The sequence below is a fragment of the Dicentrarchus labrax genome, unplaced genomic scaffold, assembly GCF_905237075.1.
Source record: "Dicentrarchus labrax unplaced genomic scaffold, dlabrax2021, whole genome shotgun sequence".
In the NCBI taxonomy this organism is placed as follows: domain Eukaryota; kingdom Metazoa; phylum Chordata; class Actinopteri; family Moronidae; genus Dicentrarchus; species Dicentrarchus labrax.
The window spans coordinates 4,378,706-4,521,722 of NW_026136714.1; the positions used below are offsets into that span (position 1 = coordinate 4,378,706).

General features: G+C 42.0%; 6 protein-coding genes and 1 long non-coding RNA gene across 17 annotated transcripts; 4 read left to right on the plus strand and 3 right to left on the minus strand.

The window, feature by feature from the left end:
* The first annotated feature begins 1,193 nt into the window (after window positions 1-1,193).
* On the plus strand, window positions 1,194-2,807 carry LOC127375506 (uncharacterized). Its single transcript, XR_007887377.1, has 2 exons — window positions 1,194-1,358; window positions 1,619-2,807. It is a non-coding gene; the product is annotated as an uncharacterized LOC127375506 (long non-coding RNA).
* Window positions 2,808-3,265: 458 nt separating this feature from the next.
* ankrd13a (ankyrin repeat domain 13A) lies at window positions 3,266-11,089 on the minus strand. The gene is made up of 15 exons (XM_051421426.1): window positions 10,563-11,089; window positions 9,237-9,372; window positions 8,778-8,902; window positions 8,638-8,683; window positions 8,189-8,332; window positions 7,903-8,092; window positions 7,251-7,317; window positions 7,063-7,144; window positions 6,882-6,943; window positions 6,668-6,798; window positions 6,426-6,583; window positions 6,176-6,307; window positions 5,486-5,646; window positions 5,298-5,362; window positions 3,266-5,151 (listed from the first exon to the last, which is right to left on the minus strand). The coding sequence occupies exons 1-15, from the start codon at window positions 10,662-10,664 to the stop codon at window positions 4,953-4,955; spliced, it is 1,800 nt and encodes a 599-aa protein (XP_051277386.1). The 5' UTR covers window positions 10,665-11,089; the 3' UTR covers window positions 3,266-4,952.
* Window positions 11,090-11,981: 892 nt separating this feature from the next.
* git2a (G protein-coupled receptor kinase interacting ArfGAP 2a) lies at window positions 11,982-27,385 on the plus strand. 11 transcript variants are annotated; one of them, XM_051421417.1, is made up of 21 exons: window positions 11,984-12,451; window positions 15,723-15,856; window positions 16,130-16,242; window positions 16,384-16,489; window positions 16,590-16,676; window positions 16,782-16,912; window positions 17,007-17,101; window positions 17,415-17,460; window positions 17,937-17,985; window positions 18,076-18,148; window positions 18,269-18,366; window positions 18,468-18,579; window positions 18,675-18,811; window positions 18,898-19,047; window positions 21,266-21,514; window positions 22,445-22,534; window positions 24,137-24,219; window positions 24,410-24,601; window positions 24,862-24,993; window positions 25,545-25,608; window positions 25,911-27,385. In XM_051421417.1, exons 1-21 carry the CDS (start codon window positions 12,400-12,402, stop codon window positions 26,121-26,123), a joined length of 2,406 nt encoding a protein of 801 aa, XP_051277377.1. In that variant the 5' UTR covers window positions 11,984-12,399; the 3' UTR covers window positions 26,124-27,385. The 11 variants fall into 11 exon arrangements, 9 of the variants coding, with proteins under 9 accessions (XP_051277383.1, XP_051277377.1, XP_051277384.1 ...); XM_051421416.1 differs by having other exon boundaries at window positions 11,986-12,451; window positions 17,934-17,985; XM_051421420.1 differs by having other exon boundaries at window positions 11,988-12,451; window positions 17,934-17,985; window positions 24,862-25,022; window positions 25,911-26,059.
* Window positions 27,386-27,456: 71 nt separating this feature from the next.
* On the minus strand, window positions 27,457-33,441 carry tchp (trichoplein, keratin filament binding). The gene is made up of 13 exons (XM_051421427.1): window positions 33,308-33,441; window positions 32,759-32,953; window positions 31,196-31,406; window positions 31,048-31,104; window positions 30,633-30,701; window positions 29,791-29,964; window positions 29,599-29,711; window positions 29,438-29,504; window positions 29,157-29,329; window positions 28,985-29,066; window positions 28,709-28,894; window positions 28,389-28,532; window positions 27,457-28,284 (listed from the first exon to the last, which is right to left on the minus strand). The coding sequence occupies exons 2-13, from the start codon at window positions 32,947-32,949 to the stop codon at window positions 28,252-28,254; spliced, it is 1,500 nt and encodes a 499-aa protein (XP_051277387.1). The 5' UTR covers window positions 32,950-32,953; window positions 33,308-33,441; the 3' UTR covers window positions 27,457-28,251.
* An 880-nt stretch (window positions 33,442-34,321) lies between these two features.
* Window positions 34,322-39,286, plus strand: gltpa (glycolipid transfer protein a). Its single transcript, XM_051423411.1, has 6 exons — window positions 34,322-34,485; window positions 34,639-34,768; window positions 36,961-37,019; window positions 37,107-37,240; window positions 37,335-37,485; window positions 37,568-39,286. Exons 2-6 carry the CDS (start codon window positions 34,666-34,668, stop codon window positions 37,748-37,750), a joined length of 630 nt encoding a protein of 209 aa, XP_051279371.1. The 5' UTR covers window positions 34,322-34,485; window positions 34,639-34,665; the 3' UTR covers window positions 37,751-39,286.
* Window positions 39,287-41,218: 1,932 nt separating this feature from the next.
* trpv4 (transient receptor potential cation channel, subfamily V, member 4) lies at window positions 41,219-55,612 on the plus strand. Its single transcript, XM_051423290.1, has 17 exons — window positions 41,219-41,456; window positions 42,684-42,765; window positions 44,209-44,630; window positions 45,199-45,380; window positions 46,446-46,598; window positions 47,417-47,557; window positions 49,020-49,318; window positions 49,447-49,626; window positions 49,871-50,029; window positions 50,789-50,881; window positions 51,001-51,074; window positions 51,459-51,624; window positions 51,716-51,782; window positions 52,718-53,022; window positions 53,728-53,855; window positions 53,945-54,066; window positions 54,176-55,612. Exons 2-17 carry the CDS (start codon window positions 42,757-42,759, stop codon window positions 54,274-54,276), a joined length of 2,601 nt encoding a protein of 866 aa, XP_051279250.1. The 5' UTR covers window positions 41,219-41,456; window positions 42,684-42,756; the 3' UTR covers window positions 54,277-55,612.
* A 6,981-nt stretch (window positions 55,613-62,593) lies between these two features.
* fam222aa (family with sequence similarity 222 member Aa) lies at window positions 62,594-108,704 on the minus strand. The gene is made up of 3 exons (XM_051422473.1): window positions 107,784-108,704; window positions 82,480-82,622; window positions 62,594-66,090 (listed from the first exon to the last, which is right to left on the minus strand). Exons 2-3 carry the CDS (start codon window positions 82,574-82,576, stop codon window positions 64,625-64,627), a joined length of 1,563 nt encoding a protein of 520 aa, XP_051278433.1. The 5' UTR covers window positions 82,577-82,622; window positions 107,784-108,704; the 3' UTR covers window positions 62,594-64,624.
* Between the last annotated feature and the right edge of the window lie 34,313 nt (window positions 108,705-143,017).

Sequence of the window (143,017 nt, forward strand, 5' to 3'; positions counted from 1 at the left end):
TTACATTTCAGTAACTGTGAATTTCTTTGGCACTTTTGCTAAAAACAACTGGCAGTGTTTGATTTCACAGGTCCCTAATTTCAGAGTAATTTCCAAGACAGTTTCCTCAAAATAACTGTATAATTTGGTGGCCTACTAATTACAGGCTAAATCAGTTGTGTAGTGATTCCTGGAGAAAATGCTCTTAATTTACTCCCCAGATTTTTAGCCCATCCAGGATAAAAGCCCGGTGTCACAACCAGTGACATGTAAGACTTCTCTTGCATATTTAGTTATCATCATTATGAGATTAACATTAGCCATGAGAAAGGTTGCTATATCTAGTAATCAATACAAAGTACTGAAGTCAAAGGGAATAAATAAAGAGACAGCTTCCAGTGGGACCAAGGCTGCAGGACTTAGTGACATGTAGCGGTGAAGTTGTGGATTGCAACTAACTGAACACCTCTAGTGTCTATAACCTGCAAATGAGAACGTGCACTGATGTGTGGAGGAGAAACTATGGTGGCTACAAAGCTCTCAAAAAATACCAAAAGGCCCTATCTACAGCCAATGTTTGGTTTGTCCATTCTGGGCTACTGTAGAAACATGGCGGCTCTGGACCTTTAATAACTGCTACTTTAACCCAGATGGCATAAGATGGCAAAAAATAGAATAACAATATTCATTTGTATTTACTTTAACAGCACCAAATTACACACATCTGTCCAGGAAATCATTGACCCATAAAACAAAGTGTTTCCAAAAATGTATCTCTTAATAAAAATAGCTGCCAATTTCTGAAGATTGACAAATTGATTAAGCAACCAATTGTTTTAGCTCCAAGAGTATAGTTCTTACATATATATATATAATTTCTTACGTCTAGCCTATATGTTTCTGCTATATTATTGTTGCATCCGTCTGTAACCTGTGCAATATTCTATTTTAACTTAAATCACCAAAGTAAAATCAAAAAGTAATAAAACAATTAATAAAAATGTTCTTGACATTTTGTATTTTTCTATTTCATTTTGTTATTTAATGTGTATTTCTTGTTTTCTTATCCTCTATGTTCTATCTGTAGCTGCTGTAACAAGTGAATATAACAATAAAGTCTATCTTATCCTATCTTGTCATTCCAATAACTCAACGGCCTTAGGACCCAGATCCTCCAGCGGAAGAAGAAACTCCTCACCACCACCACCATCCTCCTCCTCATCCTCCTCCTCCTCATCCTCCTCCAGCCTCCACCGCTATGATGCTGCTCCTCATCCCACAAGCTGTAATAATGTGTTTTAGTGTGTTAGTTAACGGACAACCGGAGGACTCCAGACTGACCGAGAGAGCTTATGTGAATTTACAGAAACAGAATTTAGGTGAGACCCGATGGGAAGTAACAGCAGGCCTGTATCAGTGCAGGCAGGGATGCTCCTTTTAAAGCGGTTTATAGTTCAAGAATCATCTTGTTGTCTTTATTCTAGAGGGGACAACTGACCGCTAAAGACAGAGTTGAGTTAAAGCCAATAACAGCGGGTTAATCCACCATCTGAGAGCGCATGTTTTGTCTGTTGTTATTGGCTGTGATCGGCTGCTACAGATTGTGTCCTCCTCTTCTTCTTCCTCCTCTTCCTCACAGTCATGCTGTGCAGTGTCTTCGCAGTCCTGCTGCTGCTGATGATCATAATGGCTGTGTGTGTCTACAAACCGCTGTCCCGTCGGTGAACCTGTTCCCGAGGACCGAGAGATAAAGACCTTTAGTCCAGCCCGGTGCAAAGCGACACCTGCACTGAGCCCACCGAGGAGCTCAGAGCCCCCCCTACCGGTACCAAGACCACCTCCTGCCAGACTGAACTGAGGGGAAACCGAGCCCAGGCTGCTCAGTTATTTATTAACTGGGGTTTCATTTGTCATGAAAGCAGGTTGTTTAAGATTACACCTATTTATTTATTTATTTATTTATATAATTTAAAATGGCTTCTGTAAAGGGGTTGTTATAAATGATCTGCCTACCTTTACTGCCAATAATCTTTGCTATTTTACTTGTTATTTATTTGGAGTAAATGCTGTAATTACTTGTATTTTTTTCCACTTTTAAGGCCATGTGTTTGTCTTATTAGCCTGTCCTGAAGGGAAATTTGGTCAATAAGTCTGCAGGCCTTCAAACATTAAATACATTTGAGTGGCATTACAAAGGGAGAGAGCTGTCGATGCTTAAATCTGTATCGGTTAAACCTGCTCATCAATCTTCTAAAATTAACTATAGGGCTATTTATTTTTATATATTTGATTGTGTGACACATCAACAACTACTAAAGGTTAAGGAAATGTTGTAAGGAGGTGTATTTTATTGTCTTATTGGCCTTTAAAAAAAGGAAATTTGTTGTTTAGTCCACAAGTAGTATTTCAAAGTTGCTCTAATCCATTTCTCAAAGGGGGGTATGCTGGCGTACTGCAGGGGATATGTGAGGTTTCATTTAAAGATTATCAGTCATAAATAAATAGTAAACTATTTATACTGTAAGTTCAATAAAAAATACTGTAAATGTAAGTTCAATATTGCTATTTTCAAAGAATGCAACAAATTAAATCACGTTCACAATGATATATTGCTGCATGCATATTGTACCCTCTCAAGTATTTTTTTCATACCAAAAATGTATTGCACTCATCAGCGGTACTAAGCTGACAAAAAAAAGAACCACTGCTCCAATCATCATTGGAAATAATGTTGATTAAGGTTTCTGTGCAAGTTAAGATCAAGTAATGACTCAAATTTTCCCCCTACATGTGAAAATCTCCTACTAAAATAAATCTGTGGGTTTCTATCATTTTGTTCTGTGTTTGATTAGTCAGATGGAGGTGGAAAAAGGAGATCTACAAATGAACTGTCAACAGAGAACTACAGGTCGAACACACAACTAAAATAATAGATGGAAGAAGTCAGCTTGTTAATAGAAATCTTTCAATTAAAACTGGCTCCCATTCTATTTTTATCATTTAGACCACAATGACATCTATTTTTATGACTGATTCTTCCAGTAGCCTTGTGTCCTGCACTGTATTCCTTGATTATGTGCTATATGTAGAGTGCAGCTGTTAGGGCTGATATTACCATAGCTAGCAGCTATTCACTGCAGATATAGTCTTCAAGAGGTCAACACTTGCACTGACCACGTAAAGAGACCCACTGGTTTTATATATGGACATATCAAACTCATTACATGAAGTACAGCAGGTTGTCTCCCTTGTTACCAGCTTTTGTAAATAAATCTCATGCACAAAGTCACGTTTAATCCTCATGGAAATAAAGTGCTTTATTTTAGAAACAACATTTAGAAACAGACACATTTTTCTTAAAATTTTTAACATATTAAAAAAAACCTCTGCAGCTGGAACGGTGCATTACAAAGATCTGCATTAAATTAACCAAAGCCAGCCTGTTTTTTTTTTTTTTTTGTTTTTTTTTTTAAAGTCGACTGTTCAGTCAGTTTGGAAAGTTGATAGTTATAGTTAGTCCTTTTTTTCAGCTGAAGCCCCTGAAAGTCAGACACGGCAACGCAGAGAGACCTTGGATAAGTGGTTGGTTGTCAGTGAAATCAACTATAGTGGTTAATGCATGTAACTCAGCATCACCTTAGTACGACTGAAACCTCTTTATCGTGTTTTTAAGTTACAAAATTTTACAAAATCAGTTCAAAGGTTTAGTCTGAGTGGCACATCATATTTCTGTCAGTCCCTCCTGCCCAGACAAAAGCATTGTCAGAGCAAAGCAATCCCTTGGCACATGCTGAAGAAACTAATTCTACATATGGCGGGCATGCTTGATCTTTGAGTCTGTGCTGTATTTTCTTCTTCTCGGAGGTGTAGAGTTGTTTGTGGCTACAAAAGGCAAACAGATTGCCTTCAGGAAACTGAATAATCTCTGCAGCAATGGTTTGTGTGACTGCTTCTTAACTACATGACGGCTGTAATTCCACAGACAGACTGGTCTTTGCTATTAAAAATGTAATCGAGCCGGGAAAGTTGAAACTCCATCCTCGTTGCAGCAAACTTCCTCTCACAGCAACATGCTTTTGTTTGAGTCTGTACATTCACAAAGTACGAGGAAACGCATTATGATTCATTCATTACTTATTAACTTTTGACTCAATGGAGCAAACTTTCCGAATTAATATCAATATGGCATAGAGTGATATGCATGAGTGAAACCATTTCGCACCAAAGAAACCAAGTTACAATTTCCGGTAGTTTAACAACTGATTTAACAAACTAATTCCAAAGTGAAGCGAAAGTGTGTAAAATTGGAACCCTGAGATTTCCGTTATTCAGTGAAACCCACGGTACTCAACAAATAACTCTTGTAGGAAGACTTCATAGTGAAAACACTCAAATCTGCACCTTTAGGTCTGCAGTGCTAGTAGCTTTGTATTGTGCTAGGTTGTTTTCATTCTAGCTCCTTAAAAACCAGAGACTGAGGCGATAATAAACAGAACAACAGCGCTCTGGACTTTAAGTGTCACATTTTGAGTGCGAGCACTACATGAAGTCACCTTGAGTAGCCAAACATTGTTATTCATAGAACCTTAATTACACTGATTTGACCCCACTCCGGACAACAACATTGATCAACACACGTGGGTTGCTGCTGTGATTCGGATTCGGAAAAACCGAGGAAAGAACAGACTCAAAATGATCTCAAAGAGTCCACGAATTAAGCTTGAGGATGGAGACACACTATGCTGAGATAGAAATATATAAAAAGGAGTATGCTCTTACCAAAAATACCTTTTGGAAAATATTGGATACCGAGAGTCTGATATTGCCTGTGCAAGAATGATTTGTTACAGAAAGAAATCTGCGGTTGCATAGATGACTACAGTGGTTAGGAAGGAAAAATTTGAGGTGTGGTGGTTGCTTCTGGATCTGAAAAAAGTTGTATTATTATTCCCTCTTATTCCTTTTTTTTTTTTTTACTTCTCAGTGAGCGATAGCTGCAATATTCTCTCCAGCTCCTCTTCCTCCTGCTTCCTCATCCTCTCCTCTTCCGCTTGAGCTCGTGCAGAGAGCTCCATGGCCAGGCGGAGCTCTGTGTCGGGGCTAGAGGTGGAGTGGGAGCTGGCAGGGCTAGGGCTGTCTCCGTATTCCACCAGCACCCCCTCTGGGATACTCCTAGAATAACAGTGACACGGGGAAAGTGAGAACCAGCTCTGGTCTGTGGCCTTTTACTGACACATACAAGAGGTGAACAGGACTGTTCCTTTTACCACATTAAATTGTGTAACTGCTATGCTAGCAACATTAACCTGTGGTCCTACCTGTCGCTCTGGCTACTGGGCATAACGTCAGTGAGATCCCCGTCAGTGTCATCCCAACCTCCCTCCTACAATGACACAAACATCAGGAGCATTTAAAGGATGCGGCAGATCGCAATATAAAGGAGCGCATGTGGGGGAAATGAACAGATCTGTGTGTGGTGAGCTCATTAAGTGATGATTGTTCTGACCTGGCCCGGGCCTCTGCGAGACTCCAGCAGACTCTGGTGGATGGCGTACTGCAAAAGCTCCTCGTCGTTGTTGGACACGGGAGTGTGTCGGCTGCCTCCTCGGCGGTGGTAACTGACAGGCACCTCAAACACTGAAGGACACACTTGAAACGGAGGCAGTGCTGGACAGAGGAAACACAGACGTGTAAATACTTTAATTAGTTCTTCCATTAAGTTGCAATTGCAACAAGTCATTGTAAATTCTGTGTGACGTTGCAATTTTGTCCATTTACAGCAACTTTTCCACAAATTTGACCAATTATTATACTTTCCCACGAGTTACACTGATCACAGCAGTCCCCCGAGCAAAGGTTTGAGCCATACATCACCAGCTACTACCGATTTTATTGTCACTGGAACAATTTTCACTTTCTTCCACAAGTTCATTGAAAAAAAATGCCTAATACATTGCAACATGCATTGCAATTTATTTTTAAAAATCTGCCATGAAATCAGACATTTTAGGCTGCAACAATTCCCAAAAGAAGCCCACGAAATCCTAGAGGGACGGTTTGATATACAGTCAGATTTATTGGTTAAGTTGGCTGCATTTCTAAAGCCTAGCAATAATTTGTTGTTTTTATGGTTAGCTTATTTTGGAGCATTGAGCACTAAGTGTGAAAATCAATAATAAACTGGCTGAATTCCTACCTGCAGCTTCTTCGTCTTCTCCTGAAGATGTTGGTGTGGCTGCTGGCGTTGTGTTCGCCTCCTCTTCAGTACTGCATTTATTGACGTTACCGAATGTAATCCTGGCATTCAGCACATGAAACAGTGGAATCTCTGCAAGACAGGAAGCAACAACAGATTAGATGTAAAAAGAGATATCAGAGAGGGGGGATGGTACTTTAGCTTTATGTACTTCTTAAAAGCGTAGTTTAACTTGGTAAGAATGTCACACCTATTTTAACAGGAAATCCAGGAGGAAAGTTCAGGGTCACAAAGTCTCGTAGCCGTGCAAAATGGGAACTGGTCCGAGCCATGAGGTCAATAATGGGGGTCACTTGCTCCACCAGGGACAGAGGATGTTCCTCGCTCATCCACAATGTACCTTTGAACCTGTATGACACAAGAAAATGTATTTCCTGATATAGAAAACACACAGCTATGAGGTTTCTATAGCCATACAGCTGCATTTCTCACTTCTGTGTTCGAATGCTCAGTTCAATGGGTCTGCCGATGTCCCTGTCCCCCAGGTCAAAGTCAGGATCAAAATATTCCTCCGGAGTGATGGCAGTGGGATTGGTCGCAGTTGCATACTCAAGGGTCAGGTCCTAGAAAGAAGCAGAGTTCAGTAATTCAGCTGCCAGGTGGGGAAAATTTTTTTTTTTATGTGATAACTGTATGCACGTCTTACCCCCTGTGCACTTATGTGCTGCTCCACAGTCCCCAGCAGAGACTCCAAGATGTTCCTTTCACCTTTGATAAATAAAAAAAGTCTAACTTCAGTACTCTCATTCAGTTTCAGTCAATATATACACTGAAAATATATATACAGAGGACATCAGAGTAATACATGAAGAATATTTTCCACCTACTCTTTATCCTGGCTTTCTCCTCATCTGTCAGATGCTCCGTTCTTGTCCTGATAACCACGTTTACGTTGTTCACGCTGAAAACCTGAGAATCCAACCAGAATCTAATGTCACGTACTATCATAAATAAGATCCATAGTTTTCAGTAGCACTACACTTAATTAAAAGAAAAATGTGTAACGCCTGCAAACCTTTGATTCAAATCCATTGACCACTTCAGTTTTGTCACTTCTCCAGCCCCAAATCCCCGACTTGTTCCTGGGAAAACAAAAGCATCATTATAGGCCAGTGTTTGGTTTGTCTGTTCTGGGTGACTGTAAAAACTGTTTTAACATGGTGGTGTCTGTAGAAGAGGATCCGCTCCCTCTGTAGATAAACTCATTCAAAGGTAACGAAAACACAATTATTTATTGTCACCTGTGTTTGAGTAAATTATCCAGATGAAGATATATTATCAGGCTATTAAGTTACACGCCTAGTTAAATTTGCTCACATTATTAATATCTATTATAACCCGACACTGTTTGTTTACTGGGTTACACACACACACCTAACATGCAAGAGTGAGGGTTGATGGTAGAACGACCTTTGTATTTTAGACAATTAGATGCTAGGATGATACTGGAAATATCATCCAGAGGGCACTGCCAAATGATGACACCTAATTTAATCACTGTTTACACAGCCACCTCGCTCAGAGAGTAATGACATTAAGTGTGAAAATACCATGAGATGTCAACTGTCATCAAATATTGTCAAAGAGTTTGTTCTGGGCTGATCAAAGGAAATTGGATCTATGTGTGTTGTGGGGAAAAGGATGAAAGAAAAAGATGTGACTCTTGCCTCTCAAAAGCAATATCCCTCGTGTCCAAGTAGGTGTTGACAATAGGAGTGGTCAATCTTTTGGCAACTTCCTGTTCAGCAGGCTGCATCGACTCAAGTGTGACATCCTCCATTTCTTGGGATATGTTGAAGCGTTCAGTGTCCACCACTTCATCGTCATGGTTCACCTCCATCAACTCTGCATATGAATCTGTCAAAATACAGTCAGCAATAGACTTAAATAATTATACAGAACTAGTACAAGTCATAGAGGGAACTGTGTGTGTAAGAGAGTTCAAAGACAAACCGTCTCCTCTGAAGATGTAGCTTCTACGCCCTCTGATCCAGGTCATGTTTTCAAAGCCTAGAAGAGTGGCATCCACTCGCAGGCTGGCGCCACTTTTCCAGATGCGACAAACATCACTTGGACAAACCCGGGACAGAAGAGGGACTGTGAAACAACAGCACATGAATGTCCCACAATGGAAAGAAATGCATCCGCACATGAAAAACAATGTGGTTCATTACCGAACAAAAAACGAATGCCTCAAATACTGAGAGGAAGGTATGTAGTTTATCCTGTATGACTTGATGCTACCAAAGATTATGTGTTCTATGTGGAACCTAAACCTAATGAACACTGATTTGCTGACAACCAGCCTGTACTACATGAACAGGTTACCATGGACGCAGTCTATTTTTTTTTACTTTTATGATATATATCCACACACAAACACACACAAAAGAAGAACTTACTCCAACTGGTAAACTCCCACTTCATTTCCATATAGAAGTCTGGAGACTGTGGATGAAAAGATACACAGAGCAATTATTCCCTCTGCCAGTAAGTATTCCCATAGATGACGAGACAATGGAGAAATATATAAAAGTAAAACCTCTCGGATCTTTGACAGCAGCTCAGGCACTCCTCCCAGAGCAGTGGAGGCTTTGAGGTAGTCTCTGCGTTGAAGCACTAACTGAACCATCTCTGGATCTCCGGTGCTGACTGCCTCCTGCAGCACTACAGAGACAGACAAGTATAAACAAACCACTAAACCTTTTAAGGGAACAGCATCTGCCCCCCAGGAGTGGCAACTGTCCATTAAAAAAAACCTCAACAATGACGGTAATAACGAAAGGAAAGTGAAACTGTTTTACTGCAGTCAGAGGAATGGATGTGCATTTTTCCAAGAAACCCCATTAAGAGCAGACGAGGAGGTTAATCTGAGAAGAGCTTTAAGTGATCAAACAACCCACAAATCCTCAAAAACCATATCCGTAAGACAAGCGAAGGAAACGTTCATGGGATCGTAGCATTCTTTGTCTGGTGATGGAGCCAGTCTTTAATAACTGACCTGTCCAACTCTTGGCGTTTTCTTTAGTCACTTCACCGCCGTGTCTGAGAAGGACTCTCACTGACTCCAGGTGCCCGAGCGACACAGCCAGGTGCAGAGGTGTCCGACCTCTGGGATCCACGGTCTCAATGTCATTCTGGGGAAAATCAGGGAGAAACCCACACATGTGTTTCCTCTGCAGCTTTATTTGTGTAAGAAACTTTAGGCCATCGGTTTAGACTAAATACTGCAGTGTTGACATTACAACCTGTTTTAAGAACAAAAGAGCAGAACCTTGTAATACGACGGCTTTCACGTCATTACTCAGAGTCATAGTTTTACACCTTTAGGTCATCACTGATAATGATATGGTCAGTGCACTGACAACAAGACCGGGCATCATGTCTGGTCCTCATATGAGTCATGCTACTGAGGTTAATCTGTTATTGATCAGCATTGCTGGGTAGTATCAATCATAGCGACTGCATCATAGTAATTATGTTGCAACAACACCGAGTATTAACTGTAGTGAGTTGCTCTGAGGAAAAACATTAGAGATGCTTTTGAATAGTGTTATCTGTTGTTTGTTACATTAGTCAGCTGCATGTTACGCTGGACTGCCGCTGTAAAGATGACAGGACATGATAAAACACTATAAACTCTCTAATTATGGCACAGTTTATTTTACAGTCTGTAAGGGCAAAAAATATAAAATTATAATAAAAACATCATATGACATATCTTAAATCTCAGTCTCAATAATCTTAATTTTGAACAACTATTAAAATCATGATGAAGAAAACGAACATGTTTACTTCTGGAAAACAAGATTTGTATAACAGGACATCTCTGCAGCACTACAGTATCATTATAATACCATTTATCACACATTTTACCTTCATCAAAAACAAGTGCAGCTTCTTGCAACTTCAATAACATTAATATGAATCGTGCAGCCCTGCAGTCTGTACATTGTCAGCTAACACAAACATTAACATTGTATTAGGTAAAGCAGTTTTTGGTGTTATCATTCCTGGTCAGATGATAAGATAATCCATTGCATTGGGTTTAGCAGCCTGGATTAACAACTGGAAAACAGACAATTAATCTATATTAGAATACATTTTGTTTTTAAATCAACTTCGAAACCTGTTGATAAGTGAATTAGCTGTGTTTTTCCCCCCCTCACTGATATTATAAAGTGTTTTCTGAGTGTGACACTACGGAGCATCTGTCAACACGACTGGCCTACTTTATCTTGGATGGCTACGGAGATTTAACATCTCTCTCCCGGCTTCGTGTAAACTAGCAAGCATTAACTGTGAAAGGCATAGGTGTGTTACCAACCTGTGCTATTTCTTCTTCCAGTTTCCTGTAGTCATTCTCCCACACTGCGGCGTGCAGAGGAAACTTCACTCGGAGGTTGTCGCTAACGTTAGCCGTGGACATCTTCCTCTTCACGGGGCCGCTCAGTGCAACGTTAGCCCGCTTCTAATAACTACAGCCATGGGGAAGAAATAACAACTGCGATACACACACACGCTACTTGTGCCAAATTGTACGATTGATATGAGCCATGTCTTCAATATTGGACACAACAACGTCGAAATATCCAAACCGGTGTCCCAACTTTTCCCTCAAGCCTTCCTCTAAATAAAACTTTTGAACAAGGAAGTGCCAGGCGTAGTATTCAGTAATGACAGGGGTGTCCTATATAGAAATTTAATCACAATCTAATTAATTTCATCTAATTAAGGTAGTTTTCCGATTTCCTTTAAAATTTAACTTATATTTTGTCTAATAATAATTATTTATTTGGTTGATAGACGACAGAAAGATGATTCGTAAATAAAACCATCGACGTTAGAGGAAAAAAAAAGAATAGTCGGTTCCAGTTGGACTGAACCATTCCACATATCCGCAAAACATTCAAAGTACAACTCCTATATATAAACATGATTCCCTGTCATACTTTTATGTATTCAGTGTGTTATATAAATAACTGAGTTTAACAATAATTTTGTCCTGCGAAAATGAACAAAACAAACGTATAAATGTTATATCCAGACTGTTGTCCCCTACAACGTGGAAATGAGATCGGCGTCTTTACGTTTCGGGAAGGGGAGGGACAGGGAGGTTTAATACCTTAACCTTTACCGCCAGCATGTGACAGTGTAATTATATATACACAAGATATTTGGTAGTTTTAAACCATATTAATCACATAATGTTATAATATAATTTGTGGCGGTTTGCTCTATGTATATATGCTCGTTTGGTTCCTCTTGCTGTTCTGCGGATACATAGATTTTAACCTAAGGGTCCATTGAGCCACTCTGACCCGTGTTGAGTTGTTTATATGTTAATTTATGTAAAAGTAAATTCGTAATATTGATATACAAAACGTGTTTTAATAGATTACCACCAATGGGTGGGACTCCAGTACGCTTCGTCCCATTATTAGTTGCATTTTAAAACGTACTTTTATGTACCGTGTCACAAAGGTGAATAGATCAAGCTCACCTCTTGTACTTTGTGTTATCTTATACCCTCAGTTAAGTCTATCAGGTTGTAAACCGCCCAAACTTACAGCAAAACTCAACCAATATTTACATTTTATTCTTAACCGTAGCTGTACACAAAAAAAACAAAAACACTGGTTTAGCTTTAGCTCACGCAAGCGACAATGGGGGACTAGTTTACATCCTGAGAAGGCGTCACCCCGGGGCACGCTGTACCCACGCAGAGTAGGTCACAGTCGCAGCTGCCACTGGGAATGCTGCAGCTCTGCGCAGCTCTGTGCAGCTCTGTGCAGTCTACCAGAGACTGAACAGCAAACTACCAAACGACCACAGGCTACTTGGCTAATCAGGTGCTAATAAGTCCGCTAACTTGCAGGCAAAGGCAGCATTGTACCTTAAAGTCTATTGGGGGCGACGTTATAATGGCTGTAGCCCCAAAACGGAAAAGGGTAGCAACAGTTGAATGAAGTAGCAGGTCGTTTGTTTGTGTTGTTGTTTTTTTTTATTATTTAATTAGCTAGGTCTAAGCTAACGCGGAAGGCACCCCCACCTCCTCCTCCTCCTCCTCCTCCTCCTCAACCACTCACACACACACATAGTAATCAATGGTTAGCATAACGTAACGGAGATAGTCTTTATTTTATTTCTTCCTCCAGTAAAGGATGTCGAAACGCCTGCGAAACACTGAGCTCTGCGCCGACTGCAATGTTCCCGGTAAGCAAATTCAGACTCTCCCTGCAAAAGTCTTTTAGCTGTTAGCTGTTTGTTTTATTCCCTGACGTTTGAAGCCTTGCACTTCACTCCCCGGGCTTAAATCAGATTATCAGTGCTTGTTTCTTCTTCACAGTAAGTAGTCAGATATTGCTGTTGACAGGTCTCTAACGTTATAGCTCAGTTGCTGAGGATCCAATTAGACTTGAAAGCAGCTGTCTTTTTACTGGCGACCCCCTTGACTGAAATTACAGTATATTCAATGCAACAATAATAAACTGTACAATGAACCTGAGTAGTGAACACAATAACTGTGGGAAGTTCTAGTAGATTATTTCGTGGTAATATTGTGCCAGAGATGCAGGTTTCCGGATATTTTTAGGGTCTTTTAATACAATTCTCTCTGTATTATGTATTTTTTTCAAACTATTATTACAGTAGGCTTATTTTCATTTACAAGTGCAGTGTTTTCTTCGCCCTGACACTTCATCTTTTGTTGTTTTAACTACTTCTCTAATGCAGGACGAGGCTGTTTAGCAGAAGTAATAGTCTAAACTTAAAAAAAAAAAATGCAATTTATTTAAGTTTTGTAAACAGAAATGAACAAAATGCTGACATACAGGCCTATTTGAGTTTCTTACGTTCCTTAAAATCAAGAAGGCCTCTTGGGGAAGCTTTGGCTTTGCTCTAAATAATCAGGCAGGCGTTTTTTTTGGTGTAATCTCACAGGTTCGTCATCGTCCCAGGTATCAAACACTTTGTACATTAGAAATAATGTCAGTGACATGCAGACGTTTCCAGCAGATTAGAAATGTAATCACCCCTATATGAAATATCATCTCAGCTCAGTAGGAAACTGCTGTGTAAGCTCTCTGGCATGTCTGAAGTTCAACTAGGATGACTGCATCATTCAGAAAAAGTCAGTGGGTACAGTGGTCTCCAGTCATGGTGCTTCTTTGTACACCACACTGGGATGTTGGTAGTAAAAGAAAACCCCAACCCCATGTCGACAATGTAAGACTGAACTTTTGTTGACGAGGAGTGATTGAATGACAAAACTCTTAATAGTCTGGATTTTTCCTCCACTGATCCTGTGAATTACGGAAAAATAAGTATGTTTTTATTTTAATATTGTGAAGAAAGTGAAGTGAAAAGCAGAAATAACCTTTTACATCCTAAAGCCAAATCTAAAAAACTGTCAGATTGAACTCTTCAGTGTAATGCCTGCGTCGATTGGTAGCAGATTTATTAGTCCAGATCAAATACTGAAGACAAGTTAATCCTGTGTGTGTTACATAACCTCGGAGAAATACCAGCATCTTCGAACAGATTGTCTGTTTTAAATCGTATTAAGGACGATCAAGAAATTTAAATTAAGCGTACAGTCATTAAACGTCTCTGGGAAAGCCGAAGAAGTAATAGTTGCATCAGGTGTCACACACTTCAAGTCCCATTTATATAGAAATGACGTGATGTTTTTAAGCAGGCACAGGAAGCAAAACAGGATGCTCAGTGAATTGACCACATGGTTTCAGTGCAGAAGAGATTCCTTTTTTTCTACCGTGGCACCAACACACGTGTTATAACTGTAAGAGAGAGAGAGAGAAAATAAAAAAATCTTGTCTATTGCACAAAGATAATCAAGAAAAACAATGACGAGTATGTTAAATATTCAGCACCTTGTCTCTCATCATGTTATTCCAACCAGTTAAAGCCCTCAGGTCTCCACAGCAGCTGGCCTGGGTTGCCCCTCCGTACAACTGTTACCAGTTGTTGGGTGTGAATATTTTTAGAGTTTCAAGATGTGGTATTAAATTTAGCAGCACTTGTCGAGGAAAGGGTAAAAGAGGCATGTCAGCACCATCTCTCAGGTCTTGGTGGGGAGTAAATTAGGAGGAGACGCTGGAAAAACGAGGGACCAGAACTTGACCAGCAACCCCCAGCAGCTGTTCCCCATACACCTCAGCTGCTGCTAAGACACTCACAGTCTTCACTGTCCGTCCTGTCACAGTGCCAGACACTCAATCTGCTTAACAGTTTAATAGCTATCAAGAGTGTCATATGAATTTACAGTATTTTTGGTCTTGAGATGTCTGCTGCCAGAAGAGTCTCGCCCATAAACGGCAGACGGCACAACTCTGACATTTGTGTTAGGTAAAGTATGCTAAATAGGTCAAGGTTAAGTAAACATATTTATTTTGGTCGCAGTGTATTCTGTATCCTGTAAGTGCACTCTGTCTCAGTTTCTAACGCCGTGCATTTCCTGAATATGCTGCACTCACATTCTTGATAGCATTTCTCTTTCATTTTTTTTATTTTTTTTTTTTGCTGTGTTTTGAAAGAGGAAGCCGCTCTGTTGCTCAACAATAAGGTTGAGGTGCTTCAACCTACAACTGCTTGTCTTCACTTCCTTTTTAGACAATGCATAGCTTCACCTAAATCTGGGCTCCAAAAAGGCCATAAATGCTTATTATGGCTACCGTTGCTACTGCCCACTGGGGGTTTGGCTTCTATTAAAATTGTGTTTGTCTGCATGTCGTCTGAGAGCTTGCTCGAGGCCTGTTGTGCCCCACATTGTGTTAACTGTTTGTGTTACATTAGCCTAAATAATGTGTCCAGGTGGTCTGGGCTGGACACTTAGACTCAGAGGCTTTAAAGGACAAGAGTGGCATCATGCTGTATTTTCTTTATGGTCAAAAAAATCTCATGAAAAGACCAAAACCAATAATTTCTTAGTATTTCTTTCAGGACGTTTTCCTTCTCTGTCTGTGGCACTCACCCCCAATCAGCCCCCAGTCTTTTTAATGAAGACGTACATTTTTTAGAAATAGGTCAGAAATATGATAATGTTTGTTATGGACTATTTTCAGTCATGGATTATCATCCTGGATTTGGTGCTGCGAGCCTTATCCTTTAAACACCTGTCTGTAGTAGTTTCAACACCATAAGCAAGAGTTTCCCAGGCTCCTGTCAGCGAGGAACAGAGAAAAAGGAGAAGTGGGGTGTTACGACTCACATTAGCATCATGTCAGTGACTTGAAAAATGGTTATGAATGTAAAGAGAGGATATGACTTGTGATAGCTTTCTAACTGACTGCCGAGAATATCTACAGCTAAAGAGAGAGTAAATCAGACCTGTGAGAGCTGCAGGATACAATATTGTACTTTTAGCTACTCCTTAAATGACATTTCGTTATGTCATCAGTTGTGAGTCATCAATTAGATCTCTGCAAGTGTCTTGATTTTCACTTTGTGGTTTTCTCTTCCTTCCCAGAGCCTCGCTGGGCCTCGGTGAACAGGGGGGTGTTGATTTGCGATGAGTGCTGCAGCGTTCATCGGAGTCTGGGCAGACACAGCTCACAAGTCCGCCACCTGACGCACACACCGTGGCCTCCCACGCAGCTGCAGGTAAAAACACAGGACAGGACAGGAAGAGGCTGAGTTGTTGCTCCTGAAACGCCTCGAGATCACGTTATCTTTGCACACAATCTGCAGTATAATATTCAGCAGGCCTCTATCTTTGCTCAATGTGTTGACAGTTGTACATCAGATCCCACTGAGGTGCATTGATTTTGTCCGAATATAGAAAGTGCTTGTTCAGGAAGGGAACTGCCAGTCAGCATTCTGCAGTCTAAATCAATGGGACACGTTTTACAGGTTTCTTTTTTCATTTCCCCCTAGATGGTTCAGACATTATACAGCAATGGTGCAAATTCAATATGGGAGCACTCTCTTCTGGACCCTGCATCTGTGCTGAGTGGAAAACGCAAGGCCAACCCTCAGGACAAACTGCAGTGAGTTCTTGTTCTCTATAGTCTATTTAATAAGCAAAAAAATTTGATTGTTGAGCGTCCAAGTTTAGCATGTGCCACTCACTCACCGGCTGCCTCTTTCTTTCTGTTTGAACCTCCACATTTCACACTGTCCCAAAAAAGCCCGAACAAATCAGAGTTTATCAGAGCCAAATATCAAATGCTGGCATTTGTCCATCGCATGCCTTGCCGGGAGGATGACAGCTCAACAGCCAAGGATTTAAGTAAGGTGAGGAGAAACAGCTGTTCACAGTGATTAGGAGAATGCTGCAACATGCTCTTGTGCAAAGCTTTATTAATTCATAATGATACTTGCCTTTTCTTTTCAGCAACTTCACTCAAGTGTACGGACCGGGAATCTCGAGACTTGTCTGAGGTTGCTATCCCTGGGAGCACAAGCAAATTTTTTTCACCCCGTAAGATTCACCTGCTGTACTTAAAACATTTTCATCCTCGCTTTTTTACTTTTCTGTTGATTTTAGATCATATTGGTTTGTCATGGTACTCAACCTCTCCTCTAGGAAAAAGGAAACACTCCGTTGCATGTAGCTGCAAAGGCAGGGCAAGTATCTCAGGCTGAACTATTAACGGTTTATGGGGCAGATCCCGGAGCCCCCGACAGCAATGGCAAAACTCCCATTGACTATGCAAGGTCAGCTATTTTCATTTATCTTCTATAATTCAAACACAAGATCTTATGGGCCTTTGAAGTATTACATAGTGCTTTTGAACTTGTGTCTTTGTAGGGAAGCTGGCCACCATGACCTGGCCGACAGATTGGTGGAGGTTCAGTACGAACTAACTGATCGCCTGGCGTTCTACCTGTGTGGGAGAAAGCCAGGTAAGCAGTGAGACAGATATGTAATTCAACTATTTAAAAATATGGGTCAGTGAATGTGTGCATGTGTGGTTGGAGTGAAAAACCACACATGCACGCACATTCACAGAGTGAAAAAGTCTCTGCACATAGATTTCACCTATGTGACAATCCAAGCAGGAAAAAAACCAACTGCTCCTAGTATTTAATTCGCTTTGTGAATACTGATTATGTTCTATATCTAAATCATGCCTAATAGAAAGTGTTTACATTCCCCATAAGTATCGATGATGTTGTTGGCAGTCATCCAGAACGTTGTTGTTGTTGTTCCTTTCAGATCATAAAAACGGTCAGCACTTCATTGTTCCACAGATGGCTGACAGGTAAGAAAGCATAAGCTGTAACATGATGTACGTCGACATTAAGTGATTTGTCTGTGAATTAACACGTGTCTAAGTGAATGAGTTTAACTTCACTCTGAGCAGCAAAGTGAGTGCAGCGAGGCACTTGTTTACCGCTGTGTTTTTTCTCTGAGGCCTGTTTGGACACGCTGTTGAGATTGCTGCAGCATCTGTTATCTGTGTCAGAGAAAACAGACCCAGTGAAGTAGTTAACATACCCAAAAAACTGCAAAAAAATTAGAATTCCAAACAAATGTTTCAGCTCAGATTGCAATCACAGCCGCTGTAGAATAGTCATTGTGCTTTTTCACTTTAAAATGATACATTTGATCTTTTTCCTGCTCTCTTTTGATGGATAAGGAACATGTAAGTATCACTCATAATGATGTGTGTATTACAAATTGTAATTGTATTATATGTTGCATGTGTTTATGAAAGTTATTGTCTGTCTGTAGCAGTTTAGATTTGTCAGAACTGGCCAAGGCAGCAAAGAAGAAACTGCAGTCTGTAAGTATTTTTTCAGAGTCACTGTACTGAGCTCTCTTTTCTCCCTTTTACTTAAGTCTGACTAAGTGTAATTTCCTAATTTTCATGCAGCTCAGTAACCATTTATTCGAGGAGCTCGCCATGGATGTGTATGATGAGGTGGACCGGCGAGAGACTGATGCAGGTGCGGTAGAATTATCCAGTAAAAGCTCTCACTGATACTTTAAAACCTCCACTGGTGTTGCACCTATAATGTCCTCTAAACCTGACACCGCTGGTCTCATTCCTATCCTATTATTTGTAGTGTGGTTGGCTACACAGAATCACAGCACGCTGGTGACAGAGACGACTGTGGTGCCTTTCCTTCCTGTGAATCCAGAGTATTCATCAACACGAAACCAGGCGAGTCCGCTTTCCAGAGCTCCCATTCAAACACTTTCCTGCTGCGCGTATTTACTTTGAAGTTAGATTGCTGCAGATTTGACTTTGTTTTTCTTTTTTAGGGGCGCCAGAAGCTCGCAAGATTCAATGCACATGAATTTGCAACTCTTGTGATCGACATATTAAGTGATGCAAAGCGCAGACAACAAGGGAATTCAATAGTCAGCCCCAAAGGTGAGTAACTTGTTACTTTATTCCAAGATCCCTTTGACTATGAAGTGTCGCACAGATACGCAGTAACTCTTCCACTGTGTGTCCCTTCATTCCAGACAATGTTGAATTTATCCTGAAGAGTGTTAGGCATTGTAGTGATAGCCAGGACAATGACCAGCCTGACTACGATAGCGTGGCGTCTGATGAGGATACAGATCAAGAGCTCCCCTCGAGCAAAGGAGATAGGACCAAGGTATCTCGTGGCATCACTTTGACGAACGAAAACACCTCTCTCTAGGTGCCTTCGCCGTGTCGTATTTTAACCCCTCTCTCCAACAGAGCCTGGACTCGGACCTCTCAGACGGCCCCATCACTATGCACGAATACATGGAGGTGAAAAACGCACTCTCTGCCTCTGAAGCCAAGGTCCAGCACCTCATGAAAGCCAACAACAACCTGAGTGATGAGCTGAGGCTGATGCAGAAAAAGGTATCCCCCGCGCTGCACCAATAAGATCACTAACACCGGGGGCCGGACTGAGGGGGGGCCACAGTGGTCAGCAGTGCCCAGTGTGATCGATCTCTGGTGTGGAAGCCCTGCGGGTTGTAATGAGGGCCGGGCTATCTGAATAGGAATGCTCTGTTGCAAGATAAGGCTGCTGCGACACCCTGCTGGTCCACCCTCTGTTTTGGCCAGCATGTTCCATTTCATAACTTGAATTGTAAACTGGAGATTTATTTTGTTTGTTTGTTTGTTTTCTGGATTTGAGAAAAAGAAATGCACCCTTACTCCAGTTAATAACAAAAGTTGAATCCCCCTTTTTGTAATAAATAAATTAGAGTTAAATCTATTCTGTCTAATGTTACTAACAAGCATGTTTTAAGAAAAAAAAGCATGAAGTAATTGACAGTGGTTTTTAATCCCTTCATAGCATATAGTTACTAACTGAAATTGTATGTGTGTGCCTTGCTTCATCACATATACTGTGTTTACTGCATAGAATGTTTTTGGATGATTTCCTTTAGTACGTTTTATTGTTTGACTTTATTTTCTAAGTGGTTTACATTTCATAGGTATTTTATAGAGAGCACCTGATACAAACCTGGAATACTGTTACTCTGTTACATCTAACTGCTGATTTATAGACGTGACACTGTTAAGATTCTGCACCAATGTATGACCCAAAATATTTTGAAAATGATAATTTTTGGCCACAGATATTCTAAGCATGTTAAAGCTTTAATTTTCTTGTGTTTTTTTTTTTCTTCTTATGTTAAAATTGCTTTAATTTGGCTGTTTGGAAGGAGCATGCAGATCATTTGTCTCTCTTATTTTCTGTTTGTATGACTCTTGGTTACACACAAGAGGTACTTGTGACGCTCCCCTGCAGTAGACATACAGCACTGTAGCGTACTGTACTGTTTTTGGTGATGTGATTTGGTGTTGTGTTAGTTTACGGTTGAACAGATTCTTAAAAAAAGCTCACATTCAGATGAAGATGAGGAGAAAACAGGACATGTGGCTTGTGATGACACATTGTAGTAGCCCTTTAAAAAGTATAATTCAGAAAATGTGCACACCATATTTTTAATGTAGTTTTCTCTCCACTTTAATTGGAATAATTATGTCATTATGTCAGAGGGTTAGTAACTAAACCATACTACTCTGACCAGTACACAAGATCTACCATTTACTTTGCACTAAATGCAGGTAGTTTAATTAATTAAGGCTGTTTTTTCTTCACCCAACCTGATATATCTTTGACAAAATCGTCTTGATTTTGTTCATTCTTGAATGCCCTCTTATCCTCTCACAATTCTTGAGTCAATCCGTCTGTACTGTGGCTACATCTTTAACTGCACCTGTGTTGCTGACCTATGCAACGATCTTTTGCTTGCTTATCACTTGCTTTGCATTTTTTTTCAGACCAAGAGAAAATTTCCCCCCCAAAACAAAATTCATGTTATTCCTATGATATTAGGAGGTTCAGTAACAAATCCCACTTATGGTCAGTTTGATGGATATTAAAGGAGAGCTTAAGATGATATTTATGGGAAGACGTTCTCAGGCATGTCTCTAATACTTGAGCTCAAGTAAGTATTCTGTCAGCTCATAACCACGAGACATGAGTTTCCCTGTAAGTCATTGTAAATAGAGAACTTTGCATATTGGCCAATACAAACTACAGATCCGATACACACGTGTTAAGCCTGTATGATTGCTATCATTGTTGTATGGCCTGGCTCAGGTTAAACCCTTTGTCAGGGTCAGTGTAGGGCGGGTTATGACTTCACTACCCTCTGGAAAAAAACGGGACTGCTGGGAAGTAGCCGGGTCCCGTTTCAGGGCTAATAAATTACGTGGTATCGGATCAGTGCACAGACACTCGTACTCGCCAATACAACATTCCAAATATTAACTGAACTTTCTATATCATGGGAATAACAAAAAATCAAAAGTTATGTTCTCCAATTTTATAATATGATGCCCACAGATGTTTTATTCCTGCCGAATGAAATCCTTGGCAGAATTAAAAGACTTTAAGCATGCTGTCAGTAGCAGGCTGTCAGGTATAATATGAATATTTTGAGCAACAATGGGATAAAGGCTGATATGTTATGCTGTAAAGATAAAGTGGATCAGAACAGGGAACAAAGCTTGCTTTGCTGAGAGCACCTCTTAGTGTGTTGCTGACCGTCTCTTCCAGCTACAATCTCTGCAAAGCGAGAACATCTCTCTCAGGCGGCAGGTCACAACCAATATCTATCAGATCCCCAGCGGTTCAGACTACCCCGACCCCTCCAGCCCCTCAGCCCTGAAACGCCGGCAGTCTGCGCGGGCCAGTCGGCCCATGTCTATGTATGAGACCGGCTCAGGCCTGAAGCCCTATCTCCCTAAAGGGGAATCTCCCTACCCAGAGGAGGGTATCCCCACCCTGCAACCCTTCCCACCTCATGTAAGTAAGACCTGTTCCCTGCTCTCCTTTGCCATTTCCTCTCCACTGCCCTGTTTCTACCACTTTCCCTCATGTCTTCACCCTGTCTGCAAACCTTTCTCCCTGCCATTTTTTAAATGTTCTTCCTTCCTCATTTGCCACTCGGTAGGTTTTTTTTTTTTGCAGCATCAGAGGCACAGTCATCAGAAAGCACAATGTCGTGTTTAGACACAGCCAGTCACATTTCATCTTGTCCAGATACATTTTCAAAACCATTATCTGCATTTATCTGTTGTTTACTGGAGTGCTGTTTGTTTGTCAGACAAAACGTAGTTATACGCTCAAGGAGATGCTGTTATTCTGATATACTTTGAAGGTTTGTACTGTGTTTTATGTTGATGAAGCATTAAAACTACCATACAAATACTGTGTTTTTGTAATGCATGATAATTTCACAGACTCACTTTATCTTCTCATCTGTCTGGATTCTCTTTGATTCAAATAAGATATGTGTGCCAGTAAATTTGAGCCTATGAATCATATTTTTCTGGTGCTTTTCTCCCGATGGATTAACTCCTGGGCTCTCCAGTCATATTTTCTTTTCCAGGACGCTGAGCTCTGAAAGGAAATGGTTGTGAGCCCAAGGAATAAATGTAGGAGGATGGTCTGTAAAAGCAACTGAGCTCTTTTGACTTGTCTACATGGCATTGATTTATCGTAAGCTCAACCCTCTCAAAGAATAGAATTAATGGCATGGTCATGGTCATTGCACAGATATAGTTTTCCACCGGCTCCATTCTCAACTTACAATATCCGATGAACCCACAACTGGCTTGAAGAGACTTTTGGGACAATTCCTCTCATTCATTTAGTGTTTTAGTTTGTATAAACATTTCTCTTTTAATTTAAGGAATTTGTGTCCTTAAAATGTGATTTGAACCCTGTCTTTAGACGGAAAGGGGCGCTTTTGTGACCACCTCTTCATCCCTCCCCTCATTTCCATCCACCCTGTCTTGGTCGAAGGACGAAAGTGCTCAAAAGGTTAAGTACATCCTCACTCGGCCCACATCTTGTGGGATGCAGCAAATCCACTCGGAGCCCTTTATCATTTCTACATCTCCCCCCTCCCTGACTTTCCCCTGTCCTCTTTATGCTGCTCCTTATCTGCCCTGCTGCATGAGCCGCCCCTCCACCAGCTGCCCTCACCATCAGATACCTGCCTCCATCAGCATCATCCTCATAGCGCGGATAAACAGCTGGAATTGTGTGGTTTTGCGAAGGTGAAACCTCTGCCTGACTGCTAAACGTTGAGCAGAAATTTGCACTTGCGATGCAGCACTTACGCTAAGTTTAACGCTTTTTCTTTTTTTTCTCTCCAGAAACCTGTGTTACACATGATGTGGAAAAACTTTGATTGTACAAAGTTTGTTTCATTTTTATAAAACAGCCATCTGTCTGTAATAAGAAGAGAAACAAACTTGAGTATTTTGTGAATTATATTGTTAAATGTATTTTTTTTTTTTTTACCTACAGAGAGAACTCATCATGTTTTTCATTTCTCAGTATAAAGAGAAGTCCTTTTTTTTTTTTTTTTTTACTATCTCTCTAACTAATGCTTGGCCATTTTGCACAGTGAGCTTCAAACAGCATGCTCTCACTTCCTCCAGTAACACAGAAACACTGTTATTTAAAGTCTAAAAAAAATTTATCAAAACATGTATGTGCTAATCACATTTTCTGAGGCAAGCTTATGTGTGTTGCATTTTGTCCTGCACACAAGAGGAGGAGTTCGTTTAGACTTTAGATGGGAAGGGTATGAACATACAAATGGGTCCTGTGTGGCTTGAGTGTACTTGTTTGTCTCTGCTTCCTGTTTCTAAATGTAGCTTTGAGTCTGAAAGTGAATCTGCATAAAGTTAAGTTAGCATCTCACATCAGAGCGAGCCCCATCTGGTGTGAAGATAAGGCATTCCTGTTTTGTGTGATACACTTTATAGTCGTGTTGTATTTTATCAGTTTTATTTATGAACTCCTCTGAACCATGACTTCCCCTCCCTTAAACAATGACCCTCTAGGGTCTACTTCCCTTTAGGTTGTTGGAGGATGAATAAGGCTTGTGTGTCATGGTTCTTATGTAATGTTTCTAGCCATGTGTTGCTCATTATTAGTATTGGCTTTTTGTTTGTCATCCGTGAATCCATCCTTACTTCAGGAGTTAAAAGTTTTTCATGCACAAATTAAAATATTGTCACATTTGATGATGATCTCCTGAATGATCCTAGAGGATCAGGTCATTTTCAAGCAAGCGAGTCAACATTGGTGATTATGTCAAACTGATGTGTATTATCTGCATTGTTTTACTAATCCTATATTGAACGCTTTCAATTGATTATGTGCTCTTGCTTCCCAGCTTTATTGGCTTGTCTCATTCAGAGTCCTCTGCATTGCTCTCTCTGTTTATATAGGCATACAACAAATAGAAAGGGGTACATTTACAATATATGTGTCTCTTCTTTCTCAATAAATTTGACATGTAGCATTTAAAATTAAGATTTCCTAACAGCTGGTTGTGGTTGTGGTGCTGGAGGTCTTGCACGAGACCCATTATCAGTTCGGTTTTTTTGCTTTCTCTTTTCTGTCTAGGCCACGAAATTAGAGAAGCAAAGCAGCATGCCGGAAAGTGACTATGACAACACATTCAATGACTCTGAGATGGATGATTCAGGGTAAGCTCATAAGAGATGAATGAGGGTTTGTCGTAAGTGATAAAAAAGAAAGACAATAAATTTTCTGACTTCTATATACAGTTTAAAAAAGGGGTTTTCAAGATAAATACTGTGATGTTTTGTCTTTAGATTGAAAACAATGAACAGAGATTTTGGCAGTAGACATGATTTCTTCTGAATTTCCCTGCAGTTTGTGCAGGAGAGGGAGGCTGAGGAGCAGCGGCTGGCTGGGGGAGGGCAGCTCTATCCCTGAGCTGGATGATCTGGAAATGGAGCCAGACCCCACACTTCCCAGCACAGAGGACGTCATCCGCAAAACCGAGCAGATCACCAAGAATATCCAAGAGCTGCTGCGAGCTGCTCAAGAGAACAAACATGACAGGTCAGAATCTGGAGACAGACATATCTTTCAGTTTGGGATCTGGGTTTTTTTAGCTTTAATTTCTCTGCTTCCATTTTAAAAACCCTATGTTCCTCTTGCACTGATCATTATTCTGTTATGTTTAGTTGCGTTTATCTTCTATCATTTCCCCTTTATGTCTGTTATCGTCACTCTTCTCCCTCGTTCTACTTCCACTTTACTCTGCTGTTCTGCTGTTGTTTTGGTGTCATGGTGTCCCCGTCCCTCACCCCTGTGAGCAGACCATGTGAACGCGAAGGTGTGCGTCGGCTCAGGCACAGCCTGGGATGCTTCAGCACACTGGTGCCCTGGGCCGAGAAGGCCCCCCCTTCCCTTCAGCCGCTCAGCCTGCGGTCCCCTGACCCCACCTCCTGGTACTCTGGCCTCTGTCCCTGCCTCCCAGGCACAGTTTTATTTTCCTCTCCCTCACACGCCTCGTCCTTTCTCTTCTGTCTCACCTGCTAACAAGCAACCTCTTCTTCTTTAAAGTGCTACTGAGTGTGTGCAGTTTTTAACATGCCTTCATTTAATTGTTTCTCTTCAAGCACTGACTTTCAATTTGCTTCAGCTAGTTGATGAAGTCACATCAATGCAGTGACTTGCTTTTGATATATAGGTGACTGTATTTGATGTAACATATTTTTCAGGTTGGTGTTATTTCTGCTGTGTGTCCATAATTTTCTTAATACAGAAAAAGTTTCTTGTACTTAAATAGCATGTTCTGTTCATTGATGTTAACCAGAAGTTGAAGATAATATTGCACGGTGTGTGGTGAAGACTATATAGCATCTTACTCTGTAAGTTGACTTGCATGTATGGTATCTGGTTAATTGATATTTAATCCGTATTTGTTCTATAATTTTGAGATTTGTATAAATATGACATCAACATGTTGAGCTCATCGACAAATCTCTTCTCCTCACAGCTTCATACCCTGCTCAGAAAGAATACATGTGGCTGTAACAGAAATGGCTGCCCTCTTTCCAAAGGTATGGATGTATTTTGCATGGTTTCACGGTCCAAATTCCCAAGTATTTTCAGCAATTCCCGATGTATTATTTTACTTCTTTAATGAAAAAGCAATAAATAAACAATATATATTCTTGTGTGTTAAATGTTAATATTAGTGTTAAAAGAAGTAGAGAGAGTAGACAAAGTAGGTTCTAGCCAGATTGAGTTCTAGGCCTGCAGAGGTCCATGTGGCACTAAACCCCCTCTCTTTGCACAAATCTGTTTACTTTTAAACAAATACGTTGCGTTAGTATCAAGATATTTTAACATTCCTCTGCAGAAGCCGCGCTCAGAGACTGTGAGAGGCTCGCTGCGCCTGTTGACCTCCAGCGCATACCGGCTTCAGAGCGAGTGCAGGAAGGCGGTGCCTTCAGAGGGCTGCCCGGGACCGGACATGCAGCTGGTCACCCAGCAGGTCATCCAATGTGCTTATGACATTGCCAAGGCAGCCAAGCAGCTTGTCACCATCACCACAAAGGAGAATACCAACTAACAGCACTTACAAGGCTGCAAAGCCGTCAGCATCTCAGTTTTGTTCTTATATATATTTTTAATGATTCTGTTGGGGTTTTTTTTGTAATTGTGGTATATGCATGCATTTGTTTTTTTAATTTATGTATGAATATTGATGATATTTAAAGCCAGCTCTGCAAAATCTGAGCATTAAGGGAAAAAGTCAACAACTCAACTTAGGGAAATGCAGCTGTTGTAATAGCACAATTGCTCTTGAGGTAAAAAAACAAAAAACAAACAACAAATCATGTGGCAGCAACTAGCAGGCCTGGGAACTGTAATGTTTCTACAATTACTCTTCAACAATTAGAGTAAAACTTGCTCTTAGTTACAATTTATTTTCAATCAGTCCGTAATGTAAATACCTTTTTAGCGAGAGAAAGAATGAAGCACACTACAGTAAACCTACATGATGATATTGGTTATTGTTATCAGTCCAAAGACAGACACGCGGATGCTGAAAAGCCATAAATGAGTCATGAATCCACTGTCATTGAATGCTATCGCTAACACTCTTGTAGCTAAAGGAGCATCCTCTCATTAATTGCACTGTGCAAGCATCATCATACTGTAAACTTTTAATCTCCAAAAAACAAATTGACCATTTAGTGAACTTCCATTAAATGTTGGGAACTTCATTTATGCACAATTTGTAGCTCTGCGATGCTAATGTTTGTTGCATCAAAAAAGCTATTTATATGGTTTTGTCCCGCGTCCAAGTGTAATCCAATCTGCAGTGAACTTATTGCAGCTATTTATGTATGCCCATTTGTCAAGTTAGTGAATGCAAATAACACTTGTTCAGGGGCCAAGTTATATTTTTCACCAGCACCAAGATGTTGTTGTATTAAGTTAAAATCATTCGGTGTGTTTCTAACAGGCTCCACACTGCATTGTATTCTGCGGTCTCGTGTGCCATTGCAGTGTTGGTGATGTTATTCAGAGCTAATAGCCATATTGTACAGTGTGTATGTCCAAGTGTTTTTGTGCTCTGTTCCGTTGCTGCTAGTTTTGTATTTAATGTGCAACATATGGGATAGAAGTCTAGACGTCTCCTGTATAATTGTGCAACTCAATGTTCATCCACACCAAGTGTTTCAGAGTTCACTGTCATGTTGAAATCTGATCAAGGTAATGTCCCTCTCTGTACTTGGATGGAGTGCAGGGATGTATGTGATGCAGCTGTTAAGTTGCACTTTGGAAAAATAATTATTTTCTAAATAAACTTAATTTATAACTATAGCCTGTTGTGGTTTGCCAGATTGTGCATTTATCATGTACATTTCCTTGCTGCATTAATGCAAAATACTAAATTTATTTGTTTTATTAGTTTTATTAAAAAACAGGATGGAAAATATACAGCTCTAAAAGTGCAAAAAAATCAGTTCTTTTCTACATATGCAAACAACCGGCATTAAATTATCGACATCAAAATGGCACTTCACTATATGTCCTCATAACCTACATGAACGCTTCAGTTTTTAAAAGGCACAGGTTCACAAATTTCCACGTGTTTTGAAACATTACTCACACGTCCTTGTACATTTAAAGAGTTAATGGAGGATGAAATTGTTCTTGTTCTTCATACTGGCTGGGAAAGTACCTCTTCACATCGCGGTTCCAATGTAAGAGATGGGGACACGACTCACAGTCTTTGAACTGTGCAAAAATGCATTTTAAAGTTGTGAAATCATGTGGGCCTCTTCCAAAGTTATAATCTTTTGAGTGCAGAATTCTCTTCTTGTGTTGCTGTCCCTCCACTGCAGTTCAGTTCAGAAAGAAAACGCAGTACAGGAAGAGATCAAAAAGAGGGAACTTTGCACTAAAAGAATAAAAAATCCTCAGTTGATTTGATAAACTTTGAAATGCATGTTTACACTGAATGAGGAGTGTGGATTTTGTCCTTCAGTTACTTGGAATCACTTTAAGAAACCTCTTCATGGCCAGTATGGACAGGAGGAACCGCTACAGTGACCACGCACTGTGGATGATGAACATATGGGCGTATGAGTGTTGTTTTAAGACGCACAGAAATGTGACACTATTCTTTAAAGCTCATTACGTGTAGAAAAATATTAAATTGATTGGATTTCCGTCTTGCAGATGTCTCATGTCCAGGCTGATCGAGGTCTGCTGTGAATCTGAAAGAAACCATTTCAAGCATATTTTAACACTGAAGGAATATTTTACAATATGAACATTCAGGATCCGTAGTTTCATCATCGGCTTGACTTTTATCTTTTACCTTCCCCTGGTATCCTTTCTTGGCCATCCTCTGCATTTCCATCCTCAGCTCCTCCTCCTGCATTTTAAGAGCCTCCCTCTCCTCCTCCTCCTCCTCCTCTCTCCTGCGTTGCTCCTCCCACTGCTCTTGGCGCTGCTGCTCCACCTACAGTTTACACAAAGAAAAAACTTTAGGTCTCAAATGTACATAAATAAGCTGCTATTGTGGCATCATTGTCAGAGACTCGGACTAGATTTCTTTAGAGGTCTAAATAATTAACTTTGGTGTGTGGAGGAAGAAAAGGGGCTATGAAAACACAAAGCACTGCATTGTGTGCTAACCTGAGCATCTATCTCTTGCATCCGTGCTGTCCTACGGCCCTCTTCTCGCTCCATCTCCTGCCGTCTGATCTCCCTCTCCAGCTCCAGCTCTTGGATCAGCTCTTCTCGTCTCCTCAGGGACTCCTCCTGAGCCTCGCGGTTGTTCTGCATCTTCAGCTCCAGCTGTTGCTGTCTCCCCGCAAGCACCTGGCCACAACAAAGAAAGGAGAGCTGTTGTTTAGTTCTCATATCTTTTGAATCAAATTAAGTTTCATTTTGATTTTAAAACTAATTCACCTCTTGCATGAGCCGTTCTCTGGCTCTCCTCTCCTTCTCCCACTGAGCTTCTCGTTTCTCCCAAACACGTTGAGCTTCTTCCCTATAATGGATGAGATGCATTGGTTTGTATTTGAGGACAAGCAGAAGTCCCTTCCTGCGGAGTCAGAGCTTACTGAATCTCGTTGCTCACCTGTGTAGGATGTTGAACTCAGCCTCCCTCTCCTGCTCCAACTGAAGCTGCTCTTCAATCACACGTTTCATCCAGGCAGCGTCAGCGATGGCCCTTTCTCTTCGTACAGTCTCCATCTTCCTGTCCTCCTGCTCTCCTTCCAGCATGGCTGCCAGGATCTTACAGTCGGCCTCCTGGAGGGACCAGAGGAATTTAAGGTAGATGTAGGAAAGTCAGGCACATTGGACTACATGTAGAAAAATATACTGTATTAAAAGATACAAGAGGTGAAGTAGACTAACCAGTTCCTCCTGCACTTGCTGGGCTCTCCTCTTCAGCTGAGCACGATATTGCCGGATCAAGAAATGCCTAGTGGAAAACAAATCCAATGAACCCAATACGTCACCAGAGTGAAGTATCCTCTCACTTGTAATCAGCTATCTGCAGAAAGAGCTTCCCTTACCCCATCTCAGACTTCTTTCGCCTTTCCTCCACCTCCCTCCTTTTCTCCTCTATCTTCTCCAGCTCCCACTGCTTGACCAGCAGAGTCTCCTGCTCCTTCTTTAGACGCGTTGCCTGAGAGAGAAAAAAATGCTTAAACACATCTGCAATATAATTTTTCACAGTAAAAGTATTTTTTCCAAGTTCTACATACCTCCTCTTCCCTCAGCTTCAGTTCTTCCATCTGTTTGCGAAGTTCTTCGGCCCTCTTCCGCTCCTCCATGTTCTTTTTCTCCTCTGCTTGCCTCATCCTCTCCAGAGCCTCTTTTCGGGTCCTCTCATACTCATTTTCAAAGCGTCTCGTCTCCTCCTGCTCTGACACTTCTTGCTGCATGTTTGGAGAGATGGCTCTCTTACAGTAGGTGTCTAAACTTTCTCAATTATGTAGCATGTTGAAGGGATTAAGTTGAGTAGATTTCAGACTTGATACTGTGTTCACAGCTGACATGAGCACCATTTAATTAAAAATTGATTTGTTATAAATAATTAGTCGAGGAAAAGGATAATGACAAAGTTAAGTGACTTGTGGGTCCTTTGTGTCACCACTGGCTTGACGGAGGTAATACTTAAGAGCAGCAGCTCGTTCTCTCTCTTTCAGGGGTCTTTAAGAGCGTCCCAGCGGGTCCCCAGAAAAATGGGCAACATTTTAATTTCCCTGTTATTTCACTGAATAGAAATTAGTCCAATGGGAGAATATGTAAGAATGACTATTCTGTTCACAGGCCTAACGCTGTTAATACCACAGTAAATCTTCATCAGATGGGGATCCCTGAGACTAGAACTTATCAAACAGGGGTCTGCAGCCTGATGTGAATCTATTTGATGGTCCTTGACAACAAAAAGGTTGAGAACCACTGCTTTAGAGTATGAGTTTGAATAAAACTGAGTATTGTACACCAACTCCTCAAGTGGGACAAAAGACCTTAAGGTCAGAAACACATCTTATCTGAACAGAAGCTGAACTGTTTTGTCTGCCAGCTGTGATAAATGTCTTACCTGTTTCTTCTCCGATATCTGCTCCTGCCATTGGTTGACAACATGATCTTTATGTAATGATGACTCGACCTGTGGACAGATTAAAAGAAAGACTAGTGACATAGACGAGACAGAGATACTGATGAACTTGACCCTAAGCGGAAGGGATACCCAAACTTTTTATTCTCTTAAGTCAACGCTGGACTCGGGTTAACACAAAAGTCATGGAATATCCACATCACAAGCCCTATTAGTTTCCAGATCAAGTGGATGTCTTGACAAAAAGTGTCTGTTTTCCCTCTTTGTAGAGCTCTTCAGACGCACAGGATGGTCACAAGATTCCCGAGACCCATTTATCACTCCATCAACAGTCGGACTTTGAGATAAGAGGTCTGGCAACTTGTCACTTTTGCATTAATAGTTTAAACTTAGCTACCTCTCGCAAATCTGGGTTGTTTTTCTTCCAGTGTTCCCTCAGGAGCTCCTGTGCAAGCTAAGGAATAAAAAAAAAAGAGAGACACAATAAATGTTCTACACTGACAGTAGGAGCACCATGATGCAGCACTGAAAGGGAAATTTCCAACCTTTTTTCTTCTTTCCTCTCTCGCTGTACGGAGATCTTCAGTTTTTTGCACCAGCTGACTTGCCAACGTGCTCCTGTCAGGAACAACTTCCCTGAGCTCCGCCTCCAGCCGGTCTTGCTCCTCTTGAAGCATGGCCCTGAGCCGATTCCTGCGCTGCTCCAGGCTGGCCTTCTTTTCCTCCTCCAGTTTCTGTTTATAGTATGCTGACATACTGACAAAACAATGAAAAATAAAAAACCTGTTGGGTTGTCTCTCTCTGGCATCTTTGTCTGCACAGTGTCTATTTATTATTCACACACGCACACGTTATATAACTACACATTTATGAACAACACACTGATGTTCTGTACACCTACAGTATACTCAACAAACAACTAAATGCTGTAAAAGAGGCAGTGACTTGAATACTGTTACTTTCAGTATAATGTCATGTACTGTACATTTTGTTGATACTTATAGATAGATAGATAGATAGATAGATAGATAGATAGATAGATAGATAGATAGATAGATTCTTTATTGTCCTTTCCAGGAAATGTGTTGCCACAGTCTGAACATAATCTCATACGTATACACACAACATTAACACAAGATAGACATGTAAACACAGCACATTTGTACATACATTCAGGTATTTACACATAACGGCTACCGGGCAGTTTTGTTGAGTAATGCTATGGCAGAAGGGATGTTCTGAGTCTCTGACTGTATTGGGCAGCCCTATTTATATACCTAAAAGGCTGAGAAACCATACCTTAAACAACATGAACTGTACATCTAAAATATATATTATCTTTTGCTGATTACAAGTATTTAGTGTATCTCACCAAATGTACTGTATACGTATTTGTGTATGGTAAACAACCTGAAGATCACCCCTCTGGTGATTGGTTTGTTACAAGGAAAAAATTAGGCTAACTACTGTTTTGCTCTTAAATGCCCTCCTGAGAACAGAGCCCGACCAATATGGGATTTAGAGGCCAAAACCAATTTTAGAGGCAAAAAATCCACAGATCTGGCAGCTGATATAGTGAATTTTTCTTTTCTATATGGACATGACTATGCAAAGGTCCTCAGAAGGCTGCTTTCTTAAACAAATAACAAAAAAATCTTTAATATAATTGAACATTGCCAGCCATTGCTAGTGAACATTGCTGAGAGCTGCCTCTTCTCTCTTACTCTGTGCTGCTGGCGACAGTATTGTAAATCACAGCACACTCTGTTGGATAAACTTTGCAGTGACACCATTATATATGATATGATATGATATACCTGCAAAATATCTGCCAATATATCAGTCGGGCTGTTATTAAGAACCTAAGGTGTTGCCTGATTATGTTATAATTTACTGGGAGCATTACTTTGTGTATCACTGCCTCTTACATATCTTTAAAAATGCAATACAAAGACCTTGTGTAGCCTATATAAGGGATGATCACTTCTTAAGAAGAAACAGAAAACATCAACAAAAACAATACGAAGTAGTAACTGTTACTGGGGTATTTTGGTTGCTTTATCCTCCTTGTGATGTTGTCTGAAGTTGTCGGTGGTGGATGAAGTTACCTCTGCTGGTAGGAGTGACGGGAGCTCCACACCTCCTGTCTGTGGCTGCGGACACTCTGCTCCCTGAAGTACTGAGCATGCAGCTCCCACTGCTGCCGCCACCGGGCCTCCTGCTCCCGCTGCCGGGCCAGCTGCCCGGCCAGCACCCGGGACCGACTGGGCACATGGGCCGAGAAGGTCGGCAGAGCCATGGACCTGAAACATAAATAACACAGAGCATAAACAGGGTGCACATACTCCTAACTAATGCTGCTTGTTTTATAATCGATTACCCGACTAACTACGCACTATTTATGTGTATTAATGCGTTAAAAAGAGCCACTAATTCACACATACAGTCACCCTTTAAGTCTCTACTAATATGTATAAGTGTTAGTAATGTAAAGTCTATTATTTAAGCTCAAAGAAAGACAAGGAAAATCAAAACAATGTGAACAAAGCGTTTAAGTTACAGTAAACATCTCACCGCCCAGCGACACGTAACGTTACGTTAGGTTAGTTAACAACCTTTCTATATTATTTATAGCTCTATAGATAATACGTACGTACCCTGTCGGTGCTGAGGTAGGTCGTCTCCTCCTGATTTCTGTTGATATTAGTCGATGTTTTGCATTTCTACTCTGAACATCGCCGTTATTCGACCCCCGAGTCCTCCCTAGTTACCGACACACTTCCTAGTTACTCCCACGCTACGGGATGAAGTAAAGGACAAAGTTGCTCACTGGATTAAAACGCGAACTGTTTTTGTTGAAACAACGCAGCGGTGCACGAAAAAAAGTTTTTTTTTCTTATGTTGGGAGTCCTATTTTAAAGTATGATTATTAATAATAATAATAACAATAATTTGTATTTATTAAAAAATAAAAAGTATTCGCTTATTAAAACAAAGCAGCAGTGAGTAGGATATATATAATTCAGTACTGTTCCACTAATGAGTATTGATAATTAATTGATTTGTGATACATAGATATCTCTCTCAGCTCTTTTAATGCAGAACAAAACGGTATCAATAGTATTACATTATAAGCCATTGATCTCTGTGTAATTATAAAACAACACACAAAAAAATAAATAATAGATAGTATTATTTATTGTTAATGTTGTTGTTGTTGTTTAAGAATTACACAATATGAAATCACTAAAAAATAACTAACAACATAAAATAATAGTATTTATTGTTATACCTAATTTTCATCTTTGTATTGTATTTTTAAACTTATCTAATCTAGTTTATCGGACTAATTTAGTGTTTATTTCTCTGTATCATGGTCCACACTGTCTCATCGTCAGTCATCTGTAAAACAAACTGTATGAAAGCTGCCATACAAATAAAGTTTGATTGATTAATTGATAATATATAATCTGCTCTCAGACCTTTGAATCGCCGCCTACATTGGGCTCAGGGATAAAAATGAATTAAATAATTAATATCTGATAAATACACTTAAACAAACAGATAATCTGATTAACAGACCTACTCTATTATACATTTTGAGTTATGTACCACAAAACTCCATTAGTTGGCAGTAAAGCAGCATAATGTGATTGAAGCAGGACAGTGTCAGCTGATCGGAGCACATCAGCTGCTGTTCTTGTGTTTGTCCTGGACTCTTTAAGCGCCGTTTATCGGCCCTTTTACCCGACAGGTGGCGATGACCCGGATCTATCAGTAACAGGTCGATCACACGAGCAGTCGGCTGGATATTCTACCACTACCTGGCTTCAATGTAGGTGACTTGTGTGTGTATGTGTGTTTTCTCGGGGTGGGGTATGACACACACACACACAGAGACACACACACACACACACACATAGCTTTTTTTTCTGGTGTCATTGTAAATCTGCAGCAGAGGGTTGACAGCCTGTTGCTCTCATTTCAGAGGTAAGAGTGTGTCCGGACTAAAGAGATGGCTCTGTTAATGGAGCACCAGTTCAGACAGCTGCCAGCTGACAGACAGATAGAAACAAGACCGTTTCTGGAGGCTGTGTCATACCTTCCACCTTTCTTTGGTAAGTGAAGTTTCCACAGTGTGACACAGTAGAGACCAATGCAGGCACCTCTGACAGCATTGCTGTGTGGAGATACATGTGAATGCACAGATATCAGTGGCTGCAGAGAAAGGGGGGGACAAATGTATTTCTGTTCAACTTCTAATGTTTGACTTGTCAGAAGCTACACTAAAGGCCAGATTGAAGGCACAGACAAACAGATATTAATTAGTTTGAAGTATGTAGATTCATAGTGCTGAATATAATACAGGCCTGACTGTTAGATTGGATGAACGTGCACACGGATGTTGGATTTTAGCTGACAGAAGTTCCCCTTTTTCCAGCGTCATACACAGTGTGCGGTGGAAAAAAGGATTGTGTTGGGGGGCACTAGTTGATAAGAAGCATTCATAGTTGCAATCATGTAGCCGTACTGGCTTTATGTTAGTAAATCTGACATATAATAATCAGTTAATGACGTACATGCATCAATATTAGCTGTTTGCACTCGATCCATGATGATAAAGATACAGAAAAATGTGCATTGCAGAACTATATTATATTATCAATATTTAAGAGATCCCAAAATTTCACAAATCATGTTTTCAGGGGAGCTCATGTGTTATTAAGAGGAGCCAAGCTCCCCCTGGCTCCCCTGCAGTTTGCACCCTGTTCATACATTTTTCATGTTCAACTTTGATTAATAAACACAAAACTTGTTGTTGTTGTTGTGGGGAAATCTGTCACAACTCTTCTATCAAACCTAATGAAACGTTCGTACCCTTTCCAAATGATAATCTTTTTTGGATCGTATTTCTCTCCATCAAGCTGTCCACAATCCTTTAGCATGCATAATTTAATCCACTGGCCTGGATTTTAAGTTGTGAAAATTGATTAGTACGGTGTTGAGTTCCCTTTGCCCATTCACCGGCGGCATGGTGCACCAGGGCATCTTTGTGCGACTTCATTCTGTATTAATATGCCAAAGGTCCTCTATTGAATTTGCCATGTGAAACCCTTGAGAGGAACCAAGTCTGATGTCGATATTAAGCTCTTTCCTCCTTGTCACCATTGTTTTTCCTGACCTAGAAATTTCTTGGCCAACTTTCCTACAAGCTATTAAAGTCCTGCACACTCTCATAGTACATTCACACAGGTGTTTTAAATTATTTTGTCTTATTAGACCCTCTTATCCAGGCCTGCATGGACAGCACTGACTCTCCTGTTAGTTTTTAACCTGTTTTAGTAGGACAATTCATATTTTTAATGAGTTGAATTTTAAGTACAGTGACCTCAGTAAACTCCCAGCACGGCTCTGTCCAACTTCAACCTGAGAAGAGGTCTAATTAGCCAGAATAATTAACACCTGTGTGTGTTTAATGAGCCGAGAACTGAGCAAATGATGCTGTTTGGGGCTTATTCCTGTTTGTCGTTTATATATTTTAGGTTTATTAAATTGTTTTTTGTTAAATATACTTTACTGTTACTCTCCAGAGAGCTGTTTAATTGCCCATTGTTTCCAGAGACAGTGTGCATTTGTAACAGAAATCTTGCGAAGAGAGTGGAAAATACAGAGACAGCCACACAAGATGAGGATGTCTCCGAAACAAGATATGTTGCCATCAGTGTTGAGGCGATGCATCACATCGGCACAATAGAGCAGACTTTTTCATCATGAGTAGTTTCCTCTAACAGCTCAGGAGCTGAAAGCTGTCTGTTGTGTCAGTGGGTCAACTAGGAGCCGTGTGTGGTCGGGACTCGAGATGTCTCATTGTTCACTATCTCATCGCCACATTCTCTGGTCCTCTAGTAGCCTAATTAAAGGACACCTAATGATAATACTGTGATGATGTGTCTGTGATATTGAAGGCCTAATCCCAGATTTACTTTACCTTCCAGCAATGTGGTGTTATTGTGGGCCGGCGTTTCACTTAAATGTACAAAATATGTAATTTATGCTGCTAGGGGGTCTCTCACATCAAAACAATAAGAGAAGACCAAGTTTGGTGACGTTGTGAAGTAGACACAAAAACCCATGTGACCTGTTATGAGGTCAGGTTTTCACATTTACCTTTTTACCTTCTGTGTTAACTGAAGAGGTTGTTGGTCACCACGAGAAACTCTAAAGGTGCTCATATTCTCATGAAGTTTCTGTTTACATGTCCTGTGTGTGGGTTTTCTCAGTCATTCTCTGTGTAAATATTCCTCCTCAGATTGCCTTGGCTCCACTATTTTCGCACCAATAAAAGCTGACATATCCGGTAACATCACAGTAAGTATAAAGTTAAATCTGACACTCAACTCTTACGTTTCTCAGTTACGCTATGTTACAATACGATGCACTGTTTTTGCCACATAGAAAATCAAGGCAGTTTATGATACCAACCCAGGACGCTTCAAGACACTCCAGCAGATTGTGGAGGCAGAGAAGGAAATGCATGGAGCACAGTGGCCCAAAGTTGGAGCAACATTGGCTCTTATGTGGCTAAAAAGGTTTCAGAAATTTTAGCATTTCAGGTTTTATGGATTGTTGGTTTGTGTGTGTTCTTTAACTTTAATCTCTGTGCACGTCTTCTCTATCGACCAGGGGTCTAAGATTTATTCAAGTCTTCCTTCAGAGCCTTGTGGACGGTGAAAAGGATGATAGCAACCCAAACCTCATTCGAGTCAATGTCACCAAAGCCTATGAAATAGCCCTGAAAAGGTATCATGGCTGGTTTGTGCAACAGCTCTTCAGGGTGAGTTCTTCTTAAAACACATATGCATATATAAAATACATAGAGTTGTGTATAAATTTGGCATTTGTATTTGCTCTTCTAGGCAGCTCTTTACGCTGCTCCGTATAAGTCAGATTTCCTGAAGGCTCTCTCCAAGGGTCGGGATGTCAAGGAAGAGGAGTGCTTGGAAAAAATCAGAAAATTCCTCATCAACTTCACCGCCACTGTTGATGCTATTTATGACATATACAATAAGCTGAATGCTGATCTTGATTACAAAGTGTGACTGTAGGATGTTCCTCTTTCCTCCAGTGATCCACTCAGTTTACAAAGTCATTTACATTCTGCAGTCTAGAGCTCTGCAGTCTAAAGCTTGACATGGCACCCTTCAGGTCATCTGACAGCTCACTGCGGGAGTGTATCATAATACTCTGTCACACACATCAAATGTTTTGCACTTGTAATCATCTGTGTGCCTGTTCTGGCTTTCTCAATATGCCTTTTACTTATTGCTGTTTGACTCTGGGGCAAAGTAGCTGCAGATTTAAACTCATTTTAAATGAATTTCTCTCCCTTTGTGGAGTCATTTTTCTTTACAAGAAAATCTTTTATGTTTAAAAGCAATAGTATGGCCAGATATTTTATATGCATGATCCTAAGTACTCTCACAAACGTGTGATAATTATAGCAAGAATCAAAGTGCTACTTATTAAAAGTAATTTAATGAGCCACAAAACTGTCAATAATGCAAAAATGTAATGTTTGATACTGTATAATCATTTCTCCCATTCATTTACGCATATGATGTTGAAAGAAACATTTTAAGGTTTTTAATTTCTCTTCAGTCTTAAAGTCCACAACGCTACCTGTCACTATTGTTCTATATCCCGAGCAAGATAAGGGCTGCGTTTATTTGTAATGACAAAACAAGAATTTAAAATGTGCTATGGCTATGGCTTTTATTTTGAAGTCAACAATCAAAACCCACAACTCATAATGTAGTTTATTTACAAATCCTTTGGAAAAGAAGCCTCATATTTTCTTCTGTTATAGTTTTCCATGTTTTGGGGGTATTGAACTGTAGTTTTTAATGAATTTTACTTCAAACATTGTCCCAAGTCATTTAGTAAAAGTTATACAAAACAATAAGCAGCTTATCATTTACCAAGACTTCTCTGACTTGTCTCATGAACATACACTGCTGGCTTTTAATACTGAACACCTGTTTGTGCCTTAAGCTGGAGGTACGGAGCATTTAATTAACCATGTCAGCTTTTCTGCCTTTAGTCCTTTATATTTTTATACACGTCACTTTGTGTAAACCAGGCAGGCTGATGGAGAACATAATAGTAATCACTACTGAAGCTATGGTCTGCCTCTTTTATACTACGATGCTATGCAGGACTTGATTATGTATCTTTACTCTTCTTTCAAAGCATGTGCTTTTCTGTCCACTCTCAGGTGCTTTCATTAAACTGAATGTGTACTTCCTTTAAACCTCATTGTCGAGGGGATATAAAGTGTTGTATTCTCACTTCTTGCCTTCTACACGGTTGTTAGATAGAATTTCAGATGATTGTCGGAGTAAGGTGTCAGATGTGATATTTTGACAACATACTGACTTTGAGTTGAGGTTATGTTGGTGGCCTTCGGATAATCAATACAGTTTTGAGTTTATGTTTGTCTGATGTCTCTCTCTGTGTGTGTGTGTGTGTGTGTGTGTGTGTGTGTGTGTGTGTGTGTGTGTACACTGCAAAACAAAGAAATCTTGTATTTTCAACTAATGTAAACCAAAATTTGCAATAAAAAATATGTGCAACAATTCATGTGTTCAGCATTAATTTCCTTTCTTTCCTTCTTAAATTAGATTTGTCATTTAATTCTGGTGCATTTCTACTATCTTTCTACCATTTTATATTTCTACTCCACTACATTCATTGGGAAATTCAATACTTGCTACTTACTTTGAAGATCAGTAGCCTACATTATGTATAAATTATTATGCATTGTTATAAATGTACTTAATAGTATATTAAATAGTTGTAATTCTTTTTACAAGTCGATGCATCATTTATAATAATCCAGTAACATCATGTAACACACACAGGCATTTCTGCTGTCTAATGAACACTTTAATGTTAACTACATTTTGCTGCTAATGCTTCTGTACTTCAGTTTGAATAAAATTATGAATGCTGGACATTTTTGTAATCGATTTTATGAGGTATTTCTCTTACTACTCAGCTACAGCACTGGTAAAAATGTGTTAATATTAGGAAATAAACCTCAGGAAATAGTTGTCCCTGGATTTGGTCACTGTTAGAACAAAGGTACTTATTTTTCTTTTGTGTGTGGCTCCCTTTGGCGGCCTCACCACACCCTCCTTCCAGACATTTATTAAACCGTATACTCTACTTCATTGTGTGATCTTGAATAGTTGAGAAATGGGTCGGTATTTGTGAAATATTGCTCCCTGCAGGCATGTTTATTCAGCAGTGAAGCCACCCATAAAGGGCACGCTGGGATAAAAAAGAAGGTCAGGAATTAACTTTCACTCTCAGCAAGGACAAGAAGTCTGTAAAGTGCTCAGAAATTTTTTTTATATTTGAACATATACAGTTGCCGTGACAACTGGGTAAATGACCTCTTCTGAGGAAGATCCTGTGATATGATTTTGTCCACTTTGATTATTCCTGTGTATGGTTTCCATTTTCATTATGCGAAAAAGTAAAAGGGCAATAGGTTGTGAGCAAGCAGTGGTGGAATGTAACTAAGAACATTTACTCAAGTACTGTACTTAAGTACCCCCTTTGACACTTTCTACTTCTACTCCACTACATTTCAGAGGCAAATATTGTATTTTTACTTCACTACATAATTTATTGACAGCTTTAGTTACTAATTACTTTACACACATTTTTGCACACAAAACTCTTGTAACTCTTATAAAATATGTTTTTGTTGTAAAAGTGTATACATATACAGCTGAAATTATCAGTCATTTAATCAATCAGACAGAGCTAGATGCAATTATTTTCAATTTCATTCATTTTTTAACAACATAAAAACATTTCAAGGTTCCAGCTTTACAAATGTGTGGATTTGTTCTTCTTCTTTTTTTATTAATTCACTAAGTCTATTTTTTCAGTTTTTAATCATTTAGTAATAATTCAAATGATTCTGCACTTCTCGTTGGACAAAACAAGCATTTTTATTGTGCTAAACTCTTCACTAATCGCCATGGTTGTGCATCCAAACATGGATGTGCAACTAATGAGATTAGTGGTATTCCATCAATCACATCTGTGTATATAATGTACATATAACCCTTATTTTTCTATTCTAATTATATTTTAATGAGTATTTTCTTATTTATTGTGTTGTTCTACTTTCATACGTGCAGTATTTTTACAGTGTGGTTTTAGTATTTTTTAGGATCTGAATACTTCCTCCACTGTGTGTCCATGACAGATCAACCAAAGCCATCAACTCTCCTCTACCATCAATGGAGCCTATCAACAGTTAATAACAAACACACTGTGAGGAAGTTTACACCATTATGTCCTGTGTTGACACGTAGACTGTACAAAACTTGTTTTGGTATTTCCAGGAATGAGAGTGAGTCTTCATTGAAGAGGATGCCTGTTGAATAGGTGTCTATGGCAGCCTGAGGTGTTTTAGAGCCCGCACCTAGCGGCCATCGCCGGTACTGCAGCTCAAACTTCCGCGTCCCCTCCGGTTGAGTGCAGCCACTTTGTCCCACCCCAAAATCTGTGTGTGAAAGCATTCGTTGTTCTGGTGGACCTCACCGGCGGTCGGACACATGAATCAGAGGGATACTGTCATTTAGTTGAAGCATTTTGTGTCATCTGGCAGGAGTCAGAGCCGCTCAGAGAGAAAAAATAAGTTGGGAGCTTTCAACAAAAAAGAAAAAGCTGCGGAATAGTTTATTTTTGAAGAAACTAAAAATAAGATCAACAGATTAGATCAAGGTGAGTAAAAGTTTTTCTTCATTAGCTGCTTTTCAGTGCAAATTGCTTAGATCTGACCAATTTGTGTGAGGTAAAAACTGACCTTAGTATTAGTTTAATGAGTTAACTTTTAATGATCACGCTCCACATCTAAAATAGTTTAATGTCATTATTTATTAGTTTTGTACTCCTTTCTTGAAATGTATGTGTATTTTTTATTCATGCCTCCATCCATCAGGGGTCATATATTTGTGGGATGTTTTTTTCCTTAAGATCTTATATAGCCCTTAAAACCTCTGTCATCATTTAAAGCATTAAACCTTTTTCCCCCAGCAGCCATTCAGCCTCAGGCTCTGCTCTGGATAATGTCACATCACCAGTGACAGAGCAGGAAGTCGCTCATCTCTGAGGGTACATTAGAGTCACTCACATTTTGAAACTTTCCCAAGTGGATTTCCACTTCCAGACCCAATAAGTGGCTAATATGTGAGCATTGGGTCTACTTGATATTTTATGATCCCGCTGTATCTGTACTCTGACAGCTTTAGTATACAGTGGGTCCTCTCTACCCTCACACACCTCCATCAAACAACTAAATCCTTTGCTCTTAGTCTGTTATAATAGTTTATCAAGGACAGCCTCTCTGTGTTCCTCCGTCTTTTGACTATCCATACAAAGCCCGCTGAAGTGTAAAGGCATGATAATCCAGGGTGTCAGACAGGGTTGTGGGTCATGCCTCTCCCTTAGTGGGACCCCCAGCTCTCCTGTTTGTGTTGCTCCTCTGCAGCACAGTCTGGCTTAGATAGGTTGTCAACGTCATGAACAAGCTTGTACGATTCGTGAGGAAGCTGTGAGGATGTCATGTTGTAGAAATTCTCTTGTGATAGCATACCGCAGCAGTAAAGTGTGTGTTTTGTGTGTGTTGTGTGTGTGTGTGTGTGTGTGTGTGTGTGTGTGTGTGTGTGCAGAGGAGCTGGGAAATAAGATCATACACCAGGTTTTTGAGTAAATCTGTAGGGCATTGATTTAGTTTGAGACAGGTGGTGTGACTCGAAACATATCCATCTGACCAATGAGAGGCCACACTCGCACGGTCATGTTATTGGTGTTGGCATCAGTCCCTTCCTAGTTTTCCATACATCCCAGCCTCAAATGACAGAGCTCTTTTTATGTCACCTACAGATTCTGTTTGTCTGTACTTCTTGTGTCAGTTATTCACATGATGGTTATTCTTTTTCTTTTCTACAGGACGCCCACATGCTTCAGCATCATTTCCAGTTTCCCTTGAAGAGGAATTTGGCACATCATTGTGATAAAAGGGATGAATGAGGTACAGAGGGGTTAAATGTCAAATGTGTACTTAAATCTACTTCAAACTTCAAGCGGGAATTCCCAGGCTACTTGTTTGTAATTGTAGTCTTAACAGAAATTCTCATTAGTTCAATTGTTTTATTCTTTTGTCACATTTGCTCTTCACCGTTGCTATTTCAGGGTTTCCTGCAGTAGTGGAGGTGGGCCTCGCCTGTGGCAAATACCACCCCTTAATTTTAACAGCCTAAAAATGTGAATGTATTGGATGTATTTTTATGTGGCCAATTACAATATTCAAATCGCAGAAGCTGCAATCTTTTGATGAAGGTAAAATGTGTGACAAAACAGCATTATAATTAAGTACTACAGAGCTGGAAAGATTTCCCAACCCACAAATCTAGTTCTACAGATTTAAGAAAACATAAAAAAGGTCACATTATCGTGATTTTTATAGTTTTTTAAGTGACAATTAAATTTGTGATTCAAAAATGATTATTCCCACACTAATCGTGAATCTGTCAAATCTGTCAAAATAATCGCAATATGATGTTCTTACCCTTATTTTAATGAAATAAAACATTATCTTCCAGGTTAAAGAGCAGCAAAAGCCATATTTAATGAGCATGGCTTTTAAGGCTGGCATCAGTTGATCATGTGAGGAGATGCATCAGGATATATGTGATTTGACAGCTAAACAATTTTCTCTGGCTTGTGCTTCATTTAAGAAAATTGTTCCTGTTTGGTTTTAGTGTTTCATACTTTACCTTTCAATACACAATTTGGCCTGTTACTGGCCAGCTGCATCTTATCCATACTTCCTCCTTGCTCCTTCCTCTGTTCTGTACATCCTCCTTCCTCATGTGACCTGGAAACTGATCAGGTCCACCATCGCTAAGGACATCACAATTCTCTTATAGTGTGTTTAACATTGAGGAGGATCTATTGGCAGAAATGGAATATAATATTCATAGATATGTCTTTATTAGTGTATAATCCCCTAAAAATAAGAATTGTTGTGTTTTTGTTACCCTAGAATGAACTGATTTTATCTACAGGGGAGTGTTTCTACAGTAGCCCAGAATGGACAAACCAAACACTGGCTCTATCGGGCCTTTCACAAGTTTCACAGCCACCGTAGTTTCTCCTGCACACTTGAAAGGTTGAGCTGTATTCAGTTTGTTTTCAATCTGCAACTTCACCATTAGATTCCTCTAAATCCAACACACTCGTCCTTTAATTCTGCTTGAATAAGCAAGAAGAACATTCAACAGAGGAAATAAAAGATACAGTTTGAATAAGATTAGAGTTAATACACTGACTGTGAATATGTTTTGGTGAGGAACATAACTTTTGTTTAAAGAAAACTCTTTAAGACTTCTTTATCCATTTTGTACAAGCAGTTCCTGACTACCCAAAGGCCATGCGGCTCACTCAGAACATTTTGTCCTGCTGTTTATTTCAGGGCCGCTCTGCTCTCCTCAGAAGGTGCCATCTTGCCTTGTCCAAGACCGACACCCTCAGCTCTGCAGATGGCGATGGCGGGGCTGCTCAGCCTGAGAGCGACGCAGCGTTACCCCTGTGTGAACTCTCAGGCCTGTTTGAGAGCGAGGACGGCACCCCGTCAACTCAGGACACGAGTCAGGGTTCAGCCCCGGAGCTGGTTCAGCCTGGCCAGCCCGCGGACAGCAGACAGAACCTGCGGATGAAGTTCCAGGGTGCTTTCAAGAAGGGCATTTCCAACCCTATGGACCTATTGGAATCAACTATATATGAGTCAAATGTGGTTCAAGGCCCCAAGAAAGCACCCATGGACTCGCTCTTTGACTATGGCACCTACAGGAACACTAGCAACCAGAAGCGACGCAGGAAGAAGCTCCCAAGAGGGTGAGAAGGGGCCTCACTCTCGTGTGTGTTTCCAGGATTTAATAATTGTGTGTTCCTTTAGATTTCTTAGTTTAGGGGTTTACTTTTACTGTCTCACCAGTAGTGAACCCAGACTGGATTTCTTTCCAGGGACAAAGGGGCTGGTTTGGAAAAATGTCATAAAAACAAAAAACCTCCTACAACTGCTGCTCTGTAGAAAGAGGTGTGCCACATGAGGAAGTATGTACACACACACCAAACACACACACACTGGACTAAGCAGTCCCTCATTCAGCCCATTCACTGATCTAACAGAGAGCATGTTGTTGGTCCCGCTGCAGCAGTTGAGGTAATATTTAGGCTGCTGCCTGTTCTTGGCTGCTCTACCTGTCCCTTACACACAGAGGTCTATTTACTGGAGCACTCGAGGGTGTGGGCGATTTCTTAAAAGATGTTTTGTGCACCAAACATCATTCAATTCTTAATTTTCTGTCAATGAAATGTGAAAAGAATCAAAGGGAATTCCAGATCAGTTTGCATGTTACAGTGTGACATAGCAACATCATGTCATGTTTTTGTGTCCCCTCAGTAAAACTGAGACGTCCTGTGATGATCAGGTGGATCAAGGCTCAGACCCCCCAAAAGTAATGAAAACATTCAACCGCTCTCTCCTCTTCGACTGCGTGTCACGTGCAGACAGCGAGGCCCTCGACGGCCTGTTGGAGTACCTGCAAAGTCATGATAAGAGGTTAACCGATGAGGACTTCAGAGGTGAGACTCTCTTTTTTTTGCCTGTTTAAACCAACCACTGAAAAGTCAGACTACGAGGGAACAAAGGGACTCTCGACTCTGAGTGGAAACTCGACTTTTTCTGGTGGCCGTTTCACCTTGACCTTTTGTATTCCCCTGCCCCTCTGTCTCAGCTGTTTTAGGCTCAGAGGATGTGAGAGGGGAAAGGCAGAGTGATGTCAGGTTCTTTGTCCTGCTAGAGGCGAGCCCAAGGAAAGCTTCCTGTGTGTGTCTGAGATGTTTTTTCAGACTGATAACAGGGAGCAGAGAGAAATCACAGCAAACTGTCAACTCCTTCAGAGAGTTTAAGAGAGCTTCTTTTTTTTTAAACTGAGTGACTAAAAATAGTGAAGTGTTTGCTCAACAACTGTCTTTTACAGTTTGATCTCATGAACCCTGAATACTTAATTATTATTATTTGCATGTGACAAAAACACTGGCTATCTTCTTAATTACTCATACCCAGTACATTTAGACCACATTTTGACCAAAACAACCTAAACCTGAAAACGAGAATCTTTGGGTTTTTTTTTTTTATCTACAGAGGGATCGGGTCCTCTTCTACAGAGTCCACCATGTTGAACTTCCATATTTTTACAGTAGCCTAGAATGAACACACTGACTTTAGATAGGGCCCTTTGTGATTTCTCTGAGTTTCGCAGCCTCTGTAGTTTCTCTTACACGCTTGAAAGGTGAGCAGCATTCACTGGGTTGCAATCTGCAACTTCACTGCTAGATGCCACTAAATCCTACACACTGGTCCTTTAACTAATTCCCAGTTTAGCACACCTCCCATGTAGGCTGAGTCTTTACCGGGTTCATTTCCGACCTGTGGCCCTTTGCTGCATGTTGTCCTCCCTCTCTCCCCTCTTTCCTATCAATCTCCAACTGTCACTATAAGAGACAAGAGACCGAAAAACATTAAAACAGCTTCCATTTTAGTCATTTTCCATTTAAGTAATTCAAATCAACACATTTGGAGAGTAATGGGTAGTGTTGAAGGTGTGCTTGAATACAAAAGTGTACTGTGTTTCTTTTTTCTACCAGAGCCATCCACAGGTAAGACCTGTCTGCCTAAAGCGCTGTTGAACCTTTACGGTGGGCTGAATGTGACCATCCCTCTGCTGATGGACATAGCAGAGAAGACCGGAAACCTCAGAGAGTTCATAAATACGCCCTTCAGGGATCTCTACTACAGAGGTATGAAAATAACCCAATAATGTTAACATGCCGTTGCATAATCATTGTAATTTACAGGAGTTGTTTAAAGAAATGAAGGTCTAATTTGAATTCTACAGTTTTATAGAAGACTGTGATTCCTTAATCTTCCACCGAGCTGAAGCTGTGTTTTGTTGAGAGTTATTGTAGCTTGCCTTGCTGGTGGCTGAGGCCCAGTTATGGGAACAGGATTGTATTTAGAGTTCATATGGGTACAGTGACTGTTTACAGCTCTGTAAACGAGAAGATCCAGACCTCATTTGTTTGGGTTTAATACCTTGAAGGAAGCCTCTTTACCTTGCAAACAATAGGTCTCAGGAACACCTTGTAACACAAAACATGGTGCTTCTCTTAAGTGTTTTCTCCATGATGCCTAATTTGCCAATTTACTTTTTTTTCCTAATGCAGGAAACACTGTTTATGTGACAACATAAAATATTTAAGGGCTCAGTTTCTACGTGTTTTGACCCCACAGAAATAACCTGCACATAAATATACAGCTCATAGCTTTTAGTCAGTTTTTTATGACCTCAAGTTCATAATTGGGCGTCAGCTTCTCAAAAGAAAGAATCTGGTAAACGAATGGCACGAGTCGACACTATTTCTCTTGTGTAACTGTGCTTTTACACTCACTGAATGCCTGTCAGCATAATTAATTCCATACATGTCAGTTTAGTAATTATACCTCTTGGTAAACACATTCTTTCAGCTGATATTTTTTCAATTGAACACAGCACACAAATCATCAGTTTGGAATTAAAATGTTTCTGTATTGTTGTGTTTTTTCTCTGCGTTGACAGGCCAGACGGCGCTCCACATTGCTATAGAGCGACGCTGCAAGCAGTATGTGGAGCTGCTGGTGGAGATGGGAGCTGATGTCCACGCTCAGGCGAGGGGACGCTTCTTCCAGCCCAGAGATGAGGGGGGCTACTTCTACTTTGGTAAGGAACCTTTGTCAGCACATAAATCTAGTATGAAAACAAAAGAGTTCATTGTGTTCCCGTATTTCTGTTTTTAGCAAACCTTACATCCTTAAGTGATAAAACACCGTAGGCAGACGTCACACCAAGAGTTCTGGAAAACTGTTACTGTGCTCTCTGCCGCATACGGTGGTAAGGATGTGGTGTGTCTGTGGTTTCCATGACTTCACTGGTCGCCCTTTCCACACTGGCACCAACTCTCTGTTTTACTCACAAGTGGTTATTCTGCCTTTCACATCAAAGTTTTGGGATGCAGCTGCCAAGATAAAATAGCTAACACGTGGTACCTGGCAAAGAAACCTTCGCTGCCATGGAGAAATTGTGTGTGAAATTAGTGATATTAGACCCCACCCTTTCTCTTTTTAACATGGCAGGTTTCTGCTGACCAAACACACTCAGGATACTGCAGTGGTCCAGAGGTGAAGTCCACCTTATAGTCTACCCAAATGTTTTGACAAGAATCGTACGAGAAACCGACATTAGTTGCTCCAAAAACACATGAAAAGACAAGCATTATGTCATATGTTCGAGAGGCGCGTCCAGTGAAAGGTGTCAGTGTTCTGCCGTGAATAAAAGTAAACATCCTCTGCTGACCCTCCTCTGGGAAGCACTTCACTGACCTGTAAATAAATCAGAGCCTGTAAACTGAACTCAACACTGCCCTCTGCTGGTGTTGGTTAAGGCCCAACCTACTGTATCACAGTATGTGGTACCATACAAAAATATTTTGTGTTTATAACACTGTGTCCTTTTGCCCTAATGATAATTACAGCACATATAAGTGATTTTGATGTAACTCTCCAAAAGCACTTAAAGAAAGGTAGAAATGGATCGTTATTTCAGTTTATTTTACACCCAACCAAAGAATTTTAAGAATTGTTTATTTGATTACATTCATGTGTTATACTCCTCACTCATCACGGAGGAGATGATTTCTATTTGCACTTAGCACGGTTGTCATTCCCAAATCCCAGCGTGTCCGGGCACAGTGTGAGTAATTTGCTGCGGAGCTTTGCAGTGAGGTGAACAGGAACCTGGCAGGGCTGATGGCTAATGGGATTTAGACTCACGCTAACACTCTGCATGCACCCGTGCAAATCCATGAAGAGGAGCGTTTCTATGTGAGGTGACAAAGTAATCTGTCACCCATGGCAACGGCTCATTTTCAGCAGCTGCTTTTGGCACTCTGGCCCCATTGCGCCCCTCCCTCAAACAACTGCTAATTGTGCTGTTTTCATAGCGGGGATTTAAGTCAAATCTTTGATCCATGTTTAGTGTGCTCCGCAAAAACATACAGACGCCAGCTACAGTTCTTAATTAACCCTCCTGTTGATTTGCTTATTCTTAATCTTCAATACAGTTCCTTTAATCTCCTGTGAATTCAGTATGAAGTGAGTCTCTCTCTCTGTGTGTGTTGGCCCAGGTGAGCTTCCTCTCTCATTGGCTGCATGCACTAACCAGCCTGACATAGTGCACTACCTAACTGAGAATCCACACAAGAAGGCTGATCTGCGGCGCCAGGATTCACGTGGAAACACCGTGCTGCACGCCCTAGTGCACATCGCGGACAACACCAAGGACAACACGCGTTTCCTCACAAAGATGTACGACCTGCTGCTAATCAAGAGTGCCAAGCTCTACCCAGACTGCAGCTTGGAGACAGTGCTCAACAATGATGGCATGTCACCGCTCATGATGGCCGCCAAGCTGGGCAAGATAGGGGTAGGGATAATGATACATGAGTGTGAAGCAGCACCAGTCTAATAAAAGAATAATCACATTTCTACAGGCCGTAATAATATTAACTGTAGGTCAAAGGTCAGTAGGTCAGCTTCTTCCTATTCCTCCAGGTTTTTCAGCACATTATCCGACGTGAGGTCAAAGACGAGGAAGTTCGTCATCTGTCACGTAAGTTTAAGGACTGGGCTTATGGGCCAGTGTACTCCTCCCTCTATGATCTGTCTTCACTGGATACGTGCGGAGAGGAACCGTCTGTGCTGGAAATCCTCGTCTACAACAGTCGCAACGAGGTGAATAAGAACATTTTGTTCAAGTTTGTCACTCCAACTATAAAAAGAAAATGCAGCTGAGATGAAATATTGTTTCTCTCAAGATCAGAGTGTGAAGAACAACAAAACAAACAACAGGCATAACATAAAAACGTGTGTGGGTGCATCAATAAAATATTCTCTATTCTGTCTTTATTTTATATCATGTTTTACTATCTATTATACTATTTACATATCAGTGTTGTATTTCTGCTCCTGTTGTCAGAACCGCCATGAGATGCTGGCAGTGGAGCCAATCAATGAGCTGTTGAGGGCCAAATGGCAGAAGTTTGCTGCTGTCACTTTTTATATCAGCGTGGTTTCCTACCTCATCACCATGATCATCTTCACCCTAGTGGCTTATTACCACCCAACACAGGGAAAGGTGGGTGAGATAATACTGAAAAAGGAGATGGTTTTTTTTACAGCATTGTCAGATCGCATGGGAACTGATCAATGATTCATGATGTGAAAGTGTCGAATGTGCCCATGCAGCACTGAATTTTCACGACACGACATGAATATATTTCTTACCATAGCAGGTATTTCAGTTTTTGCTTATTTTGTATAGAAGTATGTTCTGGGTTTTTTATGTAGGCCACGTGTGCTGTACATTAGATCGCTGTATGCACATGAAATGTTAATGCATCATGTACCACAGCAGCAAATTTGTATCCCAATCCATTTACTGCACTGTATTAAAGGTCCAGTGTGTAACATTTAGGAGGATCTATGGGAAGAAATGGAATATAGTATTCTTAGGTATGTTATTATTAGTGCATAATATAGAAATCGTTGTGTTTTTGTTTACTCAAAATTAGTTTTTATAACACATTATATCTTATTTATTCAAAACCGAAATATAAGAATTGCGTTTTTACGGTAGCTGCTAATTCTAAGCTAAGCTAACTGGCTAATGGATCTTGCATTATTCTATCAGATATTAGATTCATACATTCTTCTCATCTAACTCTGTATGACAGCAGGCCTAGTTCTCAACATGTCAAACTAATCCTTTAACTATTTGGTCTTATCAACTGATTTCTCCATACGGTGTATTTTGTGTATGTTTTAAGATGTTTGGATTGAGTTTAATCTAAATGTAATGAATGTTACCAATAACTCTCGTCTTCCTTCCTTCCAGCCTCCGTACCCCTACACAACATCCTCTGACTACCTGCGTATGGCGGGAGAGATTGTCACCTTGACATCAGGAATCTTCTTCTTCCTCACCAACGTGAGTCAAGATCCAGTCACTGGTTGTCTCACTGCCGTCTCCCAGTTTCTTGCATCAAACTCAAACCTGTAACGACAGCGCTTGTTGTCATATGGAAATGTTTCTCCTGCTCTTTGCAGATTAAAGAACTCTTCTTGAAAAAGTGCCAGGGGGTGAAGTCTTTATTTATTGATGGATCCTTTCAACTGCTGTAGTAAGTTTTCATCCTCTGTCCTTGCTCCCCCTCATCCTCACCTCTGCTGTAGCTCTTGCTGACTTTTACCCGAGGCAGATTTTGCATCTTCTTAATTGAGTCATCTAATTAATTCCTCAGCCTCCTCCCTGGCATGTTTTTTTTTTATAGTTTACATCTTTAATTAAGCCCATGATACAAACAAAGAGGAGAATGTCGAGCACCTCTCTTAACTGTGTTGATTTAAATCATTAGCAACATGGCTGTGATGTCTGCATTTTGTTAAAATTGCCAAATTCAATTCAATTCAATTCAATTCAAATGCCATCTTCCTGCCTTCATGTATCACTTCAGTATCACAGACTTGGTTGGTTCCTTAACAATTTTTTCCTCTGTCCTCTTTAGCTTTATCTATTCTGTACTGATTGTAGTCACCGCTGCTCTCTACCTGTCTGGCATTGAGGCTTATGTGTCCGTGATGGTGTTTGCACTTGTCCTGGGCTGGATGAACACTCTTTACTTCACCAGAGGCCTGAAGCTCACTGGCACCTACAGTATCATGATACAGAAGGTTAGATAGTGGAGAAACTCAACAGGAAATGAATGAACATTAAACATAACCCTCCATGTGTCTTCATACTACTTTTATTTTTGGTTCTCAGATTCTTTTCAAGGACCTTTTCCGATTTCTGCTGGTGTACGTGCTCTTCATGATTGGATATGCATCAGGTAGGCTTATGAACACCTATCTCTACAGGTATGTCAGCATTACTTAAAGGTATAGTTTGACATTTTGGTAAAATACGCTCATTTGCTCTTATCAGTTAGATTAGGAGACATCAATAACACTCTCACATAGGCCATTAACATAAATAGAAAGCAACAGCCAGACGGTTAGCTTAAGTTACCTTATAATGTAAACAGGGTGTTTCCAACATTTCCAGTTTTTGTTAAGCCAACCGCAATGTCTAACTGTAAACTTAAAACTAACAGGGTGTTTCCTCTTGTTTCCAGTCTTTATGCTCAGCTATATTGGCTGTTTCCTGGCTTTGTTCCAAGTACAGAGCATTTTTTTCCTTCCTGATATGTGTCCAGATACCTAAACTTTTGCATATGGGCTGATAACGAGTACCAATTCAATACATATGCCTTTGTATGACCTGGCTCAGGCCAGGTTGTAAGAGTCAGATTCAGAGTAGGGCGGGTCATTACTTTACTATCCTGGGAAAATACAAGCGGGACACTGCTGGGAAGTTGAAGGTCCCATTTCAGGCCTGATAAACACCTGATATTCACTGATAGCTGATCCTGTTATCGGTATTGGAACAACTTTTGCCTTCTAGTTCTTCTAAAGTTTGTTTTTCAGTGTGCTATTTCTGTTTGATCTGTATAAAAACTGTAGTGTAAAATTGTCAAGCTGTGTTTTTTTTTTTTTTTTTTTTTGTGGTTATGTGCCACAGTATTGCCCCTTGCTTCCAGTCTTTAAGCTAAGCTAACCGTCTCCTGGCTGTAGTTTGATATTTAACCGACAGATGTGAGAATGGTGTAAATCTCCTCATCAACTTTCGGCAAGAAAGCAAATAAGCATATTTTCCAAAATGTCAAACTATGCCTTTAAGTGCTCACAAACACCTAATCGGACCTCCTCTGTTTCCACCCCGCAGCCCTGGTGTCTCTACTGACAGTGTGTCCTCCACTGGGCACAGAGTGTGACGGGGGCTGCCCCACCTACCCCAACTGCAGGGACCCAGACACCTTTAGTACTTTCCTACTGGACCTCTTTAAGCTCACCATCGGGATGGGAGAACTGGATATGATCCACAGTGCAAAGTACCCTGCAGTCTTCCTCATCCTGTTGGTTACCTACATCATCCTCACCTTCGTGCTGCTGCTGAACATGTTGATCGCTTTGATGGGGGAGACGGTGGGACAGGTGTCGAAGGAGAGCAAAAAGATCTGGAAGCTTCAGGTGAGCAGGTGAACTGTTTGTAGTCGGCAGTGTCAGTGAAATATGATCTGATGCCCAATTTATTTATATTTATTATATAGTATATCTTTACCAGGGTTTGAGATGTCAGCAGCCACCAAAACACATAAGAGGTGAAACAAATTTTGTTTGTGGTACTTACAGTTATGAAAAATTAAATTTTCCTGCAGCCACAGCTTGTACTTCCACTCACTTTGAGTAAACATACATTAAAAGCATTCATATGCCTCCACAGTGCATCACTTTGGTGATCCCTTAACTGTTTATCTTTGGTTTAATTTAATTAAACTTAATTTAGTTAAATTAAACACTAACACACCAAACTGAGATGTTTACCATGATGAATATTAGATCTGCTAACATTAGCACGTTAGCATTGTCCTTTTGAGTTGGTTAACATGCTGATGTTTCTCTTAAAAGCACAAATGTCACCCTCATGGTGGCAAAGTTAAGCAATCAACGAAAGTCATCAGGATTCACCCCCTAGGCACCATAGTTATCTGGAGCAAATTTCATGGAAATCCATCCAGAAGAAGGTTGTTTTTTTAATTTTGGCTGGAGGCAGAAATCTCAAAGATGGATATCTCACAACCAAATCTATCTGTATGGGTAGTTACCACAAGAGGTTTGTTATTTGAGTGGTGTAAATATACAAATTAAATGTGTTAATATAACGTATACTCACAGTGGGCAACGACCATCTTGGACATCGAGCGCTCTTTCCCAGTCTGCCTTCGCAAGTCTTTTCGAGCCGGGGAGATGGTGACTGTGGGGAAGAACTGGGATGGCACGCCTGACCGACGCTGGTGCTTCAGGTATTTTTCACTCATAATCACAGTCACTCAGCAGTGCCATTGCCACTTCAAAGGAAAATGTCAACCCCAATGATGTCTTTTTATGTCAGGGTGGATGAGGTGAACTGGTGCCACTGGAATCAGAACCTGGCGATAATCAACGAGGATCCTGGCAAGAATGAGACCTGCCAAGCCAACGGGTTGCAGCAGAGCGTCAGAGCCTTGAGGAGAGGTGAGATTCTCACTGTGCTCTCATGAATAAATTCATAGACAAATAAGTATATATTCATGGAACTTATTCATACGGATAAAAGAAAATCCTTCTTTTTATCTCCCTCTAGACCGCTGGTCCACAGTAGTCCCGCGGGTGGTGGAGTTAAGTAAAGGTCCGCGGCCTCGTGATCTGGTGCTAGAGATGGAGCCACTGACGCCCAGGCACTGACGCCTGCACATGACTGGTGCTGTCCTTCTTATAAGGAGACGGCAGAGAGCCATCAGCATCAGTGAGATCACTCTGCAGGGGACGATTTGGCCAATAAGTGTACTCATTTGCACAGATCTCATGTGCCTTCTGTTCAGAGAAATCATAGTAAATATTACAGTAAGACAGCCAGTGTAATAGGATAGAGAGGGCTGAGCGCAGAGACACTGGATGTACAATCCTTTAAAGAATCACTGATCTGTAAAACACTAAATAGAGTTAAAAACATTAACCCTGAGATAAGAATTAATGACACAGTGAGCTGCGATTTGTTTTTACTTGTCACATATGAATAAAAGAAAAATGTACTGTACCTTTCAGACATCAGTGGCTGATCACTCAGGGATTTAAGAGAGTCAAAATATTTCAGCACTCCCAGTCTCATTGTAGTGTTACACAAACAGAATCATATATTATCTAATAGCCAGCAGAAGCATTATTACTGTAGTATTGCATTAGCAGTATAAAGAAAAGCCATCTACAGACATAATCACAATGGGAGAAAAACATTGTAATTAATATTCACAGACTTTTAGAATATAATCAGTTTTTTATTTGCTTGCTTTTTATTTAAGAACTTCCTATAAGATTATGCTGTATAATGCTGATTTGAATGTTTATAGTTCAGGTCATGGGGGATTCAGTGTAAACAGGATATATCTATAGTATATATTTCTCTCCATTTTCTATACTGTATTAATAAAATAGTTTCAAAACTATGAAAGTGTCAGGCTTGGACTGCCAGCTCAGGCAGCACAGCTTTCATATGAACTGAAACAATGCACTATGACAATTTCTGATGTGTGCATTATTATATGAACACAAAGACATTGTTCTGAGCAAGATGGGCATGATGAGCAGGTTATAGTTGTCAAGCAAATATGCAAATGCGAGACAATAGCTTTCCGTGTTATGGTTTGTCTTTGAATTTCCAGAGTTATTGTTCCTTTGCAGCTGGGGTATTTGCATAATCAACTCTCAGGCCTTGCCATTATGTGCTTCCCCCTATTTGCTGCAGTGTTTTCAATACAATTGGCTCCTTGCCCTATATAGCATATTGTTTATGCGCAACTACTGTATACATGCATGTATTTGTGTTATTGTACTACATAGCAGGGTTTGATTAAGAGCAGATAGACTCCACAATTCATTTTCACTAATTCATTACTGTCGAAGGTCACAGGTCATTTATTCACTATGTTTACATTGCTTTATTAAAGAGACATGTCTATGCATTTTTATATTGTTTGTACATTGCTGCACAGAGCAATAAACACTGAATATATTTTATAAACCAGACAGTAGTCGTGTCTTGGGATTCCTGCATAGAGTTTCTGAAAATGCTTAAATTGTACAATTTGTTCCAAGGATATTTGCTGCTAATAGGCCAGAAGTTATTTAATTTTTTTAATTTTAATTTCATGATTTTTTAGCTTCAGTGGAAGCTCTGTGAAGTGTCCCATATTTATATGTAAGGCAAGGAACAATGATTAACACATTTGAGGAAGTGCTAAACACATAACCTGTAAAGGCGAAGAAAAAAAATAATACTTTGATACAAAAAAAGATATTTGTGGGCTTTTTAAATCTGGTTTTGTCTTCTCTTTCCATTTGTGCTTTAACAGGAAAGATATCCTTTAAATATCTACATTTATGTTCATAGAATCTCACAATATTGCTCTGTCATTCTTTGAAAACTCACATTTTACATCACCATACTGGAAGACAAGAATTACATTTATAATCTTTCCCAGGAGCCTTTGATGACATTAAAAAAAAAGTTTTTGGTGCATTCCTTACAAAATGTGCATTCATTACACTCCACATTAAACCTAATTCCAAAAAACTCATTACAAGGATTTTGAGCTCTGTTTGGTCTTCATCAGTGAATCATCCTCTGCAGTCCCCTCTCTGACCTGCTGATGGCTGCAGAGGTCTAAATTCCTCTGCTGTGCTTCATGTAGAGATCTTAGCTGAGGCAGACTTATGTAGTGTCTACTCCAGCAGCTACTGTAGGGCACAGATTTCTTTTTTAATTATAGTTGTAAATATTGCATTGCCAGTGCTAACTATTATTACAATAATAGGTTATAGTTTGTTGAATGCAGTCCACTTATGAAGTATTTTGTTCCTGCAGATCTCAGGTCTCGTTGACCTCGCTGTAACACCCAGACCAGTAATTATGGGCTTTTGCCTTCATAATGAAACCACAAGATGGCAACAATTTATGAACTGCTTCATTTCCTTTCACCTTTCATCATTACACCTCACCTTTCCGTTTCCTCTTTAAAATGTTACAGTGGTGATTCTCACACATGATAACTAGGGCCTCACCCCTCACCTCACCTCCCATCCTCCTCCTCCTCCTCCTCCTCCTCCTCCTCTCTCCCCTCTCTGAGGCCGGCAGCGCTGAAGGACACGGGGAATCTCTCACCACCTCAGAGAAGAGGCTAATCCTCTTTGCCCCAACTTTAACTGGGCCACTAATCCTCCAGGTTTATCTAAGCAGTGAGCACCTAGCGCTGCTGACAACTTGGCCTTCCCTCCTCCCTGCAGCCTGTTAAGTAGGGCAGGGCTCGGTCCTGCAAGTGTCACTGTCAGCAACTCTGGAACCGCACACTTGCACAGGAAGTGTGAGCTGTTAACAAAATGGCTCACTCGCTTGCAGCATGTGTGTGCTCCCTGCCACAAATGTGTCTCAACAAACCAAGTGACAGCCAAACAGGATCATGGTGTAACGGCCCTCATTTGGTAACCACGCATAAGGGAAAGTCAACAGCGTCAGCCAAAGGTCTTAAGTAAACTAACTAGCTTAGATATTGGCAGTACAAATTGTGCAGCTATTGTCCAGCCAGTTAAGCTTTAAGGTGTTTAGGCTGATGAGTCTCAGGCGGTTACTGGGCTGGACTTGGGCCAACTCATTCTTTATTCACTAAACAACACTCCAGACTGTCTGATGGCTTCAAGTGCAACATTCATTGTCTGCCTGAGGTCCAGCAGCCTGATACAGAGAGGGAAACCTCCCTGCATATAGGTTACACTCTCATTCATCATTTCACCAACTAATATTGCAAAAGAGGTGGACGGATCACCGCTGAATGATTCTCCAGGATAAAAGATAAAGTCAGTTTAAGACCAAAAAGACAACTCCTGAAGCAGATTTTTCTCACAGTTTTAAGTCAGTACTAATTTTCTGCCTTGCAATAATTCCTTGAAATTCTTTCCATAATCCCCAGTGAAATATTTCACCGAGGTGTGGTATTTCTAAATGGAATGAGCAATCACTGGAAGCACTGGGAGATGAGGAGTCAGAGACATATTGGTTAGGTGGCGTGTGAGATGACCTTTCAGTTCATCTAAGATGAAACGAGGGAGCTGAACCCGAAATGATTCAGAGTGTCTAAACTGACAGGCGAGGGCATGGCCACGGCAGAGCATCAGCCTGCTGCCCGGCCTCTATAGGCATCTCTCATGATTTATTGTGAAATTGCCATGGACTCAATGTGGCGTGCAGGTGAATGAGTTTTGCTAATAAGAGAAGCATTTCTGCTCCACAGAGCTCTTTTTCTGTCTGAGCGAGCGTGTATGAAATCAGTGTGCAGTCTCCCAGTACCACACGCTCTGGTGGAGGCGGCTGGCTCATCAGTCTACGGCTTATCTGATGTTTTAGGTGGGTGGAGAGGTTGGGAGTGAGGAGAGAAAGGAGGAAAAAGCGTCAATATTGAGTTCTTGAAGATACCTGTGTTGTTAAACATTTAGATTGGGTGTACGTTGTGTTCCTTATCTTCAGGAAGTGGACGAACGCCGTGCTGGCAAAATCCTGCTAACAAAAAGAATACATTTTATATTTTTTATAGCTTGCAATTAAAATATAGACTATCAATAAGGAAATTCAAATATAATGCAGATATAAAGCACTAATGTAGTTTGTCTTTTATTTTGGTGTATTTTTAGAAGAGGTGTATGGGTGTGAGCTGCAGTCAGACACAAAGGTCAGTGGCTGTGGTTTGATTTGTAACAATTTAGGTTCAGAAAACATTTTTTGGGGGCACCTCAGAAGCCCACCTGGTTGAGGTTCCTCCCCATGTACAAAGACTGAGTCGTTAACACAGCAGCCTGGGTTCGATTCCAACCTGTAGCCCTTTGCTGCATGTAATCCCCCCTCTCTCTCCCCACTTTCCTGTCACTCCAAGGTGATAAAAAGCCCCTACTGCCCCCAAAAATTATATTAAAAAGACAGTTTATTTGAGACAGCTGATATTCCCTTATTGTGTGGTTTCAGAGGACGCCATGTCTTCGCCGCCTTGTTAAATTGCATGTAAAGAGACTTAGCTTGCTTGAGAGCAGTTTCTCCCATTCTTCATCCAGGAAAAAAGTCAATAATTCCCACAGTAAAAAAGGGTTCTTTCTTTCTTTCTTTCTTGCTAGTTCACCCAGGGTGAGGCTGTTACCCAAAGATAGCACAAAAGAGACATCTTTCATAAACTGTGAGGCCTTAGTGATGCCACAATATACTGCTGCAAAGGTGAAAAAGGTCAAGTGAACAACAGGACTGTAAGAGGCCGGCATATGGCGGTGATGTGCAAGGTGAATCCTTAGACTAATATGCTTACCTTCATTACAGTAAGGCCTCGTCCAGAGTCTTAAAAACAGTTTAAGATGTTTACAGGAAGAGAGAGAGAGAGAATAAGAAGAAAGACAGAGGGGTCTGCTGTATATGAGAGCAACAAGACAGGCATAGAAGTCATCTGCTTTATTTACTTATGTCAAACAATAATACATAAGAGAGGAGAGGTCAAATGAAAACCAACCATCTACATTAAAATAAAGAAATTTCAGTCCTGAGATTGACAAAAAGCAGGGAACAGACAAAATATCTACTGTGGTTGTTAGGATGGAGGGGGGACAGTGGCAGTTTCAGCAAATTGAAGATGATGGTTGTGGGGAGATTAGGGGGAGATTGCAGAACTGGAGAGTGGGTAGAAGGTAAGCAATCACTGGGATGCTTGGCTGTAGGCACATTCAAAAGTTGAAAACCCCACGACTAAAGGATTTTACAGCTTTTTTTATATTCAGACTTCTTATTTCGAAATCTAAGACTCATATATTATCATTTTCCAAAAAAAAGCAAGGTATTCTTTACATTTTTTCATCCTGAGGAGACAAAATCATTTTTAAAACATAAATACAACACTGCAGGGAGAACAATAAGAGAGATGCTTTATAGATTTCCCATTTCCATATATATGATTTTCTCAAGGTTGCAGCACCCTCAGACTTTGGAAGCGTTGGTGCATTTGAGATCATTCGGGAAAAACAGCCCTGTTTGTCCACAGGAACATTCTGAGAGCCACACAAACAGTAAAAGGAAACAGGAAGAAAAAAAGCAAAATCCCCAGACTTTTGTGTTTAGATTGGATACAGAAATATACCCACCACATAAACTAGATGAATATTTGGAGGCCATAAGCTTTTTCAGCTGAACATACATAGTTATGTCGCTGAAGAAATAAAAAAGCTGTAAGCTCCAGGAATTACAACCTGCTGCATTGCCTTTCAGAAAGGGGCTTTGGGGCTGTGCCTTTGGAAAAAAGATCCTGATTTATTTTGTGATCTGTGCTGATATTTACCTTGTGTTGTGTTTAATAAATGCTTAAAACAACATTTAAATTGTATGGCGCTTCCACGCAACCCATCCCAGTTTTATTCAGTAGCACTAAAGAAATGGCAATGTGCTCTAACTCTGTGGCAAAACACAACATATTTTTTAATGACATTGTGCAATACAGCTATAAGGCTGGTGGGCTAACTATACAAGCCTCCTCAGGACCATCTGTATTATTGATTAAAGTATCTTCTTGCTAGGTAGGAGCCAAATGGAGAGGACTGGCCTCATGACTTTATCTTCTGCAGACGTTAAGGAGGGATGCTGGGAAGGACTCGGAGATGAGAGCCCCAGGGGCCCAAGGGCAGCCAGGGGACATGGCTGAGGTTGACCAAAGCGGTGTGGAGGGGACGTCACCACCCCCCCTCCACCTCCCTCTGTCATCTGTATGTTAGAGAAGCAGCGCCAAGACTCTACAGAGCGAGCAGCTGCCTTTATTTTCTCTATCCCTCCCTGTCCCCTCCCGTCCCCTCTGTTGTGAGAGTGAAAGAGCTGACCCTGCTTTGAACGGGTCCTCTCCTTCCTTCTCAGCAGTATTTAAGGTGCATAATATGCGACTAGACCTTTGCACTGGGTAAAGGTCTTCATGGACTTATTGGGATTAACTAAGGGGTTTTTTCAACCAGCATAAGTCAATTTCCGTCCACTTTGCCCTCAGGCCATCCTCGTAAGCGTCTCATTGCCCTTGAAAACGTGTTAACAGTCAATAGTCTGTAGCCACAGAGATAAGTTATAGATTTAAATGTCCTCATTCAGATGGGTTGAATGGTGTAATTTATCCTATCCTGGACAACATAACTTGAAATATTTTACCAAGCATTAAAAACTTAATTACAAATGAAGATTTCACTTACTAGAATTTAGTAAATTGAGGCACAATAAGTCTTTTAGTGGGGAATATGATTTCCTCAGAGCTTGAATCTGAATATGAGGCCGCAGAGCCAAAGAGGGGAGGCTGAAACCAGCACCAGGAACATGGCAATTATCCTGATTACTGATGCTTCGAGGCTTCTCTGACCCCAAAATCCCTCCCTGTATCTCTCTCCCTCTTTCTGTCTTTTGCTGAGATCTGTCACATTGCACCGGGCCCCTCAGCCAGGCAGGGAGCAACCATGTATAATCCAACAGAAAACAAATCCCCTCGATCAAACACAGCCCAGCTTTTAAAGCAGGCCTCTGAGCCCGGGCGCCATGGTGCGGTGCTGAGGCCCTCTGAGACGCTGTGGAGGCTGTGATTTAGCAACCCCCCCACACACACCACCACCCCCCTGCTGTCCTCCCCTTCAACGCCAGCCAGCCAGTCCTAACCTTCAGTTTGTTTAAGCACTGCTGAACCCTGTTGGCCCCGGACAGGGGGAGGGTGGGCTTAGATAATGACATGCCATATGCCACTCTGCCTCTGCAGCTGAGTGAGCCGTGCATGGATCAGCTCAGGCACAAATCTATTTGAAATTTAATTCTATTATCCTAATATGGGCTAAGCGTCCATTGTCCAAATCGGGAATTGTGGAATGGACCAGAGTTGCAGGGCTAAGATGCATCCCATCAATAGGAGCTCATTAAGTGTGGAAAGGACCCAGGGGGACAGACAGTTGGGAGCCTGTACTGTAGAAAATTTAGCCACAAAGCAAAGATGGTAAGAGAAGCTAAACACCACCATACAACACGGAAATTAACTTAAACATTTCTGCTAAAAAAAAAAAAGAGTCTTGCCTCATTTTGTGTCGTTTCCCTGTTTTATTCAGTTGAACTTGGCTCAAAATGGCCAGATTCCTCTCAGTACCTAATAGGAAATCCCTTGCTATTTGAAAAGGGTTTGATTTCAACCCTTTGAGTGAATGAATACTCTCCACTGGCAGTGTCCAGCAGCCAGGCGTCACCCAATATTCCCATTAGCAGAGAGGCCTGGTGCCTCAGACCTCCACTGGTGGGAAAGGCCAGACACCAGAAACTCCACTGCCTCAAGTGTCTCCTCTTCACTTCAACATCATGTGACAGGGTTTAATGCTTGGATGCAGAAGCCAAACGGAGGGGATTTAGGGACGGGATGTATCTGTAAATCTGTCAAAATATTTCTACAAGACAGAAAATATGCTGGAATCACACTGTGGCTGGGGTATTAAGCTGTTGAAACAACATGAAAAATTTTCACTGGAATGTTAAGGAGGCTTACTGTGCAAATTTAAGCCAAGGGGCTTGGTATTCTTTCGACTGAAATCTTTGTCAGCCTTCAAACACAGTAGCGTGTCTACAAACACCATTAGCTCAAAATTTAAGGCTCGTAGTTAAGATTAAGCAAGGGTTATCTTAAAAGGAATAACAGGTCTAATTATGGAGCGCTGCTTTTCATCCTCAGTATTCACGAGGAAATCCTTTCTTATTTCAGCAATGCGGTCTGTCCTTTATCTTTGGGTGACTGGAGTGTAAACATTTAAAAGATGATCAATTCGATGGTTTTCTCGCTACAGTACAGTAAAGGATCTACCTCACACGTCACGCTCCATTCCGGATCTCACAGAGCTGCTGGAACGAGGGTCCAATTTCCCACTGACTTCTAGAGGACATACGTTAAAAAATAATGACAGACTTCAAAGCCAAGATGTGGCTACTGAATATATTCTTAAAGAAATTTATTTTACACCTCAAAACAAAAAAGGATAGGGATTAGGGATGTGGTACATTGGGAATGTATTGACAACTGTAGTTTACATTTTTTGGTGTAAGCTCAGAGAAAAATGTTAATACAGTCATAATAATTGCACTTCATAAATCTAGACTGATGCCAGTATTTCCCCACAACAAAGCTCTGTCTCTCTCTCTCCAGTTACTAAATTCAATTTACCATTTAAATTTGACGGACAAAAGAAATGCTAATTTAAGACCAGAGGACTGCTGCACTGATCCAATTTTTCTCTTTCACTTGAGTCCCACAAGGCAATAAAACATTGCAGTAATTTAAGTGCAGTACATTCAAGGGAATCTCACAGTCATAATAAATATTTCACTGCTCTGAATCATAAAGTTAAGACTGGCCCAGGCTAAATGCATCCCAACCAGGGGCTGAAATGGACAAGGAAAAGCAGCACGCCTTGTCTCATTCCATCTGATGCCAGAGGACAGGGCATGATTGTTTTCATTTTGTTTTTGTTTGCAGGATTAGGGGTGAATAGTACCCCCAAAATAGGACTTCCACGTGTCCCCACCTCCATCTGCCATTATGATAACATTTGACAGAAGTAGGGGATGTAGAACTGTAACTACAGAAGTCATGTGAGAAATTGATCTCTACTCTAGCTCCAGAGAATATCTAAAGCCTCTAATAAAAAGGGAGCAAGATTTGCAAAATATCTCCTGTACATTACTCAGATATGAGGTTCATGGGACTGGTGAATCAGTTTCTCAGTCTTGGTGGTAGAAATCTTGTAATGACACAATTTAAAAAAAAAAAAAGAAGAAAAAAAGTCTGAGGATTTTGAAGAACACAAACTAAAATGCACACACGCGCATGCACTCAGCCACATACACGCATAAACATACACGTAAGGTTATGTAGATAACCTCCCAATCACATTCTTCATTGTAACATTTCTTTTTCTTGTATTTTTTTGCGACATTTTCTTTTTAAATAAGTATTTCAAGATTTATTGTAGATTCCAGTGTTGGTTAGGAAAAAGAGCTCTCCGACCAGGTTCTTACAGAACCAAAGCAGCGACTATGCCTCACACCAGGACATAAGAAACTGCACATCAGCTTGAGGAGGAATTATTAAATCATAAAAACAAAAGTGGAAAAGAATAAAATAAAAAAAGCAATTGAGACACTTTTCCCCATAGCAGCCGATGCATATAATATACCTACAAATATATAAAACAACAAAAAATAGGTTCAAGTTTTTCAAGTTTCTTAAATATATCATATCCAAACTACCCAATTCCAAACTTTAAAGTTAACAAGATTCAAGCAGTGCAATTTATGTATCAATTATAACAGCAATATTAACTAATATTGTACTATCCTTTTTATTCAACCTTATGATCCTTGTACATACCAAGCCGAGTACTGCCAGTAATTTTAGTCTCCTCATGTATCAGTACATTTGTGTGTATTTGTATGTGTTTGTCTGTCGTGTGTGTTTATGTGTGTACTGTTACAGAGTTTTGGACTTTGAGAGCAGCCCTAAACGTTGGTCATTTTAAGACCATTTCAGTGACAACCTACACAGTAGCTTCATCCTTAGTATTTGGAAGGGGGATACAAGTGGCGTATGCACTTCATGTCAACCTATGATTCTCATCAAAAATGTTCAGGCAAGTAAAACAACAAAAAACATAAGAAAAAAAAAATAACCAATCCAAAATTCCTATTGGCAAACCACACAATGGAACATCTGGAGAATCTTGAAATCCCTTTTCTCTCCCACTGGCAATCACTACCACCTTTCATATTTGGGATTCCCACAGCCTGCCTTGAAACCACCAAACCTAGGTTCACACAGCACAACAACTGCTCTTCTCTAAGCTCCCACACTAGTTAAAGCAGTGCCACTCTCAACAATCTGTACCCAGAAAAACATCTTGGTTCTTTAACTTTGATTTTCTTCACAAATTCACAACTCTTGATTCTCTTCCTCCTCTTCTTCCCGCTCTATCTGTAAACAGGGAGGCGGATGTGTGCATGCTGGTGGTCTAACAGACGTGGCACAGACACAGTCTCGTAGCCTTTGCCAAGCATCTGCTCCTTGATGCAGGGTGGGTGGATGTCGTTGATCAGGTACTCCAGAGACTGCAAGCTGCTGCTCAGCACAGACGTGTTGCACAAGCTCTTGCTGGGCAGACTGCAGCACAAACCTCCCCCGCTGTCTATAGCAGGGTGATGATGATGATGGTGGTGGTAGAGGTGATGGTGATGGGGGTAACCCATCTCTCTGTGCCCCGTGACTGGCCCTCCTGTGGAGGTGCCCAAAAGCTCCTGGGGGTTGTAGCAGTCACTATCAGGTGTCACCAGCACACTGTTCCACGGTGGGGCAAAGTATTGACCCACTGAGAAATTTCCATGCATACCCACGCAGTTCAAAGGGGAAGAGCTGACTTTGTCCATCCCGCCTCCTCCGCTGGCACTCGCTGTCAGGTGGTAAGGTCTGGAGGAAGAGGAGGACATCTGGGCCGCCATAATCCCGCCCCCTGGAACACAAGTTTCGGGGGACTTGCTAATGGCGCCACCTCCTCCGCTACCTCCACTGTACATACGGAGGACAGCCTGTTGCTGCTGCTGCTGTTGTTGTTGTTGTTGCTGTTTCTGCCAAAGGATATAGTCCATACCATCTGTGTACACACCAGTCTTCATTGCCTCTGCGTTTTGAGTCTGCAACCCAGGCCCTGTGTACACCATATTAGCCTGGGGACCCATTCCTACCACATAGCCTCCACCTGAGGAGCTAGAAGAGAGCCCCATGACAGTTGTGCCCTGTTTGGAGGGGCTGGAATTTGACGGTGCAGTGGCAGCCCCTTGGCACACCTGCTGCAGAGCCTGGGCCTGGCAATGCTGGTTGATCTGGTAGATGATGCTCTGGATGGAGGGGAGGTTGGACTGTGCGGGCAGGGCCAGGCCTCGGCCCCCTGTTACAGGAATCACTGAGCCAGCTACAGTGACATTTGGAGGAACCGACAGTCCAGGGCCTTCTGGAGGCTTTGAGGGCCCAGTGTGGTATACCATTTGGCCGTGGCCACTGGCTAAAGTGCTACTACTAGGGGGTGGGTACGGGGCAACAGCTATGTGGGCTGGAGAGAGCTTAGTCCGTCTGCCTTCGGAGTTCTTGAGAACACCTTTTGAAGGGACAAAGGTGGATGTTGATGATGAGGACGATGAGGAGGCCTTGACGATGGCAAGCAGGCCATGGTAGCCCCCTGTATGGATATGTGGGTAGGGACTATAGCGTTGCCCTGTGGTGTCATATCCATTCACAGTCCGGTTAAGGTGCTTGTGCTGGGGAACCCTGATGTTGGTGGGGAAGATCTTGATGGACAGAGGGCTATTGGCTGTCTTCTGAGCAAAGGCATCAAGTTCTGCCGCAGTGGGGTAGCGTGGGGAATGTGTGGGCACCACCAGTTCACCTGTAAGACAAACAGAGAGAAAAGTATGAGCGAAATGAATGATTGAGATAAAAAACACAGAGGGCTGCATTTGTAGGAGAACAGAACAGCAGACTATGGGTTTAATTACCAGAAATATCGAAGGAGCCGACAGCAATGGCAGCCACAAAGTCAGATCAATCAATCAATTGCAATAACCACTACTCTGCTGCAACAGTAAAACCTGGCAGCACTACAGTGACTACATATAAAGCAGACTGAAAAATATCAGCGTCCTACAAGAGCATGTTAATAAAAACCAGGTGCAAACAGTAGACACACTTCAAAACCACCCATCAGAGTTTGCAAATTGTAAATCAGGGCTGACATTCATTTATGTTCCATCACTCCCCTCCTCCATTTGAGCTTTCTTTCCATCTCATTTTCACACCCTCCTGTGGAAGTTCATCCCTAGACAAATGGATCTTTTTAAAAACTCATTCTGTCAAAGCCTGGTACCTTAGGCGCTGTTAAATCAGTCCATTGTGAAATTAATTCGGACTCTCTTTAGCATTGAATTGGGTTAGCCTTGGATACCAGGCAAGGAGGGACGAAGGGAGGGGATAAAAGCTTGTTTAATTGCAGTGGCACATTTGAGATTTATAAGTGGTATCACTTACTGGGTCTTACCCTTGGCCACAGAATTTCCACATTTATTCAATCCAGGAGTACGCGAAGAGGCCATCACAAAAAAACAATTAAACATCGATGGGGAATTACTAGCCTGGTTAAGGTTAACTATGTCAGACCAGAGTCAAGTCAAGAATATGGAGCGCTGCTATTTGCAAACTTAGTCAAGGATAAAACTGAAAAATTGGTTTGCAAATTAACACACCTTGAAAAGCATTTAAAAAGACACATTATTGGTGAGCTCAAATAAATGAGAGTGAGACTAAGAAATATTTCCATGATAAACAGACAAGCAAAAGATGGCTTTTCGGATTGGATGGATTTTTTCATGTAATATAGATGTTTATTTTACAGAATAATACATGGCAGAACAGACAAAAGGCAGGTACGGACTATACCTATAAATATACATGAAATGCAAATGCTGTTTACAGTTTGCCATATGAAACCAATCCAATCCCAAAATTCAATTCAGCAGTGAACGTGGCGAGTGAGACTAGCAATGGCCCTCGCTCAATGAGCCAAGGCTTGGCCATTGTGAATCGAGGTGGCAAACAGGAAAATGGCAATTTCTAAAAACCCTACCATGTGTCATTGTTTGGGGGCTGGGCATGGAGGTGAGGGGCCGCGGTGAGATTGGATTTAAACGACATTATTCAGGCAATTTCATGGCTACTTAGCTCAGTGTAACAAAAAGGGTGGGGGGTTGGGAAAAGAACTCAATTTACAAGCAATATATCAGCTGCCACAAATGACTTGCAACCCCTTCAAAAATGACATTTTTATGCAAAAGCTAACAAAACGCACAAAAATTAACTGCCATAACTGTGCCGTCAGCAAATGTCCTGGCGACCTAAGGAGTCTGCAGGGTGCGGGCTGTGACTAGGACTCACTCCATTTCCTTTCCGATTGCAAAATCATTTTAAAGAGACTCCACAGCCAAGTAGTCACAATTCTCATTTCTTTGCTCCCATTACAGATAGCATGGGGAGTTCATTTCAACAACCCTATGGGTCTCCAACTGTGAAAATGATTAAATCTACAAGATCCATATCATAAAAGAAATAAATTGGGAATTTAACAGCAGAGGGGAGAGACTGAGAATATCCCAAGCCAAATTTAGTGCAAGACCTATTCAGTTTGTCAGTCAGTTTGATTTGTCCTGCAGACAGTATGCTTTCTAAATCAGAAACACTAGAATTTAAATTTGTAAAAAATAGCCTGGCTTTAATGACTTTGTTGTAATCAGAGCGGGGGAACCTGGTGCCATCCTAATGGGCTAGGCTGAGTGTGCCAGGCCAGCCAATCTACGATCTAACCAACCTTACTGAGGCAAAGCTCAGCTTCCCTGGTGACAGCAGTGCCATTTGCTTTGATGTTCTGACTTGCAGTGGAAAACTGACAGAAGACTTATTTCATTTGCTCAGAAGAGAAAAACATGCTCATTTCAAAGCACATTGCTGATCCACATGCAAATGGAATGGCAGCATTTTTTCTGATCTTCTTTACATGAGGGCAAAAAAACCCGTCTTTGATCATCACATGGTCTAAATGAGGAAAGATACTTGGCTTTCAGGCATATCAAGGGCCTGTGCCCTGCCGCCCCTACAAGCCCCCAGCTGCAATATGCCCATCATTCCACCTAATTACTGCCACATGAGGAAAAAAACTATAAAACAGCCAGGAAATTCATTAAAGGGTGGCTAATTCTATTCCTTCTCACTGACTGAGTCCATATTTTCCATGCCTGAGCCTACATTTCTTCTGAGTGAGACGAGAAAGCCCTCTCCCTCCGTCTTTTCCCAGCTTGGCCCTTGTTTGTCAATAGGCAGAGCCTTTGGCACACCAACCTGGCATCAAAGGGTTTCACACTTCACAGGCCACAGGGATTAGAGGCCTTTCAGGCCTACAAAACCCATCTCAGCTCCACAAAGGCTTCCGGTTATTAGAACCCACAGGCATAAAGGAAGAAGAGGAGGAGGAGGCAAATGAGCATCTGGATGCTTCTGATTCTAGCTTCCTCTTTAAAAAGTTCCATGGTATAAATTTTATAGTAAAGTTGATTACAGTAACTATGGCCACAAACCGAGGTGTAATTTCACTCTCATACACACGCTGTTATACACACTTTGTGTTTGATGTGCAGGGTCTCCACATCTCTCTCCTCCAGAGCAGTAAGTCTATAAGTGAGGACATGGAGGTTAAAGGAGAGAGTTTCTTTTTAGGCTAGCGCTCTGTGACTTATTGGTTTAGGCTGCACTAGATCATAGCTATGAGCAGCAGCATACCGATGGTGCTAGCTGATAAACACCCTCTGAAGCAGCCAACACTGCCTCCTTTGTGTGAGCCCTCACCTCCTCATAAGGTAGGGGGTTTCCTGCACCTGTGCACACTCTCCTGAGTGGTCGTGCATGCAAACACAATGCATGATAACTGGGGGAAAAAAAGGCAAAAACATACACTCACACATACACACACACACACAAACCTGCATCTGCAGTTGTGTGTCTCATTTGCCATCAGTGGAGCATGTTGTTATCCTCTGCTCAGCGCTCTCTCATGAAATGTAGGGCAGGGACAACAACAGGTGCCTGTGCGGGCGACAGCCTGCAATGCCTCCTGGGCTAAATGCTTCACACTCGCTTCATTTCGACATGCGACAGCCTTGTAAGGATTAATTATTTCCCCTGGGGATGGAAGAATATGCTTTTTCCCTTCCTGAGAGCAGGAGGCTATGTGCACTCAGAAGCACATGAAACATCTTATAGTACAAGAACAGGGGGAACCTGGGCTAACGCTGCTTTTACAATAAGTAAGAAAAAAAAACTTTCACATGAAAGGAATGTAAACAAACCAAGCATATGATTGAACTGCATTGGAGATGAGATAAAAGCTCAGGCAAACACATGCATTAGTTCTGAGAGATCACGCGCCAGGGAGCGGAGATGGCAGGGAGGCAATTAATGGGCTGACCTTCGTCCTTAATCACCCAGTGCCTGGCACACAATGCCCATGTGTCAGAGCAGCACATCTCTAAATGCCACCCCTCATTAGCACGATGCACGCAGTGAGAGAGGCTATCTGTGCAGTGTTACACTCTCCAGCGGTCAGACAGAGATAGCAAGGCTGGGATAGGATAACATGGCAGCACAGAGCCGGACTGAGCTGCAGTAGGCCATGATATGATCTAGAAATCCCATTTCACTTGGAGGATGGGCACTCTCCTTTCTCTCCATTTTTGATTGGCATGAAACTCCCCAAGCGCAACGTCCTTGGTGTACCCCGTGCTGTCACTGTGATTGCATGTGTGCTTGTGTGTATGCACGCATGTGTGTGTGTCTGTCTGTATGCGTTTGGTGAAGGGGGTACCCAATTCTGAACACTCAATTAACACTCCTTTAATTAGCCAGCAGTACATTTTGAATTCTGATGAACTAATTTTCTTGGTGCGAGGGTGGAGGAGGTGGTGGAAGGGTGGGGGGAGGCCTGGTAAAGATGAGGTCCACTGGGTACAAAACAGCAATAAAGAGGGAACTGGTTAGATTAGACTGTAAAAAATCCATTAAATTCTGTGCACTTCTTCCAAGTGAGAGGTCAAATTGTGTTGATCACAAGAAGCAAAGGCAGACAGAGAGAGTATGAGAGCAGGGAGTTAGGTGAGGTGGAAAGAGAGGGGGGGCAGGGGAGTGGAGAAAAAGGGAGCAGAGATAGGGAGTCAGAGGCTGTGCGAGAGTGCAGTACCAAATCCAGAAGACCATGAGAATGCTTTGCATTTTAATTAGAGGTTTAAATGAATAAGCAGAGGAAAAAGTCTGAGAGAACTGCCTGAAATGCCCTTGCTCCCATTTATTAGTGTTTCCAAGTGTTCTAAAATTATGAGCAGGTTGGAGAAGTTTCTTCTTATTAGTGGAGAAAACGCTCCAACACATCAAAAAGCCCTTGGCGTTTTCTCACTCACTCCTGCAAGCCTGTATCCCTACTTACCACACCGCTTTGATCCCCCCTGACCATGTACAGGGTGAGCAGTGGGAAAAAAAGAACTTGTTTAAATGAAGGGAGAGGACCGTTTGGTTGAACTGCAATTAAGTTTTCACAGAACAACGAGTGCATAGTCCACATTAACTTTGGCCAAACAAACAGAGCCGTCTGTGATGAGGTTAGGGCAAACAACAGGGGCAGAGATTAACCAGAAAGATGAAAGAAAACATAGGGTCAGCTGCAGTCCAACATCAACCGCATTGACTGGGAGCCATTTCCCCTGTGAGGGACAGTCTCACTGTTAAATGTCTGTGAGCCAACAGTACTGATCATGTGTCCTTTCAACCACAAAGGATCCAAAGTGAAGATTCTTCATGTGGTATGCATTTTAGACCACTGGGCCAGCAGCCTTGTACCACATTCCACCACTTATGAACACTTTGCCCTCATTGTAATGAAGTTACTCAAAATTAATAATTCATGGCCAAAGCAGTCCTTCACGTCAGAATCCCTCAGCTTGGAAAAAAGCTTGACCTGTCAAATGTGTCGCAGCCTAGAAAGGGCAGATTCAATAGCATTGTTCCAGGGAGGAACCCTTGACCTGCGGCTATTGTTTAGCTCTTAGCAGATAGGATCAGGGTCTATGACATCCTCTCCCCACCTCCGTTAGCCTGCTGTAAAAGGACGGGCAGGCGGGGGGAAGCCAGAGGCAGCTTCGCGTCCTGAACAATACCTGCCTTGTGCTAATGGAGGTGTCATCTGGCACAGGGCTGATTAGTCAGCGATTACAGCCAGGCCTCAATTGCCGTGACAACTGCTGCAAACACAATGGGCCCTGATAGAGCCAGCTGTTTGGTCCTCTGCAATTAACCCTGCATCCCACTCGTCTCCGGCAGTGCGCTGCCTCTAATTGACTATTGGGCACACAAAGCAGGGGCTGTCGGCCAGACCCCCTGGACATAGCCCCCCGCCCCTCTGCAGAGGTAGAGATGATAATAATAGAGGCGTCCTGTGGACTCGGCCGCCAGTCAATCAAAGCCTCAGTGCCCCACAGGAGCTTCCTGAGGAGAGAGGGAGCAGAGGAAGCACATGTATGAGCCAGTGATCAACAGGGTAGAGCAGCCTTGCAGGGGGGCAGACATGTTGAATATGCCCTCAGCCAGAGTACTAATCAATTCAAGTGCACGTTAGGGGAAATGGAACCCTGCTGCTTGCTTGATATCAGAAAAGCCATTTTTAGGAACACTCATCTCCCTCTGTTCATCTCAAGGTTGATTTTCTGTGCAACAACACAGAGAAAAAAAATCAAGGCAATTATTTGTCAGGCCTTTGCTATCTATAATTGCAAAGATAAAAATCAAACTGCAATGATTTCTCAGAGGATAGAGCTGTCTGAATTCACGGCTGCTTGTGTCATCATAATCATCAAACAAATGCATATTGTAAGACAGTGGAAAAGAAAATGTGGTCTTCTTCACCAAACTCCTTTCTGTATTCTCTAAATTCTTAGCATTTATTTTTTAAGGAGGTTGCCCCATCAATTGTAATTTTTAACATAACTTTCTAAATAAAAAAAAAAACTTCCTTTGAATTAAACAAACCTTGTATATTTCACAGTCACATAATGTTACTTTTGAATCAAATGTCAGACAGAAGAAGATAATTGAATCAAATGAATGACTGTGTAAATAAAAGTAGTTGGACAACATTTTTCAACAGGGGGTGCCATACTGCAATCACATATTGGGCTTTTAACCTGCCAACATGTTTCACAAATAGCAAAGAGGATAATGAGAATGTTAAAGCAATCTGCACACTGATCCTTCACAGGCACGCAGACATGGCACAATGTCAAAAATGGATTTAATCATTAAAAGAGATTTAAAAAAACTTGGACAAAACTCCCAAATCTAATCTTTCATTTCATTAAACCCAATCTCATCTAAGATTTAATCTATTTCCTGCACAAGCAGATGGAATAAATACCAAATTGAGAGCCTAATTTGGGCTTCTTCCTCACAGAGACTGCAGCATGAGGTCATTTAGTTAGCCTGCAGTGAGGCCGTACACGTGTGCGGTTAATACAGTACACCGAGACTGAGATAAAGTCCACAGGTACAGAGAGCAGTGGAAAGGAGCAGAAGAAAAAGAAGATCTGTTTTAACTTTCTCCATGTTAGTCTATTAATATAATTCTTTTACAGTTTTCCATATGTGTATAACTCAATTGTGGACAATGTGTCAGATCAAAACAGCTAATTAGGTTTCTATTATAAAGGTTTCCTCCCCAGAAACTGAATATTATACCGCCAGGACACTGCCATGTTTACATTTTCTCGTTAGAATTTATCTCTAAAGCCAGATGTTACTGAATCAGCCATGAAAATTAATTAGCTGGTTTGATGTGGCAACCTCATGCTCCTTCCAGACAGACCTGGCTTTTATGGGCTGTAGGGGAAATTACTGAGAATTGATTGATCCTGAAGGACTCCTCTGTACACATGGCCTGGCAGCACACACACACACACACACACAGAGAAACACACAGAAACACACACTCACAGATCCTGCTAACAACAGTTGATCCAAACATTTTACCCTCCAGTTGAACCTGACATCCTTCCTCTTTAGTAGCTATAGCATCGATAACCATTAATCATCAAAAACCCCAAAATGTAAATAAGTGTGTATATATTAATGTGATACATGAATAGGTGTCAAAAGGGACAAATCTCTGTCACCTCTGAAATTACAAACAGCTGAATTTCCCTCTGCATGTCTCTTGATCTTTTTGCTGATATCTCTCTTCTTCATCCTCTTTACCTCTGCTCTGTATTTTCTTTGTCTCTTCTTTTGCTTCATCGTTCTCTCCATCCGCCCTCTCTGTCTCTTCATTCTCCTCTCTCAGTCTCCTCATCCCCCCTCTCTGTCTCTTCTGTCTCCCTCTCTGAGTAAGTGAGTTTCATCTGGGGTGCTTGCCGGGCGAAATCACCTCAGGGCGAACACTTTATTATCTGTAGTCAAAGCGTCACCACAAATACCATTCTACACACACAAGTGTCACTTTCCATTTGTCTGCACTCTGGCTGCATTAGCAGAGCCTAGCCGGCCCAGAGCCTCGTCTCAAACGCGCCCGGCAGAAGAAAACTAACAGCGTGGGAAAGCACTCGTCCTGCATTCCTGCACCATTAACACCACTGGCACCACCGCAGCAAATCTCTCTCTGGAATTAAAAACATTATTATCAGCACTATCCTTTTTGGAGATAGCATTAAAAAAGATAAAACGATAAAGATATTTCGCCAGACATCTTACAATCTGGTTTGTTAATGGAACATTTAACGCAAGAAATCGTAGCATGCATGAATGAGAACATAACATAGGACCCCCTTTTATTCAAAGGAGATTACTGCACATGTTAATTACTGATGATCTCCCTGACTGTCCAGCAAAAACAACACCAGTGGGTAGTTTATGTCCTCTTTGAGCCGCAAAGGAATGCAGGCCAGCAGCAGACATGTCAGGGCTTTTGTGGGGCACCCGTGCACCAAACAAACACAGAAACTGGGGCAACATGTTTAACTCACACTACAAACTGCACTGCATAAACAAAACGGGCAAACAAAAAGAACGGGCTACGGGTTTGTTCCCATGATGGCAAAAAAAAAAGAAGGCATTTCAATAGAAAAATATCAACTCTGAATATTTCACACTATGAACACAGCCACGACCTCATTTCAGGATTATAAATGGAAAAAATAACTTTATTCATCACAAAACTGCTCTCTGTTTAATAATCAAGTCTGGCCAAAGGGCTTAGTGGAGTGCATTCTGTATAGATGGGGGGGACCTAGCCCCCGGTTTGTGGGCTGCCTGTGATGAGCCAGCCCTCAGGCCTGCCTGGGCCACCCTCATTGTGCGTACAGCATGGTCTAGAAAGCAGAGCTTTATCAGCAAATACTCCGAGTCAGCACAAGCAGCGGGGTGGTTATGCGTTGCGACTGGCACACCAGCCGATATTGTCATGTGCGATTAGGCCTGTGCTCATGAGCCTGTGAACTCATTCCTATGGCATCAAAGTCAACCCCACCCCCCTACTCTCCTCTGGTTATAGCCCTGACTCTCTGCTGCCCTCTCCTCCTTCTCTTAGTTTCTCCATTTTCCATTCAGCCCTGCCGCTCCACAGTATACCTTCACTGAACCTTGTGGAAAGCTGTGCTCCAGCGCAAACAGATACAGACTCAAAATACAACAACAGGTTAGACTGCTTTGATTTCCAAAACAAAATCTCTGAAGCTTAATTAACTCAGTCCAGAAGGGTCATCCACAAGTTAGAGCTAGTCAGTGCACCAAAAAACAGCTGGTGCCAGTTGTTTTGTCTCGGTACACCTCTTCAGATGACATGACTGATAGAGAGGAACAAAGGGAGGCTCTCAGAAGAAAGAAAGACAAACTGCGAGGCCAGTTATGGGGAAACATCAGGAAGAAGAAACATAGATTAAACCATTCAGGGATGAGACAAAGAGCAGTGCAGGACACAGAGCCAAGAAAGAAATACAACACGCAAAAATCCTGACTTAAAATATTTATGTTGTGCCCTCCCTGTCCTGTCTTTAGGAGAATATGCCACGCTGTAACACTATTTTCTCAAAGGGTTACATGTACAGCCAAGAGCAAGCAGCATTCACAGTCATGCACAAACTCAAATGGACATGGTAACAACACAAACACACACACACACACACACACACACACACACACACACACACACACACACACACACACACCACACACACACACACACACACACACACACACACACACACACACACACACAGGTGTGGTGTAAAAGACCCCAGAGGTAGAGATTGTAAGTGCACACAGAGATAAGAAAAGGTACCAGTGCAGCGAGCAAAGAAGGAGGAAGAAAGGGAGAGAGTGGGAGAGAGACGGAGAGATGAGGGGAGGCTGGAGGCGCCTGGGCAGGCCTGTCAGACTGGAGGAAGTGCTGGTGCACAGGCCTGCAGGTAAATGGAAGAAGAAAGGCGCCTGCAGGCTGCCTGAGGCAAGCCTGGGCCCTTCTGTTCTATCATTTAGGAGACAAGTCCTCCACTGATTCCCAATTAATATTTAACACTGCACAGACAACAAGGCACTCGGCTGCAGTACACATGCCAACAAGAGGAGAGGAGAGGAGAGGAGAGGAGGAGAGGAGAGGAGAGGAGAGGGATATGAACTGATCAGAGAAGAGATACATATATGGGTAAGATTTTGAAAGATTTAATGTGGATGGAGTTGTGGTTGCAGGGATTTTAACAGAAGCAATGTGTTTTATTGTAAGCAGTATGTATTTACCCATCTATTGGACTGGTGAAGTATAAAACTCATTCATTCATTAAATAAATAATGCTGTTGATTTGATAAGTTGGTATCAAAAACATTTCCATTGCCTAGCAACAATAAAAAAAATAAAAAACAACTTTACAAATGAGGCACTTGATGCTGCGTGGTGTACACACACACACACAGGCCTTGGTTTGTAGATTTTCCTCCAGGCTGAGGGTTAGTGTTTGTTGGAAATCCGTTCAAAGAACTAGAGGTCTGGAGTTATAACTGGCAAGCAGAGGTCAGCAAGAATCACGCCCTAACCCTGAATCTATTACCAAGCAAATGTGATTCGTCATTTCTTAAAGCTAAAATGAGGATGCAACCAATGCATGTGAAGATGGCCTTCATGAGAATGAGCCTGACGAGCAAACCACAAAAATTGCAGTAAAATGTCCCACAGGAGCGATGATTTCAACATTGTGCTGTGGTCAGTTTGCACTCCCATGCTTTCTCCGCCAAACCTTCCACACTATTAGAGTAGACTGAAGAACCACAGCCAGGGATGGTATTCAAATTTGGTGCAATTTCATGACTGGTTCGGACCAAAACACCAAATTCTGCTGCTGTCAACTGTCATGTTTCTTTTTGCTCATACAACACCTCTTAGGAAATTTCCCAGCGTAATGGCACTCTTTAAAGCAGCCCTAGCAACAATGTACCAATCAATATTTACCTTCTGTGAATTTCAATCATGGCCAAGAGGTTAGAATGCGCGGGGCAATTTACTAAATTGAAAATTAACAGATACAGCTCGGGTAAATGTAATTTATGTAACGGAAAAAGTGCACCAGTGTGACTACAAAGTAAATCTTGCTGAATGCATTCTCAAGAATCAAACAAGACTTTTTATGTACTTACAAAACAACCTTATACAATATTTATCAGGCAGATATGAAAATATAAAATTCATACTTTTAAATGTTCTGTAATATCTTGATTTTGGATAAAGTGACTAGACAGAAATAGAGTAATAAAAGGCTGGAAATACAGTTAAAAAGGGACAATGAAACCTTTCTTCCTACTTACACACTTTTTAAGTCCAAATGTTGGACCACAACTACATTATTATTTTGAGTTTTGTAATAAAGAGACGAGGAGAGTGCCAGGAGTGTGCAACACCTCCTGAACGCCTCTCATGGTCAGTCTGTGGTGGGCTCAGCTCAGAGATGGCACAGGCTGCGTGTCATTTCCTGTGGGACAGCAAGGGACTGCGGACACTCTCTGTACCCTCACTCACATCCCCCAACCTACCCCCACTCTCTGGCAGGCGAAGACAGAGGGTGTCGATGCCTTGCACCTGGGACGCCCAAATGCCAGCTCGGAGGCTTTGGAACCAGGAACCTGATTTTCAACCCAAGTCCCGCTGTGACCAAAACTAAAGCAGAGCCCCTTTTCCTCAAGCTCACCTCCCATGGCAATAAGATTGCTTCGCCCCCCGTGTTCACAGCAGAAGGCAGAGGGCAGAGGGAAGGCATGGCTCTGTGGGACACCGCCAGCCGGAAATGATCCTCTGTGTGCCAGCGCTGAGACGCCAACATGACAGAAGAGAGCCTGTAGTATGCATGAGGTAAGACTAGTACAACCAGTATCACATGACTGTCCCTCTAAAATAATGTGAAACTCTATTAATGCTCTGGATTTTGCAATATAGCAATGTGATGAAAATGTGAATGACACATTTCATGTGGCTATGCAAACCCAGTGATCCCCAAAATGAGATTGCATAAGTAGGCACCCAGGAGGAGGCAGGCCATGGATAGCTGTCAATCACCTTTCACTATGAAAAATACCTCATGACCTCTGCTTCCCTGCTGCAGACTGTGGAATAATGACAGTCTCTGTGGGCACTCTGTGGAATTCCAAATGGGAGTTAGAAACGAGGTAGTTCAATCAGTGGGAAAAGGTCAAGTGCATGCAGATCTCTCTCTCTCTCTCTCTCTCTCTCTCTCTCTCTCTCTCTCTCTCTCTCTCTCTCTCTCTCTCTCTCTCTCTCTCTCTCTCTCTCTCCCTCTCTCCCTCTCTCCCTCCCTCCCTCCCTCCCCCTCCCAAGTTCCACTTTATGCCCCCCACCTCCAGGGTACTGAGGCAATCAGGGAAAAGGTTGTTATTTCGGCTGCTGCTCATGACCACTTTTAAATATTCAACTGAAAACGCTCCACCGTTTTCCCCCCCACATAACAACCGTTGGAGTAACGTGCTGCAATTTGATATGGCCAGCTAATTCCCCTGTTATGTCTTGCACCGCCTTAGACAACAGTGGAAGAGAGGTGGCTGGAGGTCATTACCTGAGCATATTCCCTCTCCCTGGAAGTGTGGCTTAGGAAGAGAAGCTGCTAAAAGCAAAGCAAACTAATGGCTTTGGCAGTACTGCCTGCAGAGGCACAGGGCTATTAGGAAAACTACAATCCCCAGGTGAACCTCCATGTCATGTCCTGAGGCTGTGTGTGACATGGCCAGGTTGTCTCTGTCGATCAAGCTAGAAGAGGGCTGAACCTGACCTGACATAGCATGAACCAGGGATATCAGGCCTTCTGGGAACTTTTCATCTACACCTGGCTGATTGGCACCTCAGGCCTCCTGGGTGGTGTCACAGAGGGTTACGGCTGCAGGTGCGCTCGGGTGTATGTGTGTGTACAAGTGTGCGTGTCTCTGTTCCAAGTTTCATTTGGAGACAAAAATCTAGACTTCATATCAGTTGATTGGAATGGTTGAACGGGACCAAAACTGGTTTTCTGAGTTGGATTTCACAACAGTTGCATTCATAATGATGTGAAATAATTTCCGTCTTAATTAGGGTTACTTAAGTCATTACCATGTAACCAAAAGTATGCTAGCTGTGTGCATATGGATTGCAGCCAGGCCCTGATAGGGTTAGACACAAAAGGAAACACCCAGGTTTAGCCCAAGGTCTGATCCAATCACAGGACAAATATGGGAGTGACCTGTGTGGTTAACGAGGGCAGAACCTGCAACTTGCCTGGATAAGGAACACAAATGTTCACACCCAGTGTGACAACGTGTGGCCTACTTAGAAAATGTAATGCAAATGTTACCACCTCATAATGAATAAACAAATTAAAACCTGCTGAAATCTGAAAAGGTATTATTTTAGAAAATAGCCAGGCAGAAATATTCCCATCAACCAGTCAATTGAGGGATTCTGGACCTGTTATTCTTTAGCTGACATGTGGCAGAGTAATTGCTGTCTGGGCCAGGGAGAAGGCAGGGTAGTGGTGGGGGCTGCTGGGCCTCCTGTCCAGCCATCTCGGTGTTACTCATCACTGGACTGGCGCACCTCCCTCTCCCATCCTGGAGCTGCTACGCTCACCCCTGGTCCCTGGACCTTCGGCCCTAAGTGGAGGACGACGATCAAGGAGAGGGATGGGTAGCGAGGGAGGTCGCCGCTGGCTGATGGTGGCCAGGGTCAGTAACATCCATTCACCCCTCTCCCCTTGCAGGGTCTTTCTCTCTCATCTGTCTGGATGGGTGCCCTCTCTCTGGGGCACAACACGATGAGAGGCCCTGGCTCCGCTGCCGTCTCTGCCTTTCATGTCTCCATCTAGGGCAGTGGTAGAGAGACGTGGAGGGGAGGACGAAGGAGGGGGCAAGCTACAAATGTCACCCATAAGGGGGGATTTAATTAAAAATGACAGGGGCTGGCGCTGGAGAGTGCAGCCACATATGCGCGGAATTTGGGCGCAGTGAAAGCAAGTGCCTATGATTTATAATTCAAGTAATGCTCTGCACTCCTTTTAATTCTACGGCCAAAGAAAAAAATATCAAAAGGCCGTCTCTGTGAGGCTAATCCAATATGATATTTTTAAGGGCAGGCGGTCAATGGCTTTTTGAAAAGCCAGCTTCTCTGTCTCCCTTTCTGCTTCTCTCTCTCTCTCTCTCTCTCTCTCTCTCTCTCTCTCTCTCTTCTCCACTTGTCTGTCTTTCCCCACCTCCCTCTGCCGCTCCCTCCTTTCTCTCCTCTGCTCTCCCCGCTCTACAGTACCTCACCCCCCACTCCATCCCCCACCCCCCTGAGTCCAGACACAGAGCGGGGCTGTGATAATGGAAACATCCCGCTCTCCGCCTCCCGTTTCTCCCGCTAAGCTCTGTGCGCTTGGGGGAAATTGATTGTCTGGCGAGCCGATCTGAACGCTTCCAGCTGATGGTAGAGCCAGTTAAGTCCTTTTTTATTGAGGGTATGAGGGATTTTTAATGGGAGTCGCATCAATGAACTGTGCAGCCACTCGGCATCTGCATGCAGGGGCTTTTTCTAAAACCCTCTTCACCCTCTCATCCCAACTGCTCTGCCCCCCCAACACACACACACACACACACACACACACACACACACACACACACACATGCACACTACTGTTGTGCAAAGGACAGCAAATGCAAATGACACAGCTCACCTCTACCTCACTGCCAGGTAATCCCCCTCCTGTGCTCTCACTCACTCTGTCTCTTTGAGGGGTGTATTCTGGTATTCAGCCTCCTGTTGAGAGCCCAGGTCACCTTACCCACAACCCCCTTCCATGTTGGCACAAACTGGGCCACGAACAATCAATCATGGGGACTTGCTCAGCATGGTGACCTGAGTGTGCCCACTTCTGCAGCCAGACCCACTGTCTGCCTTTCTGCACCCCTTCTGGGCCTGGACGAACAATTGCCTTATTGAGGCCAAGAGCTGCACAGTGGTGGAAATCCAACACTTGCTCCCCCCTCCCCCTCCAAGGACAGAAAGGAGGCTATTATGTTCAAACATCCTCATTATGAACCTCAAGTCAGTTGCTGTGGTAGTCTTTCAATCAAAGGGTTTAACAGGTGGAGAAAGAGAGGGAGAGGGAGAGACAGAGAGAGGGAGAGTCAGACAGAGAGGGTCAGTAAGAGGGAGGGCAAAGGGAAGACTGGAGACTGTTCTTTTTCTCTATTGATTTGAGTCCTGACTCCCACTGGCTGCTCCTCAATAAAGGACCCTGAGAGGAAGTGGGCTAATCCTGCGAAATTGGAAGGAGGGAATCGATTAAGACGACTGTTGAGGACTACCTCAATTTCTCTCCCTTCCTCTCCATCTTTACCTTTTCTAATTCTATTTTGCGCAGTTTCTCTTTGTCCTCCCTTTCACTTCACCTCTCTCTGAAACCTCATTAGTGAGCCCGGTTGAACCCCACTCAGCTGAAGAGCTGCCCCTTCCAAATGCACCCGGAGCTCTGTTTACCTCTCTCGTTCCCTCTCTGTTTCGCACACATCTTTACAGCTCCATATGAAATATCCGTACAGGCCAGCAAAAACAACCTCTGAGGACAGAGGTAGCACTCAGTCACCTTGTTGTTTGTGACTATCCTCTCCTCTGTAGGAGGCGATTGGAGTGCGATGTTGAGCTGAGAAGTAGCTAATTGGTCAGTGAGGAGCTGAGAAAGAACGCAGGCAGTGCTTCATTTATTTGCCCAGAGCCAATCAGAGCCTCTTTAAAGCCTTTCACTGGACTGGTTACAGGCCTGATACAATGTGCCACTGCTGAAGAACCACAGGGCCTGCTATTCCCACTAAGCCTCTCTAAGCTGAGGTAAAAACTGGTAGGTTAGTGTTCCCTTGCTCTCCATCCACCAGTCCTTTTAAATCGGCTTGAGGTAGCTCGTAGGCCTGCCATGTAAACAAAGGCCACTAAAGACTCTAGGAGCGTTCAATAAAAAGGAAATACCTTTCTTCCCTTCATCAGAAAACAGACTCTCACTGTAAAAGGCTTATCCAAAAGCTTCAACAAAATTAGGGAGAAATTCACCTTCCAGATGCCTGAGTGCCGCAGCTCTCTCTAATCCCAAACTGGTCTGAACTAGTTTTGCCAGCTCTGTAACAGTTTTCAGCACTGGCTCATCTCCGTCCCTTTACACCATTTTGTGAGTGGACAGAGGGTGGTGCTCGGGGAGCAAACAGAGCAGCTGTCATGCTTTACAGGCGGCCGGCACAGCCAGGGCCAGACACTGTAAATGTTTACAGACCCTCAGGGTCACCCAGGGCCAGTGAGGCACGTTAAACACTGTCTGTTCAACCCTGTTGCCACGACTGCACAATCAGCACAGCTAAACAGCCCCCATCACAATGTGTAGCCAAACAACATGGCAATCCAAGGTCTAAGTGCAGAGCGAATGAAACAGTTTAGAATTCCTCAGAGTAGCGAGGAAACAAAGTGACAAACAACAGAAAACCGGAAAGTCTATTTTCCTTCACTTATTCACAGTCAGAGTTAACTACCCGTTTCCATCATTCAGCATGACCGAAAGATTAAATACAAACGACAAACACAAGCCTCTCTCATTCCTTAGCTCTGGGCGAGCTGAACCCCTGACCTCCACAGCTCCCTGACACTTTGTTAACTCACATTTCCGTCCAAGGGCTTGCAGGGGCTCCAGGGTCTTGCTGGCACACACCGGGTGCTGGGGTGGAGGGTTTTGCCTCCTCTGCAGACAGGCCAGCATGGTGAGGTGGGCACAGTACTACAGCCGGGGGAGTTCTGCGGCCAACCTGGAGCAGAAAAAGAGCAAAAAAGAGAAAGAAAGGAACATTGAGTGAGTTAAGCAGGATGATTCGAGGTCAAAGCTCCATGGCCGTGTCCGGTAAGCCGGCAGGAGCTGGCTCTGGGCTAGATGGGCTAGGTTTCTCACCCAGGATTTAATTGGGGACGCATGCCTACAGCTGCCTGCCTCTCAGCTCTGTGTGCTGAATGATAAACACACACCTGCACTGGGGCAGCACGGTTGACACGGGTTCAGAGCACAGTCCAGGCCAGTCACTCTGCAGCTTCAAACAGCACATCCACACAGCCATTCAACCACATCTCCTGTCTATGAAACCATCCTCAAAACAAACACGCAGGCACACACAGAAAGTAGCAACACTCAGGCACATTCCTTCCAGGGCAGTGTGTATGTGGTGATTGATGGCGTTATCTATGGACAGCAAAAAAAATGGTAATGCTGAGAAAACAGCAGTCTGTCTGCTACAACTTAACATGCAACAGCTCTGGGGGACTGTCAGGAGAGGCCTGGGGGACTGAGCGGTGTCTGGATGTATGTGTAGCTGTGTGTTGAACCGTATGGTTGCATATATGGGTGTGTGTGAGCAAATGCGATGGGTTGGGAGGGGGAGACTGCCAACCGTACATCAGGGCTAGTGACGGCACTAATCAATCTCCCTCTAGGCCATAAATCTCCAGCTCTACACTCCCCCTTTTCCCCACAGCCACCTTCACTCAGCAACAGGGAGGCAGTTGCTGCTAGTTTCCTCTCAAAAAGCCCATCACAGCCCCAGTGGAAACACAGGACACAGTTATATAAATATATATATATATATAAATAAATAAAAGAAAACCCACAGCTCCCTCACTAAGAACCTCAACAATCGAGTTGCATGGAGGCTATCATTCATCAGCAACATACCAGTGTCACATAGCACAATGATGACTGATTACAAAGTCTTCTACTTGGATTATGTGCCAGATGAGAACAGCTAAAGCAAACCATTTAGGTCCGGAAAGTGTTTTTATATGATAAGGATCAAGATTCACTCCTATAGTTCACTTAGCGGATATTCTTTGGTTTCCAGGAAAAATGTGCTCTTACTGTACACTGAGTACAGCACTGCAGAAGCCATAGTGGCCTTACTCTTAGCTCTGAATGTGTTTGAGTCTCTTGTCCAAAATGCATCGATATGAAACACTATCGTTTCCATCTGGGCTGGTCTCCTCCCATATTAAAACAAAGAACAGAGGCAAATATTTCATCTAGGCTGTCAGCGCCAGCGTCTCCTGCCATGATGCGTGGCAGATTATTGAAAAATGATTTCTCATGCGCCTGTCACAGGCTTCTCCCCTGTTATTTATTTTCTCAGTGAATCACTAAATGAACATTTAGCCACCTGCCATCAGTCCATTACTTAGTTGTATAGATTATCATTTTAATATGAAAGAAAGCAATTACAATGATTACGAGATAAATTAATGGCAGTCCATAAAGCACCAGCTCCTGTTCTTGCTCATTTAAAGAATAAAGCAAAATATAGATCACCAGAGAAAAACATCAAAATATTAAACCACTAATAGAAGCAGTCAATCAAACCAACCTTTACAAAATGACAAAACATTCCTGCAATATATGAAGGTGGAAAACCCTGATTTAACAGTAGGATTACTTCAAAATTACATCTACACAATATCTGCACTTTTACAAAAAATATTTAGCAGAAGAATTCCATCCATTCAAGATAAATGTTATTTTAAAAACTACTCCTCAGCCCATACTAAATCATCTGACCTTCAACAACAAATCCTGTGAAAAATAAATCACATACAGTCTTGAAGAAGTTACATTGTTGATAGATTTCTTCCCATGAATCTCACAATAATTCAGATAGTACAATTTTAAATATAAAATTAAATATAGCTTTTAAATCTTTAAAAGATACGTGATAATACATGCATTTGTATAAACTTTAACAGTCCTCCTTACATAGACTGCAGCTTTTTTAAAGAGCTTAGAGCAGCCGATCCATGTTTACTGCCACTATTTTACTGCGCTGTTTGTCACAAATACATTTTTCCCCCTCACGGATAAAGTAAAACCTGATTAAAGTATGGATTGAAAAAAAAAATGGAGAAAGGAAGCATGATAGACAAACACAACACAATTTACCATCTATAATTAAGGTTGAATGACTCCCCTGGTTTGAATACTTAAAGATTAGAAGCAGGTGTTAGAGAAAAAGGCATCCTCCTCGCAAAGTCTTTCACTCACAAAAAGCGTATTTTAAATAAAAATGGTTTCACAAAACATTAAGTTTGACCTCAGACCCTGAGGCTTGTATAACACACTTAACACTCCAAGTCAAATGTGTATTTTTAAAACCTGTCAGAAGCAGCACAAAACAACACTTTTAGCACAAGCCTGACAGTGTGAAAATGCTGTGCACAAAAAAAAGCTTCTCCCTAAAAAATTAAAGTAAATTAAATCTTTAGACGCAGAATTTCTTCTTAATTCCACAGTTCTCTCTCTCTCTCTCTCTCTCTCTCTCTCTCTCTCTCTCTCTCTCTCTCTCTCTCTCTCTCTCTCTCTCTCTCTCTCTCTCTCTCTCTCTCTCTCTCTCTCTCTCTCTCTCTCTCTCTCTCTCTCTCTCTCTCTCTCTCTCTCTCTCTCTCACCACACACACACACACACACACACACGTTAACACACAAACACACACATTGCAGATGGAAGAGAGGGGCCACTCTATTTCTCGCCAGGTGCTTGAGCAAAAAAAGGTCGCTTGCAGTGCCATTTCCTCTCACACACAGGCAGGCCTGGCCCAAACACACTGGCACTTTGAGCTCATTACTGGCTATTCACATAATCCTTTCTCTGTGTCCTCTCTGTGAGGATACTAATTTCACAACGAGCCCATCCTCACAGCCCATTTGTTAAAAGATAGTGGTTGAGCGAGAGGAAAGGCACATGGTGTAGATTGAGACTAAAAGCTAGTCCTAACGGGGGGATACCTCCACAGTTTTCCCCTCTCTGAAATGAAAGACAATCGTGTAACTACCCTCCATTTTTCTCCATTTGCTGCTCACCAAATGTATTCTGAGGCATTATACTTCGCTGAAAGAGACCCGCTTTTTTTCAATTCAATTTCAAGAACCAATTTTCTCCTATTATTGCCTTTAAGAGCGAGGCAGAAGGAGCAAGTCTTTGGCTTGTTTGTCATGTCCCCCTTTCCCCTCATCTCCTCCTATTAGGTTATTGTACTACTTAGCAGATGTCTATCAGTGGCAGGAAATTATCTCCAAACCAAAACCCTGTGACCCATCATCCATATGCCCTAAAAGAGTCTGCCATGCCCAGGTCAATGCCTGTGAAGGTGCTGGAGGATATGTGTGAGCTCACAATCTCGCCACACACACACACACACACACACACACACACCACACACACCACACACTTTGCCCTACATGCCGCTCTAAAAACCACCTGCACTTCACTCACTCATCAAATCCACTCACAGTTCTCCTATTACACCAGTGTGGGGATATCTCAAAAGCCAGGATGTCTATCGGCTCTTTCCCGTTCTGCTAACGCTGCTGCAGGGTTTGCAATGGGGGCGGAAGATCAGTCCCATGAGATGAGGGAATAAGCCGGAATCAAGAGGCGGTGGGCTTGACAGAGGGCTATTTCTAAGTTAAAAGGTTCTTAAACTGCAGAGGAGATCAGAGGAGATGGCTCCCCGCGCCCAAAGCTGTCTGCCCAGATAAGCATCCTGCCAAGTGCGGGGTGTAACAGGGTGGTCATGGGTGAATAAACGGAGTGTATGTGTGTGTGTTTTGAGCAACATGTTTCAGGTGAAAGAAAGAATGAGGCAGCTGATACTGGGGCTGGAACCTCAGTACTGTTTGGTAAAGGCTGAAATGTGTCTCAGTATCATAATCTATTAAGTGTCCAAAAGATGGGATTCATAGCAGCAGATTACTTTTTCCTTATTCTTTGATTAGATTGTTCCTGATTTAAAACAAAATGTTTCCAATTATACACTTTCTTATTCAGGCAAAGTATGACTGCTTGTGTTTAAACTATTAACGTTTTGTGAACTCTGATTTCTTTCAGGAAAATCAGGTTTTGTAAAAAAATAACCACCACGGTAACCTAAGAATTATGTTCATATTAGACGTATCTGTACCTCACAATTTAGGTCCTGTGCCAACAGTCAGTGCTAATGCAGGAAGTAGCATGGTTTATGGTCTATGTAGTGAGGAAATAATAAGGAAACTATGGTGGCTGTGAAACTCGTGAAAAATGCAAAAGGCCCTTTGGTTTGACTGTTCTGGGCTACTCTAGAAACATGATGGTTTCTGCCATTCTGCAATTTCTGCCAATAGTTCCTCCCAAATGTTACACACCGGACCTTTAATCCAGACCATATTTGCCATTTATTTTGTCATAAATGTTGTAATCTAAGTATTTGCAGATTCGTCCAATATCAATATTTTTGTCTGATGTTACAAACATGCTAATATTTCTCAAAGTAAGGTATCAAAAAAGATATTATTCTTTTATCAACACTGAAGCTAAAATATTGTACCAGCAGTAGTAACAAAGAAACTCTCCCCGGCCCTAGCTAATATTATCCCTCAGTGATTTTACAGAAAACCAATCATCAAGCTTCTATAGAGGTCTGGCTGCCTTAGTTTAACTGTCTCCGGTGAAACTCCCCCTCCCAGTGTAGGACCAGTCGTGGTCCGGGAGCCTGGCAGACAGCCGCCACAATGAACGGAGGCGGAGCTTCAACCTAATTGAATGGTGACCCTGCAGTCTCACTGTGGGACGCCCCATGCAGTGCTTTTAACAAGCTGCTGTGTCTCCCCTCTTAATAAGCCCAAACAAGTTAATCCAATCGACACACTCAAACCCTTTCTTTTTCTTTAACAAGGCACTGCCTCTACCCCCTTAATCCCCGGCTCCCCCTTCTCCGTCACCATACCGTCACATGAATGGAGGGAGAGTGAAAGGCTCCATTAGGAAGGACTGGCAGTAAACCCCTTCAGCTCGGCACTTTCCACACACCCGCACTAAATAATTTGCACTCATACTGTATATTCAAAACACACACATACACACACATACACTAATGCTCACATGTGCCTGATATAAAACTGGTCTGCTTGGTCGTGGCACACAATGAGAGGGTTATGTTCGCCGACCCTGATCCACAAACACACCAACAACAAAACAACACACAAACAAAAATTCTGAGGGGACATTTGCCGACAGGCACGCACTCTGGGACATAAAAAAGGCATTGTTAACAAACCCTCCCAGCTCCACAAACAAGAGCCACTGATTCCCTAACAATACAAGCCCCTGGATGCACTCACCCACTAGCTCTGCACAACCTCACACCAGCACAATAAATAACCTGCACAACAAAAGGCCATTGTGTGTAAAAGCCTACAGTTTAGGCATTATTGCCATGATATACAGTGTTGGAATAACATATTGGCAGCTGATTCTTATATATACGATGCAGCATGTCACTGTTATTGGGGCTTATACAGCCTCGTATGCCGCGCAGTCATATTTATAAGAGGTTTCTCTGCAGATGAAGGGCATCTTGGCAAAAACACTCAGCTGTTAGCTTTCCATATTCCAGTCAGCTTCAATAGCTTCACCCATGGGATGAAGGGTGAGGAATGTCTGGCAATCCAATAGCAGCGAGTCGTCTGTCATCTCTAATCAAAACACGCCTGCCTAGACTAATGTCAACCCTCTAATAGCAATGAGGACTAATTGACTTCACAGCCAACTGCTGCATCTTTGTGCTGGGCTAGGTTTCATTAATGGTAAATAACAGGCTCACAAAGCAGTGAGCCATTATGACTATGTAACAACCACATTCAAAGTGTAAAAAATGCAAAGAGCTTTAGTAAATTTAAATGATTGAAATTTAGATTCAGGGACAGTTCTGAGTTTTGAACATGCAAACCCAGGTTGGCTGGATGTGTTACAAATACTGGGAGGAGGACTGCTCAGGGTCCTATGAAAAATTGAGATGATACTAAATTGAACTATATATTTTCAGCCACTACCTGAGCAGCACTGAGGGTAAAATTTAAGCCTGTCTGGTAGTACTTATAGCGCAGAAGGTCCAGCAATCAAATAGTTTTATTAGATACTAGCCTACAGGTGGTTAGGGTAGATTGGGATCTAGGTTTGGTTTAAGGTTTGTTAATTCAAGTGAGGAATACGGGACCCTCACTCTGCACCTGCCTCTGCACTATGGATTCATAACATACTCGGCTTCCTAGTATGATTTTGAAATGTAAAAATGTCTCCACATATTTCCAACATTGTAGCAGGCTTGTTGCTCATCTTCCGTGGCTGCCCAAGCTACCGTGGAAAACAATGCATTTTCCACTGCAGTCTTTGGAAACAACCAGAGACTGCAATTCTCTGAAGTATTACATGTGCAGCTTTTGGTAGGGTTTACCGAAGGATCAGTTATGTAAGTCTCTGCATACTGCTCTTTTTACACCTACACTAATAGATGAGAAGTGTACGGGGGCAAACAGTAAGCTAAGCCCTGATTAGCCTGACCCTGATATCAGTTGATCACGTGGAGTTTACAAACAAGTGCCCTGTGCTTATATGGGTTATGTGACGGTGCAAGAAAATTCAAGTTTACCATATCTCTAATAGAGTATTTGCTAAGTTAATTAGTGTGCTTTCTTGAGCTATTTCAGAGGTCATAGTAACAGTGGATGAACATCTTTACAAAGCAAATATTTGCATGATTAGAATGTAATTCAGAAATGTTTGTGTGTTATACTACAGACTTGATAAAATGAGGAAAATGTTAAGATTTTATGTAAGAACCAGACTGCAGAAACTGACAGAGAAGACCCCAAAATAGGTGATGAGGACTGAGATATATTCACAATAAAAGAGGCTAAAATGAGCATGAAAAACAATTTTAATTGAAGTCAACTTTAAACTCATTAAGCATGAAGCTCAAAGACACTGTACAATAAAAAAAACAACAGTCTAAATGCATCGCACGTCACAAAACATAAAATTGTTCATTTCTAGGTTTAAAAAGCGGCATTTTTTTTATTTATTCATCAAAATGAAAACTGAGAGCAGTAAAATGTAAAACACAGCTACCTTTCACCAACTAACTCATAGCCGTGTTTCTAATTTGAATTAAAGTTGTGTATCCTGTGCACTAATCAACCTAATACGCGCCTGCAATCCCACGCTGGGAGAGTCCCCTCAGTAAAGTCTGTTCCTTTCCAGCACAGTGCAACCAAGGTGCTCTTACAACATGACTGAGCCTCTGTGCTCCTGCTGATGCCAGCCAGGGAGTTTGAGCAATGAGAGCGTGGCTTAAGATTGTCAGACAAACCACAGGGGAAACACATCCTCTTCTCCTCTTATTGCCTCAGCCTTTGTTGAATTGTTTTGTAAGGCAGCAGCATCAGTTGTCATCTAATACCACTTTCACACAGAAACCCTGTGAATGTTGTGACATATTGAACAGATGTGAAGCGTCGCTGTGGAGTTTATACTAAACTGTTGATAACAGATACACCAGAGGAATGCTGTTAATTGAACACAAATTTGGCTGCATTAAAAACTAAATATCCTTGGAAAAAAACGGATTTTTTTCACGATTTTTGCTGCAGTTGCAACCGCACCAGGCAGGACTCTCAAACATAAATCACAAACCCTCCACAGTAACTTCAGCCAAATGTGAAAAATGAGCTGTGCTTTCTTGGTTTTCATGCTAGGATTTATATTTTCTCAGTAAACCTTATTACACACCATTTGTAAAGCATTGTTGATATTGCAAAATTTCTTATCCCAATGTGACACAATCCTTTATTGTCCCAGACAGGTCCATTCACGGCTTAACACAACAACAATAAAACAAGGGTTCTTTTTTTTCCTCAACCCATCCTACGGTGGCTCACTTGAATATTCAAACAGTGTTCATTGTCTTTTTGTGTTTTGTTCATTGTTTGTTGTGCTGTCATTCCTCAGCTTGGCTCCTGAACTTCAAAGAAAGGCTTATGTCAATTTATGATGAAATGGAGTGAGCAGGCGAGAGAAAAGAGGGAGGGAGAGAGAGAGAGAGAGGGAGAAAACCTTCACGCAAAATGGCCCTGCCTCGAAATGTATGCTTATTAATGGATGTTCAATAAATCAATGGAATATAATTAAATTCAAACAATGTGATTTCTTCTCTCACTTGCCGAAGCCTGACTCCAAACACGGCTCTCTGCAGGGCCTAAGGTGACCCCAATTCCCATGGTCCAAAAGACAACTCTGCCGTCTTTCACTGGAGGGTGTCATAGATCCAATAGCCAGTCATGCATAACATTAGTGTGTTGTGAAGCCCACAAGGCAATCAAATGGTGCACCGTTGAAATGTTGACATTGATCTCATTTGATATATCTGAAGTGTGACAAAGCCATTTTTGCACCACTGGATATTGAGGACTATAAAAGAGAGGATGACACTAGTGCTCACAGCTAAAGTTAGTTGGGAGAGGAAGCCGGCATTCTTCTCCACATATTTTCTCCTCAATGCAGTTTCCGTCACTGAGACTCAGCAGCCTTTCCCTTTACTCCATAATGTGTGCTATCCAGCTGTTGTCATCCTGCTCCCTCTGAAAGCTGGCCCTGACCATGCCAGCAGAGAGAATCCAATTGGACAGAGTGGGAGGTGAGGCTGCAGTTGGTAATCACCTGCTGGCTAAAGGCACAGATGGCACAAACACCAGCAAGATGTTCGTGCAGCAGCAATCCAAGAAGTCTTTCTGACAGGCCGACAGACAAACACAGAAACCTGAGAAACCCACAGCAAGCTGAGGAATTACATGCATGCAGATTTGATGCAGAAACCTGGCAGCCTGGCAGCCTGGCAGCCAGTGAGCTACCTGAGGTGCAAAGAGTTAAAGCATCGATCCCTGGTTTTCACAGACAAGGTCTTGGTGTCACTGCTCAATGATTGGGGAAAGTGAAAAAGTGGGCAGGTTGTAATGATTTAAAATGGTAGATGCTTTCCATGACAAAAGCAACCCGATAAGGGCTCCTGTTATCAGCGAGTTGACCAGCCACGGAGAGAATCAAGAAGCGAGGTCATCGCGGAGATAACGGCATATGTGCAGACTGATTATCTCTTCTCTCTCAAGGATTTTTGATACATTTCATTGCTCCTGTGATTTATTTGGTAGACCAAAAGACTTGCTTTCTGTTTCAGGACTCAGAACTACACTTCAAGGAGAACACGGTCGGTGTACAGCTGTTCAAATTTACTTTTGAGCTGCCATGACATTAAATCTTCTGACACACTGGAGACAGTCAATTTGAGTTTCCACCAGGATTAACAGAAGATATATGCTGATACATTTAACCACAACAGTTTGAGCGAACTGTCACTGAAATCAGGTGCAAAGCCTGTTAGCTTTTCTCCCTGAGCTCTAGATGAAGGAAGTTGGACGAAGTCATTTAGTTTATTGATGTTGCTTGCAGAGATTTTTTATGGTAGTCAAGGCTCCCAACACATCAAACATATCAGAGTAAAAATGCCCCGGAGACATCCCTCTTCCTGAAGACTCCCCAGCAGATGAGCTCCTTCTGCTCTGTGTGTTACTGCTCGGTGCCTTGGTTTGTCCTTCACAAGAGACAGGTAACACTGCCAAGACCCAGTAATTAGTGCAGATGGAGACTGTAATACTCTCTTCCCCTCCCTGCAGAAATGCCAAGGGAGGCAATCTATAAATTCCTGCATATTAATGCAATTTAAAACCACTCCAGACACCTTGCTGGAGGCAGGTGATAAAAAGGTGAAAGGCAGACTACCAGGCACACAGCTGCTGATATGTCGGTGACATCAGTCCTGTCTCAGCAACTTCCTGACACGACACCCCCAACACACACTCACATGCACACACACACACCAAAATAACTTGATAATCTATCTCCTTTCTCAGAAAATGCTCTCCAAATCCTGACCTTAGGCCTTACAACTGAGTCTCTATCAATAATTAAATGGTAATCTAAAAACCCATTTTAGTTGGGTCATCTTTCTGAGCCATTGTCCCTGCTTCTCTTCCTCCTCCATCTATTTTTTCCTCTTTCTGTAAGATCTAGTTAGAGATTCCATTAGCATGAGAAAGCAGGCTGGTAATTGTCTTCACCCTACTGAGTGATCCCTGGATAGAGGATTAGGCAGAGAGAAAGCCCTATTTCAACTCGGAGCACAGATGCTGCCCACAGCCACCCACTCCAGATTAGATTAGACTGCAGAGGGATGAAACCAACCGGTAACTTCAAGCAACATTAAACAGGAAGCGTGGACAGGAGGTTAAAACCAATAAACTTTTGTTCACCTTTCACCAGCAGCTGTGACCCCATTGTTTTCCTTTTTTTCCCCTCTTCTGTTTTTGGAAATTTTCTTTTTAATCTACTAATATGCTTTTCTGCTGAAAATAGGGATTGGAGGAAGGCAGCTTATAATTTTTTCTCTCTCTCTGATATACACAGAGTATTTAGAGCTGAATCTCCCTAAATCATCCCCCTGGGCCACCCTGTCCGTCACTAATCTGCCCGCCGCCACCCACTCATAAGGAGGTGTCACATTTCTGGCACTCCTCCACAGGATAAGCACTTCAAACACCAGAGCTTCTCCTCTTGACCTTTCCACGGAGATGATCGATTAAGACCCATGGATTTATTCCATAAACAGGCAACCATTACATCAAAAAGGCAAGGAATTTACCTCAGAGGCATAACTTAAGAATCGAATATAAGCTTCATGAGGGTCCCAATTTTTATTGGCTTTTTCAATCCTCTTCTTGCAGCACATTAATAAGCAGAGAGCCTTTTCGGGGGGTTTTGGTATCTGAATCACTGCAGTTCTCTACGTGTAATTATTGAAGCAAGTCAAAATGACAACAGAGTGAAATTTAACTGCTATCTGTACTCCATAAAACCTGTGGTGCATAAAAACTGTTTAGCTCACTCCCTAGCTAGAGTAGGACACAAAATGACTGATAAGTAAAACAGTGCAAATACGGTTGCTTTGTTAAGAACAGCACACATACTGTGGAGAGTCTTCACTCTGCTCTCTACCTGTCCAGGAAACTCTGAGGGGTAAACCAAGGAGTACAGAGGCCAGTAAAAGGTCTGCTGCTCGCTTGCTGCATGAGCCATTAAGTTACAACACTGCAGGCTTCCTGTTTTCATGCTTGAACACCTTCTACATGCTTTCAGCAAGGACAAGACTAAACAATCTCGAGTGAAACACCAGGGAGGAGAAACCAGAGAAGACAAAGAGTATTTCAGCGACAGAATGCTTTAAACCACAACAAATCACATGTTGTTTCGAAATCCCATTTGTGAAAGTTAAAACAGGAAATATAAAACCAGTTTCATTTCACCCGAAAAGGGGAGATCTCCCTCTGTGGAGCCCGACCTACTCCTCCTGTTTATGATCACAGTGGCCAGCAAGCTCTGCTTCTGCTCTGAGGGACTCCTGCTCTATGGTAATCATATCATATTTGAATAATGAGGCAATACCACCACTCCTGCCGCCCATTCCCTCTGCATCCTTGACTGGACTCTTTGATAGACACTAATTCTAGCTCCATCTATAAAGCTCCTCTCATGCATTTTTAATAGAATCTATTACTTTAGGATTAAATTATAAAAGACTGTCCTCCTTAAATTTTTAATAGTTTGCATAATTGGTATCAGGGCCTGAATGCGAACCATAAAAACCCAGTTTGTACAGGACTGCGCTGCGGAACGAGCCAGACAAAACCACACAGCACCACTGCACAAAAATGACACACATGGCACGCCACTATCACAGACAAGCACACATCTGCACACACTCGTGCACGCCCATGCGAGCAAGGCCATTATGGCTTTGGGTTCATTGCCGTGGAGAATAAGGTGGTGTGAGCTCAGCACTGTGAATGAAGGGGACAATAAGGTCAGGGACCATGAGAGCTGCTTTTGGCTGCTGAGCTCCTGCAGGAGCCTGAGGCAGGAGGAGTCACCTGATGGAAACAGGAGACATAAACCAGGTGTCCACAGACACCTGCTGCCGCTGATGTCAACTGCAACCACAACACTCACCGGGGCAAACAGCAAAAACTACTTAGCAGGTTTACAGCTTTCCTTTGTCCCCGCAGTCAGTGATAACTATGTTCAGTCAGCTTAAATGGAAATGTATTTCCTCCTCTGTTCCAGGTTCCAGGCAGATCAGCCATGAGTTAAATGTCAACGGCACTCTCTCACTCTCACTGTCTGCATCTCCAGCTCAGCTCCTTCCAATAACAGACAGAGCATACAGGAGAGCAAATGTGTCTGTGGCATCTCCTCTAAACTAGAGCCCCCTTAGAAATCTATGCACGTCACCATCCCCCAAATTAGCACCGCAGGGACACCCCCCTTCACCGCCCCCGCCTGCTGGCGGCAGCTCTTTGGCATATCTGTACCGGGGAAAATATTTCACACTGTATGAATTATTAAGTGCAGGGCCAGTGCTAAGCAGTGTGGAGATAGACCAGTTATTCACAGCTCTATTGGGACGGATGCGTCGGAAACCCGGGCCGCTCGCCTATCAGATCGTTTGTCACGAGCGATAGACAATTTACAATGAGAGAGTTTTTCAATTTATTCATTCTGCTGTCACAGCAGTTTTCTACCTCCACTCATTCCACTCAACAACCCCCTCCTCCTTTAACTCTGTCTCGTCTGGTGAGGGGGCTCCACGCCTGAACCAACCGCCTGCTTCTCTGTCTGATACTGTTGCTCACTTTGTCTTTTCTCAGCCGGAGGAGAAAGGTGGAGGTGAAAGACTTGTGCAAAAGACATGAGGAGAGTGGATCCTGCTACTTTAATCATCTTAACTGAGGTGAGGGTTCGGGACATCCTGTGACAGCTGAGGGGTTCAGGCCCCAGTGGTGAAGCTGTGGCTGTGTGATAAAGGAAAAGAACAGGAAACAAGTCTGATGAGGGTGCCTGGCTGTGCCTCTTTAGGACTAAGCTACTGGCAAGAAAGAACAAACCAGAAGGACCACCCCATTGGATAGAAATAAAAAGAAGAACAGCAGCTGGCATTATTTACACTGTTAAAAGCAAGTTAAGGCATGGGAGAGAGAAAAAAGCTTATAAAAGCCTAGACATGATAAAGATTTTGAGAACTATTTGAATCTGTATTGCTATAAAAGATAAAATCATTCCAAACACAGGTTTCTCTTTTAGGTGATGGGAATTGTATTCAGGAGAAAGAAAAGGATCCTAGAGGGCAGGATCCTGCTTATTTTCACTTAAGGGAAATTGCCAAATAACAACTCCCACACAGATAGACAGAGGACCTCAGCACAAACGTCTGGCAGACTGCAATTTCAACATTAATTACTGAAGGTGAACCAGCAGTCAAAACAGCCACAGATTTGTTTTTTGTTCACAAATGCTCTCTGTGAAAGAGAACGAGCCACGGAACAGCCCAGCCTCAACAGCCTAAGCAGCGCTCTTACACTATTTCAAGAGATGGGAACTCAAATTTATGAGAGACAAAACACAGATAATGTTTTTTCCCCGTTTTAAGCTCAATATACAAGAGGAATAAAAAAAGGCATCAGCAGCTTTGTTGGTCTAAATACTCAGTGAGAGCAGTTTGACCTGTAAAGCAGCCCAGAGTGTTTCTCTATCTGTGATGTCCTTTGAAAGCCTGACGCAGACGGGTTGCACTGAATAGGCCTTGATGTGAAAGGCAGAGATGTTAGATAAATGTCCTCACAGCCAAGGCCTCTGCCCTCTTCCTGATGATGCATTCTTATACTCAAATACCCACTCCCCCTTTACACACACACACACACACACACACACACACACACACACACAGAAACACAGAAACACAGACACGCAGTGCCAACAATCCCACTGAGGGCAGCATTTGTTTGGGGACAAGGTGACCCTGTTGCCTAGGGGCCTGTGAACAGGCACAATGAAGGCCTCTCATCCTGCACACACCCAGCCGGCTGTGTTGGGCTGATGACGGGTGGAGGGGTGGGGTGTGAGGGGCATCACAACACCCTGCTACTGCAGTTTTAAAACCCTATTCAGGAAGCCCCCTGAGATAGCTCCTTTCACACCCTGCACAGACGGAGCAAAATCCCTGCTTGTTACCCAGAGTCACGCAGTCAACAGATGGAGCAGCTATTGAGTGAAGGATCGCGCCGGCAGAGGCGGCTCCTCATCCATCCCCACTGGAAACAATGGGGCAGCAGGTCAAGAGTGCCGTCTCCAGGAGGTGGGGTCAGGGAGGAGGGGCATGCTTCAACACAGCCGAGCTATGCGAGCGCTTTGAAACTGGAGGAACTGAGAGAATCTTTTTTGGAAGATAGGCAGAGGGGAGGAGGCTCATGGCTGCGTGTGAGGCGCTCGGGCTGGTTTGCGGGGATCAGACTCAGGTGGAGGGAGCCTGTGTGTGAATCTGGGACAGCAGTGTTTGTGTTTAACCTGCAAACAAGAACAAAAAGACATCCCTGTGTGCACACACTTGCATGTTCAGAGGAAACACAGACTCGCGGTTAAGCACGCATTTCTAGCACCAACTGTTAGACACTCGCTCGTCTTTGTGCACAAAAAGCTGCACGTAAAGCACAGAGAACTTCATTGTTGATAAAAAAGCACTGCAGTGAGGCTGTATACACAGAGAGTACAGAAAACCTTTACCACTGCAAAACAGTTGCAGTGCCCTGAGGACATTTTTAATAAAATACTGAAGTGGATACACTTTAAACCCGTGTCAAATATTACACAAGCAGGCTACAAATTGTTCTAGTTAGTAAAGCACAAAATTAAAAAAAACACTGCTTTACTTCACAGATTCTTTATTTTCCAAACTCTCAATGTCTCAATGCAGCAGGATCAAGTGAGATTACAGGGAAGTGCCAGACTAAAGCCTATATAAATAGTGGCGTTATATTGTTTTGAAGTCATTATTAATGGATTGATTTGCTGTGTTTTCAAAGTGGAGGAGCAACTGTGAGTCACAGAGGATGAACAACCATGCTCAAACGCTCATGCGTGTGTGCATGCACGGGTGCATGATCACACAGATGATCACAAAGCAGTCGTAGCTCCCTGTAGGGGAAAGTATATCAATTTCCATTGACCAGCAGTCTTGCTATCATGTGGCTCTGACCTAGGAGTCAATTAGTCATCTAGGTTGCCCTGCCTCACCAGGTTTCCATGGCCAGAAACGAGACAAAGACATGTGGAAGGTATATAATGACCCCATAACTTCAGTACCTTGAAATAGCATAAATATCCCCAACTACTGAGATACCAAATACAGCTGCCACATGTTCCTCATACTTGAAAGGTTTGGTTTATGGGGCAATTTTGCATAGGAAAGCACTCATTACAAAGCAGAAGGTGTCAGGAGCATTGCAGCAATTCTCCATTAACAACCACTTGACAAGAAAGTACAAAGACTCAAAAAAGACTTCCTCCCACTTGGGAAATGTTCACAAATCACACCTAATTAAACACAAAAGCCGAGTCCATGAAATCAGGGTGCAGAAAGCCTTTTGAAAACAGAGGCGAGATACGTTTTTCTGAGTCGTAAGAAACATACGTTTGAGCAAGTACGCTGTCATTTCATACGGGTTTGTGTCTCCCTGACACAAACTGTCAGTTAAGTACACTGGGACAAAGGGTTGAGCTGCTATTCTTCTTTCTCTAGGTCACATCACAATATATCAATGGTTTGCTATTTCAGAATATGCCGCTGTTATGCAGTTTGAGCCCAGAGTGGGGGAAAAAATACAAAATAAAGCTATTCCAACCATGCTGAAAGGGATCAATAAGTGCATAGAAAAAGAAAATGGCCATAAACACAGAGGCTTTTATTCAGAGTGCCACGATGCAGATGAAAGCACAGAATGCACCTGGAGAGCAAAGCTGAGAGCGGCAGAAGACAAGAGAGCCCACAGAGTTATCAGGCGGGGCCAGAGAGCACTGGCTATATTCAGACCTCAGCACCATCTATCTCCACAGCAGCTATTAGATTTCTAATATTGTTGGTTTTAAGGAGGCTCAGCTTTCCTGCCACAATGAGACAGATTCAGCCCCAGTTGCCCCCTTTTCCCTTTCAGTGTGGTCTCACAAGGTCCTCTCGATTTTCTGCAAACAATACTGCTGGGCTGCGGCCCTTATTTAAAAGATTAATAGGATGCTGTCTTGGCAGAGAAGCAATCAGTGAGGTTTCTGTGACAGCAGAAAAAGTGTGAAAACAAGGCAAAGAGGAGAGACCATTGTCACGGTTACCAACTGGCTGCCGCAGCTCAATTGAGATAGCTGTGGCTTTCAAGCCCAGCTGTCAATCACAGCAGCAGGCATCAATGGGGTAAATTTGAATGATAAAACGATAAGTCATGAGCAGGCGATTTCCCTGTCATCAGGACAGGGGCTGTTTGAGTGTAACTCACTATGGGTGGAGAGATTTCACTGAAGCCATATGGAATTTGGTTCTGCCTCGAGTTGCTGGCTTCACCCCTCAATCATGACAGAATGTGTAATCACCAAATGTCTTCCTCTCAATCCCTGTTACAATTGGCAGCACAGTGCTGTCACTAGAGATGTGGGAACAAAATGGAAAGCTGACTAAAAGACAAGCTTTAAGTGACACTTAATTTGAGATACCCAGGCATTCTCTCAGCTCCAGTAAACAGGATCCATCAAACTTCGCCCAGAGCCTGTATGAGTCTGCAGCTGTCTGTGGGGAGAGGCACAGTATGCCTGAGAGGCCCTCAGTTACCAAGAGGACTGATGAAGAAATCAAGTCCTTTAAAAGTTCCTAAAAACAACAAGAAGAGGCACAGGAACCATTATGACACTTTTAAAGAGCAAATTTTCATCTCATCCATGTCTACAGCAGCACTCAAAGCGTTTCCTCTTTTAAAGACAAGCCCACCAAAAAAAAGAACATGACAGAAGCTAATGACAGCCTCAGAGAAGACGACAGTGAGGGTAAAAAAAAGAATTAAAAAAACACAAGCGAGCTGGTGAAGAAGTAAGAGAAAAACACTGAACAGCTGCTTTCTCCCTTCTTCCCTTTGCTCATCCTAGGAGAGAGTCCCATGCGATCTCACTGATCCTAGTTTGTGGCTGACAGAGGGGACCGCAGCTCTGTTCAGCTCCCCACTCACATGGCTCTGTGCCCCCCCTGCCGCCCACCTCACCGTCACTCCGCTGCCAGGAGGAAAAGATGGTGGGGAGGGGGAGCGGGGGGCTACATCAAGGAGAGACTCTCCCAGTGGGTTCTCGTCAGTTCCAGGCCATTGCACCTTGCTCGCTGGGATTTTGTTTACACACACACGTGCATGCAACACACACACACACACACACACACACACACACACACACACAAATATCCATGCAGAGGCAGATGACTATTAATGGATACGATAATGTGGTGTTTTTTCGGCATCGCAGTCACATGTTTTATTTTTAAGAACTGTTGTGATAATACGAATCGCTTCAGTAACAGATAGCTGTAAGTTGGTGACAAAAAAATAACAGTGTGATGCCTCGCAGAGCTTTTTTAAGTGGCACAGGAGCAGATAACGTTCAATCAAAACCCAGTGATACGGTTGATACGGTCAGCGGTAATGTGCAGCCAAAAGGCCTGACACACTTCCCTGGTCTTTGGGGACGAGCAGAGAACGGCAGGCTGCCCTTGTGCGTTCAGTCTCTACAGATGTTGCCTTAGAGAGCGGCTGACTGGCTGGCTGCGGTGACAGCTGGACAGCTGTTCCTATAGACGCAGCCACAGAAGCATGCCACAGAGATGGGGGTGGGGGATACTGTTGTATGTTTAGTTTATCTGTATGAAGTTCCCAGGACGTGCATAGCTGTCAGTTTTAGCAATGGTGCATGAGCCTGGATAAGGAAAGATGGCACTGAACAGGATATGGAGAGAAAGCACAGATGGGTAACTATCAGACACGGCTCACATTATTTGAAGAAGCTCCAATAACAAAAACAATTTTTTTTGGTAAATTGTAATTTGTCTATCCATAAATGAACAGTCTAACGCAACACCAACTGGCTACACTGGCATAAGTCAAAACATTTCATTTGATCCATGAGGTCTGTTTCAGCAGCCATTACTTTTTTCTTTTTTTTTTTATCATCATAAACAAGTAAAAGTTTAATATGAGCTTCACAGGCAATTTCAAATTAATTTTTTACTTCTTCATAAAAGAGGGGAGGAAAAAAAATCTATTTTCAAAAGCAGAGAGGATAATTGGCTGAGCATTAAAACGACTCTGGACTCTGTGCCAACATTAGTGGCTGCTGGTGATGAAAGGCAGTTTAAATTGGGGTCATGTTCAGATATTATACCTTTATCCTGCCACTTAAAAACACAGTTACCTAGAATTATAAAGACACACCGGAGAACAGAGCAGATTTAAGACAGCCTATAGATTTAACGTCTTGACTGAGGAGAACGATTCGAAAAGAACAGTCGAAAAGGAATTGAAATGTTGGAAAACACTCAGCAGTATTAAATGTTGTCACCTGCTGAATAAACACACTGCAAATCACGAGTTAAACAGCTTGGATTGACGCCAGTCACTTCTGCCAAAACTCTCATTTTTCCTAAGCAGGCCGGGCTATTCATTATGCCACAAAAGGTCAGCAATTTGTTCAACTCAATAAAAATGTTAATAAAACTAAGAGCTCACAAGAAGAAGCACTCATAGCCTCTGGTCGCTCATCAAAAAACAGGAATATGTGAACATTTGTGCTTGTGCAGATGCATCTATTTGAATGCATAGTTGCCACTGCAGCATTGCGTAGGTCAAAAGTTGCACAGCAGTAGCTATCTAGCAGGAAATATAGCTTTGGGCTTTGGCCTAGTCGTAATCCCGGTCAAACTCCACCAACTGCTCAACAGAGAGCAGATATAAACACATGCTGACACATACACACACACACACACAGTTCTGCAACCTGCAAAAACCAGGAGTTGATAAGCAGCCCCCAAAAAAAAAAACCCACCACCAACACACATACCTAAACCTCCACTTCCACCTCGCACCCTCAACCCACTCTGCTAAATAAATGAAAAGACCCATTAGGCAGATTTCAAAGGACGGCAGTGGGTTTATAATTATATATGAAATCTTTTAGAGGAAAAAAGTGATTACTCTGGATGCAAGTCTGGAAGTGGGTGGGGGTGGGTTATTGCTAAGCAACCAGTCATTATCCTCCAGAGTGGAGCGAGGTGACCGGCCATCCGTCTAACTCCGGTGGCTTGCCTGGCTCCTGTGCAAACCCCCCCCCCCCCCACCCCTTTTCCTCCGCCACTCTCTCTCCCTCTTCCTCACTCTCTCTCTCTCTCTCTGCCGTCTCCCCGTCCGAATACAAACAGAGATAAAGAACGCTGCAATCGCTCTTGACACACAAATAGGTTAACACAATAAAGCCGGCTTTGCCTGGCTCACTCGAGGGAGGAAAGCAATTCCAGCAGCAGGCAGGAGGTAATAAAACAGGGCTAGGAGTGTGTGTGTGTGTGTCTGTGTGTCTGTGAGTGTGTGTGTGTCCATACATGTCCTCATGTCAATGTTCCTATGTTTTTGTATGTGAGTGGAGGCAGGCACACAGAAGCTCTTTGGCCTCAGGGCCTAATATCCCACAGATTTTCAACCCTTTCTGGACACAAATAATAACACAGGAGAAAATGACGGAAATTCCAGGCTACTCCTCCTTTTAGATTAAGGAAATGGCGGCTTTATATTAACAATATAGCTGACCTGGTCCATCCCTATACAAACAACGTTTCCTATGGGTCACATGCTGGCTCTCTTGTAAATGGTCTCCAGCTTGGTTAAAATTCAACAAGTAAATTGAATGAGTTTTATCTGTGCAAGCCGCAGCTTACTCTCCCTGATGCGGCTGCCAGGCCTGGCAATGAATGATAAAAATCTCCAGAGTTTTATTAAATCGTGTTGCATTCACGCTGAACTCAGGAAAATGGTGAGGTGGCTTCTGCAATTACAATCCAGACCAGACAACATTGTTTTCTCCAGTCAGTGGAAATTTCATTACCTTACAGCAACCGCCTTAGAATTGGGTAATAGCCTCTTTTTGTCACAGACACAAACCGTCTGTGGGAGGTGCGACACCCCATAAGTGTTATCCATTTGCAACAATATGCATCTAGGCGGTAACAGTCTGGATGCTGGTCAGCATAATGTGCACTGTTATTCAGTGATATGGAGGAACTGAATGGAGAAAATAGCGGTCAATAGCTAATTCCTGGATTGGCTGTAGTGTAACCAAAAGCATTGAACTTTAATACATCCATGCAGCTGACGTATCACCCCTCAGGCTATTATGGACAGATGACGCAGGTCACATCTCTCGCATTGTCAGTAAATAGAGAGAGGGAAAGTTTTCCTGTGGAGACACTGAACAGTGAAGAAACCCCAATTAAAGCTTCTGGAAAAGTTTCTCACATTTAGGTCATACAGGATAGCCATTTGTAAGTGTCAATCAATTCGCCTGCTTTTTACCCACTGTTCCTTCTACCAGGTAATCAAACAGCAGAGATGTAAAGTGGTGGCCATTGTCAACAGGGAATAAATTACCAAAGCATGAACAGAAAACACCTTATCTGTCTGATGTATTTCCTGCTTCTGCAGAAAGCTACAAAGCCCGAGGGAGAGCAGTCAACCAAAATGCAGGGAGATGGAGATTAGGATGATGTGCAGTTCCTTGTTCCATTAAAGTTTGATCTTCCTCAATAGCCGAGGAGAATCAGATATCTCCCATTCAAGATTAAAGTACACCAGCATAGAGAGAGAGATTAATCAGAGGCCTGCATGAGATAAAAAAAACAGCCTTGCTTCTGGCATGGAAAACAGTGGCAATAAAGAGTTCAGCTGATAATGTGAAACATGGCGAGGCACAATAGCAAATCAAACAGCATGTACGGGCCTCCAAAACAAATCAAAGCGCCGACTAGACTGCGATACAGTGACTGAAGAAGTACAGCAGGGGCTGATCTGATAGTAACCAAGGCCTTCATTTTATTACTGGTTAAGGTTGAGGAGGGCACACAGAGGATTTTCCCATGTTGCTCACTGTCGCCAGGCTCTCATTCCCTCTCCTCCTCCTCTCCTTGAGATCAATGGCGCTGGGGTGATTTCACAGCAGCCTGCACTGTCACCCAGAACAAATCAATGTGACCATGAGGAAGGCAAGAGCGGCATTGTTTTTAAGGAGAGCAAATTCGCTGTTGGAGAGCTTGTCAGATTTGCTTTATTCTCTTTCTTCCCCCAAGAACACTTTGGAAGGAGCATGCCTCCCCTCACTTTTCTGGCTGGGTTATGGAGCAAACTATAAACTCCACCGCACTCAGCCCTTCTTTACTAGTGTACTCATTAACTGCATATAAACTGCACAGTTCCTGTTGACTATATTTCACATGACCAAGAGCATTTTTAAACAAAAAAAATTGACTAACCGGCCTGACCTTTTCCAAATTAAAAGGCTATACATTAACCCTGTGGCCCGGTGAGACGTGACTTCCATTCAGTCTGACAGTGGGTGAGAGGGGAAGAGAGGGAGGAGGTCGGAGGATCATCGCTGTCCATCATGCGTTAAGTGGCTGCAGATAACTCTGATGAAGAGCTGCCAGCGTCTACCATGGCAGCAGGTCAGATCACATGAGCAGAGTAGTGGTCAGGTAAAACCTTTCAACACAGCCAAAACATGAGGAAATCATCGGTGGAGTAACAAGCAGAGAACCACACAGCATCTCGCTACCTCTCATCAGAGGCACTGCAGGGGTGAATGTATGCAATCACATGCCTGTAGTCTATTTTTGTGTAGCTACAAACAAAAACATGCTTGAATTGAAATGCTTAAAGCCCCTGTTTAGGAGAACAAGATGCCCGCACTCAGTGTATCCCTGTATCACTGTATAAGTGGAATTTCATGTGGCCATCTCACTATTAAACAGATATAACTCACAGGCACCTGGTCAATAACACTGGGACAGCGGGTGTACAGATGTATCATATATAGCTGATTTGAAAACTGAGAACCAGACATTCGCCAGGAGTGACCCTGAAGCTGAAGAGTCTGCGCTTGACTATTTGACCCCGACATTGTGGAATAATCAAGAGACCGGGAAGAAAATGAAAGAAGAGCTAATAAGACTGAGGGTCAATCATCCAGCAGTAAAATATAGTGTGCAGTTTGATGTATTGTAGCAGCTGAGGCAACAATGTCAAGCCGAAATAACTTTCTACCTGCACACTAAATACACAAACAGAACCTTCCCTATTAATCCTGCCTGTACATTTAATGTCATCAACACTGTCATCTGTGCTGGAAACTGAACTCTTCCACCTATATTCATTCAAACTGACTGGATGAAGGGTGTGTTTCTTTCTCCGCAGTCATTTGTATTTGTAGTGCTTTTGTTTTATGTAGCTTTCTTCGTGCTCTGTCTCCACATCCTGATGTGAAAGACAAACCTCGCTGCCAGGACAACAGAGTTTATATTAAATCATGTAATATACAAGAAAGGGCACGTCTCTTTTGTTTGCCTGCACATGAAAAATGTTAAAACAAAGACTGTTAGAGAGTTTTCCTGAAGTGAAACACTTTGATCAGGTATCTAATGAGCTGCTGTTGACATGGCTTTGAGAGAGATGTTCCTTTAAGTGTCCGATGATATTTCCGAGTAAGAAGCTTCGTGCTTTTCTAAGACCTCAGCTAATCTAGGAGCTGTTGTCTTTTCTTTGACAGGAGAAGAAAAGGTTTTTCATTATTACTCTGATCTGCAGTACATTTCTTCTATAAATGGAGTTTGTGGACAGTAAATCTGTTTTAAAAATGTTATTTCATTTGTGTGAATAAAAGAAAAAAAAAAAAAAAGCACTTTCATTAATAGAGTCCACACAAGAATGGACATGCTTAGCTTAGACACTTCAGGGGTGGGCAGATCTTAAGTAACACGTGCACACACACACACACACACACACACACACACACACACACACACACACACACACACACACACACACACACACACACACACGTCTGTATCTACTATTTTAGTCATCTTAAGTGCCAAAATGAGTTTTGCTGCCTCTGGGTAGGTGTTGAGACAATCAAACCATGCAGGGATTAAAAAAGATTAATACACAGTGCAGGAAATTAAACTTCAGCGACTTTAACGATATTCATGAGTGGAGCTCACTTATTCACTTCAGGCAGGCACTTTAATAAGCAAAGAATACAGTAAGGAACCCAAACGCTATCAATCAACCAAACTGATATGCAATTTGAGTTGCAAATTGATAAAAACGCCAGGCTCCTTTTAGTTAGATGCCAAAATATGTTCTCCACCTTCCAACTGTTGCCTGCATAAATGAGTATAGTAGATCCGATTTTACTTGAGTAATTTAAGTTTTTTTTTTTTGTTGCAGGTTTTCAATTTACAAAGCATCAATATTTTTTTTAAGATTATTTGTGGAATTTTGCCTTTGTGAGACAGTTGATAGTGGAGAGCAACAGGAAACATGTTGAAAGCCAAAGGAAGATGAAATGTGAGTAAAGTCTTGCAGCAGGACACTTGAAGGTCCAATGTTACAAAAAAAAAAAAAGATCTAACAGCAAGGCAGAAAATAAAGAGGCAAAACAAGAGCTACAAACTCCAAAAGGTAATTCAGTGACCTAGATATTAAAGCTTTTCTGCCATTTCGTTCTCCCTCGCCTTGTCCAACCATCATGTTGAGTTAAGGCAAGCATTATGCTGGGAAGACTATTTGTTTAGGTGAGGAGCAGCCGCAGAGCTAATATGAGCACAATTTGCTCAGCAGGTCACAGGCGCAGAGTGGAGGAAGTAAATGAGGCAGTTCTGCCCCCTCGGGTGCAGCCCCTGCCTCATACATCACTGGATGTTTTATTCAATACAGCCAGGAAGGCTCTATGGCAGGTGCCCTGACTGTGGGGGCGCCTGCCCTGCTGTAGGGGCCCATATTACATTCAGCGAGCTGCCTGTCTGCAGGGCTGCTGGAGAGAGAATGACTGGAGCCAGTGAGGAAGATAAATTTTGAGGATGCTTGTAGTCTAATGATAAAACATACTGTGTGCAGCCTTTTCACTGCACAGTCAGCATAATGTGCAAGCTCATTTATGTGCAGTGTGAGCGATGAAGTTAAATATTGCAAAGCAACCGCGGCAAACCATAAGGCTCAAAGTTCACAGGAGCCTAAACTTTATCAGCCAGCATCCATATTCAAATAAAACGTGGACAGTTACATTCAAGATAATCAGACTTCTCTATTTGCATTCAAGGCCTGGTCTGCAGGGGACACATTTGCTGAAGAATTCACAGGACAATGACAAATTGCCTCCAGACCTCAATGCAGCACAGAGCATCATCCATGTCGCCGAGCACAAAGTGAAAAGTTTTACAGTGTTACGCACACATCTCCATGAATTTTATGAGTTCCTCGACAAGGCTGTCACCATATGCAAAACACACTGTAAAGAGAGATTGTATATCATTAATGCTCCACGGTGAAAAATCACTAATTGCAGCAGACAGTGGACTCACCCTCCCCACACGCAGTGACGCACGGGGGCGTACAGATGAAAAATTCGCACCTTTTGCTCTGAGCCGCAACTCTTCATAGTCCCACATATTCCTGCCTGTGGTGCCTGCGGTGCAATACCCTCGACAATACACTTAATTGCTACCCATACTTGAAAAGACCAATATTACACATCAAAGCAGTTCCTGAAGCCATTCGGGAGCGGCTCTCTAACAAGTCGATTTTTACAACACTTCCTTTATTGTGGGTCACGCATGGAAACAAAGGGTTTAAATCTGAGACATCGTTATGTGAGCAGCATCCTGGGAAAAGGGAGCCTTTACAAACATTCGTTATTTTCTGCTGTTCCTCTATTTACCATCCCAAAAGGATTCAGCGAGTCTCTGACAGTAACTACGTTAATGGTTACAAAGAATGACCCGAACCATTCCGAATCTGCAAGACATCTGCAAGACTTAGAGGAAAAGAGATTTACCATAAAATATATTTACCATAAATTGCTCCGTAGTGCAGACTAGAACTCCATGCAGATCGTAGCATTCACTGACCAATCTGCCTCATACTTCTGTGGTCCAAATTAAAAAGGATTCATTCTGTTCTCCAAAATCCAGCAGCCGCTTTGTCGATGTCAGATGTTGATTAAGTTTATCCTCCTCTTTCGATGGTATGCAAATATACCGGTAACCCTGCGAATTAGATTCCACACTCTAGCCTCTAGCGTGCAAAGTTAATAAGCTTTGCCTTTTTTCTCGACTCGGCTGCCAATTTTTGTCGAGGGCAAAAGCGCAGGTCGGTAATTTCAGGAGCGTCCTCGGAAGGATTGCGCACCAAGTGCGCTTCGGGTTTTTAACGTTTAGCCTCCGGAACACAGTAAAAGGTCCTGGCTGCTCTTCTTCTCGTTAGTAGATACCTCCAAATAACAGAAGTGTTGATCGAAAGACTGGATGGTTGAACTGCTACGCAGTATTCCAAAATCCACCGCTGTTACGCATGGGTTTAAAGTGGTCCGCCTGCTCGCTATAGACGACCTCAGGTGAAATATATCATGCAAATGTTAGTAATATTATCTAGGCAATATTGTGTGAAGGTACCCTGAAAGAAATCAAGGCTGGGCCAAAGCAGCTGCCTGAAATATCCTAAACTGATGCGATGTAAAATCCCGGTGATCAGGCTCTGCTCCGTCCGTCACTTTCTCCGTGGTGTCGGCAGCCTCTCCGAGATGTCTTGCCTCCCGATTCAGACTCAGATTTCCAGCTGAGGCTGTGGAGTAACCTCGATAGCAATGCTCCGAGATGCTCTCTTTGGTGTATTAACCAAATAAGAAATGGTTACGTCTGAATAAAGAGCTAGCTGCTTCAGGCAGCTCCGGGATGCGGTCCTGCCCTTGTGCCGAGCTGCCGAGACTGACAATAACCCGGAACGCTGCAGACTGTCAGGCTGCACAGACCGCCCACCGACCAATCACTGTACTGAGGGAATAGAAACATTCCCACGGGTTGGCCAATCATCGGTAATTGAGGACTGTTACCATAGAGATGCTCGGCGTCCAAGCGTCTGAAACCACGTTGTTTATTCGCGGAAAAAGAAAAAAAAAAAACTGTCTGATATTAAATTGCCGTGGCAGAATGCAGATTGAGATCTTTAATCACTCTTTTATTCTTATTAGCAGCCTAGTTAAAGGTTAAAGGCAGCGTCCCTTAATGGGAAGACCTGGACTCAAACCTGCAGGCATCTGCCCTGCACTCCTGCCCTTGAGCAAGGCACCGAATCACGTCAAGCGGCGGGATTGCTGCTCTGTGGCTGATCTACAGGGAGACATGAAGCATTATTATGCAACCAGAATACAATTAACTGTGATAAGCATGCAAAATCAATCTACTGTTTATGAATTGGCGACTGTAAAATGCTATTTAACTTAATTGGTTTGAAACTCCTATAGGACAAATATTCCATGCAGATAATAAGCCTGGCAATAATATCAAAAGTTTGGCTGCTGTGTGATCATCCAGGTACAACCTCAGAGACACAGAGTTTATTGTCCTTTATGAGCTCAGATTTATTAAGTAATCTTACTGTGGGATGCATCACATGCACTTATAATGTCTCTGGAGCTCCTATAAGAATGCATAGGGTCGCCGGTGTACTTTAAACCCACTGACTACCTCAAAATGTTGAATTACCTCAATATATTTCAGCAAGACAGTCTTTTAAAAAAGTATGACATATATGTGACTGTCTACTTAACTTTGAAGAATTTCTTCACTGACACCTCCAGCTTATGAGTCACAGGAAACCTTGCAAAACACCTATTTTTGCAAAATGTCATTACAACAATGGGGAAGTGGAAGGTTTACTTTGACAGAGGCCCTTAGTATTCTTCTTCTTCTTGCCAACTGTGTCCGGTGCACACAGACCCCGGGACACACAAAGGCAGTACAAGCAATCACACATCATGGACTCTCATAATAAGCTGACGCTGGGAAGTGGGTGATGCAGCACTCAGCTTATGCCAGTGCTGATAAGAGCCTGAAAGTATTACCTCGGTCTGGCAGCCCGCTCCAAGAAATCCATCCTGAGCCAGGTCATCAATTCTGCCCTATCTGATTGCTCACCAATCCCTGGCAGCTCCATGTCGCTGTCCTGGCTTCTGCCTTTGAAATTCTCTCTATGACTTGCACTTTCATGCTAGTTCTTTCACAGAAAAATAAGTACACACTGTATGATTGTATGGGGTCTTTTATGTGGTCTTACACCTACATGACAGAAAACATAAAACAGTGAAAAGTGCGCCCGGGAAGGTTAAGTTTCCAGAGACTTAATCAATCCCTTAAATGTATTCACTGCAATCACATCTCCCCCTCATTGCTGCAGTGGACCTATAGAGCATACATTAAAGCCTGTGGAGTTCAGTCATATCACCTATGTGGTGTGGCTGCACAATCAGACAGATGAACAATTAATTGAAAAATATTCAACCAGAGCTGTGTTGTGCTCCAGTGAGGCAGGCGGGCAGGCAAATAAGCCATTTGATTAGCTGATAAGCAGATGACTCAACAAACATTCAAGGCATGTTTACTGTGGTTTGATTAGAGTGCGCCCAATACGCAGAAGATTGGACACAAATACGTTGTGAAAACACTCAGCTGTTCCAATCCCCAAGGCAGCATGAGGGCACATAAAAACAATGAATTATTTATGGGGGAGACTAGCGAAATATCACAGTGGATAATTTTCTGTGGGCTATATTAAATGCAGTTTTCAAAATAATATGTCTCAGTCTGTGCATTTCCCAGAAATCATTCCCAATGACAGGATCTAGAGCTTGGAGATTGGATAGGAAATCACATTAGATATTTCCCTGCCAAAAAACCTATGAGTGTTTTATTAAAACACCAAAGCAAGGGTTATTCACATGCTAATTGGGCTTCCGTCTTTCTTCGTAAATATGATCAAAGGGTATTTGCTTTGTTTCTGTTTTAGGTATTAGCTCTGGTTTAAAAATGAAAGACCTCACTATCAAGGCAAGCCTTTAGCATGCCTCATCTGAAAGAGGGTTCACAATGCCAATAAATCCAGGTTCAGCTTCAGTAAAAACCGCTGCAGCTTCTGTTCGAATGGGGCATCTCATAAATAAAGCTCTTGTAGGCCCCATCCAGAGCTAACATTAGTGTCTGTCTCTGAGCTGAAAGCCTTACGCTGTTACAATTTGTTCCTGAAAGTGAACTCAGTTTAATTGAGCAAAGTTCAAGTCTCCACAAACAGCAAAGTAACAGAAAAAAAAAATCGATGGCAGCAGAGGCATGGAAAAAAGAGATAGCATTGATTTATCTGCCATTGATTCGCGAGGATCGCTGCATTGTGCCCTCCAGGGGTGAAATGCACGCTGTCTGCCAACTGATGGGGATGAATCTGAAAAGGTGTCAAGTGGTTAGAGGACACAGAGGTGGAGGATGAGATCGGGGGCAGCCAGAGGTGGCAGGGGAGGAAGAGCAGACTGGAGAGGGAGCAAGGGCATGAAGTATCAAACAGAAGAAGGCGGTAGACGAAAGGCTTGATAAGAGCGGATAATGTTGCGAGGATGACACCACCACTACGCAGGGTTGAGTCTCCATAGTGTTGCGTTAAATGTCTTTGACAGAAGCGAGACGAGATCAACATGAAAGCAGAGAGCTGAGTGAATGCACAAAAGGCCTGAAGCTAAAACCATCATATAAACCAAGACACCAGTTAAAACCAAGACCTCTCTGTCAGTACCAACGTCTTAAATTAATATAACATAGCTGACCCCTATTTCAACACTTATAAGCACCACAGTAGGCCAACTTCAGTTTATTCAGTGTGAAGTCAAAGGCTGTTGGCTACAATAATACTGTATGAGTAAGCATATATCAAATCCCGCTGTTGCAAGTGCTTGACAAGACAAGCATCTTTTGCAATATTTTAAGTCTCAGCAATTGGCAAATAGATGTCTCCCCAGAGACTTTATACTGACAGCCAAATGTTGTTGAGAAGAGGGGAAGCCAGGACAGAGATCAGAGGCCAGAGCAGCCACATAGACCCAGACGAAGAAGTGTTACTCCTGAACTTTGGTATTTTTACAACATCCCCCTGTCTCCTCTGTGGCTGTTGGCAATCTCACGTTCACACTGAAACTAAAGGAGAACTATGTGTTTGCTATTGCGGTCCCTTGCTTGTGGAGCAACCTTCAGAGACGTGTTTGGTTGGTATTTTAGAAAAACCAATGAGCCACATTCTTTCCTATAGCCTTGCTACAGTGAAGACGGTGATATTTCGATTGCTTTTAACTAAGTTTGGTCTATTTTGTGTTTTTTTTTTGTCAGTGCTTTGTGATAAAAGTGCAAAAGGAATATAATTGACTTGACAGAAAGTCTGTCACTTGTTTATGTTTAAAAGGGACATTGTGTTCCTGAAACAGTTTTGGTTGAGAGTGATTCTCTGTGAAGGGCTTTGTAGCCCTGTTTTTTATTCAAGGTGCAGTTTAAGTGAAGCTGACTTGACTTGACACAACGATTGTCACATGTTTATGTCTTAGAAAGCTGTTTTCTTGAACAGTGTTTTGGTTCAACCCTCAAAAGCATCTGGTTTCCTGTGTGTGACCAGTCAGAGATGTCTTCCTGAGACACCACCTGGAGCCTCAACATACACACGAGAGACTGTTGGCAGACAGGCTTAGGCTGAGGTTATGTGGTTCGCTTTATGTTTGGGATGAGTGTGCTTTATGGTGGTGACTGTTATTGCTATTCATGGGCCTATATTTCATTTAAAAAAACAGCCAAATCAAATGACTTCAATAGAGTAAAAAGAGTGTGAAAAGCAGAAACTGAACATGAAACGAAAAATAGTAAGATTTATTTCTACATTTCTCTAATATGAAAGCTACTTAAAAAAAAAAACACATGCAGATGATAAGAGATGAAATGTTGTTTATTTCACATTGTCAGGTCTTTACATGTCTCCTTTAAACAGAAGCATACAAGTGAGTGAGTGTGGGAGGAGGTGAGGCACGGTGTGACCTCTGTCACACCTGGGCCTGTTAAATCTCATGGCAGCTTTTCCTCCTCATAAAAACTGAAGACACACAGGAGGAGACGCCCAAACTGTTTGAATTTGCAACGTCTAATGCAGGAAGTTATGTCCCGGTAATTGCAAGACTTTGAAGCAGAAGTTCTTACATCTAGCTGTCAATATCCTGTAAGAAAATAAAACACTTTTGACACCTTTTCCTAGTTTGTCAGCACCTTTATGCTAGCTGCAGGAAAAGAGACACTTGCCAAATACGAACCTTTACTTCTTTAAGGTCCAGTGTGTAAAATGTAAGAGGATTTATTGGCAGAAATGGAATATAATATTTATAGGAATGTTTGCATTAGTGTATAATCGTTTGTTACCTTAGAATGAGCCCTTTATATCTACAGATGCCACAGGTCACGTGAATAATAGTTTACACCACGTTAAAGTATTTACATCGTGATATCAAAATATAAAACATCAACATCCTACAAAACCTGAATTTGAGTACCAGAAATCAACAAATTAATTGATGCTGCTGTCTATCAAGGACGACACTCACATTGTGTATTTCCGCTGTTGTTTTCCCTCCTAACAGCAGCTGGTTAAGGCAGGTCTGCCAAGAACACAGCTATTCTTCCCGTTGTTTGAGAGCTTCACATGTTGTATCTCCCCTCTCTCCATACAAAGCAGAGTCAGCTCAGCACTGGTGTCTGTGACAGGTGAGGGGCCACTGAATGCACTTTGTATGAGTAAAGCTCTACTTTAATGAAATGCACCAAAGAGAACAGCTCAAACACACGTATAAGCAATATGTGTGTGTAAAATCTGAGTACAACATAAAAGAGGGTCAATTTAAAACCACAGGTTTCAACCCATACTCTTGACTTACGTTCCCCCTTCTGTGTAGCAAAGGATTGTGACGATCTCTGCACACAATTAGATACCTTAATCTTTTGAAAATGTGACTGTAATTTCAATAGAAGTTGATTAAAGTCCTTCACTGTGTCCCAGTTTCAAACTACATTTCTATTCTAGCCAGGTTTCAAGTATGTAGTGTGTTCATTCTGGAAAAGTGACTAAATCAAGTACACTCCAAAAAATATTGAATTACTTGATTTTTGAGTGTGGTGTTGAAGGACGCTTTTACAGACGACCAACAAATTGAGAATTATGAGCTGAAAGAACATCTCGCCATAACAAAAAATTTATTAAAACCTTGAGTAAATAACAAATTAAGCTCAAGCCACTTTCTGCACATACTACTCTTTTTTTTTCCAGTTTTCATTTGTATTAAACGGTCTTCATCAGTGAATGGAGTTTGGTCAGTTGTCATGTCGATTAAATTGCTGTCATGTGAGTTCAGTAGCTGTTCCGATTTCATCCATACCACTTTTGAAAGGCAATTCTTAACCTTGACATTTGTAGTTTGACAAAGCAATCCCAACACAAAGACCACTTAATAGACCACTTTCATCCATATCAAATGCTCTACTTTGTCATTTTGTGAAAATATTTTTTTCACATGTGAAGGTTCCTCATGTGAAAGGTTCAGCCGTTTTATAGTTGGTAAATGAACTGTACTTATATTGCACCCATTCACACACATCCATACAGTGATCACACACAGAAACTAATCCAGTCATTTAACATTCACACATCGATGCATCAGGAGCACTTTGGGGTTCAGTATCTTGCTCAAGGAAACTTTGACATGTAGCAGCCATGGTTATGTTATACCATTCCCAGTTAGTATATATTTTTTGGATTTAGTATAAAATAATAGAAAGTACTATGAAGATAGCAGATACTCCCTGTATAGTATTCGTTTGCTGTATGGAATCAGATTATAGCTCCATATTACTGAATTCCTAAATACACTTCTGTCAAATACACTCTTTCTTGCAGAGAGAGAGATGAGAAGATCCATACCACTCTGATGTCTGTCTGTTCAATACGAAGCTGGAGCAGGGACACTGTTAGCTTAGCTTATCATAAAAACTGCTGGCTCAAAAGTAACAAAATCTGCCTACCAGCACCCGTAACAGATTGTATCTTGCTTGTTTAATCCATACAAAACTAAAGTGTAAAAACCTCAATTACCATTTTTACAGGGAACTGTGTGTCAGACTGTTTCTTGGCTGGGATCAGAAACTTCCTGGAATCTCTTCCTGGTTTAAACCATCAACATACATAAAGATGGACGACATGATTATGAAGATGATTTATGCTAAGCTGAGCTAACATTCCCTTGGCTCTAGCAACATATTTAGTTCCCCTACAGATATGAGAGTGGTATCGATCTTCTCATCTATCTCTCAGCAAGAAAGCGTGTTTTCGACAAAATGTTGACGTACTGCTTTGATGTTATATGGACTGTAAAGAGTTAAAGGTGGGGTCTGTAACTCTAGAGAAAGATAGCTGATTGAGTCCAAGTCACTTGAATTCCGAGTCGTCACATACGGATATTTGGCAGCCCAAGGCGTTTGTATTTGTATTTATCAACTGGCAGCACAAATGCCACCTGTTGTGTGGTGTGGCTCACACAGAACCACTATGTTTGTTTCCAATTTGCCATAACCCAAAGTGTCTGTTTTTTTTGACGAGCTTGGAAGGAGACTCAACAATCAAGTATCTTTTCCCAGAATGACTCACACCCTACCTTTAACTGCTTCTTAAAAACAACAGCTTCATGTGCAGTCAGGCATTTACATTATGGATAAAACATCAGAAAATGTCATCCCTGTTGCCAGTTCCTGTATTCTGACTTCCTTGTGTTGCATTTTGAATTGCTTAGGCTTGTTCATTTCAAGTTGTGAGGCAGCTGGTTGAACACTTTCCATGTCTCTCCATCTCAGTCAGTCAGGCTCCAGTGGACAGAGGGACCATCATCCTCTGGTTTGCGCAGTGCTCAGCTCTGCCCAATTTTGCACCTCCGTTCGCAAGTGATAGAGCACTATCAGTTCTGACAGCTCCCCAGAGCCACTGGGATTTGAGTGCTCCCTCCTTTCACCGACCCTGCACCCCCAAAACACACACACACACACACACACACACACACACACACACACATACACAATAACACACATACACACAAACACACACATTCACCTCTTCACTACTGTCTGTCTTTTAAAAGGACAAGGGCTGGAAATGAAAGGCGGAACAAAAGCTGTCAAAGTAAAGAAAGAAACAGAGAAGTGAGGATATCTGTAGGGATGCTAAGGACAATGGGATACTTTGTCCCTAGTTTCATTATTGGCTTGTGTTTAATTTGAAACAGACAGCTAATCACATTAGAGACAACCTCTCCACAACACTCGAGCACCGCTGTCTCCTGGAAGCAATCACCACGCTGAAACTGTCTCATTGGATTCTTGGTCCAATTACTTAACTCCATACAAATTGTCCTCGATACGACTGAATAGTGAAGCTGAAATGATTACAAAGACATTTATGCTACAAACTGAGAAGTTTTAACTACAGGAAGGAAAAAAAATTATGATAATGATGATAATGACAATGATGACAATCATTACAATAATGATAATAATGACCATGATGATCTTAAGATTTATATATAGTCTTCATGTATGCATTTTCCTTTTATGCAGGATTTTGTCCTGACGGTTTCTCACAGGAAAAATATCAAATATAGGAAAGATGGTACAAATTTTTGTTATTGTTACTTACAGGAAGAAAAATAACTCAGTTTAGCTTAATTCAATTTACTCCAGGGGAGTGAAGGTCCAGTGTGTAAAATTTGTTTGTAACATATGGGTATATTTTCATTAGTGTATAATCACCTGAAAATAAGAAGTGTTGTGTTTTATTTATCTATATGAGACGTTTTTATCTACAGGGAAGGCAGACATGTGTACTTCAGTGTTTTTACGCGGCCACTTCCTCCTACACTCTTGGAACGGAGGGGTGAGGCAAGTGCATTGTAATGTGCAATTACACCACTAGATGCCACTAAATCCTACACACTGGTCTTTTAAACAACGCGCAATCTACAAATCTATCTGACGTAATTCATTCATTTAAGTTTTTTTTGTGCGTTACGTGTAGTCACATTTGCTGACTTCCTTCCCCTGTCTCTGACATATCCCGTGTTTACCTGGAAGTTATAGCAACTAGAGTCAAGCAAGGAAACGTTACCAGAATAAAATATATCTCATTGGCGAAATGTTACATATTATATCTTTAAGCTACATATTGCTTTAGTGGCTGCTATACACCAAATGTCACTTAGTCTCACTTTAAACCAATAAGCAGGTTTTTTTGGCCACTTGGGGGCATTGAAAATAAGCTATAAACACAACACAAATTAACCTTTAAGTTTAAGTCAATTAAACTTATATTGCCCATTTAAACATCCAGCAAATTTGACATTAGGATTCATTAGGAGTAACTCTGTAGCTCTGTTTTGGTCACCAATTCCTGAGGGAAACATATGGCTCGTTAACCGCTATATGCTTTGATCACCAGCTAGTCGCTAACTTTGTCTGTCTGCCATCTGGTGCTGGGCAAATAGTGAGCAGTGGCATAGAGATTTTTTCACAGAAAATTACATTATGAGAACTGTGAGAGTGGACTACAACATTAAGTCAACAATCTAAGCTAAAAAAAGCTCCACACAGCTGACAAGAGCTGCAGTGTTCGGTGATAATTATCTCTGGGTTCATCACTACATGTGACCGCTTTCACATATAAGTAGTCACATGATCCACTGGTAAGCTTCAAAGTTTGAAAAAAAATAATTGATATTGTGTAAAAGCAGAAAAATAAAGGGTTTTGGGCATAACCATGAATGAGAGAGCAGGTTAAAAGTCTGTGTTGGAAGCTGGTTAACAATCCCAGCAGGACATCTTAGCTCAAAGCACAAAGACTGAATGAGATCAGAGAAAAATCTAAAACTGAGGTGCAGGGGGCAGAGAACCAGAGCAGGATAGAAACATCCAGTCTTCACATGGGAAAAGAAACCAGCCGAAATAAGCTGCATGCAATTAGCCGGAGTTAGAGGTTGCTTTGTAAAAATTAAATAGTCCATTTCCCATTTCAACATGACATAAATGACTTTCGGAGTGATTTGTATTTGTTCAGCTAAAATTACTCAGTAAGAAACTGGATCCAAAGACACCCTCAGAAATCCAGGTGTTCATTTACATGTCTGTTTGCTGCTTCGTGTCTGCACGTCAGCCGCTGGTTAAAAGGTGCACAGACAGAGATGAACGCTTAAGCTAGATACTGGATCTTGGATGTGGATTATAATAACACCTTGACCTCAGTCCAGCACCGCACACTCTTCTTTCTTCAGCTGTTCTGTCTCCACTACGCTTCAGTTCCCTCACTGTTTTTTTTTCTTCTCCTACACCCACCTGACTCATTTCTATCTTTTTCCACAGCTGCTTCTAACCTTTGACTCTTCCTACGACTCTTAATCTCTTTTTTGTTTCAAGGAAGGATCTTGACTGCATTATTCAATATTCATATTTCCATCTTCATAATTCCTCTTCACTCAACTCTGACCTCAAAAAAAGCTGCCTTTCTTTTGCTTGGTGAATTATTATCCCATCTTCTGTGAGACCTTGCCAATCTATTAATCTAACTTGCCATTTACTGTCTTTTCTCTCCAGCTCTGTTAAAGGTTGGCTGCCTCTCCTCTCACTCTATCTGTCAGTCAGTCTTTGTGTGCAAATCCCACGTCTTTCTCCCCCAGACTGAATTATTCAATTTAGATGCCATTTGTTTCACAGTTGGCAACAGGGACTTTGTGCACTCTCCTCTATATAAACTGTGGTTCTAATCGCCAACTGCACGCACCCCCTCGCCCATTCGACTGTTAATATTCTCTCTCAATGCAACCCCATTTCGATTTCACATTCATTTTCTGTCCTTTCCTCTAAATTAGCAGCATATACGTGTGAAGAGGGTTTTAGGAGCTGTTGTCTCCGGGGACAACTCTCTGTTTCACACATGGAAATCAATTTGTCGAAACGAGCATTTCACTGAAAGGTGCCATTAGGATTCGCTGTATCAGTGGGGAAGAGGTTGAGGTGTCTGCACCCACAACCTTACTCCTTTTAAATGGATTCTTCCGAGGGGACAACACCTTGCTGACTCCAAAAAAAGTTATGTAGATTATGTATGGTTGTATTGCTTTATATAGATCATTAAAACAAGTAAATAAATACAATACACGTGTTTATACATAATACAAGTTGATTTACTGTATGTGAAAACTGACTTTCCTATTTTTCACAGATGAAATGGACCTATATGTCTTTATTAAACATAAATGTAGTAATGCTTCATCCTGTTTTCAGGCATGCTATAGTTGCTCAGAAAAAATATACAATTGACTTCATAGAAATAGAAAAAAGAAAATATACTAAAGGGTCAATCAAGGACACTCCAAGTCCATTACAGCTCTTTATAGTTATGAACAGGAATTCAAAAGAGAGAACTGGCCTCGGAGGAACACCCAGTCTTCACCGGTCCATTATGCACACAATTCCTACAACAATCATTTCTACATTCAGATATGGCCATTAATTGGTTTGTAAGACTAATAGTTCTGCATCACGTGGAATAATAGCAATGTACTGATATAAAGAAATATTAAATTTACCACAGATTTTGCTGAAATTATCTGCTAAATTCCCCAGTTTATGCCATTTAATGTAAAAGGGGTCGACCCATCTGTTGAAATGTAAAACTCTGTGCTGATCCCTTTAAACTAAAGTGGTCAACAGTTGACCTAATGCACCAGTAATACTTCAAAGATTTTCTCCTCCAAAGCTATATTTAAAATGTGAATCGATGATAGGGGCTCTTTCTGGTGCCAGTAATGCACTCTACTACCTTAGCTCTGACAAACATGTATCCTTCTAATCTAATCTCTGATGCCATGGTTTCCAACTCCTCTAGTAACACCTCTGCTCCAACTGCAAATGGAGGCAATCCGTTGCCCAGGCAACAAACTTCTCTCCTGGCTTCTGTCATGCAAATCCCTCTGAAGAAAGGGCAAAAAGTTAAGGAAGCCGATCCAGCCACTTTGCAGAGTGGTATGACAGAGACAGAATTCAGTGAAGGTGAAGAGACTCTTCTCTCAATAGAGCTGCAGGGTTGTCTCGCTCTCATTTTCATTCTCTCTTCTCCAATGTTCCCATCTCTTCTGGAAAAGACGGTCAATACGGCGTGGAAATATTACAGTCCAAATCGCTTATTGGCTCACACAGAGACATGAATCCAAAAGCTACATTTCTGTCAGGTAAATTTTGAAAGATTTCCAAAAACCAAGCTGCATTGTTCTCTCATTTTAGTAAAAAAAAAATTACAAAGAGGACCAAGGTAATAACATTCAAAGCTCTAATAGTACAGAGAGGAAAAAGGGAATGACTGGTCTGGCAAATTAAATCTACGAGAGCCTCTGTGTACCCAGAGACCCTCACAGGGGCATTTTCTCCTCGGTGGCCTTAGAGCACCCTTCCTCCTAATGGAAGGGAAGCAGAACAGATGGGACACAAATTGCACTTTCATACACCTCAAGGTTCAAGGCAATTTCCCCTCTGCGCCTGTGAAGTTCTCGGATTGCCTCTCCATCCTTTGAGCCTTTCACTCTTCAAAGGGGTTTGGGTTTGTTCAGTGCCCTGACTCATAGACACACACTAAAACATACTCTAACACCAACACCCGAACCACACACACACACACACACACACACACACACACACACGCTAACCTAAAAGCAGTTTTCACATTGGTCACCCTATATGTTTTCATCCTCACATAGTCATTTGTGTGACTCATTGTAATGACGACACTGATACCATCAAAGACATTACCTAAATAAGTAGAAAGATTACTGATCCTGTAAAAGAATCCTTTGTTTGTCCTGGCAGACGTGTGCACTGAGCACACTCTGATGTCCTTTAGGATGTAGCTTGCTTTTTTTTCCCCAAGTCATTACACATAGCAGGGATTTTTGCAGTCTGCAATGGCTTCAGTAGTGTTGGACGTATTACAATGCCGTCATGTTAGGTCGCTATCCGTCTCTGTTGCCCAATCTCGCTAACCACGAGAGCCAAAAGAATTGCAATTTATCAGAGCGAGTAGTTTTCCTCTCTTTCATTTGATGTTGGGCGTACAGTGTGCTGTTGAATGGCCCAGGTGCTAGCAGAGCTGCTGAGGAGGTAATAAAAGACTTCCAGCAGTATTGTTTACTGCTCCATTAACAAACAAACATTAGGGCCCATTTGACTAAATACTGCTGACAGAGAATATGGTGATCAATCACCATGGCAACCATCCCCATTAATTAATACTGCACTAGGAGATTTAGGAATGCTTGGATGATGAGGACGGAGTGTGCACAGATTTTTATTTTTATTTTTTGTCTTGTGGTGGTGGGGTGGGGGGGGGGATTTCGTGGGCGGAGTTTGCACTGCACCATCTTTCATTTCTGGCCTTTGTCCGACACAGGCAGAAGTAGCCTTGCTCTGCATACCAACCAAGGGGTTAACTGTGTCCCCAAAGCAATTACAGCCAATTGTGGAGCTAGTTAGCAATTAGTGGATTAAATGTAATGAGTCTGCCGTTGCCGTGGCGACGGAATTTTTCAATGATACTTGTCAAAATGAAGAGCCCTTTAAAAAAAAAAAAAAAAAAAAGGCAGCGTTTTTTTAACAGATGGAGGAAGATAGGTCCAGTCCATTTAGTACGATCATCGCTTTAGTTTGTTATTGAATGTAATTAGTTGTTTTCATGTGAACCTTAAAATGAAAAAAGCAACAACAACAACAACAACAACAACAAAAACCAAACAAACATTGTAATTAACTTGCAGAATCAATGTAACCAGTGAAGAAGGCTAAGCATAACATGAACCCTCATCGATGGATAAGAGCACCTGGTGTGGGCGGTTTGAAAGCAACCGTGAACTCATTTTCAAAGTCCCCAACTGTTTTATTGTGTTTTTGAGCCGCTTTGTTTGGTATACAAAATTAACTTCAATCAGGCAAATTTGAATGTACATACGGTATGATTAATACTGAGGCAGGCTTGTATTTTGAACAAGTTGTGTGCACTCAGCTTGTATGTTGTTCACTCAGCTGTCAACCATAGTTATTAGACTGTTCAGTCATATGCATATTGCACATATACAGTACCATCTGTGCTTTTGTCCCTTCAGGGCCAGTGCTGACATATTACAGTGAGAAGACTCTTATTGAGTAGTATAATGGATTCCAAACTACAGCATTTCATATCCGTGTAATTTGATCGCTATTTAGTCTGGATATCTGATGCCCATTCCTCTCCCTTTATGAAACCGTCTGTGCAAACGGGGCCAGAATCCAAAAATGATTTATGACAGATTCATGAAGAGAGGCCAAGGGGAGAGAAACAGATTAGGTAGAAATCTGGAGAGATAAAGATGAGACGTCTGTCTGCTGCTGAGGGCAGCGAGACAAGCCCTGTCTGTATCAAGCTCAGGGAAATGTGCTCAGGGCCCTGACAGACAGCATCGAACCATCTCAGAGCTGACACAGACATCATCTTTCTTTTCTTTTCCTAAGGCAAGGGGAGAACTGTGACATTGCCAATTATAGTCTTTAGGTGGCCGTCTTGTACTTTATTTAGCTGTTTGTGTGAATGCATACAGTCCTGATGAAGGCTCTCGTAGACATTTCTTCTCAATAAACATGTCATCATGTTTCCAACCAGGTAGTGACACAAGAGAATTGTATATCATGCCCAGAAGTGAGTGCAGCTGAAGCATCTGATAGTAGCTGGAAAGGAGAGGTCTGATCCTGTCAGATGAGCACATGAGGAGTGGACAACGTGATTTATCCAGTGTGCTCCTCTGCTCTACTCAGCTGCTAACGTTGTGTCAGCAACTGGAATCAACAGCAGCGACTCAAGAGTGTTCAGATAGCATTTAGATATCCCTGCTAAAAAAGCAAACAGCCCCTGTCTGGCATTCGAAAACTCTTATCATTCAGGGACTGTCTGTTCAAGTCATATCACCATTACATCACCCAGAGCACAGGGTCGGGCGGACTTTGACATTCGATCACACTTAAAGTGTTGATGTTTTCTCACTCCGTAAAGCGGCATTTGTGCTGACAAATCAACAGTAAAACCGGGCTGATTCAGCTCATTTCTCCAGTTTTCAGCTTCCATCTCCTTTTCATTTCTCCCCACCTCTCAGGTATGATGACTGTCAGCCATAATGCCGGTCAGCGTGAGCCCGGCTGCAGTTGAGCAGAGTGCTGGAAGGCCTGTGCGATTACCCCTGCCCCCCTGCTGCGAGCACCGCAGCGGTGGAGGGACTGAGAGGGAGAGTGGTGAGCTTTTAATACCATGCACAATAGGGCACCTCAACCCCAGACAGGCACCATATTTACACTGAGCTAAGGCTCTCCCTGAGCCTTATGACAGAGCAGGCGGAATGATCACCCCTCGCCTTGCAGCCAGGGATCCATAATTCATGAGAAGAGGTGGATGGGGTGCAAACAGGGCATGCTTACAGAGGGGGGGCCGCCGCCTGAGGAGTGTGTCCTGAGCCCTGTGTGTCTAAGTAATTAAATGGGATTAGGTATGCGCTGAACCCATTTTCAGAGAGATTGGCTGGCAATGCCATTATTATTGGAAAGGATCAGAGGGGCTTATAGGCATTGGGGAGAAAGGTAACTGAAGAGAGAGGTTTGAGGAGATTTATTAAAAGAAAAAAAAACTACTCTCAAATGTGGGTGGTAGGTTGGAGACAATCATCTTTTACGTTCCTTTTCCCTCTTAAAGGGAGAAAGAGGTGAGAAAGACTCAGTTGAGCTTCCTGTGGAGGTGTGGAGAGGGACACTCACACGTCAAAGAAACCAGGGCTAACTATGTCCACAGACTCTGTACCTCTGCTCTGCCCAAAACATCCGTTTCTAATTTGTGTGACAATGCCACTGCGGATGGCACCTGATTTGCAAGAGGGTGCCCGGAGCAAAACCTATTTGAATAAGCACACATCCGAGTTATCAGGGATCAGGAGGAAGAGCTCACAGGCAGACAGGGCGCTACCTCTTTCCTCAGTAGCTCAACACCTCGACACTCTCAGCTAACAATGTGTCTGTGTGCACCTGGACTGTAATCCTAACAATGCAGCTAAGAAAAAGGTCCATACACAATCGTGTATTGTAACCCAAACATCTTATTCCTAATCTGAATGGATGGTAAATCCCAGCTAGTGTGCCCTACTGAGGGATGATTTCCTCTTGCCAGAAGAGCTGAAGCAACTTCTTGTTTGTGCCTCCTTTTTCCCTTACAGAGAGAACCTTTTGGCGACAGCAACCCTGGGAGAGATGCAGAAAGCACGTCCCCTGGGGAGAAAAGCTGCCTCAGGCTTCAGAAAGCCTATTTACAACAAGCTGTGCTTGTTACTTTCATCAAAATAGAGCACTGAGCTTTTCTCCTGCCTTGTTTTTTTGTGCTTTTGGCAGGAGGTTGTTATTGTAAAGCACTGACTCCATTGTGCTCAGCGGTGCGGTGAAAGTCTGGCTGTCCACGGCCATGGAGAAGACAAGAGACGGTTGGACGGAAGACACGCCTTTTTTCCCTGAGACCTCGGTCTGTTTTATATGCTCTGAAGGAGTGTCTTTGGGAGGAGGAGAGAAACCTGCTATGTCACCGAATTTTGCCAACCTTTGATCCTCAACTGCACTCCATCAAGTTCAATTAGAGGATCGTTGGTCTCTGGCGGGCACGTTTGTCATAATCTATTGGGTATGGCGCATTCCAGATGTTGAAGGAGAAGACAGAAAATCAATAAACTGGATTGGGCTGCCAGGCCCAGAGGGAGGTCTCCTTACCCCGGCTTTTCGTGGCTCAGGCTCAACTCTCCTCCATCAAGCCTCTCTTTTTACTGCTGTTTGGTCCATCAAATAGAATTTCATCAAAAGGTCTCCACAAAAAAGGGAAGATATATAGCATAAAGCTTTTGTATTCCACAGACTCCCCATTTGCCCTCCAGACAAATATGCAATCACATATAGTTAATGTTCAGGAAGGGCTGCTGTTTGCTTTTGATTTTATAAAAAGCAAACACCATCTGAGTTATCACTCCAGCAGTCTTTACTCACCAGTAGAGGATAGACCCTCACTTTTGTTTGTTATCATCAAACACAGATACACATTGCGCGGTATGGTTACAATTCTGAAATATTGCACAGTTGTGTTACATTTTAAACGCCTAGAAAGACAAAGGTGTTGATCTGACAGATCTTTCGATGCTGCACGTTTCTTGTTTGCTCTTATCAACCCTGAGCAGAGGGAACAGAAAGGAACTCTGGGAGGAATCAAGGTCAATGACTCCTTGACAACCGTTCCATCTGCGGGGTATTATCATTTCATTACCTGCCCACGTCAGTAGCCACTGCTGTTTTCTTTTTGACTCCCATTTCCATAGTAACTAGTGATTCATTGTTTTTAAGGGGCCAATCATTCTTGGACAATTGCCTCTTAATGGTCCAATATCAGTGGCAGTTTTCAGCTGACTAAAAACTCTGTCTCTGTCTGTGTGTGTGTGTGTGTGTGTGTGTGTGTGTGTGTGTGTGTGTGGAGAGAGAGAGAGAGAGAGAGAAAGAGAGTGTGTGTGTGTGTGTGTGTGTGTGTGTGTGTGTGTGTGTGTGTGTGTGTGTGTGTGTATGTAAGGAGGAAGAGGCAAAAGGCGATACATACTGTCTATTGTTCCTGAGAGGTAATAATCATTGAAACAGTATGCTATTCTCCCACAAGGCGGAGATTTTCATATACATGACTGACTGTGTAGCTGATCTGGTTATTGTCACTGTCACCATCAACCCCTGTGCTCGCTCCCACTCTTACATTTCTCCACCCTTTCTCTATTTTACCTCAAGTATGTAGAACAAAAGAGAAAAGAAATATCACCCAAAGGAGGTGGTCCACCTACAAAATCTATAAAGTCCTCCATCAAAATCAGCTCCCTCACTTTATGAGGACATTAATCTGCTGCTGCAGTGCTCTGCTCTTCAAAGCACCTTGACAGTGTGATTGTCCTTTTTTTTTCTTGTGGCTGCTGTTTCTTGTGTGCTTTGTTATACAAAATCTCAAAAGTTTATCAAACGGAGGGGAGGCTGTAAGGAAGAGACAGCGCCTCAGAGAGAAATAAAGGATGGAGATGAAGAGAGGACAGAGATAGATAGAGAGGAAGAGAGGAGGGAGGAAAGAGCAGCGCTTCTGAGTAACAGCCCTGCCAAAATAAATCCTCTACGGGAAAAACAAAACATCCTGTGAAATAAAACTCTGGCATCCCCTTCCAAAAGTGCTGCAACCTTCATCTATTACTCTCAAGTGTCAGATAAATGTCTGGAAGAGATGGAGAAGTTGTCCTTGCAGTTGTGCTTTCTCTGCCTAAACTCTGCATGTGCCCTCTCCCCCACCAATACGCTACACACCGTGTGCACACACTCACACCTGCATACTGTAGCTGGGTCAGTCGAGCGAGAGCATCTAGGTAAGACTGTATACTGGTTTAATTGGCTGCCTGTAGGTGGAGAATGAGTGATATCTGTCAAACTAGTGAGCGCAAAGAAGAGGCAAAGTTAAAGATCCATCATTCCTGTCGGTTGCTATTGTCTTCACAGTGGTCATGATAAATGCAGCTCACGAAAGCTCCCCATACGCTATTACAATCAGATTCATCTCTGGCTGTGCCCAGTGGCCCCCGTAAAGTCAGCCACAGAGATTATTTACGACACTCAAGGAAAGCTCTGCGTTGTTCTTTAACAGCCCTGCCGGCGTGGAGAGTGTTACTCGGAACATGAGCGGAGCGGAGCCAATGCTCTGTTTAGTAAATAAATTAAGTGGGTAAATGAGGGCGGCAAGCGGCAAGAGTGGGACCCCACTCCTGTTAATTACGGCCCTGGCAGCAGCTCTGGGACTCCTGAGTGAACAGGTAGGGTCTGGGATGCTGAATTTTCCAGGTGGGAGTGCCAAAAAACCAGGCCCCTCTGTCTGCCGGAAAGCGTGCTGGGGGTCTTCAAAAAGGATCGCAGACAAAAATGATGTGCTGTCGATGGAGAGAAGGCAAATAAAATGCGTGCAGAATTATCTTCACTAAGGAGGCTCCACTCCAGTCGTTTCATTTAACAGCCTGTCCTTTTTTTTAAGATTCACTTCGTAATCACAGATGAGAGATGTGCACATCAAACAAGACGAGCGACTTTGGTCTACACAGCTGCCTTATAAAAAGCAAACAAGCTATAAATAAAAGAGAATTTTATAGAGGGGCGTCTGTCGGGCATGTGGGGTTGAAATAGGGAGAGAGAAGTAGAAAGGAAAGGAAAGGAAAGGAAAGGGGGATCTGAGAGACATCAGAGACCGCAGTGCATGACATTACCTATTATGAATACAATGTGATGCTATTTAAATGTGATGGTAGGAACAGGTTGGCTCAGGGTGGGGCTGGTGTCACAGCTCGTAATGAGATCCTTTGATGTGGCAGATAAGGAGGAACTGAATAAGGGATAGGGCCCTCTGGGGAGGAGAGGTGAGAGGACACCCGGCCACAGCCACCACAGCAAAGGACAGGAAAAGCGGACAAAAAAAGAGGAGAAAAGGGAAAAAAGAGGAGAAAAGTGTGGGTGGAGGCAGGAAGCAGCACCCAGCCAGGACATAAAGGGCTCTTCATGGAGACAATTGACTGTTCAATAAGTCCCACCCCCCCTTAGTTACTATTGTTATGCCTGTCAAGATTTCACGTTCTCACTCAGCGGTTTACTATGATAACAGAGGCCGATTTAACACTCAATTTTTTTGTCATTTTTGATTGATTGATTGATTGATTGATATCAGACAAAAGCGGGCTGCTCATTTCTAGCTGGTTTTGTTGGCTCAAATAACAACTGTTGCTGGCTTTCAGCAGCCGTAGCTAGCTAAGTGATTACGCTATCGCTAGCTTCGTTAGTTAGTTGAAGTTTTATGTTATGAGGAAACTCGTTTTAAAATAAGAACGTCATTAAATAGGAACTTGACGACTTAACCTAAACCTGCTTTTCCCAGGAAAAAAAGATCTTACTGTTATTTACTTCTAACATAGCACCTCTGTAACTGCTTTGCTTACATACTTGGACTAGCAAGGTGGGGCCCAGAACGAGCGCCACGGCCAGAGTTGGGTGAGCGGGCAACAGAGCTGGGCTCAGCAGCCTCCGACACCATAAGAGGCGAGGTCATTTACAGCGGTTCCGACCAGGACTATGACTCCAGGGACTACGAAGACACAGCAGGGACAGGAGAGGCGTAAAGCAGGAGAGGGAGAGGAGCAAGTTTGTAGCAAGTTCGTATAAAGTAACATCATCCGTCATATCGATGAGTCTGCAGGTACTTGTTTCTGTGAAGTTGGACGTTATTTGTTCCGTGTTTTGAACGAGACGTTTGTGACGTTATACTGTTTTTAAATAAATAAACTAAATGTCCAGGCTCCTTTCTTGTTGCTCCACACATTCAGAATCATTAATGCTTTAGATGTTATCATTTAACAGGCGGCTGTTGAAATATACAGTATATATCTTAATAATTACATTATTATCATAAATGTTAAACAACTAGTCGACTAAGGTCTTGAACAACTACTAGCTCACAAGGAAAATCTTACATCGGGGGACAGCCCTAGTTACTATACACAGTAAGCTAGATAGCCAGACATGCTAATGTTTGCAGCTTACGTTACAGCAGATACACACACTATATAATCCATTCCTTACATTTCTGCTCCTGCATAAAAAAAGATACCACCCTCCAAACTCTTTATATACTTAGTGTCTTTTGTTCTATTGCCCCATGCACACTGTGCTTATTTACGGTCACTAGACTATAACTGGACAATCGCTGTTGAGAGGGTTTTAGTGAACGGTCAATTACATTTGATTTAAAGGATGTGAATAAAGAAACACATCCTGTGTCAAACATTACGCTATGCTCTAGTAACTCTGCTTGTTTGTGTGTGTTCAGCATGCCAAACACACACATACACACACTTGTTCCCTGACCTTAAGAGCGCTCTACTCACTCCAGGTGTCCCAGTGGAGTCTGGCTGTGCCGCTCTGCCATTAACAGAAATCTCCACCTGCTGTCTCAGCGCAGCCTCGGCTTGCTTTATTTTTCGACAGAAATCAATCAGGCTGTCACAAACCATCATCAGCTTACTATGTGTTTGAGTGTACACCCACTGTGCACGTGAAATGCGTGCACTCACACAATCACACAAACAAACACAAACAGAAAAACCTGAAAACAACGCGCGGGCCCCTTCTTGATGTTTTTTGATGGCAAACAAAGTGCAAAGACAGAAAAGAATCATTTGACAGAAAGCAAGAATGTGACAGTGTGTATTCAGAGGCCTTGTACTTTTGACACCTACGAGTGAGGCAGTGTTATTGAAGCTTACTTTGAAGGCAAGGGCAGAACAATAATCAAGGCCTGTTTCTAAAAACACAGAGGAATCTCAGCACAAGATGTTCTTTCTGATTGAAAACAAATTGGTTTTATTATCAATGTCACCTTGCATGATCTTACATACCAAGAGGCATAGGTGGTCTTTGATTTTTAGGGGGATGCACGAACACAGACTGCTTTCATCTCCAAGAAGTTTGTTTTCCCCAACTGCTCGAATGTTGTGCTTTAGATTATTTTAAAATGGGATATCTTGAGCTGATCAAGCCTCCTTTTGTTTCTATCTCACCATCAGGCCAGGTGTGGGGTTATCGTGAAGTTGGTTGCCCAACAGAGTCTATTGAGCTGCTGCAGACCAAGCTCAAATATCATAATCAATTATCAGCAGCCTACAAATAATCAGAGACTATCTCCTCCCATTGTTCCACACAGACAGTCCAGAACGCACACCAAACCACGGATAATAATCTACTGAGCCGCTGCTTTGTAATGCAACAAATCAGGAAAGTTCTCCAGAAGACATGTGGATAACACATAAGACGAAATAACATGAAAGGGCGTGCAGGGAAAGTCAAACCCCTACTTGTGTGGTGTAGACAACAGTAGGATATTTACAGTCAACGTCTGGGACAAGGAGTTGCGTTTCACCTGGAGACCCATAAGCTCACAAGGAGCATCAAAGCAACTGCCACAACCTGGCGTGTGTGGGCCCGTGTGTCACACCTCATTTCCCCCGAGTCTTCATGTCTGTTGGCAGGCAAATGACTCGGGGCAAACATTCACATTTACACACTAGAGGTTACGTGCCTTTTCTTTATTTCACATCAGGAGCGCTCCATATGGAAATCTGACTCTTACATACTGGTAGTTAAAGCACTGTCAGCTCAGATTTACAAACTGCACTGGTGATACTGTTACAGTAAATATGAATCAAATTCAAATATTAGGGTTGTTTTTACTATCCAATGGTTATCAAAATATGTTTTTAAGTCGGTGTTAAGAATTTCCTTTGTATCATTTTTTTTTATCAAATAGTGATAATCAGTGAAGATAATATTTAGGGATAGGACTTTGATAGGTGGCTGGCAGTAATTGCAGGTGCGGCAAGTCCAATAATTGATGATTTGATTAAAAGAATGAATTGTATTGTGGAAGCAGGGGAAAATAGTTTGGCTGTTCTTTCTTTAGAGGTAAAAAAATAAGCCTGTCAGCACCTCAAAAGCAAAACAATTAACATGTATCTTGTTTACCCAATTCGTACATAAACAGAAATTTAAAAAGCGAGGATTTGTGCTCTTAGGCGTGACTGTTTCCCCCATTTCCAGTCTTCATGCTAGGCCAACCACATCCTGACCCCAGGTGTATGATTCATGCACAGACATATGACTGATATCTCCTCATCTTGCTGTATTTCTGTAAAGTAAAAAAAAAAAAAAATGTGTTGAGAAATTACTCTTGCAAGATGTTCCTGATTTTTCAGCCATTATGCTAACATGTTTACTGTAAAAGCTTCTCTTAGGAGTGCAGAACTTGTGGCTTCTAGATTTTAATGTCAATATTTTGTTGCAAGCAAGTTGTTCTCATGTTTTATCGCGGGGTTGTAAACACCACAGAGTCACTGGGTCATGGCAGGGCGGTGGGGGCAGAGAGGGGGGGGAGGGGCTCCAGCTGTGAAGCTTTGGTACAAGTTTCACTTCCTGCCCTCCATCCTGACAGCAGGAGAGAGTCTCTAAATCTTCCTTCAACACAAACCTCTCCTCTCAGGCCCAGGTTTCCACCCCGGTCTGCCCTGACATCCCCCGCACGCTGCAGCTGTGACCTCGGAGCTCTTTCTGCACCGCATGGTGGGAGGAGGTTACACGGAGTGGAGAGCATGCCTTGCAGGGTTGGTCTCCGTAATGTAGGCTATTTTTATACGTTCACTCTTGATACTCTCAGCCCCTGCATTTTTCAGAAATGTCACTGATATGATTCTCTAACGGTACTGAAAGCTATTAAAGTTTAAATTATGGGACTTGCAAACATCATAGACATTATGAGCATGTCTTTGGAAACATTTTCCCCTCTCTAGTGTGTAAAAAAATATATGGTTGTCAACATGTATATCATTTATTTTTGCTAACATGAAAGTGGTTACCTACATATCTACATAACTGCAATATATCAGATGACATACGTGCAGGTGTTTCCAGTACGTCTGGTGTATACGTTGCTACTACTACCTCCCCCCATTAAAAAGCTTTACTTTATTTAAAGGTTTAGTGTGTAACATTTAGGAGGATTTATTATCATAAATGGAATATTATATACATAGGTATGTTTTCATTAATGTATATTATCACCTGAAAATAAGCCACCATAGTTTCTCCTAAACCCTTCACAGACCATGCTCATTCCCAGGTTGTCAAATACAGATGCGAGCGGTGTTCAGTTAGTTGCATCTCCACTGCTAGATGCCACTAAATCATACACAGTGGTTCTTTAAATATGTATATTCCATTTATATACACCGATACCTATATCTATGTATATACGTGTGTGTATGTGCAAATATATGTAGATTGTTCAGCTGTCTCAGCTTATTTTTTTCTTTTCTATATATACACACACAGTATATAAATTCAAAAGGGTTGCTGCCTGGCAATGCTGATCTAACTGAGGATCAATCTCATGTTGACCTGTGTAAGCTGGATGTGTAAATATTGCTGAAGGTGTGTAGTGTTATGCCAATAAGAACCATTATCATCAGAACCATCAGAAATTAACTAACTTAATTATTGATTAATTAATTAATACAAAATTAATTGCCACGAGTACTAGGCCTGTCTCTTTGTGTATAAACCCACTGAAGCACCACCTGTCATTAAAATGCAGCACCAATGCTAATGACAAATAAGGAAAAAACATCTAGTAGAAATCTACTATAAGTGATTCACAGTTAATAATATTGTTTTTTTCCAAGGAATATTTAATATATAGAAAAGACATTTATAAATCAGTCTCCTCCAAACATGTTTAAACCAGCGCAGTTGTCAATAGTTTAGTTGGCCAACAGCAGAAACCTGTCAGCCCGTCTTTTCATGACTCTTGACTTGATGACCTCTGCAACTAGATTTACTATGGTGAGGTGAAAACAAGCTCCTCCAATTCCCACTGATCACCAGAGGGCAGAATGTGCTCGTCTCTGGAGGGTGGGGTCATAACCTATGAATTTTTAAGGTTCATACATGAAAGGGCACATGGAAAAAAAATAGATAATTCATCAAAAGGATTGTTTTAAGGTTTTGCATGGAGAACAAAGGGCTCTGTAAATCATTACTAATCAGACCACAGAAAGCAAATTAAATCGGCAGAGGAATCAATTGTCTTGGATCGATAGGTGTAAAGGACAGCTGATTTGGCTCCAGAGAGCTGTGGAATTCCAGAGGCCATACAGAAGGCCTCAGATCTGTTTCCACTTTATAGCCACAGCTGTCAGAGCTCGTTCCCGTCAAGATGGACCACCGTTTCTGAAGGTAGCTCAGCTGGGCTTAACTAAAACAAAACCTTAGAGGGCAGAGCAATATGGGGCAGAAACCAGTCTGACTGGATAGACAGAAGATTAAAGTGAGATTCCCCTCTGTCTCTCCCTCTCTGTTTCCCACTCCTCTGCTATTTCACTCGAAGTGGATGGATCTACAGTCTACAGATGTGCAACAGATGGCTTCAAGTTCACTGATGGCTCCTTTCCACATCTTTAAGGTCACAGACAATGGCTTTACCAACAGCATTTATCACCATAAATGACCCCATGTTTGTAGTAAAACATAATTTTGACAGATTGGTATGATATTTTGGCCACACTAAGGATAACGCTATGATGAAATGAATGATTCATCCATCTATTCATTCATCCATCAATTCTCCCATCTGTTTGGGTTTTACATTTTTAGATGGCTCTTTGGATGGCAATGTTGATCTGTCCAGTACTTTGACTTAAATATCTCAGCAGCTCTTGGATGGATTGCACCATCATCAGGCCAAAGGTGTAATTTGTCAATTTGTCAGTTTATGATGAAACAAATGACATTCCCATCAGCCTCAGCTGTACTTTGTGTCTAGTTCTTATTAGCAAATGTTGTATGTATACTGCAGTATAGATCATAAAGACCACTGCCTCCATGTTAGCATTCATTTTTCTGACAAGTTTGATTTTAATTAGTTATTTGAAGTTATAAAGATGATCGCTGGCGTTTGAGTCGGCCAGGTGTAGGTGTGTGGGTGGGATCTTGAAACTTCTGTGCCAACCCCGATCTCTACTGGGCAGACTCAAGACGCAAAATGGCAGCGTCCACATGTGGGACATTTAGTTTTTGTACAGTAGGAAGAAGTGGCCATTGTCATTGCTTAAAGCAACGCTGTGCCCAAGTTTAACCTGTAAACTCTTAGTTGTTTTATACAGATTTTTATAGCTGATATAAAAACCACATTTATTTTCTGTAAACTATTACATTCTGTAATGTATATGTAAACTGTTGTATATATTCAGTAAATAATATAGTGACTGCACATAATCACGACTAAAGAAACATTATAATAGCTTTAATATTGGGTCTAATTCTTAAGAGTAATAACAATAAAAATACAAAAACAATTAGCAACATATACATAATTACTAAACACAGACATGGAGTTCAAGTATTGAAACATTAATCAATAATCACGCTACTTTATCCAAGACCTGCTTCAGTATTAACTACAGGACACACACGTCTACTCCCACATGCACCTCTCGCACAGTGCCGCCTCTCTTCGCATGTTTCATGAGAAATATAGTTGTGAATTCCACCAATGTTTCACCTTGTTAGGAGCTTACAATTATAGCACAGACCCCCGAGGCAAACCTAATCTCAAAGTGAAGGGAAATCTTCTATCATATCAAGTGAAATTACTGTGAGCTTTTCTCAGCCTATTCCGATAAGATACCGATCAGCCAAATAGATTGGCTTTTCCATTATCTGCTGGGAGATCTTGGAAGGCATTGGGTAGATAATTTGCTAATGTTTCCTGTGACCTCCCCAGATTTAAATTATGTCTTTGGCTACATGTCAACTCAATCCTTCTGTTTACCAGGGAGCAAGCACTCAAAGAGCCATTAATATTCACTGCAACATGACTGTCTTTTCACATATTTCTCTGCAGCATTTACAGACTCAAAGGAGAGTGGTCTCCATGCTTCTTGAAGGGTATGGATTGAGCTGGCTGAGTGTTTTACAGACCTTGTGGGTGTTCAGAAAAGAAATGACAGAGCGAGAAAAAAAAGGGGAGAACAGGAAGAGCATAGAAGATAGGACAAGGGAATAATAATATAATTTAGAAAGTGGATAATCACCTTTAGCTGCCTCAGATGTAGCAGAAAACTAGGCTACTGAAGTCCAATCCATATTTCAATGAACAAGAAGAATCCACTCTCACATTCCTGCATTTTGAAGTAAGGTTCAATTATTCTAGGTTTAATTAACAAAATGTAATGAGCAGCTTTGATGTGGGAAATTACAGAAATGAAAGTGGTAAAATAATTTTAATAATAGAGTTACATTGTCTTTTCTCATTAAAGCAGTTGCTTAATTCCATGCATGTTTTTATTATAAATACACAGCAGCACTCCATTAACAAGAGAGGTTAGCTGCGTAAATGTTGCTCATCAACAATTTAATTTTATTAAATGCAAACATGTATAAATCAAAAAAAGCAAAGGTTGACATGTTTTGTCACGTTCAATTGCTCCACTTCCCCACCCTGATATAAAATGTAGCGGGTGAAATGTTACACTGCTTGGACATTTTATGTCAGATCAGTTGTTTGTGTTAAAGAGTACTATGACCTGCTATTGTTGTGAGTTGCAAATCATATTGCAGCAGCTCAGCACTACTGGGAGTGAACGTCCTACCCCTGGTAGAGCGTGTTCTCGACTCCTGTACTGACACATACTCTACCACTAAACAAATCAACCTTGATTATAACAATGCCTGCCCCGGTGGAGACTTGTCAAAAACATCAGCAAGTCAGTCTGATCTTTCAAAGAGAACTTGAATTACCAGCAGGAAAAGGGAAAGCAAGTATCGTACTCTGAGCACATACAGTGCTGCATTGTTACAAACCTTATCAAAATTGGCCTGACAATGACTGAATGACAGCACAAATTCGGCTCGCTTGTATTACACAGCAAGGAAAGGAACAGTAACCAAAGACAAATAAGGGCAACTGCCATTTCATCCTGCAATCATATATTTTAAAACCTTGCTAAAATTTTCATTTAGCCCAGCGCCACCCCCTCCTTCTGGACTTATTAAATCAGCTGGAAGCAGTGCGGCTCTGTCACACACAGTATTAGAACGCCATCCCCCCTCCTATTACCAGGTGCAGCCCTGTGATTTAAAGCTTTGATTCTGTTCAAATGACAACAAAGGTGAGCCCAGAGCTGACGCTCCTAATTCATCATTCCCTGCTTGATAAGAGCGGGATTAATGCTTTTAATGCGACGGTCGCAGGCAATCATCCATTTTAAAGCTGGCTCCCTGGAGGATGCAGCTAAAAAGGGAAAACACCTGAAACACAGGGTAGGGAGAGGGCACATCACAGGGATATGCTAAGCTCTATAGGGCCTCTTTATAGACCCTGAGATGGTGCCGGGCCTCCTCTTTGCTACCAGAAGCCTGCCCTGTGGCCTTGGCCTGTATCCCAGGAGCAGATGGTTGCAAGACCCGAGGTAAAGTTTGACCTAAATGCTGAAATTCAAAATTCAAAAAGCACCAGAATTGCCCTCCTCAAAATCCACCCTCCTCATATCCTCTCCCCTGCCAAGACCACCGCAGGGGGTGAGGCTTTAAGATAGAGTCCTTTGACCATTTGGGATGTGTGTGCAAAATACCACCGTATTTAGGACATGTTTTCCTGCATTAATAGCTCATTATGTATTCACTCCATGCTTAATTTAACATCTGCTGACTCCTCCACCCCTGCTCTATAGCCCCTAACTTGCGCAAAGGCATTGGGAGTTGGAATGAAAATGATCCATTATCCACATGTGTCTGGGCAGAGTGAGCACTATCCCAGCTGTTTCTTTCTGTAGCCGGGATCTCTGCTTTAATATGCTCTGAACTGTCTCCAAACCAAACCACTCATGATGAGAAGGCAACTGTTGATCTTGACAGTAATAGACTAGGTGAGACCTGCCATTGTTTCTCACCTGCAATCCTCTTTTCCACTCTTTAACCATGGGCAAACCAAACTGCACCGGTAGAGAAAATTCTGGCTGACTACGAATAGAATCTGTCATTCCTGTATGTGCAGTAGATGCCTTAAGGGAATGACTATGTATGTGCAATAAAGTGCGGTATCATCTTCTTAAAACAGATTCAGGAAATAATAACGGACAGGTCTCCTCCTCCTCAGATGTTGTATTTAACCCTTTACCTTGAGCCTCAAGCAGAAGAGGAGAAAGGATCACACTAATGTGAATTAATTATACACTACAAAAAAATGTTGTCATGGCACAAATGGAAAACAATGTCCAAAATTAGACATGCTAATTAGGGACAACCCTGTGATTATGAATATTTGCTTTCATCTTGAAACAAATGCCTTTTTTTCCTTCTTTTTTTTACATTTTACATTAGTTTACTCTATATGCTCTATAAGCACCACTGATAAAGAAAATGTGTTGTTTTGTGCTTTATTTATTTACATTTTGAAAAAAGAAAGAAGATTCAAAGGCTCAGACGTGATCAGCGTCCTGATGAATATGGAATGTAAGGATTTCTTTTCTGAGATCAGCCAAAATGCAAAAAACACCACTAAGGCTGAATACATTTGAATAAATGTATTGAATACATTTTATGTGGATTCCAAACTTGGAATTGTAATATTGTGCTCAATTCAAATGAAACTAGAAGGGCACTCGGAGAGTGCAGACCTCCGCCAAGGCCAATAGTCCAGTCTTCTATGATATGCAAATCTGCAAGTGCAACCTCTAAATATGTCAGTGCTACAATTGACCTATCTTGCAATGTTAATGAAAGGAAAAAAAATCATTTGCGTATCTGTCTTGTGATTCAGATTCGCTCCAAAAATGAATGAGTTCTTCCTTGGTCAATGCTACATCCTTCCACCAACAGCTAAGACATAACCTCCTTGGCGGAGGTAATTAAATGTTGCTGACTTCAAGTAAATTAAAGCAATTATACCATGATTTGTATTAGACAACAGGTACGGCTCCTATCTGTCTCACAATAGCCCCTATGGTAGCATTATTTGTCTATTTAGAAAGAAGGGAGCAACACAATTTCATCTTTCTCTAACACCAGTCAGACCACTGTTTCAATTTGATTGTGTATTTTGTGCTTTGGGCAGGAAATGATCAAATTAAATCTTATTTCTTATTACTTCAGGAACAAATTACTCAGTCTTGCAGCATTAGTGTTAAACTTTTTGTCCAATATGACCAATAAATTGATTTGAACCAAGCCCAAAATGACAAGCCCATGATTACACAGACTGAATCAATGTCCTGACATAAAAAAATCAAAACAAAAAAACAACGAAATGTTGTTTTGGTAAGAACATTTGTGACCCTCAGTAAACTGCAGAGAGGAGACAGGAGAGCACAGGTGTTTGGTTGACACCACAGCTTAGAGTCTGGACATTATGTGTAAGTCAGTCATCCATTTTATTCCATGCTGTATCAAAGATTCACTTTGTTGAGCCCACTGACAGGTTTCAAGATGCAAGCAGTGGCATTTAGGTCTTGCCAGATTATCTTAAAGGAAGATAAGACGAGTCAGGCAATGAGGATGAGTCACAGACTTCACACAGTTTTATGTGTAATTGGCCTGTGAGGAAATAGTGACCTTAGATAACTGTGATAGTTAATGTTCATTTTTACAAATATCCTCTCAGCTTAGTTGTCACTGGCTGATGTATTATGTGATCAAAAATGTACATTTTATGAGAATACAACACATCGCAGGAGCCTGTGATCGCATCTACGTTTGCTTCAAAGACCTTTTTAACTGTAAAACTGTACCTAGCATTATTCAACAATACCTAACATTTAAAAGCAGTAGCATGTTGGTGTGTGTTTGAGTATTAAGTACTGAGTCTAGGAACAACCTACATAGTGCTCCTAATCACGGCTTCAGGCCAAAGTAAGGTGCTGCAGGCCCGAGCTCTATGAGCTGTGATGTTTCATTATTATCCCCCTTTAGCTACATCGACAACACAGTAGGCTGCTTTAATTACTCTCCATCAGTAGGGGAGTCAAAGCCACTTCAGAGACACACTCTAATCCCTCCTCCCTTCTTTTTCTCTGCAGGGCACTCATTGTCTCCTAAATATCATTTCCCTGAGCTCTATGCACACTATTGGATTAAAATGTGGAAGTTTTGCTGAAGGGAGGTGAGGGGGTGGGGATGGGGGGGTTTGGCATTTGGGTATTTGAGCTTAGCCCGAGGACCAGGCTGTCTCTGGTAACAGCATTTTAGTTGCATCTGCTCTGCAGCCCACAGAGGAGACTTGTGTCGCTGTTCCTCAGTTAGCCCCACAGATACAGATTATGGCCCTTTGTGCACAAACAATCATTATTATTAAGCTTTTCGCATTTTAACCTCAGTGTTGTTAAAGTACAATTTCACTTTTGAGCAACAACGTTTACTGCATTTCACCCAGTATAGTTATAAGTTATATTTATATACAAATACACTTGATAAACTGTATAGTATAATCGTAAAAAAAAGGTATAATGAGGCGGCGCTGTGGTATAAAAAGTACACAGCAGAGAGGCATTTTAAAGGACCAGTGAGCAGGATTTAGTGGCATCTAGTAGTGAAGTTGCAGATTGCAACTAAGTGAACACCGCTTATGTATTTGATGACTAGGGAACGAGAAAGGGCGGTGGCCCCTAAACTCACACAAAAACATGCAAAGCCCTATCTACAGCCAGTTGGTTTGTCCATCCTGGGCTGCTGAAACTAGGGATGGGACAATATACGATATTATCGCGTATTGCAATAAAAAACACATACATTTATTGTGGTATATTTCCATAATCATGAATAATAAGAATCCTCAATATCCTCACATGGCTTGACTTCAAAAAGCTGTCTATCTCGCCCGCATACAGTCCTATATTGATTTCTTGATTTATTTTGAACAAGGGGAAACGGGGGAGCACACATCTTTCTAGTCTTTCCAAATTCCCAAGCCTGTCACCATGGTTGAAGGCTCGGCTTGCCCGTTGTATATCCCACAGATATATTTAAACCGGATGAATGGAAATAGTATTCCAAAATAAAAACAGGGAGATGAGGTGCCTATCTGTGAGGCAATAAATATATGTGTTTCTTAACCAAATGTAATGTAAAATTATTATATAATATTGTGTATCGCTGTTATTTTGGCCAAGAAAATCATGATAGAAAAAAAGACTATTCTTATTTTCAGATGATTATACACTAATGAAAACATACCTATGATTATTATATTCCATTTCTGCCAATAGATCCTCCTAAATGTTACACACTGGACCTTTAAGAGAGAAAAGCCTCAACATGTCTTTCTTTGATTAACTGAAAGTGGGGAATGAAGATTTAATCTCAATATCAGTCCAGAGTATTACAGCTAGGTTAGTGTTTATGCTGTTATGCACAGTTATGTTGGCACTTATTATCAACTATGTCCAGTGTTTTGTAAATGTGCTTTACAGTTGAATCTGCTAAAACAAGCCTTGTGTTTGATACTGAAAACATACATTTTGGGCAGAATATCACATATCACTATAATACTTAACTTTGAAGAACTGAGTTAGACATTCCTTCCTCTTTATACTGCATTTCCTTAAATACATGTAATAGATACAGTATATACTAAGCCACTGGGGTGGCACATATCAGTTAAAGTGCTCCAGTCTGTTTCTCGTGTTGCACACTGTTCAGTACATACATACCAGTGAAATAAAATACACAGACAGGACAGATGGAGAAATGGAGGAAACATAGCAAATATAGATGTTTCCATAAAGAGCATGAGGGAACCTTTAATGGTCTGATAAGTATAAAAAATGTGTAGTCACCAGGTCTCAGCTGAACACCTCTCGCAGATTTTTGATATTTTAGAAAGCATCTGCACTGTTGTGATCAAAGCACCACATCAGGGAATACCTGTTGAAAGAATAGTGTCCGTGGACGCTGAGTGGCTATCGTAACTGCTAGTGCCACTTAGTTATATTCAGGTGATGTTGACGATATTGGATGAGTTGATAGTCAGTTGATATTAAGTTGAGTATTGGAGGTTAGTGGCGCAGCTGCTTTCATGAGAACTAAGCATATGTGGAAAGAAAATTAATAAATTAAATCAAAGCTGACATTTCGAACCATTTACAGCAGCATACCATAAACAAAGTAATTATTAGGTGAGTGTGGAGAGATAATAGTCTTGTTAAGAAAAGTGTGACTGTTGTATGGGAAACATAAGACTTAATAGGCTACAGCTATGGTGACTGATTCCTACTGGAGCTAGCAGCGCTGAAACAAGTATGCACTCGTGTCATTGTAAGCCATTTTGGAAAATAAATAAATGAATAAATAAATGTGCTCTCTGTGAAATGACTTGCAGGGAGTGTCTCTCTACAGAAGATAGGGATTTGAGTGTTCACTAAACCAGTTCAGAGGGGAGAGCCTGTATTGTCCTCTTTTACTGCCCATGATAAAGCAGTATTAGAATTCCCACTTCCTGCTCCTGTATGCATGCCAAGGCTCTTTGTTACACTGAATGCAGAGCCTATTCATCTCCGAGTGCACAGCAGAACACAGTAATAACACAGTCATGAGTTTTGACTGATGTCAGTGCACGGCTGCTTCTGTAAGCAGGAACCGGAGCTGGTATACCGGGCCCCCCCTCACCTTCTCCTCATTGCTCAGTTGACCACCGAGGTCTGCTGACCTCCGCGTGGCCCCACTCCAGCTCTAACGCTGCTGGGTTTTTTACAGACTCAGAAGACCCGACAATAACAGCCGGGCTGTTTAATGCCAAACCCAGGTTAACCTCCTGGCCCCACTTGGCCCCTGCCTTCTGTGGCCAGGAGAAGACTGGGTTGATGTTTCTTGGAGCTATTTGTTCGCAGCTATTGATGTGGAATAATATTGGTATTACTAGTCGTGTGAAGCATCAGCAAATTCATTTTTGCTTGGCAGTGTTGATTGCCACATACAAACAAAGACATTACAGCTGCCCCAATTTTCTCCTAATATACTCAGCGCTGCTGTGCATTGTATTTTACTTTGTTTTGTTGCATGAATATGATGGTATGGCAGTATGGTAGCAGATGTTGTGAGCATCAAACAATGCAGAATGGGTTAGGAGCTGTCATTACATGGGAACTAGGTCACCATTCAAGCCTACTCGCTTGCATTGACTGTTTCGAGTGACTATTGATTTTCTGACTAAAGCAATGACTTCATTAATATCACCATTAGTCTGCCATCTGACACAAATGGGTAGCTTGGCTGCAGGGCCAGACAATAATTCAAGTGGATATGAATCAGAGATTGAATGAATTAAACATACAGCACATTTCAGAGCAAATGTGCATTACATATCGTAAAATTGGAAAAGGTTGTAGAGCTCCTTCACTCAACCGTGTTCAAACGAAATCACCAGAGAAAACAAAGTCAACGTTACCTCTGCCTTAGCACGTACAAACATAAACAGACATTACTGGCAAATTCTCCTTTCATCGTTCAATTTAAACTTAATCTGTGAAAGATGAGAGAAAAATCAACAGATCGCTTTTCAGCAGGTTTTCAAAACAAAAACAACAATGAAAGAAGGATTATTTTCACTTTAATCCGGGGGCACCAGCTTAGCTAAAACAAAAGCACGACCATGGGAACGCATGGAGGAATGAGAAGGCTTGCTCTACCCACCAAACCCAGCTCTCCAGCAAACCACAAAAGAAGAACAATGAGTGTGTGTGTGTGTGTGTGTGTGTGTGTGTGTGTGTGTGTGTGTGTGTGTGTGTGTGTGTGTGTGTGTGTGTGTGTGTGTGTGTGTGAGTGGAAGAGAGAAAGGGAAATGGGATTTGAGATCTATATTAAAACTGCAAATAGCTTTTAAAGATTAGTGACGGGCAGAAGGAGGTGACAGCAATGGGATATGTGAAAAGTGGATTGCCCCTCCCTGCTGTGACTATTTTGATAGCAGTAGCGTTGACAAGCATCGACTTGATTGTGAGAAGGCAATGTGCGCTGAAAAGCCTTGACAAGTTTCTTTGAGGCATGTACAGATCTTTTGGTGACTGAAAGGAACACAAATCAGGATTATGTATTACATAGCCACATTCAAACAGCTGGCATTAGGAGCTCTGAAGTGTCTGGCAAGATACTGTTGTTCAAGGATGTGCCTCCCTCTCTCTCTCTGTGTGCACTGTAATTACCCAGATCTGGGCTTTTAGAAAACCATGTCTTATGAAGGCATGCAACCATGGTCAGAATAGTCACATTCTGCACAACCTAAATGTTCCACTGACTGATTTTTCGTGAGCGTGTTTGACCAAAATTCAACTTTGTGATTCAGTTTTTGGCCATTTTTACTTTGTTAATGAAGATATCAAAATTTTCATCACAGCACATGCACCTTTTTCTTTTTTACGTGAGTGCATGAGAGTACATCCTGTACCCTGCACTTATTTAAACCGATCACC

Excerpts from the sequence above, each read along its gene's own strand:
- fam222aa (XM_051422473.1), bottom strand. The coding sequence starts at position 82,576 with ATGCTGGCCTGTCTGCAGAGGAGGCAAAACCCTCCACCCCAGCACCCG. Across the intron at positions 66,091-82,479 it reads GCAAGCCCTTGGACGGAAAT|GTGAACTGGTGGTGCCCACA; the intron begins GTGAGTTAACAA and ends TTTGTCTTACAG.
- trpv4 (XM_051423290.1), top strand. Across the intron at positions 51,783-52,717 it reads CATGATTGGATATGCATCAG|CCCTGGTGTCTCTACTGACA; the intron begins GTAGGCTTATGA and ends TCCACCCCGCAG. Across the intron at positions 54,067-54,175 it reads CGTCAGAGCCTTGAGGAGAG|ACCGCTGGTCCACAGTAGTC; the intron begins GTGAGATTCTCA and ends ATCTCCCTCTAG.
- tchp (XM_051421427.1), bottom strand. The coding sequence starts at position 32,949 with ATGGCTCTGCCGACCTTCTCGGCCCATGTGCCCAGTCGGTCCCGGGTG. Across the intron at positions 29,330-29,437 it reads AGCAAGTGCAGGAGGAACTG|GAGGCCGACTGTAAGATCCT; the intron begins GTTAGTCTACTT and ends TGGTCCCTCCAG. Across the intron at positions 28,533-28,708 it reads TGCAAGAGATAGATGCTCAG|GTGGAGCAGCAGCGCCAAGA; the intron begins GTTAGCACACAA and ends TGTAAACTGTAG.
- gltpa (XM_051423411.1), top strand. The coding sequence starts at position 34,666 with ATGGCTCTGTTAATGGAGCACCAGTTCAGACAGCTGCCAGCTGACAGA. Across the intron at positions 37,020-37,106 it reads ACATATCCGGTAACATCACA|AAAATCAAGGCAGTTTATGA; the intron begins GTAAGTATAAAG and ends TTTGCCACATAG. Across the intron at positions 37,241-37,334 it reads GCTCTTATGTGGCTAAAAAG|GGGTCTAAGATTTATTCAAG; the intron begins GTTTCAGAAATT and ends TCTATCGACCAG.
- ankrd13a (XM_051421426.1), bottom strand. The coding sequence starts at position 10,664 with ATGTCCACGGCTAACGTTAGCGACAACCTCCGAGTGAAGTTTCCTCTG. Across the intron at positions 5,363-5,485 it reads CTCGCAGAGGCCCGGGCCAG|GAGGGAGGTTGGGATGACAC; the intron begins GTCAGAACAATC and ends GTGTCATTGTAG. Across the intron at positions 5,152-5,297 it reads CCCAGTAGCCAGAGCGACAG|GAGTATCCCAGAGGGGGTGC; the intron begins GTAGGACCACAG and ends CTGTTATTCTAG.
- git2a (XM_051421416.1), top strand. The coding sequence starts at position 12,400 with ATGTCGAAACGCCTGCGAAACACTGAGCTCTGCGCCGACTGCAATGTT. Across the intron at positions 16,490-16,589 it reads CAGCCAAGGATTTAAGTAAG|CAACTTCACTCAAGTGTACG; the intron begins GTGAGGAGAAAC and ends TTTTCTTTTCAG. Across the intron at positions 18,812-18,897 it reads GCAAAGGAGATAGGACCAAG|AGCCTGGACTCGGACCTCTC; the intron begins GTATCTCGTGGC and ends TCTCTCCAACAG.